Here is a 139,877-nt window from a genome sequence, read left to right as displayed (position 1 = left end):
GGGGCTGGGGTGTGGCTCAGTGGTAGAGCCCCTGCCTAGAATCCCCCAGTGAGAGGCCGGGGGTGTGGCTCAGTGGTAGAGCCCCTGCCTAGAATCCCTCAGTGAGGGGCTGGGGTGTGGCTCAGTGGTAGAGCCCTGCCTAGAATTCCCCCAGTGAGGGGCTGGGGTGTGGCTCCGTGGTAGAGCCCCTGCCTAGAATCCCTCAGTGAGGGGCTGGGGTGTGGCTCAGTGGTAGAGCCCCTGCCTAGAATCCCCCAGTGAGGGGCTTGGGGCGTGGCTCAGTGGTAGAGCCCTGCCTAGAATTCCCCAGTGAGGGGCTGGGGGTGTGGCTCAGTGGTAGAGCCCCTGACTACCTGTCAGGCCTGTCTTTGCTTCCAGTGTGCCATGGGGAGCCACTTAGTCCTCCATCACTTGTGAAGGGGAGTTTTTGGGTTTTCTATGCTAGCAGTACTTGGCGTTGGACCTAGGAAAATGCTCTATCGCTGAGCCACGCCCCTTCTGCATCCTTCTGCGGAAACAGCCTGCGTCCTACTGAACCAGGGAGCCGAGATGCAGAGAAGTCAGGTCCCTGAGCTGTGCACTCACATGTAAACAGAGTCAGGACGGGGGACCCAGCCTGTCTGGGCCTGCCCCGGCCAGTCAGCCAGTCAGTTCCCATCTATTGGTGTTTTGTGGTTGGGGCGGGGGCGGGGGCACAGGCAAGCCCCCCAGCCCGCCAGATGCCCTTACGGCGCGATCGCCTCACTCCGTTCCCAGCTCTGGAGCAGTGTGAGATGCACGACAGCCCCAGGGGACCTTCACTGAGGGGATGAAGTCACCAGTGAGGAATGTGGTGAGCTAGGTCCCCCGGACAGTGCCGCTGGGGACACGGAGGGCACACGGACAGTCTCACAGAAAACTAGATAAATACACAGCCGTCACGTGACCCTGCCAGTACACTCTTGGGCACTTAGCCCAGAGAAACCAGACCTGTGTGCACACAAAACCCCGCCTACCATTGTTGGTAAACAGCTTTACTCCTTACCAAATCTAGAAGCAGCCCAGGTTGCAGGGAAAGAAGCCCGTGGATTGTCCACGCTGCGGCGTGGCCCTCAGCAGAGAGAGCTGGGCCGACGGAGGGCACACCGAGGAGCCATTGGGAGACGGTGCTGAGTGAGAAACGCCAGTCTGCCTGCGGCGTGAGGCCCATGTGCAGCATTTCTGAAAAAAGGCCTGCAGGCCTGCGCCACAGACGTAGGGAGGGCGTTCAGGCCTTGGAGGGGGCTGGCCAGGTTTGGCATTTCCTTTTTGTTTGTTTGTTTGTTTTGGTTTTGGTTTTGGTTTTGGTTTTTTCGAGACAGGGTCTCTCTGTGTAGCCTTGGCTGTCCTGGACTTACTTTGTAGACCAGGCTGGTCTCGAACTCACAGTGATCCACCTGCCTCTGCCTCCCGAGTGCTGGGATTACAGGTGTGCACCACCACGCCTGGCGGTTTGGCATTTCTCAATAGGTCTAGCAGCTGTACAGAGATCGGTACGTAAGAACTGGTGTGAGAGAGCAGCAGCCAGGGGCCCTGAATGGGAAAAAAGCCAGCATCCAGCGGGGAGGAGGAGGAGGAGAGCAGAGCAACCCTCAAATGCCAGCGTAGGGGGTCACTGCTTGGCCGCTCTCCTGTCTGCCACACACAGGAGGCCCTGGGCACAGGAGAGGCGTGCTCCAACCTCCTCATCTGTGGAAGGCAGCGAATCCTCCCCCCTGGGCCTCCATAAGGCCCCACACACAGCCAGCAAGACCCTTTCCTGAAGGCACAAGTGGTGGGGACGGGTTTACTCGGTTGGTTCCTGCATGTCATCCAGAGTTAGATGGTTGTAGACACATCACTGGCCACGGTGGCTTGAATAAGATGGCCTCCCATAGACTCTGGCTTCGGAATGCGGGTTCCCCAGTTAGTGGCGCTGTTTGGGACGGCCTTGCTGGAGCAAGTGCGTCACTAGGAGTGAGCTTTGAGACGTTTGGAGTTTGCGCCCGCCATTTCTTGCTTGTGGTACAAGACCTGAGCTCTCAGCTGCTGCCATGGCTGGTGCTTGCTTACACTTCCCTGCTGTGATAGCCATGCACTCTTACCCCTCTGGAACCCTAGGACCAAAAAGTCCTTCCTCCTGTAAGTGCTGGTCACGGTGTTGTACCACAGCAGTAGAAAAGCAGCTATTACACTAGAGAGAGGCTCACTGGGGGTAATCCTGGCACTTCTGAGGCCTAGACGGGTAGATCAGAGGTTAAAGGTCATCCTCAGCTACCTAGGGAGTTGGGGGGGGGCAGCACACGAGCTAGCCAACGCATACACAAATCATCAAATGTATGCTCAGAACAGATATATTTTATAGCATGTGACTGGATTTCGGTGATTAACTACATAGCTACACGCTGTCAGATTACAACAGTAATGAAGCAGCCGCGTGCCTGGCACTCTGTGCTAAGCACTTTCCAAATCCATGTGACAAGCTGTGACTCAGTCTCAGTGCTTTACAGAGGGCCAAATGGCAGGCCCAGGGCACCCAACTGCTCGCAGGTTGCACCCAGAGCAGGCTGAGTTCAGCAAGAGCATCCCTTTGTTTCCCACTTGGCTCCCTCGCCCTTTCACCTGATGGGATGCCGGGAAGCCTGGAGGGAGCCTGGGGAGGTCCACGCGCCACGTGCCATCTCAGAGCTCACAGCAGCGGCCTAGATCCTAAAGCTCCGACCTTGGATGCAGGCACAGAGCAGCTGCAGGAGGAGCCAGGCAGCTTGCAGGCCTCTCCTCCTCAGCCCCTGCAGCTGCAGATGAGCCCCCTGCAGCTACCAGGAGCAGCAGGACACAGGAACGCGCTGCAGCGCAGCTGTTTTAAAGCAGTGGGGGTGCACTGCGGGCGAGCATCGCCCGGGACTGTTCTGTGCCCCTGGAGACCTGCCAGCCATCTCTTCACACAGGGATGGATCGGCCTTCCTGTCCCTGCTGCCCACCGCCTACATCCCTCTAGTGGAGATTTGCCTTTAATAATCAAAGAGTAACTGGCTGGCCAGGTGTAGTGACATATGTCTGTAATCCTAGCACTCAAGAGGCCAAGGCAGCAGGATCGCTAGTTCAAGACCAGCCTTGGCTGCATAACAAAACCCTGTCTTAGAAAAAACGGAGCCAAGCCAGGCATAGTGGCGCACGCCTTTAATCCCAGCGCTTGGAAGACAGTGGCAGGTGGATTGCTGTGAGTTCGAGGATAGCCTGGTCTACAAAGCGAGTCCAGGACAACCAAGGTTACACAGAGAAACCCTGTCTCAAAAAACCAAAAAAGAAAAAGGGGGAAAAAAAAAAAAAAAGGAAAACAGAGCCAAGACAGCTGGCTAGCATGTGAATCCCCATCAATATTCTTGTATCTGGAACACACTGGCACCATCTGGCCAAACACGAAAGCTGTTTCATGTGTTCTGCAAGTCCAGAGGTGGGTGACATCAGACTGGATACAATCGGCCCTTCAGCGTGTGTGTCACGGATGCCAGCTCTCAACTGTGGCTTCCTCCTCATGTCCCTGAGTCCCAGGACGGCTTCCAGGGATAGCTACGGGCCACATGCTTCCTTGTCTATAGGGGGCGGGGCGGGGGGAGAGAGAGAGAGGAGAGAGAGGGGGGGGGGGGGGGGGAGACAGATGTGCACTCTCACATTGAAAAGACCCTTCCCCAGTGAGTTATAATCCCCTCTGACTACAATTGGTCCAGCTTAGGTCACGTGTCCCTGCCAACTGGCCATTCAGATCAGAGAGGGACCACTTACCCTTGCCCAATTGGAGTCCTTCCTTCTTCCAGGAGCTGGGGTGGCGGAAATGGAGCAGGCATCTGGGGGCCCACCACAGGGGGGAAGGCCCTCTCCACTCAGTCCCTGACCGGGGCTCCCATGCTCACAGATGGGATCAGACCCAACTCATTTGATACAAAGCAGTGTGGTTTTCCTTTGAAGAAGTACTGAGTCCTGTGTCCTCCTCCGCCGCCCTCACATCCCCAAGGGAAGAGAAGCAGAGGACAGCGCCACAAATGGCTTGCCTGACGCTGGGGGGGGGGGGGGGGGACTACCTCTTCCGCACTGGGTAGATTTTTCTTCCTTTTTTCTCTCTATCCCTCCACCCACTACTACCTCCTTTCAGAGCCTTCGTAGGGCTGCGACAACGGACCTCTTCTTGCAGAGTATATCCCGAAGTTTCAGGAAAGGATCAGCCAGCTTCCAGCCAGGTGGTGGTGGCACTCGCCTTTAATCCCAGCACTCAGGAGGCAGAGGCAGGGGGATCTCTGCGAGTTCCGGGCCAGCCTGGGCTATGTAGAAAGACCCTGTGGTGGAAAAAAAAAAAAAAAAACAAAGAAAGACACATCAGCTTCCAGAAACAGCCTCTGCCGTGTGCTTTGTTTCTTGTACTTTCCGCCCAACAGTGTGTGTTTGAGAGGCAGTGACATAGTTCCACACCAGCTGCGGTGGCCCAGCAGTCACCTGCCACCACATCTCACCTTCCTCCCCCGCAGTGTGAGATCCTCAGGTGTCCACAGATCCACGCCACAGCAAAAGGTGCTTCAGGGTACTCCCACCTCCTCGTGACCCAGTGACTGTGCGGCTCAATTCATTGGGGGACGGGGACGAGCACTCCATCTGCCTTGGGCAGCAGAGGAGTGCCTGGGGGAGGGGAGGGTGTCCGCGCTCATGCTGCCCACATTCTCGCTGACCACAGCTCTGGCTTCTCCTTTCCTGTTGCCATTTGCTCTCTGGGGATCAAGCCCAGTGTCTAACATGCACCAGGCAAGGGTTCTCTCCTACTAAGACACACCCCATCCCCTCTCTGGGGGACTGAGCCACGCCCACGTCCCTCACTGGTAGATTCTAGCTAGGCTAGGGCTGGGCCACTGAGCCACCCCTCTAGCCCACAGCTGCTCCTCACTGGTGGATTCTAGCTAGGCTAGGGCTGGGCCACTGAGCCACCCCTCCAGCCCATGGTGGCTCCTCCCCACTCTGCTTCCTCTTTGCAGCAGCCAGCTGATTGGGCAGGGTCTGGAGGTGTGGTTGTTCCTGTGATGGTTTGCTGCACAGGGGATTGAGCCCAGGGCCTTGTACGTGCTGCTACATAAGTGCTCTGTCACTTCAGTCTACAGATCGCGTTGTTGTGGTTGTTGTTGGGGTTGGTGGGTTGGTTGGTTGGTTTTTCGAGACAAGGTTTCTCTCTTTGACTGTCCTGGACTCACTCTGTAGATCAGGCTGGCCTCGAACTCGCAGTGATCCTCCTGTCTCTGCTTCCCTGAGTGCTAGGAATGCAGGCATGCGTATGTGTCTTTATGTGCAGGTGTGCAGAGGCCAGGAGAGGGTGTCAGATTCCCAGGAGCTAGAGTCACAGGTCCTTGTGAGCTGCTGGATGTGGTTGCTGGCCACCAAACTGCAAGAGCCGCCTCTCCAGCCCCACATCAGAGTGGTCTCGATGGCCCGTCTGGTCAGTACCGGGACCTTTGCAAGGAGACACAGACGGGATTCTGCGTGTATAAGATGGAGCTGCTGGTAGTGTCTGTAGCTGGTATTCTGATCACTGGCCAGAGTCAGCGGTCACGGTTTGACAGACAGCGGCTGTGGTGTGAGCAGCTGGCACGTGTCCCCAGTGTCACACCGGGGCCCGCCTACGTGAGGCTTCCTCGCTAACCCTGGAGGTGGCAGACAAGGAAACTGAGGCCGGGAGAGGTGAACCGCCTTCATTTAGAGGCACCAGGAAGTGTCGCTCACACCTCCCACCGTGTCCCAGAGGACTCAGTGTGCAGTCGCTGTCCGCTGAGAGACAGCAGTGGGCAGCCTGTCTCTCCCCAGCCCTCGCGAGCACCTCACTGGTGCAAGCAGAGCTAACGTTTGCCGCCTCCCGCCCGCCTGTGCTTCGTCACTGCACAGTCTGATGCCTATCAAGCAGAGCCCGTCCTGCTTGGTGGTCATGTTGTTGCGGATTCACTTTGCTTTGTCCTGCTGTGTCAGGAATTGAACTCGGGGCCCCACACATGGTCCCGAGCGATTGCTTGTTTCAGGAAGTTCACTCGCGGTGGATTATTTAATGTGAGGTCAAGAAAGAATTAGTGAATGGGCCCCCGCGCCTGTGCTTCTGGAGTCAGGCTGGCTTTCCTTCACAGCCGCAAGATGGCTGCTTTGGCCCCTGGTGTCACATCCTGCTGGGGATGGGGGGGGGGGGGGGCACCTAGCACTCCACCTCTGTCTTCTCAGAAGCTCGCCTCCCTCCACAAGCCCTAAGGATACTCAGCGTTGGCAGGTGAACCAAAGAGACTAGGCGGGAACGCTTTGGGGAGCCGGTGAGTGTTTGCTCTCCACCAGGAAGTGAACTTTACCTTCCACTCGGCTCTGGCACAGGGTGTCCTCAAGCCACAGACAATGCCACCTTTAGTTATGGTGCGAGGCTGGGAAAGCTTAGCCCGTCAGGGCAGGGTTTGGTTGAAGCCAGCTCTGCCCCTCACAGCAGCGCAGCCTTACGTAGGTTACTTTCACTCTCATGCCTCAATTTCTCTAGTGTAAAATGCGAACAGCCGTAATGCTTCTCTAGAAGGAGTGTGCCGAGCAGCTGAGCCGACGGGGCCTGGTGCGCAGCAGGCCTCATGCGCCCACTCCCTGGGACTGTCCCTCCTGCCACTCACCCGACGGCGGACGCGCCGGGCAGAGGCCCAGCTGTCCCTGGACAGAAGGTGATTCTAGTGGTGTCTAGACAGAGAAGACAGCATCCAAGCCCCGAGTGGCACCTTCCTGTCCTCCAGCACTCTAGAATGCCTGAGGTGAGGGGGGCTGTTTGAGTCCAGCCTGGGCTACAAGTTGTGGAGCCCTGTCTTTAAAACAGGGAGGCTGGCCGTGGCGGTGCACAGCCTTGACCACAGCTCTCAGTAGGAGAGGCAGGCAAATCTATGAGCTCAGGCTAGCCTGTTCTACATAGTGAGCTTTTAGGCCAGCCTGGGCTACATAATGAGACCCTGACTCAAGGCAAACAAACTAACCAACCAAGGGAGGGCAGGGGGTGGGGCTTGATTGAGGTTGGTGAAAGACAGAAAAGGCAAAACAGAAGTAGTCAATTTCCAGAAGGGCGGAAGGTCTTCCCCTGTGCCCACCAGGCTTCCATTTCTCTCCCTTGGTGTTAGCCAGAGCTAGCCCTCCCTTGGTGTTAGCCAGAGCTAGCCCTCCGGAGCTGCTCTTCCGCCGTCCCCGCCCACTGCAGACTTGTCTCAAGGGGAAAGAGGGAGAGCGAGTTTGAGTGTGTGCACCGCCGAGGCATCCAGGGGACATCGTTAGCAGGTTTCAGTCTCACGGTTTAGACCTGGGTTCTGGCTCAAGGAAGAACTAGTGAACGACACTGACCACCCTGGGGCCTGCTGTGGAGAGGAGGGAGGCTAACGGACGCCCCTCTCTGGATCTGGGCCGAAACTGTTGCGGCTGGTTCGTTGGTTGGTTGGTTGGTTTTATTTTTGGAGACAAGAATGACTTTGAACTAGTCATCCTCCTGCCTCCACCTCCTGAGCACTGAGATTACAGGTAGAGCCTATTACACATTCTGCCTGGGGTCAAGGCCAGGGTTACTGCACGCTAGGCCAGGGCTGCGCTCAGAGCTAAGCCACACCCCCAGCTCTGGGCTATCACTGATTTCACAGGAGGTCTCAGGGATGTTCATCTAGTGAAAGAAAAGTGTGCCTGTGTGCGTGTGTGTGCGTGTGTGTGTGTTTGTGTGTGTGTGTGCCTGTGTGTGTGTGTGTGCGCACGTGTGAATGTGTGTGTGCGTGTGTATGTGTGTGTATGTGTGTGTGTGCCCCTGTGTGCGTGTGTGTGTGTGTGCGTGTGTGCCTGTGTGTGTGTGTGTGCCTGTGTGCGTGTGTATGTGTGTGTGTGCGTGTGTGCGTGTGTGTGTGTGTGTGCGTGTGTGTGTGCGTGTGTGCCTATGTGTGTGTGTGTCTGTGTGTGTGTGTGTGCGCCTGCCTGTGTGTGCCTGTGTGTGTGTGCCTGTGTGTGTCTGTGTGTGTGTGTGTGCCTGTGTGTGTGTATGTGTGTGTGTGCGCGCGTGTGTGTGCCTGTGTGCGTGTGTATGTGTGTGTGTGTGTGTGCGCGCGCGCGAACACGCACACACACGCATGCGTGTGCCCTTCCCTGGGTGGTGGTGGTGGTGGTTTGGTTTTGGAGACAGGTTCTCACTCTGCAGCCTAGGCTGGCCCCAAACTTGGTGATGGTTGCCCCGCCCCCCACCATGTTAAACATCCGCTAGCTGGTCCTGGTGGCACACAACCATATCCCGGCTCAAAGGGCAGCGGTTCTGAGCTTCCTCGGGCTGAGGCCCTGCCTTCATGTCCTGCTGCCCCCACCACCAAAGTGTCTTCTCTGCCGCTTCATAGCTGTCACCCGCTGCTGTTACGAATTGTAATGTAAGTATCGGTGTTTTCTGGTGGCGTTAGGCGACCCTGTGGAAGGGTCATTTGATGCCCCACCGCCAAGACGCCAAGACCCACAGGGTGAGAACTGCGGACTTGGGAGACGGACGGGGGACAGTTCCAGTTGAAGGCCAGCCGGGCTGCATAGTGATGTAACAGCGCTCGGTGCACTTACAGAAGACCCAGGTCACGGTCCCAGACATTAGCAACTCTAGTTTCAGGGGTCTCCCCACCCCACCCCTGCATACAGTGTATATACATGCATGCAAGCAAAGTCACCCACCTCCAGAGGCAGAGGTTCGAGGCCACTCTGGTCTGCATAGGGAGTTCCAGGACAGCCTGGGCTACTTAGAGAGCGCTCATCCGGAGGGGGGGGGAGGAAGAGGAGGAGGGGCAGGAGAAAGAAAGAGGAAAAAAAGAAGGGAGAGAAAATGAAAGGGAAGGAAAAGACTTATTTGAAGTAATTTGGGAAATTTTTGCAAGTGTGAACAGCACACAGCACGGTTGCCTCTGTCTTCAGAGTGTCTGTTCCCATCTTTCTCTGAACCTGAATGTATATTATTGGCTGCAGGAATGCCTATCATCAGTGGGTGTGGGGCCATGCCCCTCCCCCGCCCCCTCCCTCTTCCCCTCCCCCTCCCTCTTCCCCCGCCCCCTCCTCCCACTCCCCGCCCCCTCCTCCCACTCCCTCTTCCCCCACCCCCTCCTCCCACTCCCCTCCCCTCCCCCGCCCCCTCCTCCCACTCCCCGCCCCCTCCCCCGCCTCCTCCTTCCACTCCCCGCCCCCTCCTCCCTCTTCCCCCTCCCCGTCCTCCCACTCCCCGCCCCCTCCTCCCACTCCCCGCCCCATGCTCCAAGAGCCGTCATTAGGGTCAATGCTAATTTTTGTTTTTGTTTCCCTTTATAATCAATACCGTTAAGTTGTTTTTTTTTGTTTTTTTTTTTTTTTCCTTCTCCATTTCTAGTTATTTCTTTGGGAATCAATTCCCAGAAGTGGTGTAAGAACATTTTAAATTTTAAATTGGCTGCCAGATGAAGTGGAGATGGGTTCCACCATGTGGTGCGTCTGTCTAAAACGCTGTGGTCTGGAGGGCCTCGGTCCTGTGTCTGTGCTGGGCAGGCCACCGTTGCGCGGGCCTCCGGAGAGCCTGTCCGTCTCCTTCCACCTGGCCCGCAGCCCCCACCTCTGCAGTGCTGCCCCGGGGTCCCATGATACATAAGCAGAGCAGCCAGCTCTCACCATCTGTTAGCCAGACCAATGGGCCTGAGAAGAAACTTCCAGAGCCTTCTGTAGTGTCGCTGCTGGTGTAGGGCTGGCATGCATGCTCCCACCATCCCATCATCCCCTGTGGTCTGTGCCCACCTCCCTTCCTCTGTCCCCAGGCGACCTGTGTGTGGCGTGTTGCTCTGAGACTGCCTCTGTGGGCACAGCCCCTTCTCCTGGCCCCTCCTGCCTCAGAGGTGTGTGTGTTCACACAGACCCTGCCCATGGGGGGGCGGTCAGGTGCTGCTAGGGGAGAGAAAGAATCACAGCCCACAGGGACTGTCTCGCATGGTGCCACCTGTGCACACCCCGCTAGTCAGGATAGGTCAGGCGCACACTCTCTAATCCTCTGGTCTCCAAAGACAGTGATCTGATGGCTGAGATATTCAAATACATTTATATACTTTGAAAACTAGGGTTTGGAGAGCTGGCTCAGCCGTTAAGGACACTTACTGGCTTAGGTCTAGAAGACCCACTTGGGTTCAGTTCCGAGGACCTATGTCAGGCTGTTCCCAGCCACCTGAACTCCAGTTCCAGGGGATGGGGAACCCTCCTTGTGCCCATAAACTCATGCAGGCACATGGACAGACAGACATTCACACACACACACACACACACACACACACACACACACACACAAATAAAAATAAATACATTTTAAAAAGTCATGTCTAAGAAGGCCCCACCTGTATCAGAGGAATGATTGGCTGCTAAGGGAGAGTAGGGGATAGTCCATCGCGTCGTCCCCCCACCCCCCCCCCCCACCCTCCCCCACCCTCCCTCCCCCTCTCCCCTCTCCCCTCCCCCCTCTCCACCTCCCCCACCCTCCCTCCCCCTCTCCCTGCCCCGCCCCCCATGTACACTCCAGCAGCTCTAATGGCACTGAGTGAGGTGGCTGGTTGGTTGGTTTGGCTCAGTTTGGTTTTGGTATTTTGAGCGAGGGTTTCTGTGTAGCCCTGGCTGTCAGGAACTCACTCTGTAGAACAGGCTGGCCTCAAACTCATAAAGATCCACCTGCCTCTGCCTCCGGAGGGCTGGGATTACAGAAATGCACCGCCATGCACAGATTCAGCCCCAAATTTTCTCTGATGACGTAGAGCTGGGGTGGGGGGGATAACAGCCTACCAACATTGGTCTAGCAAGTGCCGAGGTCAAAAGCACTGTGCTTGGCCAGTAGCAGGGAGAGGGCTGGAGCTGGGGGGCTTCAGGATTGAATGTTCTTACTGGGGGGGATGTTGGAGTGAATGCTATCACCCCCCACCTAGATGGAACCACTGTCAACCTTTTGGATCTCACCACACTGTGTTGACCTTGATTGAAGGGAGGGACATAAAAGGCCACAGAAAGTTAGCATTTTTAACATTATTATTTTTAATACAGTGATTAAAATGTCGTTCTTTTGAACTCCATATTTGTATGGTTGGATGTGTGTGTGTGTGTGTATTTTTTTTTTTTTAAGCTTCGTTTTCTGATAAAAGTAACCAGTTTTCTTGGAAGGTTCTATTTCTGAGTGACGGTGAGGTGGCCCGGCTATGATGCTGCTTTCGGGGTGGGGGCGGGGGTTCGCATATGTACGTATAGGTGTATGTGGCTGCAGAAGCAGACATCCAATTTGGGGGTCTCCCTTCACTGCTCTCCCATTAAGTGAGGCAGAGCCCTTCACTGAACCTGGGGCTCACGCTATAGACTAGACTGTGGGGCCAGTGAGCCCCTGGGGTCTGCCTTCCCTCTCTGTAGACTGTGGGGCCAGCAAGCCCCTGGGGTCTGCCTTTCCCCCCTGGTCCTCCTGGTGAGTGCTGCCATGCCTAGCCACATGGCAGGCCTGCAAGTTCAGACTCAGCATCCTGAGGCATGCACAGCAAGCTCTTCTTCACTTCCCGAGCCATCTCCTCAGCCTCTTCCCTCAGCCTCTCCGTCAGCCTCTCCTCAGCCTCTCCCTCACCCTCTCCTCAGCCTCTCCCTGAGCCTCTCCTCAGCCTCTTCCCTCAGCCTCCCTCAGCCTCTCCCCAGCCTCTCCCTCAGCCTCTCCCCAGCCTCTCCCTCAGCCTCTCCCTCAGCCTCTCCCTCACCCTCTCCTCAGCCTCTCCCTCACCCTCTCCTCAGCGTCTCCCTCAGCCTCTCCTCAGCCTCTCCCCAGCCTCTCCCTCAGCCTCTCCTCAGCCTCTCCCTCAGCCTCTCCCTCAGCCTCTCCCCAGCCTCTCCCTCAGCCTCCTCAGCCTCTCCCTCAGCCTCTCCCTCACCCTCTCCTCAGCCTCTCCCTCACCCTCTCCTCAGCCTCTCCCTCAGCCTCCTCAGCCTCTCCCCAGCCTCTCCCTCAGCCTCTCCTCAGCCTCTCCCTCAGCCTCTCCCTCAGCCTCTCCCTCACCCTCTCCTCAGCCTCTCCCTCACCCTCTCCTCAGCGTCTCCCTCAGCCTCCTCAGCCTCTCCCCAGCCTCTCCCTCAGCCTCTCCTCAGCCTCTCCCTCAGCCTCTCCTCAGCCTCTCCTCAGCCTCTCCCTCAGCCTCTTCTGCCTCCACGGGGAAGGAGGGCTTGCTGCACTGACCTTGGCACCATCCCGGGTGCCAGAGATAAGCAGTGAGTGACTAGCGGCTCGAAGGCCTTTGGATATCTGACCTTGTTCCCAGCCATTCAGTGTGTGGTCAGATCCGCCTCACAGGCGCATACACAGGGCGGCTGGGGAAACAGCTTAGCAGTTAAGACGGTGGCTAGGGTGTGCCATTAACTGTGCAAAGAGCCTCATGGGAAGCTTCTTGCAAGGTCCACCAGCAGGCACACATGTGACACTTGTTCTCCGTGCCACTTAGTCGCCAGAGGGCAGGCACTTAGTAAGCCTGCATTCACAGCGATGACTATGGTGGCTGTGGATCTGATGTGCCAAGGTTCGAATCCCACTTACACCTTTGGTGTCACTGTGCTCTTTAAATGGGTGGCTTGCTGCTCTGAGGCTCAGAGTTCTACTCTACAAAAGTGGGGGAGTTATTAAGTACCACTTTGTGGGTGCTGTGTCGGATCAGCAGGTTAGAAAGGCAGTTTCACTGGGGAGAAGCAGAGAGCCGGGAGGGAGGAGTGGGAGGATACAAGGGATGGGATAACTATTGAGATGTAATATGAATGAAGCTTTTTAAAAAGTAGAAAAAAAAGGAAAAAAAAAAGAGAGAGCAGCCAGGTCTAGGGGGAGAGACACCCTTGCTGTGTGTCGCTCAGAACACTGAGGCCCCAGCGCCACAGGAGTGGGGGGGGGGGCTCTCCCGCTCGTGACATCTGTCAGCGGTGCTGTACTGCTGAGGGGGTCACAGGGCCGACCTTGGAGTCCGCACCCCCAGGTGCAGGTCCCCCTCTTCCTCTCAGATATTTTCCCCTATCCTGGATGCATTTGGCCTGCGTGCTTCCTTGATAGTACCTTGGGGCTTGACTGCCCCAAGCTCTGACAAATGTGGCAGTCAGGGATCCGGCAGCACTTAAGGTGAAAAACGACCCCTGCAGCAGGCGGTGGATCTCACACCCCCTTCTCCCCTTCTCTTTCTACAGAAGCCTTTCTGATCACTCCCCTGGCGCGGGGTGGGGGGTTGCTGTCTCCCTTTTAACCCGCCAGTATCTTCCCAGCCCCCAGCCATCCTCAGGTGAGACGCTGCAGCCGGGCCCTCCCCCCACCCCCCAGGCACAGGATGGGACTTGAACAGCTGTTCTCTTACAAGGCTTCCCTGGCTGTGTTTAATCAAGATTGTCAAATATTGATTTAATCTCCAGGCCCAACAGATGTGATCCTAGCAGGTTTCGGTGGCAATTAGCTGGAATTAGCTCGCAAGTCAGGCTCCATGCTGACAGGACGCCATCTTCTGCCCAGGAGCCTAGCTTGGCCACAGGAGCAAGCCTTACAGGGGGGGACCCCCAAAGTGTTTTATCTGCGGGCTCAGCCTGGCTCTAGGGAACCACCTGCCCACTATTGCCCCTTACGGTGATGGTGGACATGTTGGGGCTGGGGGGCAGCAGCCGAGGACCCCTGCGCTGTAGCTTGCCAGTGAGCCTGATGGTCCTCCTATGTGCAGTTACCCCAAAAGGCTCTTCCTCCAGTCTTTGAGGCCTGGCTCTGTCAGACCCTCCCCCTTCCTTGGATATAGCCAGTCCTCCCTCGTCCCCCATGGGCCCCTTCCTAAGCTCACTTGCCAGAAAGCATGTCTCTCCAGGTGTGTCATTCAGACTCGCGTTTGAAGAGAGTGGGACTCTGCCCAGACTGGAACAAGATGTTCAAGCCACATGTGCTTTGGGGGAATTGTGATGTGTGACACCTTCCCTCCCCCATCTGGTCCCACAGGTGCTTCAGGGGTGTCCCCCTACCCCAGGCTCTAGGCTCCTGGGAAAGGGTCTTGCTGTTCCTGCAACTCTTCGCTTCACACAGTGGTATGTCACCGGGCAGAGAGCATGCTGAGCTGCTGGGCCCTGGAGATTGAGACCTAGAAAGGCTCCTTAGTGTGCACATGATCTAGCTAGTTTGGTGGCCGTCAGAATGGAGCCTGCGTGGCCCCTGCTGCAGTCCTCAGTGCTGCAGCTGCCGTGCGCGGGAGACCTCCCAGGGCTGGCAGCCAGGACTCTCAGAGACTTGACTCATTTGCTGGTGTGTGCGTGCGTGTGTGTGTGTGTGTGTGTGTGTGTGTGTGTGTGTGTGTGTTCCCTCCATGCACACATGATCACATGAGCCTCTATCTTAAAGCAAAGGAGATGTGGCAAGGCTAGCCTTTGCATGAGCTCAGCCTCTGCATGTGGCAGGGTCTGAGCAGATCGCCAGGCCCTGAGGACTCTGCTGTGGGCGAAGATACAGGTGGTTTGGGTACCATAGCCCAAGAGCAAGGCTGACACAGGGACTGTCCCACTGCGGAGCCGGTGAGTCCCCAGGCTTGGTTCTGTTTGGTAATCAAGCCACCCTCAACTCAACCTAATGGACGCTGAGGTCATAGGCATGCGTACCACACCCGGCACATTGGCTGTGATGCGGGGGGTGGGGGCGGGGCCGGGGGGGAGTAGCAGCCCTCCCTCCCAGGCTGGTTCTGTGGGTTAAACAGGCTCATGCGTAAAGCCTTCGCCACGCGCTCAGCTTGCTGGATGCTCGGGTTCGGTGTGTGCTCCCGCCTCGGGCTCGTGGGCACCCTGCATCACCTCTCCAGGACTCTGGCTCGCCTCTACTACAGGCGCTCCGTCCTTCCTACATTCACTCGGCCCGGCCTGTGCTCCCGGCGGGCATCGGGCTGCCGTGGCTCTCCTGAAGTGACAGCTGTGTGAAGGCCCATGCACCTGCCCTGACATGCCGTGCTGTAAAAATAAGGTGCATCCCACGACTATGCTATGTAATCTCCACTCACTCTTCTCTTCCCCAAAGGGAGAGGAGTCATGTCTGTTGTACCCTTAGAAGCAGGCAGGGCACCGGGGCCGCGGGAGCACTCTGCATGCACACCGCCTTTTCCATTAGAAGCACGAAGCCTCTGGCTTCTCTGGCACTGGGTACAAAGCGCAGGTGTTCACGGCAAAGGCCTGAGTGGCTGGTGTGGGGTTAACGGACTGCCTTCGCCTCCGCACTTCCTGGTGAGACTTCCAGGGCTTCTGTCCGTCTTGGCTCCTGAGGGCAGCAGCACGGTGCCTGGTGTCGCCCGAGTGCCCTTTGAGACCAGAGACAGCCAGGAAGAAGAAACTCGGTGCTTCACCCGGAACCACGCGCTGTCCACGTGTTCTCACAGCATAGCAGAGTGGTCACGGGTGGGAACCAGACTGCCACGGCTTGGGTCATAACCACGCTGCCTGCCAGGCTGTGTGACTTGGCCATGCCACTGTCTTTGTCCTAATTTTGAAATGGGCATGGCGGCTGTCCTGCTGTGTGGGGCTGTTGGGACATGAAGGTTAACAACACATCCCAGCACATACCCCTGAACCGGGCGCGTAGGCAGAGGGTGTGTGGACTCGGCTTGTTCTGAGCCCATCAGCCCTCCCCTTCCCCAAGAGCATGTGCTAAGACGCATGCGGGACCCCAGTCTTCCCGGCGTCTCATGGACTCAGTCCTCTGGAGCCCCAAAAGCTCCCTGGGGGTGGCAGGAGGAAGACAACAGGTTAGCAGCAACAGGCAACCAGAGGATGGGGGCGGACCAGGCTCTCGGCAGCACGGGTCCCCAAAAAACATCTCCTGCCAAGGTCTCCGAAGCCCTTTATTCCAGTGATTGTCACCGTGTGCGACCCTCCGCGGTATCCAGCCCTGGTGCCGTGGCTTGGATCCGAGACGTGCTCCACAGACTTGTGTATTGGCATACTCAGTCCCCACCCAGCGGCGCTGTCTGGGGAGATAGTGGAAGCTTTGGGGGTGGCGAGCCTGGCTGCCAGACTTGGGCCCGTGGGCTGAGCTAGAGGGCTAGAGGCTGGCCTCTGTCCTGCCCTCTGCCATGCCAGTCCTCAGCCTCCCAGCTCTAGCCATGACCCCTTGCCTCTGTCAGATATGCTGTACTGCCCTAGATGTGCCGCCTGACCCTCCCCCCCAGATGTGCCACCGACTCTCCCCCGCCCCCAGATGTGCCGTCTGACCCTCCCCCTCCCCCCAGATGTGCCACGAGACCCTCCCTCTCCCCTCCATGCTAGCTGCATACTGGAATCCATCGCTCAGCTTACTGTTTTTGAGGGGAGGGGTCAAGGTCTCACCATGTAGACTTATCACTCTGTCTTAGAACTCTCTGTGTAAACCAGCTGACCTTGAACTCGAAAATCCACCTGCCTCCACACCACCATACCCTGTCTAGCTACGAAGCCTTTAAAAGATAGGCAGGGAGGGCTTGGATGGTGTGGGGGTAGCAGTGAGATGGCTGTGGGGCAAAGGCACTTGCTGCCAACCCCGACGTCCCGAGTTCTGTCCCCAGGACCAAATGGTAGGAAACTGACTCCTGCTGCTTGTCCTCTGGCCTCCACACATGCGCTGTGGCACTCACGACACACCCTCGGATCTGTGCACCACAGTAGCTGGCTCAAAACTTCTTGGGCCGGGCATAAGTAGACATCTATACCTTCAGAAAACTCTTAGTGTCTCCAGTGCCGGGCAGGGCTTGAGAACCCGGCCCACTGCCCTGCGAGGCTTTCCCAGCGACCCTCTACCATGCTTTAGATCTAGACTGGTCCCTGAGGGCTCAGCTGCTGAAGGCTAGATTCTTAACCCAGGGGCTGTCGGAAGGTTGTGGGCCTAAGCGGGAACTTAGATTGTTGGAGCCACGTCCATGTTGGGGTACTAGAACCCTGGTGTGTGTGCTCTCTCTGTCTCTCTCTCTGTCTCTCTGTCTCTGTCTCTGTCTCTTTCTCTCCCCCCCCCCTTTCTCTCCACATTGTGGTCAATTCTGTCCCACCGAGCACGCCCTGCAGTGATGTTTGGCTTTGCCACAGGCCCAAGGGACATGGCCAGCAACCATACAGTGGATCTGTGTGCCAGAACAAAGCGTCCCTTCTTTTATACATTGTCTGTGGGGCTGGGGGGTCCTCACAGCACCGAGGTCCTCACTGCGCTGGGCTCCTCACAGCACTGGGCTCCTCACAGCACTGGGCTCCTCACAGCACTGGGGTCCTCACAGCGCTGGGGTCCTCACAGTACTGAGCTCCTCACAGTACTGGGCTCCTCACAGCGCTGGGGTCCTCACAGTACTGAGCTCCTCACAGTACTGGGGTCCTCACAGTACTGGGCTCCTCACAGTACTGGGGTCCTCACAGTACTGGGCTCCTCACAGTACTGGGGTCCTCACAGCACTGGGCTCCTCACAGCACTGAGCTCCTCACAGTACTGGGGTCCTCACAGTACTGGGCTCCTCACAGCACTGGGGTCCTCACAGCACTGGGGTCCTCACAGCACTGGGGTCCTCACAGTACTGGGCTCCTCACAGCACTGGGCTCCTCACAGCACTGGGGTCCTCACAGCACTGGGCTCCTCACAGCACTGGGCTCCTCACAGCGCTGGGCTCCTCACAGTACTGGGGTCCTCACAGCACTGGGGTCCTCACAGCACTGGGGTCCTCACAGCACTGGGCTCCTCACAGCACTGGGGTCCTCACAGCACTGGGCTCCTCACAGTACTGGGGTCCTCACAGTACTGGGCTCCTCACAGCACTGGGGTCCTCACAGCACTGGGGTCCTCACAGCACTGGGGTCCTCACAGTACTGGGCTCCTCACAGCACTGGGCTCCTCACAGCACTGGGGTCCTCACAGCACTGGGCTCCTCACAGCACTGGGCTCCTCACAGCGCTGGGCTCCTCACAGTACTGGGGTCCTCACAGCACTGGGGTCCTCACAGCACTGGGGTCCTCACAGCACTGGGCTCCTCACAGCACTGGGGTCCTCACAGCACTGGGGTCCTCACAGCACTGGGCTCCTCACAGCGCTGGGGTCCTCACAGCACTGGGCTCCTCACAGCGCTGGGGTCCTCACAGCACTGAGTGGGGTCCTCACAGCACTGGGGTCCTCACAGTACTGGGCTCCTCACAGCGCTGGGGTCCTCAAAGCACTGAGTGGGGTCCTCACAGCACTGGGGTCCTCACAGTACTGGGGTCCTCACAGCACTGGGCTCCTCACAGCGCTGGGGTCCTCACAGCACTGGGCTCCTCACAGCGCTGGGGTCCTCACAGCACTGAGTGGGGTCCTCACAGCACTGGGGTCCTCACAGTACTGGGGTCCTCACAGCACTGGGCTCCTCACAGCACTGGGCTCCTCACAGCGCTGGGGTCCTCACAGCACTGGGCTCCTCACAGCGCTGGGGTCCTCACAGCACTGAGTGGGGTCCTCACAGCACTGGGCTCCTCACAGCGCTGGGGTCCTCACAGCACTGAGTGGGGTCCTCACAGCACTGGGCTCCTCACAGCACTGGGGTCCTCACAGCACTGAGTGGGGTCCTCACAGCACTGGGGTCCTCACAGTGCTGGGCTCCTCACAGCACTGGGCTCCTCACAGCGCTAGGGTCCTCACAGAGCTGGGGTCCTCACAGAGCTGGGAAGCCGACACAGTTTCCCTCCTATCCTGCAGATCGCTGACCTCGGTACTCACAGTTACAGTCCCTCCTTCACTGTGCAGTTATGACCATTTCTCTCATTTCCCTGGCTTCTCTGTCCTGCTCAGAGTGGTTCCCTCACACCTACAGCGGGGACTTAACAAATAAGTAGTATCAAGTACAGGCTGGGAGCGTGGTGGCACAAGCCGGTAGGATTTGCTGAAGGAGGCGGAGGCAGGAGAATCACGAGTTTGAGACCAGCCTGGGCTACACATTTTAGTCGGACGGTGGTAGCACACGCCTATAATCCCAGCACTCGGCAGAGGCAGGCGGATCTGGTCTACAAAGCAAGTCCAGGCCAGCCAAGGCTAACAGAGAGATACCCTGTCTCGAAAAACCAAAAAGAAAGAAAAGGGGCGGGGGGGAAGATCCCAGCACTTGGGAGGCTGAGGCAGGCGGAGCAGGAGTTTGAGATAATCTTTTGCTATTTTGTGAATTCAAGGTCAGCCTGGGCTGTGTGAGAGGGATGCATTGATTAAGATGGGTGCATTTCAGATGCTCAGAGCTGGCACAGCGAACACATCAGTCACGTGTGTCTGGGACTGGTTGACTGAACGAGTACACTTTTTGGGGTGTGTGTGTGTGTGTGTCTATGTGTGTGTATGTGTGTATGTTTGTGTATGTGTGTGTGTTTGTGTATGTGTGTGTGTGTTTGTGTGTGTGTGTGTGTGTGTAGGTGTGTGTGTGTGTTTGTGTATGTGTGTGTGTGTGTAGGTGTGTGTGTGTGTGTGTGTGTGTGTGTGTGTGTGTGTGTGTGTTTGAGACAGAAGCTCACTGGGGAGCCAGTCTGGCTTTAAACTTGCGATCCTCCTTCCTTGGCTATGAGAGAGCATGGGGCTAAGGTGACAACGCTGAGCTCGGTCGTCTGTCTAAGGGAACTAGGGCTGCAGCAGAAGAAAACCACACCCAGCTGACCCTAGCTGTCCAGGGAGAAGTCCCTGCGGCCGAGACAGGACTGTAGGGTCCCCGGAGCTGGTGTGGAGGACTGGAGAGAGAGGAGAGAGAGGGCATGTGGGAGGACGGCATGGGCAGTTTTGGTCTCAGTTGTTGTAAAGTAGGCGCCTTTCAACTCAGATGCCGCAGAAACAGCTAGGCAGCTGCCCTCTGTGCTGATGTGGACACTGGTGACCCACCCACTGGGGTCGGTACTGCCTGTGTAACGTCTTGATTTGGCCTATGGGATGTAGGAATGTTGTTCCTGAGCAGGAGGCTTGGCTGTTTTAGCTACTCCTGTCTCCTCTGACCTTAGGCCGTGGTCCTAGGCAAAGCTGCTCTGTTCTGGAAGCCAAGGTGACACAAGCAGAGAGCCATCAGCCAGCCTGTGACAAGCCCACATATGCTTGAGTGCCCTGCAGCATATCTGGGGTTGTTTGTTACTGCAGCAAAGCTTAGCTCATCCTGACTATCCTGGGAAAGGGACAGCGTTTGTGGACGTGGAGATAGGGCGAGTTCTATCTGCCGTGTCAGCGAGTTGCTCCCAGTGACATCATAAGCAGCTGAACAGCGGAATGTTTGGGTCTAGGGGTCTTTCCCATCTCTTCCCTCTGAGTGGGAACCGCAGAGTCCAGCATGTTGCCTGTGGTTGCTGGGGCCGAAACTCAGGGATCTGGTCAGACGCCCTGGTCGTGGGCACGTCGCTTCCTCTGTCTGTGCCCCGCTTGCTGCCTTGTGGGGGTTGTGGGCCTTAGCAAACAGCAGTTAGTTAGCAGCCCTGGCCCATGGGAAGATGGTGGTCCCCGCAGCTGCGCTTACACAGCCTGCCTCTGTTGGTGGCGAGATGTGGAAGAGGACCAGCTGCACGCCCGGCCGCACGTGGAGACTCGAGTCCTGTCAAGCTTGAATTCAGCTCCTTTCACGGACTGTTCTCCTCACGGCCAAGAGACCACTTCGGTCTTCAGCGCCAGCATCCCAACCAAGACCTTGCTGGTGTTAGTGGGCCAGATTAGGTCCGTGGTTTGCTCTTGAGCAGAGGACGGAGCCACGGGGCTCAGGCAAGTGGGCAGGTTCCCAAACAGGCAGCCCAGGGAAAGGAGAGGGGCACGGCGGACAACTGCGTATCCGATGCCTGCGTCTGCCCCTCGCCCTGCCCTGAGCCTATAGCAGACACCAGAGCCCCAAAAGGAGCAGCTCTCCATTATGATGTGCCCCGAACATTTGGAGGCTTAGTCGGGAGCATCCACTCCACCAGAGGCTCCAGTCTTCACAGTGGCAACCTGGGGACACAAGCTGACTGCCCCCCAAAACCTCCACTGGCCCACGGGCAACCAGGACAACTCAGGATGGATGGTTCTGCCTCTCCCTGTCGTCCTCTGTCCTCCGTACAGCTGGAATGGCCACATGACCTCATTTCAGCCAATAACACGGAAGGATTCAGGTCAACGGGATACTCTAGGAAAGTCTCCTCCTAGCTGCCCGCTGTAAGCTAGCTTACCGAACCACAGTGGGAGAGAACAGGGCATCCCTCGTGTCATGGCCCTATCTCTCTTTAACCAGGTCTAGAGCCGCCATCCCTAGCTCCCTAGTTAGGAAATCATCACATCATCATTGCTGCCTTTGATGGAGTCTGGCCACTTGCTGCCCAGTGGGTCTTGCTGGCTCTTAGCCACTGCCATTCACATCTGCCTTTGCTCACCCTGGGCTGCCCAGCCTTTCTGCCCCCTCCCCTCCTCCTCACTCATCCCCAGCTGCCTGCTTGGTTTGTGGTCCCAGGAGTCACAGACTTCATTGCAGTCAGGCACATTGTGTGCAGGAGGCCAGAGGGGCAGGAGGAGGTGAGGAGCAGTGACAGGGAGCCAGCGTTCGTCCGCGCAGGAAAAAGCCAAGCCAGCGTTCCTGCCCCTGAGTGACCCTCTGTAGGCCCTGGATGTACAACCTCTCACAAGGTCTGTCACCCTGCCCTATTTCCATAATGGAGAGGGGGTAAGGGGGGGCTCAAACTCCCTCAAAAGCTCCCTGAAAGAAAAGGCGTGCAAGTGGAGGCCACAATGCTTGAGACCAGAAATCAATAGTGGATTTTTCCATTTGTAACATCATATTGGTACCTAAACCTTTAAAAAATGGGGACAGGGGGCGCTCGTGTAACAGATGACCTTGAACTCCTATACAGCCAAGGATGTCCTTGACCTTCATACCCTCACTGCCTCTCTACCTCCCAAAGCTAGGGTTAGAGATGTGTGTCACCGTTGCCCACATGACACTTAAAGTGTTTCAGATTTTCAGTTCGGGACTCTCAGCCTGAAAGGGCAAAGTTTCCCCACTTCAGGGTGATGTTGAGTCACTGTCAGCCACCGGTCTGTGGCACCCAGCCATTTGGTTCTCAGGCATACACTGTGCATCTGTCCTGTTCGGACTCCCCACAGGAAAGACGTAGGGGTTTTGTGGCATGGGCAACTCTGCACGCCCCAGTGGCTGGAGGCACCACCAAACTCAGAACAGCACAGACCTAGTCACATGCCTGGGGAAGGGATCTGTGCATACCCCCACAGGCCTAAAGAGCATCTCCGTGTATTTACAGCAGGGTGTGATTAAAAGTGTCCACAGAATTAAAAAGCCAAATACCATCAATAGAGCCCATCTGTCAGGAAACACATGCCACCGCAGGCCAGGCTCCCAGCCGAGCCGCCACTTGTCCCACCCAGCCTCACTGTGACCTGGGCCACACAGCCCTCCCCCGAGCGCAGCTCTGCACAGGCCACCCTGGGGAGCATCCCCGTGATTAATGGTAGAGTCAGTTCGTAAGTGGATGTGAGCAAGCACATCTCCATCTTGTGTGGCCCACCGGTCACCAGAGAGTGTGACAGCTTCCCTCCCCACGTCCAGCCTGCCTCTCACTTTGCAGACACTCACTCTGGTTTCTCAGTAATGCTCCTGTCTGAGGCTTTCTGTGCTGTGATGAAACTGTGACCAAAAGCAACGTGGGGAAGAAAGGGCTTATCTCATTCACAGTTAACCTCTCTTGTCAGAGGCTGTGAGAGCAGCAAGGCTGGATGCTAGAAGCAGGAGCTGCTGCCGGGGCCATGGAGCTAGCTGCTCACTGGCTTGTTCCCCATGGCTTGCTCAGCCTGCTTTCTTATAGACCCCAGGACCACCAGCCCAGGGATGGCTCCACCCACAGTGGGCTGGGCCCTTCCCCATAAATCACTTTAAAAAAAAATGCCCTGCAGGGTTGCCCACAGCCAGATTTTATAGAGGCATTTTCTTTCTTTCTTTTTTAATTATTTTCATTTATGTACATTCATAGGGGTTCTGGCTGCATGTATATCTGTGAGAAGGTGTCAGTTCTCCTGAAAGAGGAGTTAGAGGCAGCTGTGAGCTGCTGTGTGCGTGCTGGGAATTGAACCCGGGACCTTTGGAAGAGCAGCCAGCGCTGTTAACCACTGAGCCACCTCTCCAGCCCCTGGAGGCATTGTCTTCATTTAGGTTCTCTCTCTAATGACTGGAGCTTGTGTCGAGTTGACATAAAACTGTCTAGGCGTGGTGGATCACACCTACAATCCCAGCATTCCTGCAGTTCCAGGGCCCCAGAGGACGCTAAGGCAGGAGCATCACAAGTTCAAGGCCAGCCTGAGCCACATAGTGAAAGCCTGTCTTTAAAAAGAGAGATGGGAGGGCTGGAGAGACGGCTCAGAGGTTAAGAGCACTGGCTGCTCTTCCAGAGGTCCTGAGTTCAATTCCCAGCAACCACATGGTGGCTCACAGCCATCTATAGTGAGATCTGGCGCCCTCTTCTGGCCTGCAGGTGTACATGCAGGCAGAGCACTGTATATGTAATAAATACATAAATCTTTAAAGAGAGAGAGAGAGAGATGGAGGGTGAATATTCAGGCCTAGTTGTGGCTTAGCAGCAGAGTGCCCGTGTAGCCCGTGCAAGGTTCTCGACGAAGTAAAGCGTTCATTAATAGACAGGAAACATAGGCACGTGATTCGGAAAGCTGACAGTGTGTACCGTGGAGAGCCAAGCCTGCCTGCCTCCTCCTGTGCTGCTAGGACACCTCAAAATCTCCCATCACAGGGGTAGGAAGCCATTTGTCAATTAGAGAAGTAAGTGTGGGTGGTTTGGTTTGGTTTGGTGTTTTTTCGAGGCAGGGTCTGTGTAGCCCTGGCTGTCCTGGACTCACTCTGTAGACCAGGCTGGCCTCGAACTCACAGCGATCCGCCTGCCTCTGTCTCCCGAGTGCTGGGATTAAAGGCGTGTGCCACCCACCCAGCTGATAACTGTGAGGGACATAGGAAGCAGGGAAGTGAGAAGCTCAGACCCAGTGCTTCCCTGAAATTCCTTCCGGACTCTTATGTGCACAGTAGTTTCTGTTGCTGCTGCCTCTGCCTTTCAGATGGGGCTTGCTTTTGAGCTGAGGTGATCTGGGCTGGGGTGTGAGGACCATGCCCCTGCTGTGCCGTTCACAGTGGGTGCCCTGGCCTCCCCCTTTTCCTTCCCTGTTTTCTCCTGGGGTTTGGGTCCCCCGACCCCCCCCCCCCCGCATCATCTCCCACGTGTCTTGGATGCTCCTGTGCCCCTCGCGTATGGGCACCCACAGGAAATAGACCGTTCTGACCCCTGTCCACCTCCTCCCTCTTGTGCTGCTCCGCGCCCCTCCTCCACGTCCCCCTCTTAGCTTTCTGCTGTAAGTTCACTCTGAGTAAGGAAATGCCCACTGCGTGACTCCTGTGCACACGGGGTCTCCACTTCCTCACATGGCAAGTACTGAGGGGTCAGGGCCAGGGTGGCCACGCACAGCCTGAGGGACTTGTGGTCTGAATCAGAATGACCCCTAGGCTCATATAGCTGACCGGTTGGTGCCTTGGCCAGAGCTGCACTGCTGTGAAGAGGCACCGTAGCCGCGGCAGCTTTCACAGAAGGAGACACTTCACTGGGGCCGCTCACAGTTCCAGAGCATTAGCCCCTCAGAGGAGTGGCAGCGCGCTGACAGACATGGTACTGGAGAAAGAGCTGAGAGCGCTGTTATCTTGATGCCTGAGGCATCATGGAGAGACCCTGTACCACACCGGGAGCGGGGGGGCAGGTAGCTTGGGCATGGGAGACCTCAGAGCCCACCCTCACAGTGGCACACGTCCTGCAACAAGGCCGCTGTTGTAGAAATACGCGGTTATTAATATTTGCCGTCATCAGCCTAATTACTGTGGTGATATCATCCAACCCGCTATCGTAATCAATAAACGACACAGACACCTGATAGGTTTCAGATGAGCCTTATCTCACCTGGGGCTGGGCAGATATTCACCCCCCAAACTACCTCGTGACCTCCCAACACCACATCCGGTGCCAGTTGCCATAATAATTCCTATCTGGGGATAATTCCTACTTCCTACCCATAGTTCCATAAACACTTGCTCAGGCCTCCCACCTAAGCTGCTGCTCTTGGCCACATGGCCCTTTATCCTAGGGGACCCTCAAACCTTGGCCACGCCTGCTTCATTCCTGCGGTCTCAGGGGTGCAGGCAACTCTATTGAGCTGATCAGGGATAACTTTAGAGGCAAGGTAACAGGCTACACCTCCTACCAGCACCACTCCCTGTGGGCCAGGCATTCATTCTATGGGGACTGTTCCTCTTCAAACCACCACACTTGGTCTTCAGGGGGTAGCGTTACTTGACAGGGATCAGGTTTTTTCCTTGTTGGAGGGAGTAAGCCTCTGGGGTTGGGCTTTGGGCTTTCAAAAACCCAATCCAGTCCCAGTGTCTCTTCCTGCTGTGTTTGGATCCTGCCTGCTCGCCTGCCATGCTTCCAGTCAGAGATGGATTAAAACTCTGAAACTGTAAGCCAGGCCCGGTTAAGTGTTTTCCTTTCATAAGAGCTGCGGGGGTCATGACGTGTCTTCACTGCAGTAGAGCACTAACTAAGGTGAGGCCAGGGACAGAAGAGTTGCAGGTCACTTCTACTCAGGTGCTCAAGCCATTCGGCACTGTGCTGTCCAGAATGAAGTCGGTGCCGCTGTGAGGAGGAAGAGGCAGGGCCTGTGGGACAGCCAGCAGCTCCCGACCCAGGTGGTGGCCACTTCCCCTCCTCCAGCAGGGAGTTTTATTCAAGAGAAGTGACTCAGGGGAGCGTCAGAGGTGGCAGTTCCCTCCCTGCGGGCCATCGGACCAGAGTGTGCACCAGAGTGTGCGTCACCTCTGGTCAGAATGAGGCTAACAGTGACAGAAGGTCCCGGGCTGTGGTGTGAGGAAGGGCCCTGACCACTCTAGAGCGGACAGATTCACCTGGTGGTAACTGCTAAGAAAAATCGCAAGAAAGCAACTGGGTGGCAGGCCTGGGGGGTGGCTCGGCTCGTAAGCACCCTGGAAAGGCAGGGAAGGTGATGCGGGTGGCTCAGAGTAGTCAGGGGCCAGGTTCTGTGCCTTGTGAGCAGGAGGAGGTGTTTGGAAGTGGCATGGAGTCTCTGGGGGTAGGGCACTCAGCAAGGAAGCTCTTGGGTGTTAATCCCTGTGAATCTTGGGGCTCTGGTTTGTTCATCTGCTGTTCTCTCTTCCTTCCTGGCAGGGAGTCCAGGTTAAGTAGGCTGTGGAGCTGGGTGGGCAGTGAGTCCTTCAGATTCCAGAAAAGACAGGGAACCACAGGCTCCTGGGACGCCTGGGTGACGCCATCACCCAGGACAGGACTCTGGTCCGTCCTCAAGCGTTGCAATAGGACAAAGGAAGAGAGAGTGGGTGAGACAGGAAGAGCATCCGCCGGAGCAGTGGGGAACTTGCTTGGCTCCCCTTTTGAGCAGACCAACTCAACAAAAGCCCCTTTGAGATGGCCGAGCCTAGGACCCGAGGCGGGCAGAGTGTCTGGAGAATTGCTGTGGGGATGGGATGAGATCATCATGGCTTTCCCCCCCCCCCCCTTTTTAAAAGACCTCATTCACTAGAGATGTGGACTGAAAAGTATTTGTGGATGGGATGAGCCCCTGGCTGCTGGTGCTCAAGCTCAGCCAGCGTTAGAGCATCTTCCTGGCATGGCCTGGAGAGGTTAGTTCCAGCTCCGGGAAGTGCAGAAAGTAAAACTAATGTTTTTTCAAGCAAAGAGGGGCTGGCAGGATGGCTCAGTGGGTAAAGGCTTGCGCTGTCGAGTCCGGAAGCCTCAGGTGGTGGCAGGATAAAGCAGATTCCCTACCCCACACACAGATTGCTGTCCACCCTCTCCACACGCGCTCTGACGAACAGGAGCAGACGCACACGCTAACTGAATCCTTCTAAAGCAGTGAGGGGTGATGTCTGGGGGTATAAGCTCAGTGGCGGAGTGCTTGCCTAGCCGGCACTGGCCTTGGGTTCACTCCTCAGGACCACAAAACATACGGCTGTGTGAGCAGATAATCCCCGCCCTGGGAGCGTGAGGCCGGACAGTCTCTTCTGACCAGCTCAAACCTACATAGCAGGACCTCGCCTGCTGTGGGAGGGTGGGGAGGCCGGGCAGGCTCACTCCGTAGCACTGAGTCTTTTCAAATGAGTAAAGCAGTCTCATCCTCAGAGGAGCCACGTTTCCTGCCTTCGGGGAATAGCGCGGACTGCTCACATCTCACTTTTTCCCCGTTCTCTTGCAGCATGGCTGGGAAGCCGCCGACACCACCCACAGGCCACGGCCTGCAGCAGCAGCAGCAGCAGCCGCTGCTCTCTCTGTCCCATTGAGCCACTGCATCTGGAGCCCCCTGGATGCTACCTGCCTCTTGAGGTTGTCCCCGTGCCGCCGTCCACAGCGATGGTGAAGGATTGGACTCTACAGGCTCACGACCTTCAAGTGCACTTTCGGGGGCCAGCACCCTTTGTTCCAGGACTGGCGGGCCTGAACAATGGCTGAGGGCCGGGGGACCCCATAGACTTGCACCTCCACTTTCCAGGGGCAGCAGCACTCCAGTGCCCGAGGACTATGACCACCTATCGGCCTCTTCCTAATGATGGTGTGGACCTGGCAGCCAGCTGTGGGGCCAGGGCCGCCGACATCCTCCCCGGGCCCCACCCTGGGGACTACACTCCCATGGGATTCTGGGCCCAGAACGGCAGCATGTCCCAGCCTTTTGGCGACAGCCCAGCCACTGCCACCACCCGCCCTAGCCCCACCACCCCAGCGATGCCCAAGATGGGCGTGCGTGCCAGAGTGGCTGATTGGCCGCCCAAGCGAGATGCCCTGAGAGAACAGAGCAATCCCAGCCCCTCCCAGGACGCAGACGGCGTGAAGACCACCAAAGCGACCCATTCCGCGAGGAACCTACAGAACGGACAGCTCCCCTCCAGCACCCCAGCTCCCTCAGGTTCCAGAGCCTTCCACCGGCTCTCCAGGAGAAGGTCCAAAGACGTAGAATTCCAGGATGGGTGGCCCAGGTCCCCCGGCCGGGCCTTCCTCCCTCTGCGACACCGGAGCAGCAGCGAGATCACCCTCAGCGAGTGTGACGTAGAGGAAGTGGGAGAGCCGCGGGGGGCCCGGCACCCTGGGGCGCTGCCTCTCTTCCGCGAGTACGGCAGCACGTCCTCCATCGACGTGCAGGGCGTGCCGGAGCAGAGCTTCTTCGACATCCTCAATGAGTTCCGCAGCGAGCAGCCAGAGGAGGCTCGGGGCTCCCACAACCTCAGCGAGCTGCTGCGGGTGGATCCCGGCAGCCTCTCCGGGGGCAGCTGTGGGGCCAAGGGGGAGCCCCGCAACGGCCAGCCCGCCAGAGAGAGCCTGCAGCCTCTCAGGGAGAGGGAGAAGCCCCGGAAGAAACCGGTGCGGGGACTGGGCGGTGGGGACACCGTGGACTCGTCCATCTTCAGGAAGCTGAGGAGCAGCAGGCCTGAGGGGGAAGTGGGGCGGCCTCTGGGAGAGACTGAGGAGGGCCGAAGCCCCCCAGAGGCCAGCAGGCCGTGGGTCTGCCAGAAGAGCTTTGCCCATTTCGACGTGCAGAGCATGCTGTTCGACCTCAACGAGGCGGCCGCCAACAGGGTGTCGGGGGCCCAGAGGCGCAACACCACCACAGGGGCCTCGGCCGCCTCGGCCATGGCGACGCTCACGGCGTCCCGCGCCCACAGCCTGGGGGCCCCCGACCCAGCCTTCACCAGCACGGAGGATCTGAACTGCAAAGAGAGCCTGGAGCACGACCCGGGCGATGACAACAGCAACGACCTGCTGCTCAGCTGCCCGCACTTCCGCAACGAGATCGGCGGGGAGCGCGAGCGCAACGTCAGCTTCTCCCGGGCCTCCGCGGGTTCCCCGGGGGGCGGCAGCGAGGCCCACGTCGTCCTCGCCCCTCCTGCCGCGGAGCTCACCCCGAGCACCCACCGCACAAACGCCAGCATCTCGGTGCTGGAGGTACCCAAGGAGCAGCAGAGGACACAGAGCCGGCCCCGGCAGTACAGCATCGAGCACGTGGACCTGGGCGCCCGGTACTACCAGGACTACTTCGTGGGCAAAGGTGACGAGGGCGAGGGGCTGGGGGTGGGGGGCGCCCAGCTTGTCTTAGAAAATGCACCCAGCGCTTACTCACCCGACCTTGTCTCGTTCCTGAGGGTGCCGGGAAAATGGAGCTGCCACCTGGCACTCTGCCCGAGTTCCAGGCCCCAGCAGCACCAAGAAGTTTTTGTCGAGTGTAGCAGCAGATGTCAGCCGGGTCCTCCGCAGGGCTCCGAACGGTCTCTGGAGTTAGCCGGACTGTGGGTTGGGGTGTCCGACTCGTGCCACTTTTTACCCTGAGATTGACCTCGTGGGGGAAAAAAGTGGATCCCATACCCCGACCAAAATGGCACTGAGATGAACAGCAAAGGGGTGACAGCAGCCACTCCAGGGCCAGCTAACAGAACGCTGCTGGGATGCCTGAGGGGTGAGAGGGAGTGCCCACACTGAGGAGGCCACTGCAGCGGGATCTCTAGTTGAGGTAGACCTGAGCTATGTGTGGAGACCGTGCCTCCAAAGGGAAAGAAAGTAGAGGGGGCGGGGGGGGGGGGAGGTGCCGCAGGCAGCCAGTTCCTGCCAGGCACAGCAATGCACAGTCAAATCCCAGCTTGAGGCTGAGGCAGGAGGACAGACGCCAGGCTAGCGTCAAAGCGCTTTCAAAGACAACATAGGAAGCCCCGTGCGTACTCCCAACATTTTTTAAGTGGCCTCCTAAACTGACTCCTCTGTAGCCACGGAGGCTCACGGTTACCTTAGTGTGTATTGAGCACTGACCGTGCACCGGCATTTCTGAGGTGCTGGGCACTACACACAGGTGGAAAAGCCAGCAGCGATTTGACAGCCTCTCCAGGAGCGCACTCCCCGCATGGAATGCCGTGTGTCTGGCCCCAGTCTCATTAGTCTGCGCCCATTATTTTCGGCTAGCCTTGGACTCACCCAGGAGCACTCGGAAACAGGGGCTGTCAGTTAAATACACAGAATACCAGGGTCAGAGAACAGGAGGTAGACAGCCCCAGAATTCTTGAGTTTTCTCTGAGAGCAACATGCAGACTTTGAACCAGAGTCACACGGGCTGCTGGCAGCGTGCCACCACAGTTAAACAAACCAACACCAGGGTTGGACATCGGAAAGAACTGTTTCCCTGTACGGTTCTCCATGCCTTGTCTAGGGAAGGGGAGGGCAGAAGCCTGGCTCTCTGGCTCGGTTATGGCTGCCACCCTCAGCATTTCTAGAGGCATGGTCAGGCACAGGCGTGACTTAGGGATCTGTGTCAGGCCCCTGAACAAGTCTGAGGCCCTGGGCTCCTAACAGCCAGCATTTAAGCTGTCTGCTTACTGTGTGCCAGCCGGGTGTCTCATTGCTGAGTTAAGTCCATTTAACTGCTAAGAACACCATCATGTGACCTGGCTGGGGCCGTACATCTAATCTCAACCCAGAATTTCTGTGTAGCCTCGGGGCTTAATCACCTCACAACAGCTAATGGGGAGCTAACCCTGCAAGCTGTTAACAGAGCCATGAGTAATCTCAGTGGCCCTGCGTCAATGACCCGCTGTGATCTCACTCTCACACACCAGCTCTGCCTTGTGCCTCAGATTAAAGTACTGGGGTTTCTCCACTGGCCTTAGACTCATGAGTTTGTTGTTTTGTTTTTAAAGATTTATTATGTATATGGTGCTCTGCCTGCATGTACACCTGCAGGCCAGAAGAGGGCGCCAGATCTCACTGTAGATGGTTGTGAGCCACCCTGTGGTTGCTGGGACCTTTGGAAGAAACAGTCAGTGCTCTTAACCACTGAGCCGTCTCTCCAGCCCCTGGATTCATGAGTTTTGTGTGAGACTGCCACCTGCCCCTCAGCCCCGCCCGGCACGCGGCGAGCAGGCTGCCCAGGGCTTGTGCCCTCCCCTTCCCGACGTCTCACTGCACTTCCTTGCTCTCCCTCCCCAGAGCACGCCAACTACTTCGGCGTGGACGAGAAGCTGGGCCCCGTGGCGGTGAGCATCAAGCGGGAGAAGCTGGAGGACCACAAGGACCACGGGCCTCAGCACCAGTACAGGATCATCTTCAGGACCCGAGAGGTAGGTGGGGCCCGGAGCATGCTGGGTAGACAGGCACCGGAAACCCTGCCCCCTTCCACGCGCCCCACCCCCACCCCCCCACCCCCCAGTGACCAGGTTCTGGGCCAAACTCCCTGGTGCGCTCCTGTGAATCTGTCTGTCTCACAGAGGGGAAAACCGACATGGCGCGGCATTGTAGCAGATCTGTCCGGTCTCACAGAGGGGAAAACCGACATGGCGCGGCATTGTAGCAAATAAGAAGCCAAGCCAGGATCTGACCCTGGCAGGTGACTTCACGGTTCAGGGCACAAGTCTTATTATCAAGAGATTGACTACAGTGAGCATTTAAAAAAAAAACAAAAAAAACAAAGGTGCTGGGGTGTGTGTGTTAGGATGGGGAGTCATTTCAGGCCTCAGGACTTAAGGAAGACTCCAAGCCTCAGCCTGGGCAGGCCTGGGCATCGCAGCAAGCCCTGCCATGCTAAGCAGCTTTGACCTCTACCAACCAGCCCACTCCATTCCGAGCAGAGAATCCCTCTGTCCTGCCCAACCATCCGGGTATTAAAGCTTAGCTCCAGCAGTGGGGGACGGCGTATTGCTGTACCCCAACACCAATGCAAGTGATTTGTGGCAGCAGTGTGCTTCTGTCTTAAAGTCACAGAGCTTCACTGATCTTGGTCACCCATAGGTCAGGGCTCTGCACAGACCATGGCTCTTCTCTTGCCCTCAGCCTGCTTGGCTCTGCGTGAGCGCCATGCTCTTCTGTCACCAGCAAGTTCTCCTCAGTCCTAGGGACAGGGACCACGGTCCGGGTCTTCTGAACCCCGATAGCTTTCCGTGCGGAAGGCGGAATCCCTCTGCGGGGCCCCTGACTGGCTCTGTATGGATCCCATACCCACACTTTGGGCCCCACACTGCCAGGGGTGAGAGAGGGTGAGATAGGTGGCCAGATGTAGGGCACGCTCCACCTTAGGGCTAGCGCCACCGCCCTCGCGCTGAGATTGACAGTTCCATAGGAGCCCCCGGCGGAGAGGAGGCCCTCAGCAGAAATGCAAGGGTGCTTTTTGGTTTTGAGAGCATGTCTCCCGCAGCCTAAGCTGCTGCTGACTCTCCTGCCAACACGCACTGCCCTGTGCCTCTGAGTTCCCCACCACCACCCAGCAGTTAGCAACAGTTGCACAGTGACAGCACCTTCTGAACAGACACGGAAAGGCAGCCGCCAGCTGACACAGGCCCACGCACGGGTGATGCCTGTGTGCCAGGCCCACATACTGGCATAAAAGACCCACTGGCCACCACCTCCAGGGACTTGGCTTTGAGCTTTGGCACTCATCCCGGCAGGCAGTCGAGGCACTAAGGACAGTCACCCCACCCAACACAGGCGTTCATCTAGATGGCACAAGGCTTGTAGTAGCTGAGGAGAGTGGACCCCAAATCACACGCGCAGGCTGCAGGCGGTCCTCCAGCCATGCCTTAGCCCCCTTCTCTGCTCACCTTTCTGGCCAGTTGAGCACCAAGGCAAAAATGTGAGGTGATAGTTAGCCCAGCTTCAGAGTGCTTTAGGTCAAGTGAGCAAATGCTGTTGACATGGTGTGTGTGTGTGTGTACGCGCTGGAGTGCACGCATGTGTGTGCATGTGTGTGCATGTATGCGCATATGCGCACTCATGAGAGATGCATATTCTTGCAGCAGCAGTGGCAGCAAACAGGCTTAGCACCGCGCCGCCAACCCCACGCTCTGCCTTCACCTAGGCTAGCCCACATCAGCCTCCAACCCCACGCTCTGCCTTCACCTAGGCTAGCCCACATCAGCCTCCAACCCCACGCTCTGCCTTCACCTAGGCTAGCCCACATCAGCCTTGTGGTGTCCTGCCCTCATTCATGACAAAGCAGCTGCAGAGCAATTAGGCCCCTCCAGGAAGAGGCAGGGCCAGGCCTCTCTCTGTCCGCTGTCCGTCATCGTCTGGCCACCGGCTCCAGCCACCTCAGGGAGTCACCTGACACAGGTTAGACCTCCTCCACCGCTGCCACCACCACACTGGGCCTGTTGGTGATATATGAACTGAGACTTTGGCATGCGTACAGAGCCCATGGAGGTGAGAGGAAGGCACCAAAGGCCCAGGGGCTGGGGTTAAAGGTGGCTGTGAGCCACCATGTGGATTCTAGGAGCTGCACCTGAGCCTTCTGCAGGTGTTTCTTCATTTCTTTCTTTCATTCACTGAGACAGGGTCTCTCTGTGTAGCCTTGGCTGTCCTGGAACTCTGTAGACCAGGCTGGCCCCGAACTCACAGCGATACGCCTGCCTCTGCCTCCTGAGTGCTGGGATTAAAGGCGTGGGCCACCACACCTGGCACAATACACTAAGTGCTCTTAACCACTAAGCCATCTCTTCAACCTCTCAAAGGACAAATGACAGTCTATCAAGTGCATGGAGGGCCGTGATGCCTCAGTGCTCCTTCACTGGGACAGGCGTGGCTCTCCTGCTGTGGCTTCTGTTTGATAGCTGGGAGCTGATGCTGCCCTGGCCTCGGGGCCACAGATCTGAGGTACAATCGTCCCACCAAAACTTACTGGACACCGTCACCTCACAGCCCCATGCGACACTTTGAGGGTACAGAGCAACCAAGGCAGCAAAGTAACCTGCTCTGTTGGGGAAGGTGGCAGTGCTACACAAGACACCTTCAGCTGGTGGCAGACACAGCAGGGTAACCATGGCTGTGGCAGGTTTCAGACACGATGGGCAATATAGGGACCTTGGAAATATCCAAGACCTTGGGGAGCTGGTGCAGTGGCCCACAGCTCAAGTTCACATCTAGCCTGAAATTCTGTGCACACGCAGGCACACGTGCACACACACACACACACACACACACACACACACACACACACACACACAAATATGAACACCACACAAGCTTTTGTCTGCCCTCCCTCACTTATAGACCACGTGCAGCCCCCAGCCATGAGCCCAGGCCTTGCAGAGCTCCCCAGTGAGGCCCTCAGGCCTGACCCCTGCGCCCCCAACCTCTGGAGCTGGAGGAGGAGCAGTGGACCGCCAGGCTGGCCTTGTTCCAGCAGTTTCTCTGAGCTCTTACCACAGAGGTCCACAGTGCCCACAGATGAGGGCACCGGAGCCAGACAGAGAGTTATTCTTCCAAGGTTACCCAGTGGCAGAACCAGGATGCCCTGCTCCTGTCCACTCCTGGCCACCAGTATCTTCGGGGCCGAGTTGGGATCAGACAGTCCTGGGCTGTCCTTCACCGGCCCCACGACTTGGACAGGCAACTGTCCTCCCCCCCATGCCTCGGTTTCTTCCTCTGTCAGACAGGCTTGGAGCTGTGACCTGACTCCGAGAGAGGTGGGACAGGCTCTTAGACTGAGGCTGGAGAGTGGCTGCACAGACTTCGGGGCAGGAAGAGTTCTGCGTGCCAGGCCCTGGCATGACTGACAACCTGTCATAACTGTAGCTCTCTAGGAGGGCAGGGGCCACACTGGGGAACTAGACAGAGCTCCATCCTCCGGCCCACGCACTTGCCTCTGGCCCCTGCAAATCAGAGCATGGGCCTAGGCTGCTTTCCAAGCCAGCAGGCCGGCCTGTCCCAGATGGCCACCCCTAGCCGCCAAACAGACAGGCTCCAGCGGGCCCGTGTCTCTCGGCAGATGGCATGTGAGTGTTGGCAGAGCCAGGCCTCCCACCGAGGCAGGAGCAAACTCAGGCTTGGCCTTAGGCACCACACACCTGGCCACTGGCTCCTCCCTGCCAACCACTGCTCAGATGACACACGGGGACCACCTGGCCCAGTGCACTCCTTCAGCCTGGCAAGTGGGGATCTTTGGCAGACCATTGAATCGTGTTGTTTTCTTTTCAGTCAGGCCCTCACTCTGTGTCCAAGCCTGGCGGGAACTCTCAGTCCTCCTGCCTCAGTGTCCTGCATGCTGGACTGCAGGCATGTACTGCTGTGCCTAGTCAGGCTCTGGCTTTGAGAGACCTGGGAGTTTGGGTTTTTACTGTGTGTGTGTGTGTGTGTGTGTGTGTGTGTGTGTGTGTGTGTGTGTGTAAAATACCTAATGCTGATTGTTGGGAGTTTCAGCAAACATAAGTGTGCAAAGTAGAAAGGGAAAGGTCTTACAAAGTAAAGAAAGCAAGTGTGATCCTGTTGGGGGCTATGCCGGGGCTATGCATGTTCAGTCAGCCCGTCTGGTTTCATGTGTGTGGGACTATGCATGTTCAGTCAGCCCGTCTGGTTTCATGTGTGTACCTTCCCATATCTCTGCTGCATCCTGTCGGGGAGGCGGGGAGGGGATCCCCCCTCTTCCGTTGGCCTTTTAAGGTTTTGGCTTATCTGTGGCTTTGCCCGCAGCAGTGAGGGTGTCTGTCTGCCCAGCTCTCACTGTGTCCCAGGCACAGCGGTGAGCTCTCCGTGTGAGCTTCCGTACTGGATCCTTCAGCTAGCCAACGCTGGCCTGAACGCTCAGTCCTGTTTGGTTTCCAGAGTGTGTGAGTTGCAGGGGTGTGCAACCACACCTGGCCACGGTCGGCGTCCTTAGTCCCGTTTTGTCAATGAGGAAATAAGACTCTAAAGTGGAAATATTGAAAGTCCCAGGCCAGCCAGGGCCATACAGCAAAACTCTGTATCAGTAAAAATCTACATAAGTCAATTATGGCAGGGCACATTTGTAATCCTCGTGCTTGAGGGGTGCATGAGTTCGAGACCAGCCTGGGCTCTGTGGAACAGTCTCAAAAATTAACAAGGACGGGAGGGAAAAAATGAGGAAGGGGATGAGGAGAAATTTAGCAATGTGCTCAGAGCTAGGGAGAAAGTGAAGCTGGGGACCCAACACAGGCGACAGCTCCCTGAGCTCCCTGAAGGGTACCTGCCACCAAGAGCGGCCAGCATACACAGGGCTCCATCAAGGGCTTGACTCTCACAGCTAGGCCCTTCTTTGCTTATGTGGCATTGTGTCCTTTCACAGCTCACTTGGTTCGTCACCCTTGGTAAAGGGATACCAGGAGTCAGAAGGCTCGCAGCAGGAGAGAAGGGGCTGGCAGGGGGACAGGGGCAGGGGCACTGGGAGGAGGGGCTGCGGTGCTAGGGGGAGGGGGCGGAGGTCTGAGGACCAATGACCCAGCAGTCCCAGCTTCTCCTCCCCTGGCCGGAAGGAAGAAACAGCCCTTCCAGTGGGCAGTCACCAGGAGCAGTGCAGCCGCGGGCCACCTGTCCCCAGAGCAGGCTTTTTGGTCCACACTGGCTCTTGGCTGCAGCAAAGAGCAGAGCGCTGCAGAGCGGCCTCAGCAGGATGCATTTAGGAGACCCTTGGCGCCATCACCACTCCCGTGTTTCATGCTTGCTTTGCTCAGGATAAGAGGTGTGTGTGTGTGTGTGCGCGCGCGCGTGCCTTTGTGTGCTTGTGTGTGTATGTATGTGTGTGCCTGCGTGTGTGCGCTCGCGTGCACACGTGTGTGCCTGTGTGTCTGTATGTGAGCATGCATGAGTGTGTGTGTGTGTGCGTGTGTGTGTGTGTGTGTGTGTGTGTGTGTGTGTGTGTGTGTGTGTGTTAATGAGCCTCCTCAGAACAGGAGCTCCCAGCCATGAGGCCAGCCTAGTCCTTGCATGCCTCTTGCCTGGCTCCTGTTTGGCAGGGCGGGCTGCGTGCCTGGCAGAACCACGGCTTTTGCCACTATTGACTGAGGAGAGCGTGTTTTTACAGTTAACACCCTCATCTTTTGTGTTCACACCGCAGCTGCAAGTGTGTTGGGGTGCTTGGAGCAGGCCCTCGGGAGGGCCTCCCCCTGTGGTATGTCAAGTACGTGTCGTGTTGTGCATTCTTGCTGCGGCCTCCACGCACTCTGCCTGCCCCAACCTGGCGGCTAGAATCAAGCTAGTGTCGAGAGGGCATGTTTTGGGGGGCTCTCTGGAATAGCGGGGTGTAAATCGGAACAGCCACTTGGAAAACTACCTGACAGTGTCTGTGAATCTAAAGATCAGCGTGTCTGGCTGAGTTAGCAATCTGTCTCCTAGGTGTAACCCAAGAGGAGGTGTGTCCCCGGGCACTGAGCGGCGCCTCTTCGGGGATGGGGGGTAGTGGTGGGGGGCTGTGGGGGGACATGCCGCCAACAGTGCTGCTGCTCTCAGTTGTGGAAGCACTGTGCATGCAGGCGCCGGCAGTGACTAAATCCCCGGCTCTGCAGACGTCCCCCTGTCAGCGCACCATAGCGGGGTCCCATCAGCACACACCTCAGAGAAACAGACCAAGCTGGGCACGGCGGGGCATCTGTCACCCCAGACCTTGGGAGGCTGAGACAAGGATCTCAAGTTCAAGCCCACCCCAGACCCTAGAATGAGACCCTGTCTCAAAAACAGAAAGAAGCGGAGCATGGTGGCCCGAGCCTGTGACCTCAGCACTGCAGAGGGAGGAGCAGGAGGCGGGAATCTGAGGCCAGCCTCGGCTACACGAGATCCTGGCTAGCCCACCATGGTTCCATCCCCCGCCCCCAGCAAACGCCTGACAAAATGACTGAAAGATGCAGGAAAGTCTGAAGCAGGCAGGAAGAAACCGGCCCCGGAGGTCAGAGTGCCCCAGGCTAGTCTGGGTGATAACTGTTTAGGTCTTGAGCCTTTGGTGTGTATTACAACAATTATGTATGTGCAGGTTGTGCTAGATGGCAGGGTTAATATTTTTTGGGTTTTGTTTCTTTTTTTTTTTTTTAAGATTTATTTATTACATATACAGTGTTCTGCTTGTATGTACACCGGAAGAGGGCACCAGATCTCATTATAGATGGTTGTGAGCCACCATGTGGTTGCTGGGAACTGAACTCAGGACCTCTGGGAGAGCAGCCAGTGCTCTTAACCTCTGAGCCATCTCTCCAGCCCTTTTTTGGTTTGTTTTTGTTTTTGTTTTTCGAGACAGGGTTTCTCTGTGTAGCCCTGGCTGTCCAGGACTCACTCTGTAGACCAGGCTGGCCTCGAACTCACAGCGATCCACCCGCCTCTGCCTCCCAACTGCTGGGATTAAAGGCGTGCGCCACCACACCCGGCTAAGTTTAGTATCTTCAGGCATCTTGGTGTTGCCTGCCTTTAGTCACAGCCCTCAGAAGGCTGAGACAGGAGCTCTGCAAGTTCAAGGTCGGCCTAGGTTATATAGCAAGGCCTTTGTCTCAACAACAATAACAACAAGAAAAGAGATAAAGCTCTCAGGAGACGGAGGAGGTAGATGTGAGTCGGAGGCCAACCTGGTCTACAGAGTGACTTCCAGGACAGCCAGGGCAGAAGAGAGAGGTGGGGGAGGGGAAAGGGAACACGAGGAAGAACGCTAATCTTTACACTGATGTCCCCCAGCAAGAAAGCCCCGGCCAGTAAAAGGTCATGAGCAGACAGGTTTCTCACACTTCATTGCCTGGAGTTGGTCACGTGATCAGCTGTGGGGAAACTTGGAAAGTAGTAACATCCAAGGGCACAGGGAAGAGCTGTGAGGTGGCCGCTGACTAAGTAGTCTCAACCTCTGTGGCACAGCAGAGCCAATTGAGAGGGTTTAAAGTGTCCCGCGCTCACCCAGACACACGTGTACGCACAAGTGTGTGTCCAGCCCCACCCCAGAGCAAACTGGAGCACCCGGTGATGTTTCTCATGAAACTGGTTGAACCACAAGGAGAGCTACCTCAAGACCCAGGCCGGCACCAGCGTCCTAGGCAGGCAGCTCTCCTCAACTGTAACACAAGCCGTGGCAGGAAGGACCGAGGGCGCCTGCCTTGCGGAGCCTCTTGTTCGCCCGGGGTCCCCCTCCCCTCCCCTCCCACCTGTCGGTTCCTGGGGGTCTTTGCCCAGTCTCTGCACCTAGAATGGGTTAGCACAGCCAGCCTTCCTCACTTAGGACTGCCTGGTTTTGTCCTTCGGTCAGAGTCACAGGAAGGGAGGTCCTGGCTCTGAGCTCTTATGACCTCTCTCATCATCCCACCCCTCCCCCTTTTGGGGGAGGAGCAGGGATTGATTTGATTTGGGTTTAGGTTTTGTTTGTTTGTTTGTTTGTTTGTTTTTGAGTAGGGAAGATAACCTCTAACTCTGTAGCCAAAGATGATCTAACACCTCGTCTCTACCTCCCAAAAGCTAGGATGACAGCCCACCACACCCAGCTGCAGTCTTCTTCTACCGAGGCAGCCTCACTGTGTATCCCAGGCTGGCCTTGGCCTCAGAATCCTCCAGCCTTGACCTTCGTAGTGCCTGGGGTTCCAGAAGTGATCACCAGGGCCTAGCTGCACCCGTCTGTCAATGCTCCCCCCCACACACCCCTGACCACCCCTCCTCTCTGTCGAGCAGCTCACCACGCTTCGGGGTTCCCTTCTTGAGGACGCCACGCCCACGGCCACCAAGCACGGGACGGGGCGGGGCCTGCCCCTGAAGGATGCGCTGGAGTACGTCATCCCTGAGCTCAACATCCAGTGCCTGCGCCTTGCCCTCAGCACCCCCAAAGTCACCGAGCAGCTGCTAAAACTTGATGAACAAGGGGTGAGCCTTCAGCCCCGCCCCCGCAGCCCTTCTGGCTCCTTCTCTGCACTTATTTTTACCAAGTAACGACTTTCTCTCATAGGTTAGGTTGAGCAGCAGGAGGGGCGCCATGGGCACATTGTGAGGGTACCAAGAGCAGTGTCACAGAAACAGCCTGGGAGTGAGACTGACACTGCAAGGTTTATGTGAGAGAGGGAGAGAGAAGCGCGCCAGCACACGCGCCAACACATGAACACAAACCCACCCGCTGCCATCTGGCCCATCCGTAGCCCCTGGTATTGCTTTTTGGACTTCCAGGCATGTGCAGACCCCAGGGAGCTGAGGTTTCGCCCTGGCACAGTCTCATCCTGTGCCCAGACATCTCCTGTAGGAGACCAGCCCTAGCTCCCAGCCCTGCCTTAGGGACATCATAACACTCACACAGTCAGAGAGAGACAGATGACAGAGTGCATGCCTTCCTCTGCCGCCTGGTCCCTTCCTACTGGCTGCGGCTTGAGCCCAGCAGTGACTGGGTCCAGCTCCTCAGGATTCCCCACACCCCGTCCCCTCCAACCCCAGCACCTCAGGACTCCCCACGCCCGTCCCCTCCGACGCCCAGCACCTCAGGACTCCCTGAGCCCTATCCCTCTGACCCCCAGCACCTCAGGACCCCCCACGCCCCGTCCCCTCTGACCCCTCGCGCCCACTCTGTTGTCCTGCCCACAGCTGTGCCGCAAGCACAAGGTCGGCATCCTCTACTGCAAGGCGGGCCAGGGCTCCGAGGAGGACATGTACAACAACGAGGAGGCCGGCCCCGCCTTCGAGGAGTTCCTGGAGTTGCTGGGCGAGAAGGTGTGTCTGAAGGGCTTCTCCAAGTACGCTGCCCAGCTGGACGTCAAGAGTAAGTGGGAGCGTGGGAGGCGGGGACAGGCAGGTTGCTGAGTGTGAGCGTGGCCAGGGCTGCACAGAGAAACCCTGTCCCAAAACATCAAAACAAATGCCTGGCGGTGGTGGCGCACGCCTTTAATCCCAGCACTCGGGAGGCAGAGGCAGGCGGATCGCTGTGAGTTCGAGGCCAGCCTGGGCTACAAAGTCCAGGACAGCCGGGGCGACACAGAGAAATCCTGTCTCGGAAAACAAAAAAAAAAAAAAAACAAAAAAAAACAAAAAAAAAAAAAAGAAAGAAAGAAAGAAAAGAAAAACAAAAACAAAAAACAACAAAAAAGCCAAAATAAGAGTAAGTGACTTGGGGCAGGACTTTAATCCCAGCTCTTGAAAGGCAGACGCAGGTGGGTCTCTAGATGAGTTTGAGGACATCCTAGTCTACATAGTGGACTCCAGTCTAACCAAGGCTACAGAGCAAGACCTTCCTCATAAATAAATAAATAAATAAAATATATGGATGGATGGATAGACAGATAACGAGGTGAATGCTAGATAAATGATAAGTAAGTGGGGCCGAGGGAGGCATCAAGACCTGCCTCAGGATGGAGCGCTCCACCGCAGGCCCTAGATTACGCACGCATGCACGCACGCACGCACGCACGCTCGTTCGCCTGGCCAGCAGAAGCTCCCAGGTCTGGCGGTGCCACTGTGAGAGTGCAGGCCACCGTGAGGATTACTACTGTCCCCACTCGGGAAAACAGCACCATGTGTCCCGGGGAGGTTTGACGTCGGTCCCTGTGTCTGACTCGGCAGCTGTCCTCCTAGACCTGTGCCCTGCACGCTCTGCCACAGGCGTCAGAGGTGAGGCCTGGGCGTAGCCACGGCACCTGCAGCAGCACACCCCAGGAGCTCCACGGGACCCTGTGTGATGTTTGCGGAGCAGGGACACCAGTGAGGACCACGCGTCACACATAGTGCATCTCTGGAGAGCATGCACTAAAGGATGCCTTTTCTGTGCCAAGTCTTTTATGAGCGTGACAGTACAGCGAGGGTTTGTTTGCATGTAGTAAACTCTAAAGACACTTGTGCAGCCGGGTGTGCATGGTATATGTAACCCAGCACTCAGGAGGCCGCGTCAGGAGGATTGAGTGTGAGGCCAGCCTGGACTGCACTGCTAGACTTTATTATTGTTGTTGTTGTTGTTGTTAATTTTCATTAATTTTAATTTATTATTGTTATTATTATATAATGGGAGATTTCTTCTTTATTTCTTTCATTTTCAAAGTGTCAGTAAAAGCATCGAGTTAAAAGCTAACAGATGGTCTGTGGGATCCCATGGGATTGGGCAGAAACCCAGAGGTTTAGGGACTGTGGTACTAACTGGTGTTTCTGTCCCAGCGGACTCCACGGGGACCCACTCGCTCTACACGACGTACCAGGACTACGAGATCATGTTCCACGTCTCCACCCTGCTCCCTTACACTCCCAACAACAGGCAGCAGGTCAGTGGTCCCCAGCCAGGGCACAGTCCGTCTCCTCCTCCTCCTTCACCCTCAAGACCGGTGGCCCACCTGCCAAACCCGTCCATCCTCCCAGGGATGCCTCTGCTGCCATGGTTCTGTGATCTGGAGGGAGGTCTTGGGTCTTGGATGCCCTCGGGGTACCACGGCCATTTCACTGGGAGTTCTAGACGCTACTCAGTGTGAGGTGATGCCTGGCTGGTAGTGCATCTCCCGCTGGTCTTGCCTCTCTGCTTCCTCCAGCTCTCCCATCTTCTTCAGTGGTTTTTGAGTCCCCAGCAGTTTTATGAGCGAGGAAAGTAAGTGAGTCAACAGAACCCAACCACAAACGCAAACCAGATTGACATAAGGCAAGCAGAAGACGGGGTTACGTAACCCAGGGTTCCTCACCTCCAGCCAGGCGGGAGTAACGCCTTTAATCCCAGCACATGAGAGGCAGGGGCGGCCACATCTCTGAGTTCTCAAAGCCAGCCTGGTCTACAGAGCGAGTTCCAGGACAGTCAGGGCCACACAGGGAAACCATGTCTAAAAAAAAAACAGGGCCGGGTGTGGTGGCGCACGCCTTTCTTGGGAGGCAGAGGCAGGAGAATCGCTGTGAGTTCGAGGCCAGCCTGGTCTACAAAGTGAGTCCAGGACAGTCAGGGCCACACAGAGAGACCCTGTCTCGAAAAACCAAACACAAAAAGGATTCCTTGCCCCCACTGCTCTTTGTAGTGCCTCCATTCACAGGTCTTCCCAGTGACGGCGGGGATGCTCTGTGGCAGTCCGTGCTCTCAGCCCACCACCCAGCCACACCAGAAGACAGAGGCTGGCTGGGCCTGCAGTGGAGTGGTCCATGAGCCAAGCCTGAAACACAACCCCAGAAAGGGAGAATGGTTCAGGAGCCAGGGAGGTGACCTCCCAGAGGGTGATGTGGGTTCCAGGGAAACAAAGGGTAGGAGCTGCGAGATAGCAGTAGACACATGGCCAGGGGCCTGCAGGAGACTGCAGCTCTGCTGGCTCCCCCTCCTGGGCAGGGTAAGCCAGCTGAGCCAGCAGGACAGCTCTTCCTACCTTTTAGTGGGCAGGAACCCAGAAAAAAAAATCTTTTTGTTTGGGGGTTGGGTTTTTTTTTGTTCTTTTTTTCTTTTTTTCTTTGTAAGTACAGATCACAGTGTAGGTTCTGTAGGCCAAAACTAGTGAAATAGAAGCCACTTCCTAAGGCTTTCCGAAGAGCATGCTCTCAAGAGCCTCGGCATCAGGACTAAACATAAACTTGAGTCCTTCGCCCCTTGGTAGCTCTGTAACCTCAGGAAAGAGATGGCCCCTCCCTGAGCTGCGGGTCCTTCCTCCACACAGCGGCAGCGTGGGTACTGGGAGAGATGCTTGTTTCCATGCGTGGACCCTGAGCATGAGGCAGCCAATACCATTAGGAAGCAGGGACCAGTCCTGAGTACTGGGGACTGGCGAAAGCTTGTCCTGTAGAGTAAAAACCAAAAGCCAGTTGGGAGAGGGGGTGTCGCACCTCATGCCTTCATCCCTGCATGACAGAAGGCAGGCCACTCTTCTCTGCGCCAAGTTGTCCCATCTTACCAAAAGCAGCCACAAGGTCATGAATTTAAGGTGGGCCTAGGAGGTAAGCCTCACACGGGGTCAACAGCAGGAAGCAAGTCTTATACACAGCAGCCTCCTTCATATATGCATAAAGAACTAGAAAAGCAACAGACCCAGACCTGGAGAGACTGCTCGGTGCTCAAGAGCGCTGGCTGCCCTTCCAGAGGGCCCAGGTGTGACTCCCAGAACCTACATGGTATCTTACAACTGCCTGTAACTCCAGTCCCGGCGGATCCAATAACGCTTCTGGCCTCTGAGGGCACTAGGCACACACACGGCACACAGACGTGCGTGCAGGCAAAACACCATACACATAACAATTTAAAATTTTTAAATACCGTTCATGCCAGGCATGATGCTGCACGCCTCTAATCCCAGTCCTAGAGAGGCCCAGGCGGACCTCCGTGAGTTTCAGGCCAGCCTGGTCTACTTCACGCCAGCCTGGTCCATTTCAGGACTCCCAGGACGGCCAAGGCTATGGAGAAGAAAGACCTTGTTTCAAAACAAACAAATGAAAAAGAACTAACAGGCTGGGTAAAGGAGTCCAGGCAGGGGTGGGGCTGGGGGGCCAGGCTGGGCCTTTAAGGCCAGGCTGGGCACTTTAGGAAAACTGTCTCAAAATAAAATAGTTAAGAACAAGACAAAAACCAAGCATGGTGGCCAGCTCCCTTCGTGGGGCAGGAGGATCAGGGGGCGGAGATTTTCCTCCATTGCTTCCTGAGTTTGAGTCCTAGCCTGGCCTACGTGAGACCCAGCTTCCCCAGCTTCCAGAAAAGAAGTAAAAAGGGGGAAGTCAGTGTAATCTTGGCAAAGAAACAAGGCGTCTTGGAAACACCCAGTCTGGCCTCCCGTGGAGACAGAAGCAGGAGAGAGAGGCCATGGCTCCCTGGGCCATCTGAACCTCAATTCAGGACTCCAGGAGAGAGAGAGTCACCTAGAATCATCCCTGCCTGTGCATTCTGGCCAGACTCTGCCATTGTCCATGGGCCCCCCCCCCCCCAGCAGATCAAAGGCCACCACCCCAAGTCCTCCTGCAGTGACTGCTGCTTGCCACACGTGTCAGGATGTCAGGCTGTTCGCTAGGAACTAAGGGTATGGTCACAGGCAGCAAGCAGAGCCACGCCCCGTGTCCTTGTCCCTGACCACCTGAACGGGAAGAGAGCGATGAGGGACAGGGACAAGGAGAGACTCTGTGAGGACCGTGGCCCTAAGTGTTGGGTAAGGAACAAGAAAGCAAAGAAAGGCAGGACGGGTCTTGGAGATTTGCTATAGATGACAGAAATTCCTCAGAGACTGGGGGAGCTGAGGAGGAAGGAAGCCACTGGGGCTCCGAGGCGAGGCGAGTCCTGCCACTTGTAAGAAGGAAGCTTTTCTGGAGTGTTTGAAGAGGGCACTGGGGTCTCTTCTTGGCTTTGTCTTTCCCTTGAGTGAGGAGGCCTGACTCCGGCGCTCACATGCGCCCTCTGGTGGGCGTGGGGAGGGTTCCCAGCGCCGGCCTGTGACCCTCCCCTCCTCCCGTCTGCTTCCAGCTGCTGAGGAAGAGGCACATCGGGAACGACATTGTGACCATCATCTTCCAGGAGCCAGGCGCCTTGCCTTTCACCCCTAAGAGCATCCGCTCCCACTTCCAGCACGTCTTCATCATCGTCCGCGTCCATAACCCCTGCACGGAGAATGTCTGCTACAGGTACGGCCACCCGTGTCCTGTTCGCCACAGGCAGGCAGGCCCTGAAATGCTGAGGAGGGTGCGCATAGACACACGCCCCACCTCACCTCACTTCCTGGCTCCCCGGTTCCCATCTTAGAACTTCCCGCTTGGAAAACCCACCTGGGTCTGGCTCACGGGAAGACACGCTTGTGTTTACTGGCTCTTGGGCACACCATGGGAAGGTGCAGCTGTGTGTCCCACAGTCCTTCCAGGAGCTTCATTTTCTTTTCTTTTTTAATATTTTATTTAATTTTTAATTTATGTGCTTTGGTGTGAGGGTGTCAAATCTTGGAGTTACAGACAGTTGTGAGCGGCCAAGTGGGTGCTGAGAATTGAACCCGGGTCCTTTGGAAGAGCAGGCCGTGCTGTTAACCACTGGGCCATCTCCGGCCCGAGGAGCTTCATTTTCTACCCATATTTAATTTAACGTCCTCCCAGCAAGGGGGGTGGAGCTTGACTGGCCTGGAGGCGGAGCCCAGCTCGCAGAAAGCTCTTCTGGCTTGTGCAGAGTCCCAGCACTGCATGAACCAAGCACAGTGGAGTGTTCCTGTAATCCCCCGTGTTGGGAGCGCATGGGGGGGCGGGGTGGGGGTGGAGTAGGGGGGGGTGGAGCCCAGGCAGGAGAATCAGCCGTTCAAGGTAGTCCTCAGCTATGTGTCAAGTTTAAGGCCAGCCTGGCCTGTATGAGACCCTGTCTCAAAATGGGGGAGAAAGAGAACACACACACACACACACACACACACACACACGTGCACGCGCACACGCGCTGCCGGAACCTGAGCTCTGGCTCGACTGGAGTCAGGCGCCTGAGGGAGCTGAATGCCTGGCCTGGCACAAGGGTGGTGACCGAGAGGCAGGCCCAGAGGAGGCTGGGGTGGACGCTCTGCAGGACCGCCCCTACGGGTGCCCTGCTCACAGTAGTAGGGCTGGGGCGTGTCGCTTGAGGAGGTTTGGGGGACAAAGTGTCACCGTGGAGGCTAGGCAGGCTCCACCTCGGCCCCTGATGGTTAGGATCGGGGCTTGGAGCAGGGGGTTTAGCTCACACGTAGACATGTAGCCCAGGTCTTATGGCTGTCCCCAGGGACAGAGGGACAGCCCTTGGAGGCTAGGAGAAGGATGGAACACGTGACCCAGCAGTCCAGGCCCAAGGCTGTCTGCTCACACCTGCTGTTTCCCACTGTTGGGGCATGGTATAAAATCCAGAGAATACAGAAGGGCATGCGGCTGCATCAGTGCCCCCCACCCCACCCCACCCCACCCCCAGCCATCCTCACAGAGGCGCCACACGTGCCGCTTCTGTGTCCCTGTGGTGAGCAGGCTTCCGTGGTACAGGGGCCGGCTGGCCAGAGCCTCTGCTGTACGGCCTCGAGGCTTCCGCTCAGCGACCTACAAGGTCTCTGCATCCCAGACCAGGACATGCCTTTTCTCTCATGCGCCTGCCAGACATGCCATTGAGTGGCCGTGTGACGTGGTTTCCCTGCTGTCCTCCAAGGACGGGTGTTGGGGCTGGTCTGTGGTGCCTGCACTGAGCCCCTATTTGGTTTTGGTTTTTTTTGGGGGGGGGTGTCTTTTTTGTTTTTGTTTTTGTTTTTCACTCAATGCAGCTAGGATCAAGTATGTGGCTGTGTAGGAAGCGGTTGCAGTGGAAGGGGAGGGTGAAGGGGGGTGAGGGGGGGTGGGGGCAAGGGCGGGGGCGAGGGAGGGCAAGAGGGGGGGCGAGGGAGGGCGGGGCGAAGGGGGTGAGGGAGGGCGAGGGTGGGGGCGAGGGGGGCGAGGGAGGGCGAGGGCGAGGGGAGGTGAGGGAGGGCGAGAGGGGGGTGAGGGAGGGCGGGGCGAGGAGGGTGAGGGAGGGCGAGGGTGGGGGCGAGGGGGGGTGAGGGAGGGCGGGGGTGAGGGAGGGCGGGGGCGAGGGGAGGTGAGGGAGGGCGAGAGGGGGGTGAGGGAGGGCAGGGGCGGGGGCAAGGGAGGGCAAGGGCGGGGGCGGGGCGAGGGCCCGTGCACACAGCAGACTCGGTCTTGGTTAAGCCAGCGGTATCTAGCAGTTTGATTTCAGTGTGCAGCTGTAGCTGAGGTACACTGCTGTGCAGGACGCGTTACCCAGCAGCTGCTGGGCACTGGTACCATCATTCATTTCCCCGGCCCAAGGCCACCCCTCCTGTTACTGGAACATACTATGGCAGCTGCAGGATGCTAGCCAGCACCTTAGACTGTGGGCTGAGATCACTTAAATGGTGCCGGGTTATAACAGTTGGCTGATGCTCCACGCCACAAAGGTGGCCCTGGTGACAGAAGACAGATGTTCCACATGCCAGCCAGCATGTGCCCCAGAGGTCGGCAGAAGGCTCAGGTGGCCTGGTGCCCTCTCCCCTCCCTCCTCAGTCCTTTTCACTTCGGTGAGGGAATGGCACAGGGCGGCAGGGCGGTGGACATGCTAGGCAAGGCTTTCCCACTAGGCCTTGTTGTGTTTGGCTGGCTGGCTGGTTGGTTTTCACTTCTGGACCGGTTTTGTATTGTTTTTGAGGCAGTTTCACCCAGTCCAGGCTGGTCTCAGGTATGCTGTCTAGCTCGAGACAGCCTCAAACCCATAGTCATTCCCCTGCCTCGGCCTCCCAAGCACTGAGATTATAACCACGAGCCACCGCGCCCAACTTAATATGTCAAAGCGCGCGTCAGTCGAGCCTTCTTCAGGGCCTGGGGCTGCAGCGCGGGGGTCGTTTTGGTATGCGTGTGTAGACGTTTGTCTTACGGCAGCGCTGGGGTTGGACACGGAGCCTCACTCGTGCTAGGCAGGTGCTGCACCACTGAGCCAAACCCCAGCCACGCCCTCAGCTTTTTTGAGGCAAAGCTTTGCTATGTAGCACAGGCTAGCCTGCCACTCAGCTATGTAACCCAGGCTGGCCTCAGCAGCATGAGTGCTGGGTGGCACTGTGCTCAGCACCCTGCCTCCTCTCTAAGCCATCCTCTCCTGCCTCACAGTCCCAGTCGCCTGCCCCCTCCTGCTCCCCCTCCTCCCCTCCTCTCCTTTCCCTTCCTCCCTCTCCCTCTTCCCCCTCCCTTCCCTTCCTCCCCCTCCTTCTTCCTCCCTCCTCCTCTTCCCCCTCTTCCCCCTGCTCCTCCCTCTCCTTTCTCCTCCTCCCTCCCCCTCTTCTCCCTCCTCCCCCTGCTCCTCCCTCTTCGTTCTCCTCCCCCTCGCCCTCTCCCTCCCTCCCCCTGCTCCTCCCTCTCCTTTCTCCTCCCCTCTCCCTCCCCCTCCTCCCTCCCCCTCTTTTCCCTCCTCCCCCTGCTCCTCCCTCTCCGTTTTCCTCCCCTCCCCCTCCTCCCTCCCCCTCTTCCCCCTCCTCCCCGCTCCTCCCTCTCCTTTCTCCTCCCCTCCCCCTCCTCCCTCCCCCTCTTCCCCCTGCTCCTCCCTCTCTGTTCTCCTCCCCTCCTCCTCCTCCCTCCCCCTCTTCCCCCTCCTCCCCCTGCTCCTCCCCCTTCTTTCTCCTCCCCTCCCCTTCCCCCTCCCCTTCATCCCTCCTCTTCTTCCCCCTGCTCCTCCCTCTCCGTTCTCCTCCCCTCCCCCTCCTCCCTCCCCCTCTTCCCCCTCCTCCCCCTGCTCCTCCCCCTTCTTTCTCCTCCCCTCCCCTTCCCCCTCCCCCTCCTCCCTCCCCCTCCCCCTCCTCCCTCTCCTCCCCCTCCTTCAGGCAAACTCAGGCTTGGTCTCCAGCGTGACTTCTTCCTGATGCACAGCCCTTTTCTGTTGGTTTTTTTTTTTTTTCCTTTTTAACAATTTAATTTAAAACGACTTTTATTGTGCAATATTTTAAACATTCCGAAAAGTGCAGGAAATAATGGAACAGACACCCATGTGCCCCGCCAGCAGATTGAGCAGATGTTAGCATTTGCCTTGTTTGCTTCAGCGTTCCCTCTTCTCTTTACTTCCAAAGAACGAAAATGTTAGCGATGCAGCCACAGCTGCCCTTGCCAACTCCGAGGCGCCCACTCTCTGGGCAGACACACCCTCTGTGCTGTGGGAAAAGTCCTGAGGCCAGCCTGCCCTGCCCTGCCCTCCCACCTGGCCCCATTGTAGTCCATAGTCCATGTGTGTGTGTGTGTGTGTGTGTGTGTGTGTGTGTGTGTGTACACGTGTGTGGATGCACACGTAATACATACACACGTGGGCATCATGTAGCCCGCTGACCTCAACCCCTGTGTATCCAGAACCTCCCCAGTGCTGGGATTACAGGCATGCGCCACCATGCCAGGCTAATGTTTCGGAGGGCCTTAAAGGGCCAGTGGTACACACTACAGGCGCTGAGAAAACAGTTGTTGAATTAGTAACTGCACGTGTTCTAGAAGCTCCTGCCGAGCTCTAGAGGATTAGGGGCCCTGGTGGCCACACATTTTCTGCTGCAGCGATGACTTCTCATCTTTTGTCATTTCTTAATGGCCACCGGCAGCCTCCCTGTCCTCCCTGAGCCCAAGGCGTGTAAACAAGCCCCACCCCTCAGCTAACAGCTGTTGTCCAGAACCCTCAGCAGCTGTGAGTCAGGACTGTGAGGGAAGCCAGTCTGCCACTCATCATCAAGTGCCAAGGGAAACTGTAAGACTCATCTCCCGTGAGGCAGCTGCTCCATCAGGATGGGCCGGCGATCCTGGCTGACCTGTCCGGGGCACCGGCACTGCCCGCCATGGCCATACATGTGTCATGCCCTTCTCCCTGTGTCTGTCCACACGACACCCTTACTTTACTGGGGCCGGTGCTGGAGAACCCACTGGGCACAGGCTGGCATGTGTGTGGCCCTCCTTCGTGGGAGGTGACACTGTGCCACCAAAGATGGAGATGAAAAGTGGAGGCCACGTGAGTCTATAGGGCCCCGCAGCCGCCTGCCCTCCAGTCTATAGGACCCCACAGCCGCCTGCCCTCCGGTCTATAGGGCCCCGCAGCCGCCTGCCCTCCGGTCTATAGGGCCCCGCAGCCGCCTGCCCTCCGGTCTATAGGGCCCCGCAGCCGCCTGCCCTCCGGTCTATAGGGCCCCGCAGCCGCCTGCCCTCCGGTCTATAGGGCCCCGCAGCCGCCTGCCCTCCGGTCTATAGGGCCCCGCAGCCGCCTGCCCTCCCGTCTATAGGGCCCTGCAGCCGCCTGCCCTCCGGTCTATAGGGCCCCGCAGCCGCCCACCTTCTGGTCTATAGGGCCCCGCAGCCACCTGCCCTTCAGTCTATAGGGCCCCACAGCCACCTGCCCTTCAGTCTATAGGGCCCCACAGCCACCTGCCCTTCAGTCTATAGGGCCCCGCAGCCGCCTGCCCTCCCGTCTATAGGGCCCCGCAGCCGCCTGCCCTCCGGTCTATAGGGCCCCGCAGCCGCCCACCCACACTCGGTGCCGTGTGAGGCAGTAATCTTGTGGATGCTCCTCTCTGTAATGGGCCCAGCAAGAAGCAGAAGCCGCTGCCGCTGCCACCACCCCAACCCCCAACAAGGACTTAACACGAAGCTGGCAACAGTGTGGATGGCTCAGGGGACTAGTGGGAACTTGGGCATCTAGTACTAGGGACAGCAGAGAGCCAGTACTGCTGCCCCACGAACCAAGGGACATGAGAGAAGTTTCTAGAAACTGGTGAGAGTGTGTCCCCGGGAATGGAGCCACGTAGCAAGAGCAGTGACTGTGCATAAGGGATCAAAACCAAAGCCCACAGCCCCTGCCTGGGATGGCCTGGCAGGGAAGGGAAGAAGAAAGGTAATTATAGTAAAATATAGTTGTGCACCACTTAACAACTGCCACCCACTCTGGGAAATACGACCTCGGTTGGTCTAACCATTGCGCAGGCATCATAGCGCGTGCTCACACTTGTGTCTACAGACGTACGATACGCGGAGTGACATAGTGCAGGTGGCCTCTCATCGCATCAGTAGGCTGCATGTAGGTGCACCCCAGCATCTTCCCTCCAGCCAGTGACCCCCGCTGACCAAGCTCACTCAGAAGCCTGAGCTTGTGAGGCCCCCGGCGCAGCGGGCTTCCTCTCAGAGCAAGGCAGCTGGCAAGTGTGAGGCATGCCCCTGGGGACTTTTCATGCGCCTTGCCACCTGAGCTCTGACCCTGGGCTCGCCTCCTCCTGCGTGTACCCTTGCCCACTCGGGCTGCCCCCCACGCTGCTCTTTCTGACTAGTGTGTTTCTCCCCCCAAGTCTGGGCTCTCAGCTGTCACTTCCTCAGAGAGCCCCACCTCCACCCCCACCCTCCCCGTCCTGCCCTGGCCCACCGTTCTCTGTCCTCGTCAGTGTCCGTCAGCAGTTGTAGAAACAGGGCATCGGCAAAGCTGAGGGACACAAGAAGCCCTTGTCAAACAGATGTGCGAATGTCACACCACCCTCTGTCAAGATGGCGGAGGGTGCTGCAGAGGTCAAGCAAACGCCAGCGAGCATTGTGCCTGGTCTGGGTCGCCCAGGGTATTGTTTACCCTGTAGTCTGTTTTAGTTTGCTGACTCTTCTGAGAAAGGGGCTTCTGAACCCCAAGCTGGCCTCAAGCATGCTGTCTAGCTGAGGATGACCTGGATTCCGGACCCTCCTGAGTTTTGGGGTCATTGGCATGTGCCACCACACTGGCTCCAGATTTTCAAAGTAAGCTTTGTTGAGATCATTTGCAGAGTCTATCAGTGTCGAGTATCTTAAAAAACAAACAAACAAAAAAACCTGAATTCCACACACGTGTTCCAAGTCCAGCCAGATACCCAACGCTGACAGTGTGTAACAAGCCAGCACAGAACTGTAGCTCTGACCTTTGCCTTAGAGCAGCAGTTCTCAGTTGTCCTAACGCTGTGACCTTTAATACCGTTCCTCGTGCGGTGGTGACTCCCAGCCAGATGGTTGTTTTCATCGCTATTTTATGAGTGTAGTGTTGCTACTGTTATGAACTGCAGTGCAAATATCCGGTATGTAGGATATCTGATCTGTGACCCCTGGGGTCTCAGCGCACGGGTTAAGGACCACTCCCTTAGAGTCAGCCTGAGGCCCAGCCTGTCCGAGATTTTCCTCATCCTCCTGGGGCTGCCCCCGGGGCCTGTCCATGCATTGCAGCTCAAGAGTATAGAAGGATCGGCCCCCCCAACCCTCCTGCACCCACCCCTCCTGCACACACCCCTCCTACACACGCCCCTCCTCCACGCCCCTCCTGCACACGTCCCTCCTGCACCCGCCCCTCCTGCACCCGCCCCTCCTGCACCCACCCCTCCTGCACCCGCCCCTCCTGCACACGCCCCTCCTGCACACGCCCCTCCTGCACCCACTCCTCCTGCACCCACCCCTCCTCCACACACCCGCCCCTCCTGCACCCGCCCCTCCTGCACCCACCCCTCCTGCACACGCCCCTCCTGCACACGTCCCTTCTGCACACACACATGCTAAAGGCATTGGCTGCATCAAGTCCTGTGACCAGGCTGTGGGAGAGGGCCTTAAACTTGTGTCTCACTATTGCAGTTAGACACGACAGAAAGTTCTTTCCCCAAACAATAGAAAACCAGAGCAAATGAAGCCAGGAGCCAAGAGTGGTGGCTGCAACCCCAGCGCTCAGGACGTTGAGATACAGTGTCTCAAGTTCAAGGTCAACCTGGGCTTCCTAAGGAGACTGTCTCACAAAACCAAGGTGGGGCTGAAGACGCAGCTCAGAGGCAGATCACCTGTTCTATATGTGCAAGCCCTGAGTCTGACCCTAGCACTGTGTGTGTGTGTGTGTGTGTGTGTGTGTGTGTGTGTGTGTGTGTGTGTCTGCGTGTATTTGGAGAATATATATAATGTAATATATGTACATAGGCTCGAAGACTTTAATTTCCAATCTAACTAGCAGCTTACTGATTGGATATTCACTTCCATTCATAGAAGAGCAGCTAAAGCCATGGCTCGCTCAGTGTCCTGACGCCACGGCACACTGATGGACAGCAGGGACAGAGAAAGAACTTATATTTTCTTTCAAGAGAGTCCTGTTTGTTAGAAACCGTCTTTTTTTTTTTTTTTTAATACAGGGTTTTGTGTGTAGCCCTGGCTGTCCAGGAGCTCACTATATGGCAGATGAAGCTGGCCACACCCGGCTTGCCATCACCCTGACTAGAGACAGTCAAGTTGCCCGGGCTGACCTTGAACTCCTGACCCTATGGGTGTTAAGGAGTTGAGCCTTTTCCTCACCTCTAAATGGTTTCTCCCTCCTCAGCATGGCCGTGACCCGATCCAAAGACGCTCCCCCTTTTGGGCCCCCCATCCCTAACGGAACCACATTCCGAAAGTCCGACGTCTTCAGAGACTTTTTGCTAGCCAAGGTAATCAACGCCGAGAACGCCGCGCACAAATCCGATAAGTTTCACACAATGGCCACCAGAACGCGCCAGGAGTACCTGAAGGACCTGGCCGAAAACTGTGTCTCCAACACCCCCATCGACTCTTCCGGCAAGTTCAACCTCATCTCCCTGACCTCCAAGAAGAAGGAGAAGACCAAGGCCAGGGCCGGCGCAGAGCAGCACAGCGCGGGTGCCATCGCCTGGCGCGTGGCAGCTCAGGACTACGCCCAGGGTGTGGAGATCGACTGCATCCTGGGGATTTCCAATGAGTTTGTTGTGCTCCTGGACCTGCGCACCAAGGAGGTAGTGTTTAACTGCTACTGCGGGGATGTCATTGGCTGGACCCCAGACGCCTCCACACTCAAAATCTTCTACGGCCGAGGGGACCACATCTTCCTACAGGCTGCAGATGGCTCTGTGGAGGACATCAGAGACATTGTCCAGAGGCTCAAGGTAAGAAAGAGGGCCCAAGCTGGGGGCGGGGGGGGTGTTGGCAGCTGCGGCACTGCACGCCTTTAATCCCAGCACTCGGGAGGCAGAGGCAGGTGGATCGCTGTGAGTTCGAGGCCAGCCTGGTCTACAGAGCGAGTCCAGGACAGCCAGGGCTACACAGAGAGACCCTGTCTTGAAAAACCAAAGAAAGAAAAAAAGAAAAAGGGCCCAGTAGTGGGTTTCTTGCATGTTTGGCAGAAGATTCCAGAAGTATTATAGTGCGTTCCCTGGCCATGCATTAGCCCTGAGAATCAGCACTGTTACACACGTGCGCACATACGCAGCACCCACTGCACACACACATGCAGCTCCCACTGCACACACACACACATGCACACATATGCAGCGCCCAACACAGACACACACACACACACACACACACACACCTCCTTTGCCTCCACTTTTGTTTAACTGGGATCTGTTCTCAACATGGGGATCAGATCGCCTTGGTACTGTGTTCCTAACTCTTAGCTTACCCACCAGGTAAAGGCAAAGAGGCCTTCTCACCCCAGAGGCTGTGTGCTCACCCCTGTCAGTCCCTTCAGGCACCTTTGCCTCTGTTCCATACTCCACGCACACAACCAGCTCTTTCTTGAATGTGCTAGGCAGGTGTCCAACCTCGGGGCTTTCGTGCCACCTGTCCCTTAGTCCCTTCCATTGACACCCTCTTTGGTTGCCCTAGGGCTTACCATATTTTTTGAACCAAGAGACACTTTTCCCCCCAAAAAAGTGGGGGAAGGGGAAATTAGTCTGATTGCTGTTTTTACTGTTTTTCTTGTTTTACTGCTCAAAAAACGGGGTGCGTCTCTTATGGTCCGAAAACTATCCTGCAAGCCTTTTAGTCACAAGTCACCTGAGGTCTCTTTGTCTGGAACTGCAAACTCTGCCAGTAAGCACAGACGGTTTGCCACCATCTGCTGTGTACTTTCTTTCATAGTATGTGGTGGTGGTGGTGCTTTTTTTTTGTTTGTTTGTCTACTTCCCTTAAAAACTTGAGGAGTCCAGATAAAGTGGGTCCACAAGTCTGAGGACAGGGGTCAGCTGAAGGTGGGACGGGGGATAGGCTGCCCGTGTATAACAGCTGGAAGGGCAGGCAGGGTCGTCACTAACATTCCATCCAGCGGCCGGAGACTAGACAGCTCCCGCAGCCGACGGCACCACCGCTGTCGGCAGCCGTGGACAAGCGAAGGCGCTGTGCCTGTGCGTGCGAGCAGCAGAGTTGTGATTCTCACAGGTGAAAGGTCGAGGCGACACAGGTCGGAGCTCAGCGGGTCCCGTTCTAGCGAGGGCCCGCCTCAGTTCCTCACGGCAAGCCAGAAAGGGGGCTACGAGCTTACAGACGGAGATAGGTTACAAGCCTGCCGTTACTGCCACGCGCTGCAGAAGGAGGCGCCTCTGCCAGCTGGCAGAACTGCGAGTGTTTGGAAGGCGGTTTGACTGGCACACGGCATTCTGTTCGGCAAAGCAGCCATCCCACTAGTGCTTACGACCTCCCCAGCCAGAGGCCTTTGAGCACTCCTTCCTGGGAAGAATGGGTCAGTGAGTGGGAATACTTGCTGCATAAGCTCAGGACAAGAGTTCAAACCCCCGGGGGGCTGGAAAGACGGCTCAGTGGTTAAGAGCACTGCCTGTTCTTCCAAAGGACCAGGGTTCGATTCCCAGCACCCGCATGGGAACTCACAACTGTCTGTAACTCCAAGATCTGACACCCTCACACCAACACGTATAAATTAAAAAAAAAGAGAGAGAGTTCAAACCCCCAACACCCACACGAGAAGCGAAACACGGCCGTGCATGGAACTGCAACCCCACCAACGTGAAGGGCAGATACAGAGTGACTGTTGGGGCCTGACGGCTGCTATTAGCAAGTCTAGTTCAGAAAGTTGGAGACCCTGAGGCATAGAGATAAAGTGGGAACGGACGGCACAGCACGCTTGCTGCCCTCCCTGAGGCCTGCATACACAGAGACACAGAAAGAAAAGAAAGAAAATGGCTGGTTACCCCCAAACCAGTCACGCCGCTAGCGCAGTGCTGCCCACAACCTGCACGTCAGGTCAGCGGTGTAGCAAGCGCACTCTTTGGGCATCCCAAGAAGACTCACTAATGGCAGACTGAGACCCCGGGGGTTCCAGTCAGTGCGCACGCGCCTCTTACATCCATACGTGAGCGCTGAGGCCTCGCACGCATGTGACCAAAGCAGAAAGACACAAGCAGCGAGGCTCGGTGTGACCTGGTGTGCTCCATGTTAGGAGATGTTTGTGCCTCCAAGAACAGTGTCACCATGTGCAAGCATGTGGCACAAGACTCCCAGCGAATAAAGGTCACACAGTATCTTAGCCTGCCACCCTCCCCGCCTTACTTCAATACTTAGGATCACTGGGCGGGTCAAGACGCATCAGTGGTTAAAGCAGCAAAGGTTTAGTTCTGATATTACAAGTCCATCCTGAGTTTGAGCAAGGGCTCTGCCCTACCCTCTGTCCAACAGTCTAGGAAATATCTAGAATATTACTGGTCTCGATGGCAGAATCCAAAGGTCCGTGCAGTCTCACACCGGCAATTAAATACTCATTCAGGCTCTAATTGCCACTGTGAGGGGGGGCCGTGGCAGGAAAAACAGAAGTTTAAGGACAGCCTAGGCAATTCAGTGAGAGACCCTGCTTCAAATTAAAAGTAACCAAGAAACCTGGGGTCACTAGGGAGATGGTCCAGTGGGGTAGGAGCACTTGTACAAGTGTGAGGACCCAAGGTTTCATCCCCAGCACGCTACACAAAAGCCAGGCTGGCCCGTGTGCACCTGTAACGCCAGCACTGGCTGTCAGTGGGACTCTGTAGCCACCACGGTCAGGCTGCAGGCTCAGAGAAATACGCAGCCCCAAGGGAACAAGGCAGAAAGCAACAGAGGGCACTGATGTCCTTTTCTGACACCTTCATACACAAGTCTGGGCACACACACACACACACACACACACGCGCGCGCGCGCTCAGTGGTTGACCACTTGCCTTGCCTAAAACCCACCAGTGAGGGGCTGGGGTGTGGCTCAGTGGTAGAGGCCCTACCTAGAATCCCCCAGTGAGGGGCTGTGATATGGCTCAGTGGTAGAGCCCCTGCCTAGAATCCCCCAGTGAGGAGCTGGGGTGTGGCTCAGTGGTAGAGCCCCTGCCTAGAATCCCCCAGTGAGGGGCTGGGGTGTGGCTCAGTGGTAGAGCCCCTGCCTAGAATCCCCCAATAAAGGGCTGGGGTGTGGCTCAGTGGTAGAGCCCCTGCCTAGAATCCCCCAGTGAGGGGCTGGGGTGTGGCTCAGTGGTAGAGACCCTGCCTAGAATCCCCCAGTGAAGGGCTGGGGTGTAGCTCAGTGGTAGAGCCCCTGCCTAGAATCCCCCAGTGAGGGGCTGGGGTGTGGCTCAGTGGTAGAGACCCTGCCTAGAATCCCCCAGTGAGGGGCTGGGGCGTGGCTCAGTGGTAGAGCCCCTGCCTAGAATCCCCCAGGGAGGGGCCGGGGTGTGGCTCAGTGATAAAACATTTGCTTAACATGTACATAATTCCACCCCTAGTGCCAGAAAATAAACCAATTAACTAATTAATTAATACTCTAACCAAAAAGCCATGCCTACCTGCTCACCTCACAGCTCGCACACCTGACAACGGAGGGCTGAGAGGTGAAGGAGGGAGCAGGGCTGTTTGGAGACTCTAGTCCATGGCCTCTGCGATATCAAGCGCCGAGCGGTATTCTGGGTATTTCCTACCCAGAAGCCGGGAGCCCACCCTGGGATCCTATGATGCTCATCCATCTGGGATCCTGGTGGCACCTGGAAGGCAGATGGAACTTGCCAGGCCGTCTCAGCGGGGGCTGATCAGACCAGGGTCCTCAGAACCTCTGACCGAAACCGCCAGGGCTCATCCCACCCGCTGCCCGCAGGTGATGACCAACGGCTGGGAGACAGTGGACATGACCCTACGGCGGAACGGGCTGGGGCAGCTGGGCTTCCATGTGAAGCATGATGGGACGGTGGCTGAGGTGGAGGACTACGGCTTCGCCTGGCAAGCTGGCCTCCGGCAAGGCAGCCGGCTGGTGGAGATCTGCAAGGTGGCCGTGGTGACGCTGAGCCACGACCAGATGATTGACCTGCTCCGCACATCTGTCACCGTGAAGGTGGTCATCATCCCTCCCTTCGAAGACGGCACTCCCCGACGGTAAGGGCGTCACCCCGAGAGGCCGGCCAGGCCCGGGGTTGGCAGCTCCCAGGTGGTCCTCCACTTCCCGGTGCTGCGACCCTTCACTACAGTTGCTTGGGGTTGTGATGACCCCGCCGCACCCCAAGTATACAGTTATTTCCGTTGCTGCATCATAGCTGTAAGTTCCTGACTGTTACAAATCATAATGTAAACTCCTGTTTTCCGATGGTCTCAGGCGACCCCTGTGAAAGGGTCATTTGACCCCTGATGGGGTCTTGACCCAGGGTTAGCACCGCTGTGATAAGCCCTGTTTCACCAGAGCTAGTGACTCCTCGTGGGAGCTGGTTCTCGGTGTAAGCCCTGTGTGTGCACCTCAACAGTATCCATGACGACCTAGTAATCGCCTTTTCCAGATGGCACACACGTGTGAAAGCAGCTTGTCCCAGGTCATGCTGGGACATTTATTGGGCGCCCTACTATATGCAAACTCCATTTGCCGTGCCGGGCGTAGGACAGTAGTGGACAAGGCAGAGCAAGCGATTTGTTTCCTACAGGGAGAGGCAGACTGCAAAGTAGATAAGGCAAGGTCTGGTAGCGTGCGCCTGGAGTCCCAGCCCCTGAGAGGTGGAGGCAGGGGGATCAGGAGTTCAAGGCCAGGCTCCACTGGGTTTATTAGGTTCACAGACAGCAGCAGCAGAAAAGCAAACACCAAACCAGCCCAAACAGAACTCTGTTTCTGGCCAGCAGAGGCTGCTGCTGTGGCTGTGTGTGTGCGTGCAGCTGGGTGTTTGCGAACCACCTGACCTGATGCCAAGATCCAGACCTTGGTCTTTATGACTAAGCAGCAAGTGCACCTAACCACTGAGCAATCCTTCCAGCGCTCTACTGTGTTACTTAGAGAACAAAACCAAGATCAAGTTCTCTGTTGTTCAGGCCAGATGCCCCTCCGCAGCCCCGCCCCGCCCCACCCTTCACAGCCCCACCCCTCCACAGCCCCGCCACTTTCAGTCGCACCTACTTTAATGAAATTGTGGGCCTCAAAGCTGCCAAGTCCCCAAATGTGGACGGCCCAGATTCCATGCCTCCATATTTGGGCAGTTCCATCTGGGCAGGACATGGTGGTGCGCGCGCCTTTAACCCCAGCACGCAGGAGGCCGACACAGCTCGGTATCCGTGAGTTCAAGCCCAGCCTAGTCTACAGAGTGAGATTTCCCCCACAAACACGCCTAAAGAAACAAAAGAGAAAGAAACAAGTGCAGTGAGGGGCTGATACTTGATTGTAACCCCAGCACTGGAGACTGGGAAAAGGAGGACTGAACTTGAGGCCAGCCTGGACAATGAAGAAAGATCCAGTCTCAGAAAGGGGCGAGGTGGGGCAGTCAGTTGCTCTGATTGGATTTGAACCCTGCTTTACAGGAGCGAGGCCGTGTCTTATACCATAAACCTGGCTTGGAAGGCCACAGGCCCCCATGGGGACGCTACTGACATTGTTTGCTAAATGAAAGTGGTATGCCTGTCAGAGTGTCCCCTAACCCCACTCATGCCTGTGGAATGCCCAGGCATCCTCTCCAAGACCAGGGGAGCATGGAAGAGGGGGAGACGGCAGGCAAGAGGGGGAATGGTGTGCAATGCTGGCGTCTGGGCGTGGCCATGACATGGCTATTGCTTTTTCTTTCTCTTTCTTTCTTTCTTTTTTTTCTCCCCCCACTAAGATAGGTTCTCACTGTATAAGCTAGCTGCCCTAGAACTCCATCCAGACAAGACTGGCCTTGAACTCAGACTCACCACTGCAGCTTAGTTCCTAGCTACTTCTCTGCCTCTTTTTTTTTTTTTAATGCATATGAATGCTCTGCCTGCATGTACCTCTGCAGGCCAGAAGAGGGCACCAGATCGTAGATGGTTGTGAGCCACCATGTGGTTGCTGGGAATTGAACTCAGGACCTCTGGAGGAGCAGGTGGGGCTCTTAACCTCTGAGCCACCTCTCCAGCCCCTCAGCCTCAGTTTTGTTTTTCTTTAAGCTATGAAAGGTAATATACTGGAGCTGAGGGTGCGGCTCAGTTGGTAGAGTGCTCACCTAGCATGTATGAGGCCGTGGGTTCAATCCCCCAGCACTGCGTAAGCCAGACACGGGCAGCGCGCACCTACAATCCCAGCGCTCAGGAAATGGAGGCCGGAGGATGCAAAAGCCAAGGTCTTCAGCGTCGTTACTGTCACCCTCCGTCGGTCCCCCTCCACAAGTGACGCAGCTGTGGCCTGGGTCCCCCTAGCATAGCAACGCACACGGAGACAGATCTTTGCGCTCCCCGCCCCCACCCCGATAATTCCAGCAGTGGCTCCCGGGTGTCTCTTGCTGCTCTGACAGGAAGTGCTTAGAGCCTGTGACAGCCCTACTCTAGTCACTGTGTCTGGGGTGAGAGATGTCTCTGATTGGTTGGGTGTGGGTCACATGCTCATGCCTAGCCTCCAGAAGTGAGATCTGCGGGGCTCAGAGCACAGAGCAGTTCTTGGGCTCTGTGGCCTCCCTCTGCCTCTGCAGCCTGCCCTATCTGCTGCCCCTGTCAGGCTGCTCTCTGTCTGGGTTGTTCCCTACCCGGTGCCTGGGGGCTCCTGATCCCCAAAACAGCCATAAGGACCTGCTGAGCACCAGCTCTACCACACTGCCACAGAAAGGTACCCCAAGTAGGGCCCCCCGACAGGAGCATATCCCCAGGTCCTGTGGCCTGACCCTGTACATAAAGGAACGTCGGGATGAGAGCCCCTGAGCCTGCCCGGCGGAGCTCAGCCTTCTGTAGGCTCCGGCCCCTTTCTCTGCTGTGTGACAGCCGCAGCGGAGGTGCCAGCCTAGCCTGGCTCCCGAGCCCCAGGCGGGACCATGCAGTGTGGTGCGCGTGCCAGCCCGACATGGCTGCTCCGCATCTATTTCCAGGGTTCTGGGTTTCATTGCTTTTTTTTTTTTTTCCTTTCTTTTTCTTTCTTTTTTTTTTTTAACCACCTTGCAAAGTAGGTCACCTGCTCCTCTTCCGGCAGCATTTAGGGTTCCTGGGAACAAGGCAGAGAGACTGTCAGTCCTTTGATTTTTGAGGGCGTCGGCTTTTCTGGCCCAAAGTACTGCTTGGGGGTTGGGAGGGGCTGGTCTTGGAGACCCTGGCTGACCAGAGGCCTGGGCCAGAGAAAAAGGAGGGGACAAGGGAAGCCAAGGCTGGGAGGAAGGCCGAGGGATTCAGGTTTTGCAGTTGTAGTCCTGTGTTGGGCCGTGGCGCAGGATTCTAAGCTGGCACGCATCAGGCCCTAATTTGAAGGGTGTCGCTCAGCCTTTAAAATGAACCAGCATGGTTTGGAGTTGGCCCACTATAAACCAGCCCACAGAAGGCCTGCGTGCTAGTGGGCCCAGACCTTACAAGTAATAAACTTGTTTTTCCAGGGGTTGGCCAGAGACCTATGATATGAATACTTTGGAACCCAAGACAGAGCCGGAAACCAGCACCCCTGGAGGCCGGCCCCCCTACCGCAGCAATGCCCCCTGGCAGTGGAGCGGGCCTGCCTCCCACAACTCTCTGCCGGCCACGAAATGGACAGCCCCTGCCACTCCTGGGCATGTCCAGTCCCTGAGCCGACTCCCGAAGCAGACGCCTGTGGTCCCTTTCCGCGAGTCCCAGCCACTGCACAGCAAGAGGTAAGGGCCCTGGGGTGCCGCTGCCATCCGTGTCCTCCTGCCTACAAGCCACCCCTCTCCCTACTGTCTCTCACCCTCGTTCCTTTTCTTCCTCCTCCCCTCAGTCGTGCTTGTCTTTCTTTCTTTCTTTTCTTTTCTTTTTTCTTTTTGAGGCAGGGTCTCTCTGTGTAGCCCTGGCTGTCCTGGACTCACTCTGTAGACCAGGCTGGCCTCGAACTCACAGCGATCCGCCTGCCCCTGCCTCCCGAGTGCTGGAATTTAAGGCGTGCGCCACCACGCCCAGCCCTTTTCCCTTCTTATCCCGCTGCCTCCCTCTGCTCTACCCATCATTTCTTCCTTTTCTCCCCATTCCTCGGCCCCATCCCACGGGCCCTGGGACAGGGACACACATCTCTCTACAAGGTTGGAAAAGTTTTTTCTCAAAGGCCAATAACAGAACCTGCAGGACTAGCCTCTTGGGAAGCTCGCCAAGGGAGTAGCCCACACAGGTGGCTCTCATAGCTGGCCGTCCCCTCAGGCACTTTGCTATTGGTATTTAATCCACACTGCTTTGTTTTATTTCTATTGAGGGTTGAGCCTAGGTCCTCTGGCATGCTGGGTAAGCTCGCCTGAGGGAGGGTTGAGCCTAGGTCCTCTGACATGCTGGGTAAGCTCGCCACTAGATGCATCCTCAGCTCCCTCTGCCTTCTTTGGCGCAAGAGCTCACTATGCTGTTAGGCTAACCTGGAACTGGAGCCTCCTGCTCCCAACTGCAGAGTTTCTTGGATTGCAGGCCCAGCCGGGATATTTACTTGAATGCACCCTATTTTAAGAGATAGAGCATCCTGGCCATGTGGCCCCCATTCTAAAAATAAACGTATAAAAATATAGAGTCAGGCAAGGTGGCGCACGCCTTTAAGCCCAGCACTCGGGAGGCAGAGGCAGGCAGGTCTCCGAGTTCGAGGCCAGCCCGGTCTAGGTAGTGGGTTTCCAGTCGGCTAGAGGTACGGTCATGAGAGTCAGTCACGGAAATAAATAAATAAGGGGGCCTGGAGAGATGGTTCAGTGGTTAAAAGCACTTGTTGCTCTTGCAGAGACTCTGGGCTCGGTTCCCAGCGCCCACATGGTGGCTCACGACCATTGTAACTCCAGTTCGAGGGGATCTGATGCCCTCTGCAGGCATCAGACACCCATGTAGTGTGCGTGTGTATGTACATGCAGGCAAAGTACTTCACACAAGTAAGAAGAAACAGATCTAATAAAAAATACGTACGTTAAAAAAAAAAAAGTACATACATACATACATTTAAATTTCTCTAAAATGAAGGGACAGAGGAACACCTTGTCCCAGGAAAGGACAGAGAATTGTCCTAGGTGGCCCCTCGCCCAGCTGCAAAGCTGAGTGTGGAGCACAGAGGAAGGAAGACGGGCCGGACTCGGCTGCTCTCCTCTCCCCTAGCTGCAGATCCAAGGGGTAGATGCCAGACCCGGCCTGAGGCAGACTTGATGGGGAAGTCTATTGTCTGCCTCTTCTGGGACGCCTCCTTCCTCTGTCCCCTGTCTTTCCAGGCCCGTCAGCTTTCCAGAAACACCTTTCACGGCATCACCAGCAGGGGCCGACAGAGTCCCTCCCTACCGACAGCCTTCCGGGAGCTTCTCCACCCCTGGCTCTGCCACCTACGCGAGATACAAGCCATCTCCCGAAAGGTCAGCGCCTTCCCTTGCCTTTGAAATGGTGTCATCTGACGAATGCAGCCGCATGATTTCATTCCTAGGAAGGGCACCTCACTCTCACACTCGCCGTGTTCTGGGGTTCATGGGCCCCCAAAGGGCAGAAAATGACCACCAGGGCGTTGGCAATGTCTCATTCAAATTTAGAACAAAGAAACAGAACAGCAAAAAATCCGAGCTAAGCTGATCTGGCAGAACTTGTCATTGGTTCCACTAGCAGAAGAATTTGGGTTGCCATTTTTCTGGACACCTTTATTAATTTATCACACACACACACACACACACACACACACACACACATACACACACATCATATATGTATTTTTTTTTTTAACAAAACCATCCTCTGCATGCATCCCATTCGTCTCTCTCTAGTCACCCACCAAAACCAGGCCGTCAGTATTTTCCAGGTCACACGGTCTTGCCAACTCTGTCCCTCCCCCTTAGAGCCAGCTCCAGCCTGGCAGCATGAGCCACCTTCCCTGACTCTCCATGGTTCTCCAGTGCCTTTGGGAACAATGCAAACAGGACAGCACAGCCTTCGAGCCCCCAGGAGGCCTGATTCCAGCTTGTCCCCAACTGTCCTCCCCCCTAGGTCCCCGCCCCATCCCTGTATTTTAGGTGGAGGCTGCGAGCCTTGTCCTGACTGCCTCCTACCCCTCTTCCACTGCTGTGGTCAGGCTGCTCAGCCTCCCTGACTCTGTCCCCCACACCTCCTATCCCAGCGTTCCCAGCGCCCTCAAAACACATCCTGCCCCTCACTGTGACTGGCCCAGCCCTTTGGAATACTGCAGTTATCTGTGAATGCCACACAGCAGCCCACCAGCCACAAGCTCTGAGGTTTTTAGGCAGTCTGTCTTTTCCTCACTGGAAACCCTTCAGGAGAGACCAGCCTCCTAGGCTGAGCTGTCCCCCAGGATGCCTGCCCGAGGAAGGAGGAAGGAAAAGACCAGCTCTGCCCCCTCAGTTCCCTCTGTGGGCCCTGACCCGGATGTGCGCAGCATCCATTCTCTTAGCTCAGTTAAGAGGGACAGAAAGACAGGCAGAGAGAGGCCAGCCACCTTGTTGGATACCAAGCCTCTGCTAGGAAATCAGGGGGTGGGGAACCCAGTGTTTCATCTTCTAGAGGCCGCTGTACAGCCCCCCATTGAACACAGGGTTCCAAGAGCTTCCGGTGCGTGGAGTACTGAGAGGCGTGTCTGGCCTGCACAGTTGCCAGGGCTCCCGTTGTGTCCCCCTTGCTTGGGCTAGAGAGACATCCCACAAACCACCACGTGGCTGAGGAGGAGGAGGAACACAGTCCCACCTACGCAGTCCATGCCAGGAGTGTTGGCACTTGAGTAAAGCCAGGGGACATCGGTGGGAGTTTGCTGCAGAGAGGAAGAGGCACAAATGAGTAAAAACCAACAGGATGAAGGAGAGGCCGCGAAGATTCTGGAACATGTAGTTTGCTGGGACGACACCTGGGCTGTATGGTGACAGCAGTAACTGAATGGTAACAGCAGATGGGATGGGGCTAGGCCTGGTGCCTCGGGCCTGCAGGCCCAGCCACGCTACACTCTAAGGCAGAAAAAAGAGAAAACTAGAAGAGACAAAAGCAGGGCCAGGCATGGTGGCGCACGCCTTTAATCCCAGCACTTGGAGGCAGAGGCAGGTGGATCGCTGTGAGTTTGAGGACAAAGCGAGTCCAGAACAGCCAAGGCTACACAGAGAAACCCTGTCTCAAAAAAACCAAGAGACAAACAGACGAGCAAACACGCGTGCACATGCAGGCAAATATTCGTAAAGTAAGCCTTAAGTTTTGGCTTTGTTTTTCTTTTTTTTTCCTTTGGTTGTTTTTTTGTTTGAAGAAGGTGTAGTTCCTTGATAAAGCGCGTTAACCATCTACCCAAATAAAGATTCTCGGGGAGTCCCTGGGTTGGGCCCAACGCATCCAGGCTGTGAACATGTAACACGTATGTTCAAGCACACACGCTTCCGCATGGAAATCAGTGTGCGCTTGTCTGGGAGCGGTGCCCAGGGCATTCGCTCGCTGTGTGCTGGGCCCGTTTCACGTTCCCGCCAGCAGCCTGTGCGTGCTCCAGGCTCTCCACAGCCTCCGTGCCATGTGGCGTTGTCACCATTTTTTCATGTTAGCTATTCCGATGGGTGTGGGGTGTGCCGGCGCATTGTCCTTGTGATTTGCGTTGCTCTGAGGGCCAGCAGCGCAGAGCATCCTGTGTGCTGGTCTGCCAGCTGCGTGCCCTCTCCAGCAATGCGTCTGTCTTGTGCCAGTTTCTAGTTCACACAGTGCTCTGCAGCATTTTGTGAGCCTTTGTACGATCGGCCTTCCGTTTCCTTTTTCATCTTCTTCATGGGGTCTTTCTCGAACCAAAATGTTTTTTGATGCCTAAACTATGCTTCTTTTTCTTCATATGAATCAGAGTTTTACCCTTATCCCCAATCATAGCAGAGACATTGCTACCACTGAGCCACACCCCAGCCCCTCACTGGGGGACTCTAGGCAGGGGCTCTACCACTGAGCCACACCCCAGCCCCTCACTGGGGGAGTCTAGGCAGGGGCTCTACCACTGAGCCACACCCTCAGCCCCTCACTGGGGGATTCTAGGCAGGGGCTCTACCACTGAGCCACACCCCAGCCCCTCACTGGGGGATTCTAGGCAGGGGCTTCACTGCTGAGCTGCATCTCTAGCCTTAAAAAACAAAAAAGCTCTTTATATTATTGTTATATAGGGTTTCATTAGGATACCTAACTGTATCTCAGCCTGACCTTTAAATGGAGATCCTGCCTCAGCCTCACCAACCTGTGTGGGTGCCATTGGCCCCAGTGTCCTTGATTATTTTGGCTTTTGTTTAGGTGAGAGGTTTAGGTCAAGTTTCCTTTCTTGCCAGGAACGTTGCTCCACCAACATACTGGAAAGCCAGTCTATCCTCTGTGTTGCCTTTACTCCTTAAAGCAGATACCAGCGGGAGGAGGAGCTGGACACAGCTGTGTGCTCTTTTTCTGAGTTCTCTGCTCAGTCTCTGTGGTGTGATCTTGGGGAGCCCTCCCTGCAGCTTCATCAGGTAGATGGATTATCCATCCCCATTTTACAGAAGCAAAACTGGGGCTCAGCAAAGCTGGGGCTACCGTGTCTGAGCCAGGAAGCAGTCTGGACAGGAATCAGGCCTCAGACTGCCTGGGGCTGGCCCTGGCAGGCTCCTGCCCCCAGAATTCTGGTCCCCTGCAGACGCTGCCCATGCTCACCTCATGCCTGGGAGGCGGTGTGGGGGTTGTACCAGCCTCCCTGGCACTTTCCTCTGGGATTCCGGCTCTTCTCGGGGTTCCAGGGGTGCCTGGCCCTGACCTCTGCAACTCCCGACTCAGCGTTTCTACCTCTCCCTGTAGCTGATATTGAGCGTGGCCAGGTGTGCCCAGCACACTCAAACCTAAGCCATCCCAAGTTAGCCATCACAGCGCACCAGGTCCTTTCACTGTTGCCGTGAAGGGACAGCTGACAGTAAGCGGCTTCAGGGAAGAGGACTCCCTTCAGCTTAGTGTTGAATTGGTACACGGGCAGGCCTGGTGAGGAAGGCACGTCCGTAGGGGGCGAAGTGGCGGAGACACAGTGCTAGGGCCCCTTCTGCCTGTGTGCTCATTCACACCCATATCCCAACCCCTCACCTCAGGGCTAAGGCAACCCAGGCTGCCAACGATGACCCAGAGCTCCCACCCCAGCCTTCTGAGCGCCGGGGACACAGGCGGGTGACGTTGGCCAAGGCTTCGCACATGCCAGCGAGCACTGGGCCGAATGAAGGACACCCTCAGCTGCCTTTTGTTTTCACAATGGAAGAACGTGACCTAGCAAGTTCCAGGCCAGCCAGAGCTGCCATCTGAGACCCTATCTTTTATTTTTAAAAAGTAGTAGTAGAAGAAAGAACAAACAAGTGAACACGCTAGGGGCAGAGAGGACCACAGTTCAGTTCCTCACACGCACGTAGCGGCTTGCAGCCACCTGTAATTCCAGTTCCAGGGGACCTGCCACCCTCTTCTAGACTCTGTAGCCACTGAACTCAAATGGGTCACGTACATACAAGCAGAACAAGTGCTTACATGTATAAATTAAAAGTGAGGCCGGGCGGTGGTGGCGCACACCTTTAATCCCAGCACTCGGGAGGCAGAGGCAGGTGGATCGCTGTGAGTTCGAGGCCAGCCTGGTCTACAGAGCGAGTCCAGGACAGCCAGGGCTACACAGAGAAACTCTGTCTCAAAAGAAAAAAAAGTAACAACTGGGGCTGCAGAGACGGCTCAGAGGTTAAGAGCACTGTCTGCTCTCCCAGAGGACCTGAGTTCAGTTCCCAGCAACCACATGGTGGCTCACAACCATCTGTAATGTGATCTGGCGCCCTCTTGTGGCCTGCGGATGTGCATGCAGATAAAGCACTGTATGTATAATAAACGTTTTTTCTTTAAGCAATCTTTAGGGGCTGGAGAGATGGCTCAGTAGTTAAGACCTCTTTTTCCCCTTCGAGAGGGCCAGCTTGGTCCCTGGCCACCCACCTGGTGGCCACAGTGTTCTCTAGCTCCAGTCCATGGAACCTAATACCGTCTTCTGACTGGTACAGGTGCCAGGCACACACACGGGATACATTTATACATGAGGCAGAACACTCATACACATACAATAAAATATATAAATTTAAAAGTAGTAAATATAGAGGCTGGAGAGACGGCTCAGAGGTTAAGAGCACTGGCTGCTCTTCCAGAGGTCCTGAGTTCAATTCCCAGCAACCACACGGTGGCTCACAACCATCTATAGTGAGATCTGGCGCCCTCTTCTGGCCTGCAGGTGTACATGCACGCAGAGCTCTGTGTACATAATAATAAAATTTTTTTAAAGTAAATATATATTAATATATAATATATAGTTCTGTATTATATGTACTAAGAATGAAAGCACTTTCCAGGTATGGCGGTGCACACCTGTAATCTCAGCACTCCAGAGGCTGATGCAGGTGGGTAAGGAGTTGAAGGCCAGCTTGGACTGCATACTGAGACTCGGTCTCAGAGTGCGACCGGAATGGTAGACCTAGGCTTCGAACCCCACAGTGAGCTTCTGCAAAGTCACATGATACCTAGAACTGTCACTTAAGCCATCAGGACTTACATCAGTCATGTGACAGAGGGATAGCCACCACTGCGGTTTCTTGGCTCGACCAATAGACAGAAGATGATAGATGGAGTGTCAGCTGACCGTGGCTGTATCACCCATCATCCCTTCTGTCCCTGCCCCCCTCCCACCCCGCCCCACCCTCTAATCACCCACCTCTGTCCCATCAGTGAAGGCTGGAGAGAGGCACATGGGCCACGCCTTCCATGTGTGTGCTATGCCTGGCCACGCCTTCCACATGTATGTTGTGCCTGGCCATGCCTTCCACATGTATGTTGTGCCTGGCCATGTCTCCACCTGTGTGTGTGTGTGTGTGTGTGTGTTGTGCCTGGCCATACCTTCCACGTGTGTGTTGTGCCTGGCCACGCCTTCCACATGTATGTTGTGCCTGGCCATGTTTCCGTGTGTGTGTGTGTGTGTGTGTGTGTGTGTGTGTGTGTGTGTGTTGTGCCTGGCCACGCCTTCCACATGCATGCTGAGCCTGGCCACGCCTTCCACGTGCATGTCTACATCCCTCTCTGCCGTGGAGGGCGGAGGGCCCAAGCCAGCCTGCTAGTAGCTTGGGCCTGATGAGCCTTTGATACCGTCCCCAGCCTCCACAGAGTGCACCCAGCCTCTGCCTCACAGCCCCAGAGCCACAGCTCCTCAGCCCGTCCCATCAGAACCTCCTCAGAGCCTTCATCTGGAAAGTAATTTTTTAATTTTTTCAAGAAAACATTGAGTAATTACCACATCTCAGACAAGATGGAAGGCAGCCATGCGGCCCACTCTTCTTCCAGGCGTGTTTACTCAGAGCTGGGCATACAGCGCAAGATAAAGAGCTGTCTTCACTTTAGTGAGGTTCACCAGAATTTGCAAGTGTTAAAAGTGGTCATGTAAGCCGGGCGTGGTGGCGCACGCCTTTAGTCCCAGCACTGGGGGAGGCAGAGGCAGGCACATCTCTGTGAGTTCGAGGCCAGCCTGGTCTACAAAGCGAGTCCAGGACAGCCAAGGCTACACAGAGAGACCCTGTCTCGAAAAACCACAAAGAAAGGGGGGGGTGCCCTGTATGAGACATCCCAGCCTTCCATAGACTGAGGAGCACAGATTAAACAGAAGATAGAGATTTAAAAGTCCCATCCAGAAACTCAGTGAGAGTTGGGAGATGGCCCAGTCAGGAGCATACCTGCCGCACATAAGCAAGGGCCCCGCGTTCAGTCTCTAACCCTGACAGGAGTTCTCCCGCCGTCGCTGCAGGCACCTACTGCCTCAGTGCGGAGCGGGCGGAGACGGGCTGACTCAGATCTCAGCTGGCTTGCCAGCCTGGCTAACTGGTGAGCCCCAGGTGCAGAAAGACCCAGGTAATGTCAAAGATGGCAGAGGAAGACGGCACCCATTCCACGTGTGCGTGCGTGCGTGCGTTACACACTTACTTGCAGGTGTCCCTGAACACATACACACAAGTGATATAAATACGGGCTGTGTTTGTGATTTCAGCACTGAGGAGGCGGAGGCAGGTGATGCCCTTGCTGGCTGCCCAGCATAGCCTGGTCTAACTGGTTAAGCCCAGGCCCCCGTGTGAGGAGACCCTGTCTCAAAAACCAAGGCGGATGTGTCCTAAAGAACCACCTAAGATTAACATCCGGCCTACACAGCGCACCGGCATCACACGCAGACAAAGAGGGCTCGGGGCGTGGCTCCCTGGGTGGGCCAGCTTGGCTAAGGCCCTGCGTGGGATCTCCAGCCCTGCAAGCGAGCGGCCGTGTCTGTCAAGCCTAGCGCTCCAGAGGTGGAGGCCAGCGTGGAAGTCCAGGGCCGTAGTGAGTTTGAGGCTAGTCTGAGATGTGTGAGAACTTGTCTCAAAACGGCTGTGTCTTGAGTGGGAGGCGCCGCTGAGAGAGGAGGCCCATTAGAGACACCGTCGGGCGTGGGTTCAGCCGTGAGCCGCGAACCAGAAACCAATTCGGCAGTTTGTTTTCTTCCACGTTATCAGACCCTGCTCTTCATTTGGGATTTGGATTTTTTTTTAATCTTTTACATTTTTAAGTAGGTGTGTGTGTGTATGTGTGTATTTGTGGGTGCACGCATTCCAAGCACAAGTGTGTGGAGGTCGGAGGTCAACTTAAAGCGTGTCGGGTCCTGGGGATCCAGCTCAGGTAGTCAGGCTCCGAGGCACGTGCCTCCACCCTCTGAACCATCCCACCAGCCCGGTTTTGGCTTTGTGTTTCTCAGTCCTGGGGACTACAGTCTAGATCTCACACGTGCCAGGCCAGCACCCTGCTACCGAGCTGCACCCCCAGCCTCTGTGTTACTTTAGTCTTGCCAAGTTGCCTAGGCTGGCCTTGAACTTGCCGTCCCCCTGCCCGCCTCCCAGGAGATCTCCGGGGCAGATGTCTTACACACTCTCATTGTTGCTTCATTGGCCAAAACTGCGAGGGAGCCTGGGAAGTGTGGGGAAGTCCAATAGGGCTGCTCTGACAGAGGAGGGCACGCCGAGCAGACATTCACGCCGAGCAGACATTGGGCAGCAGCCACGCCTGGGCCATCAGTGCTGTCCACTCTCCCCTGGTTTGTTCCAGCCTCCACTGCCGTTCCCCTCAAGTGCCCAGGATTTGTCACTGACCTTGTGGGACACTAAATAAAGAGTCCGTGCTTCTGTGTCTCACCATGATGGGGCACGTTTTCCAAGGCAGCTGGCCATGTGTGAGGGCAGCTGCTGAGGTCAAGGTTGGTGGCAGTCAGGGCTGCCTAGATACGACCCTTTAAACTGCCACAAACCCGGCCCTCAGACAAATGCAGAAGAAAGAATGGACTCTTAAGCCAGGTGTGGTGGCGCACGCCTTTAATCCCTGCACTCAGGGGCCAGAGGCAGGCGGATCGCTGTGAGTTCGAGGCCAGGCTGGGCTGCAGAGCGAGTCCAGGACAGCCAGGGCTACACAGAGAAGAAACTTCATCTTAACAAAGCAAAACAGAGAAAAGAAAGGAGTCTTTGAGCCTCTAGTGCTGTGTCTCGCCCTTTGAGGAGACTATGAAGGCTGAGTGTAGTCAAAGGGAGGAGGATGGCAGGGCCTGGAGCCAAGTTTCTAGAAAGTGCAGTATCTGTCAGTCAGGGCAGGGTCTTCATAGGCATGGCCCTGACATGTCTTCAAACTAGTGGTGACGCTATAGGCACCACCCAGCTCGTCTGTTGAGTGTTGAGGGTCGTAGCTTGTCTCTCCCTCTGGCCACCCCCTCCCCAGGTGAAGGCCAGAGGGGCTGAGGAACACCAGCATCGCTCACAGAGGCTCCGCACTCCCTGTGGGCATCGGATCGCTTGACCAGAGGCACCAAAAGCAGACTGGGAAGCCATAGGGATGTGTTCTGTATAGCAGGGACAGCCCAGGAAGGGTGGGCTCAGGAAGCAGTCATCAGTCATGTGGTCCATCTGTGGCCCCCTCAGCAGTGGCCTCAGCTTCAGGCTGGTGGCACGCGGGCAGGAGCTATTCGTGGCGTTCTGTCCCACACCAGCCGAGCCAGATGCTCCTCTCTAACCACACTGAGACACCATTGCCAAGGCAACTTACAAGAGTTCCTGTGGCCTAGGATTCCAGGGGGATGGGGGCGCTGCCGGTGCAGCAGGCACGGCAGCTGCAGCAGCAGGCAAGGGCTCCCCTCTTGAGCTGCAAGCACCAAACAGAATGAGCAAACTCAGAGTGGCCTTTATGCTCTCAGAGCCACTTCCGTGAGGTGACACACTTCCTAAGCCTGCCCGCACAGCACCACCCACTGGGGACCACATAGTCAAGTGCCCAAGGCTATGGGGGACATCTCAAGCAAACCACACTGTAGTTTGTTTTGTTTTGTTGTTTTTAACTAAAGATTTATTTATTTATCACATATTACAGTGTTCAGTCTGCATGTGTACCTAGAAGAGGGCGCCAGATCTCACTATAGATGGTTGTGAGCCACCATGTGGTTGCTGGGAATTGAACTCAGGACCTCTGGAAGAGCAGCCAGTGCTCACAACCTCTGAGCCATCTCTCCAGCCCCTGTAATTTGTTTTTAATAGTGTGTGTGTGGGGGGGGGTCCATCCCCCGGCCCATGCACACGTGCGTGAGCTTCATGGCACACATGTGGAGGTCAGAGGACAACTTGCAGGATTTGGCCCTCTCCTCCTACTATGTGGATCGGATCCCAGGGACTGGACTTGGGTTTTCGGACATGGCCATTACCCACAGAGGTCAGGGACACGGTCATTACCCACAGAGGCCACGGACACGGCCATTACCCACAGAGGCCACGGACACGGCCATTACCCACAGAGGCCACAGGAGCAAGGAGATGGAGACGTTTTTTAGAAGGCCCTGGGTCTGTCCTCCCACTTCCCTCAGGTTATGCCGGAAAACCTCTGAGACTTAGGTTAACAAAGGTGGACTCGGTCTGAGGTGCAGAGGGCACTGGACTTGGGGTCTGAGGTGCGGAGGGCACTGGACTTGGGGTCTGAGGTGCGCAGTGCATTGAACTTGGGGTCTGAGGTGCGCCGTGCATTGGACTTGGGGTCTGAGGTGCGGAGGGCATTGAACTTGGAGTCTGAGGTGCGCAGTGCATTGGACTTGGGATCTGAGATGCGCAGTGCATTGGACTTGGGGTCTGAGGTGCGGAGGGCATTGGACTTGGGGTCTGAGGTGCGCAGGGCATTGGACTTGGGGTCTGAGATGCGCAGTGCATTGGACTTGGGGTCTGAGGTGCGGAGGGCATTGGACTTGGGGTCTGAGGTGCGGAGGGCACTGGACTTGGGGTCTGAGGTACAGAGTGCATTGGACTTGGGATCTGAGATGCGGAGGGCGTTGGACTTGGGGTCTGAGGTGCGGAGGGCATTGGACTTGGGGTCTGAGGTGTGCAGTGCATTGGACTTGGGGTCTGAGGTGCGGAGGGCATTGGACTTGGGGTCTGAGGTGTGCAGTGCATTGGACTTGGGGTCTGAGGTGTGCAGTGCATTGGACTTGGGGTCTGAGGTGCAGAGTGCATTGGACTTGAGGTCTGAGGTCTGGAGGGCATTGGACTTGGGGTCTGAGGTGTGCAGTGCATTGGACTTGGGGTCTGAGGTGCGGAGGGCATTGGACTTGGGGTCTGAGGTGCGCAGGGCATTGGACTTGGGGTCTGAGGTGCGGAGGGCACTGGACTTGGGGTCTGAGGTGCGGAGGGCATTGGACTTGGGGTCTGAGGTGCGGAGGGCATTGGACTTGGGGTCTGATGCGGAGGGCATTGGACTTGGGGTCTGAGGTGCGGAGGGCATTGGACTTGGGGTCTGAGGTGCGCAGGGCATTGGACTTGGGGTCTGAGGTGCGCAGGGCATTGGACTTGGGGTCTGAGGTGCGCAGGGCACTGGACTTGGGGTCTGAGGTGCGGAGGGCATTGGACTTGGGGTCTGAGGTGCGGAGGGCATTGGACTTGGGGTCTGAGGTGCGCAGTGCATTGGACTTGGGGTCTGAGGTGCGGAGGGCATTGGACTTGGGGTCTGAGGTGCGCAGGGCATTGGACTTGGGGTCTGAGGTGCGCAGGGCATTGGACTTGGGGTCTGAGGTGCAGAGTGCATTGGACTTGAGGTCTGAGGTCTGGAGGGCATTGGACTTGGGGTCTGAGGTGTGCAGTGCATTGGACTTGGGGTCTGAAGTGCGCAGGGCATTGGACTTGGGGTCTGAGGTGCGCAGGGCATTGGACTTGGGGTCTGAGGTGCGGAGGGCGTTGGACTTGGGGTCTGAGGTGCGGAGGGCATTGGACTTGGGGTCTGAGGTGTGCAGTGCATTGGACTTGGGGTCTGAGGTGCGGAGGGCATTGGACTTGGGGTCTGAGGTGTGCAGTGCATTGGACTTGGGGTCTGAGGTGTGCAGTGCATTGGACTTGGGGTCTGAGGTGCAGAGTGCATTGGACTTGAGGTCTGAGGTCTGGAGGGCATTGGACTTGGGGTCTGAGGTGTGCAGTGCATTGGACTTGGGGTCTGAGGTGCGGAGGGCATTGGACTTGGGGTCTGAGGTGCGGAGGGCATTGGACTTGGGGTCTGAGGTGCGGAGGGCATTGGACTTGGGGTCTGAGGTGCGCAGGGCATTGGACTTGGGGTCTGAGGTGCGGAGGGCACTGGACTTGGGGTCTGAGGTGCGGAGGGCATTGGACTTGGGGTCTGAGGTGCGGAGGGCATTGGACTTGGGGTCTGATGCGGAGGGCATTGGACTTGGGGTCTGAGGTGCGGAGGGCATTGGACTTGGGGTCTGAGGTGCGCAGGGCACTGGACTTGGGGTCTGAGGTGCGCAGGGCACTGGACTTGGGGTCTGAGGTGCGCAGGGCACTGGACTTGGGGTCTGAGGTGCGGAGGGCATTGGACTTGGGGTCTGAGGTGCGGAGGGCATTGGACTTGGGGTCTGAGGTGCGCAGTGCATTGGACTTGGGGTCTGAGGTGCGGAGTGCATTGGACTTGGGATCTGAGGTGCGGAGGGCATTGGACTTGGGGTCTGAGGTGCGCAGGGCATTGGACTTGGGGTCTGAAGTGCGCAGGGCATTGGACTTGGGGTCTGAGGTGCGCAGGGCATTGGACTTGGGGTCTGAGGTGCGCAGGGCATTGGACTTGGGGTCTGAGGTGCGGAGGGCATTGGACTTGGGGTCTGAGGTGTGGAGGGCATTGGACTTGGGGTCTGAGGTGCGCAGGGCATTGGACTTGGGGTCTGAGGTGCGGAGGGCATTGGACTTGGGGTCTGAGGTGCGGAGGGCATTGGACTTGGGGTCTTAGGTGCGCAGGGCATTGGTAAACTATGTAATCCATAGTTGCAGCTCTGAAACCTAAAAGGTTAAAAAGGGTTCGGAGATAGAGCTAGTTGATAGATACTTGCCTAGGGTGCATAGCGCCCAGATCCCTAAAATGGGCACTCACCTGTAATTCCAGCACTTGGGTAGTGACGGGGGGATCTGGGGTTCAAGTTAATACCCAGCCATGTAGCGGTTTCCAGGCTAACCTGGGCTACATGAAACTGAAATAACGAAGTTCCTTACCTACTCCGCAGTTACACTGTTGGTTAGCAGGTTAACAGGGCACGGAGGACCCACCCTGTTCTGACAGCAGTCTCATCCCCCCCATTCCCTACCCCCACCCCCACACACCCCCACTCCCTACCCCACCCCCTACACACCCACACTCCCTACCCACACCCCCACTCCCTACCCCCATCCCCCACAATCCCACTCCTTACCCCCATCCCCCATACCCCCACTCCCTACCCCCAGCCCCCCACCCCCACACTCCTTCCCCCACACCCACCCCCTACCCCCACACCCACACACCCACACACCCCCACTCCCTACCCACACTCCCTACCCCACCCCCACACACCCCCACCCCCCACTATTTCCCTTCCAGCTCCTTAGTGACTGGTCATCACCATCAAAGCCAATCACACGGGCCAGGAAATCTGGCCCAGTACATGGTAGAAGTGGAAAGCCACAAATATTTTATAGAAGTCTTAATAACCCTATAAACCCCCATTTAGCCAAAATTGTGTCATGTCGCTGCCCCTGCCCCAGAGAGACAGAAAAGGCCACACCATGAGTGGCTTAACCTGAGGTAGGTGGACATGGCAAGGTGAGGGGTGTTCACCGCTCTAGAGGCTTTGAGACCCGGGAGAATGGAGCCGCGGCTGACTAAAGTCTCATCCGACAGCCAACTTCAGTCAGAGCGTCAGACAGTTTCTACCCTATCACAAGGACAGGCGCTGCACAGGGCAAAAGTTCCCTGTTCCAGAGAGGCACATAAGCAGAAAGCAGCGCCCTGCCCTAATGGATAACCCCGTCTGCTGCACCCGGCAGGAACATGAAAGCAGAATTCAAGAACAACCCCATTTTTTTGAAGAAACCGAGGACACCAGGCTCTTGTGTTTGGAGGTTTCTCTCGAGCACTCAGAATTGCCCCTCGCACAACTCCATTTTTTTAACCAAGTTGCAATGGGGGGGGGTGGGTATAGGGGAGGGGAGACAGTTAACTTGTTCTTCAGTCACTGTGATGCAAGTGTTTGGCCAAAACAACTCAAGAGAACTGGTTTTGGGAGAGGTGGGCCATAGCTGCTTGGCCCCGCGTGCTTGTGGGAGTGTGTGGAGAAATGTACCTTACTGTCACAGGCGGCCAGGAAACAGCAGTGTCCTCAGACAGCGTGAGCCCACGAGCAAGTGACCAGTCTCTTCAGGATAGACCTCACCTTCCAAAAGTAACGCCACCAACTGGGGACCAAACTTCTGAAACATGAGAGGGCGGGGCATTCAAGGTTCAAGCCAAAACAAGAGTTGTCTGTTGGAGCCCCGACAGTGAGCCAGTGAGCTGCTGCCGCCCTGGAACTCTGTCCCCTCCCTGTGTTGTGTGATGTGCCTGAGGGCATCTTTGAGATTTCTCCACTCTCCCGCCTTGGCCGTGATTTTCAAGCACAAAGACCACGCTCTGCCCAGTAAAGCTGATAATCCTAGCCCTAGGGGAGGTGGGAGGCAGGAGGCCCGAGTGCTCAAAGCAATCTTTTGCTACATAGCTGGCTGCAGGCCAATGTGGGCTACGTAACATGCCGTCCCAAGACAAGACGAAAACAGAAGGGCAGAGCCAGCGAGATCTGTGAGTGGTCGTGGGACCTGCTGCCGGCCCTAACACCCTGAGTTCAGTCCCAAGAACCCATGGAAGAAGAGACGGCAGAGTCATGCGTGGTGTCCTCTGACCTCCGCACACGAGGCACAGGCACGTGTGCACGCACGTAAATAGACGTGATAAAAAGAAGTATTTTTAAAAGAATGAATCATTAACCTCAGAGCAAAACAGGAGACAACTATAATTTCAGTCAATGCTCTTGCCCAACTGAGGGCTGGGGTTTCAGCCCAACTCTGCCTTGTTTTCAAGTCACAGGCCCATGGCCCTCGCCTGCTGTGGTATCTCCCTCCAATAAAGGAACACGGCTCTGGGCCAAATGTCTCAACTCCCCGTGTTTCCAATGTTGGACACAAGCTAAGTGCTGTGAGGAAGGGCCTATTGTGATCACTTTTTTTTTTTTTTTTTTTTTTTTTTTTCTGAGACAGGGTTTCTCTGTGTAGCCTTGGCCGTCCTGGACTCGCTTTGTAGACCAGGCTGGCCTCGAACTCACAGCAATCCACCTGCCACTGCCTCCCGAGTGCTGGGATTAAAGGCGTGCGCCACCACCACCAGGCATGATCACCCCTTAACGTCTAGGGAAACAGGCTCTGGCCTGGGCATTGATTATAACTGGCTAGGCAGAAGGCAGCATTGAGGTAGGAAACACCGTACTGTCCAGCCCGGGTCTACTGCGTCTCCTGGACCCACCAAAAGCGGCCAGATTTTGGCCTAGCTCCCTCAGAGAAAAGGGCGCTTGCAGTAAAGCTGGGGCCAAAGCTCTCAGGAAGGCTAAGTACCCCCCACTTCTACAACCAAGAGTCTCAAAACCCTGAATAAGCGGGGCAGTCACCCAAGTGGCCGTGTGCCCTCCCTCCTCGAGAAGTCTGCTGTGCCCTGCGCTCCCTGCCGCCACCACCTCCCTGGCAGGCATCCCAGGAGAGCCTCTTCGCTGAACTTCAGTTAATAGCAGATAACCAGGCTGCGCCGCCAGCCTTGCCGGCAGCTCACTGCCCCAGGCCACACAGCACAGCCTCCTGGCAAGCAGGTCACAGACTCCTCTGGTGCTGTCACTGCGGGGACTTAACCTGGGGTCCCTCTCTACCTTGCAGGTACACAGCTGCCCCCCACCCACTACTGTCATTTGACCCTCACTTTATCCACGATGGGACTTCTAGCGGTGACTCCTCTTCAGGTGGCCTGACCAGCCAGGAGAGCACCATGGAGCGCCCAAAACCAGGTAAGATGTCACGACGAGGGGCCGCCAACACCACCCGCCCCTCCCCCGTGCGACCTCTCCCTCATGATGTCACAGGTGGGCCCCTCCATTCTTCTTACCTGGCTTGAGACTACACAGACTGTAAAAGCACACCACATCTGCTGTGCTCTCGTGCGTCTGGATTGCTTGGCTCAGTGTCGTGCCTGTGCCAGGCAGCCTCACGCGACCGAATGCGGTGTGGGATTTCTGTATTTAGTATTCCATTGTCTGAGCACACCCCACTCCAGCGCCTGAAGGAGACCGAGGGGACCCGTTTAAGGCTGCTTAGAACCATCGTCATCTGTCCGCTCCCCGAGCGTGTGTTCCTACGTATAGAACAGGTGGATTGTGCATTTGAGTTTACAAGAGACCGCCAAACCACGCCCCGGGGTGCTGAGCCACTGCCACTGCACCAGTGACACAGACGCATTCTTGTTTTGGGGTCGGGGAGTGGGGGAGGTTTGGTTTTTTTCGAGACAGGGTCTCTCTGTGTAGCCTTGGCTGTCCTGGACTCCCTTTGTAGACCAGGCTGGCCTCGAACTCACAGCAATCCTCCTGCCTCTGACTCCCAGCTGTCGTAGAAGCCCTCTATGGTTGTGTGTCCTTAACAACCTATTTGGTTAGGCCAGTGCAGTAGATGTACTGTGCTATCATGGTGTGGTTTGTTTTGTATCTTTCTTTTAATTCGGTGCTATTGAATTTACATATTCGTTCATTTAGAAAGGGGAGTCTTGCTATGTAGTCCAGGCTAGCCTCATGCTCACTGTGTAGCTGAGGATAGCCTAGCATTCTTAATCCTCCTTGTCCTCATAAGTGCCAGGATTACAGGCGTGTGTGACCGCATGCACACACACACACACACACACACACACACACACACACACACACGGGGGTGGGGGTGTTATGAATTGTGTATCTGCACCACTTGGATGAATAGTTTAAACGCAGTCTCTTGTAACAACGTTGAAACCCCTTTGAAGCCTAAGGACCTTGGAGGAACAGCCCAGGGGGTTCACAGGGAAGATGGCTGATGAAGTGTTAGAAAGGAGAGGCAGGGAGGCCAACGAAGTCCTCCTGGAAGGTGTTAAGGGTTCGCAGGCAGCTGGGAAGGGTGACCTCAGCCACACACCCAGGATTAGCAGCAGGGAGGACTGAACCAGGGACGGTGGGGATGATCTCTCTGCTGCCTGAGGGCTCATGACGCCATTTGTCCCTCCTCGGTGGGCGGGTGCTGCGCCTGGCTCTGTCGTCTGTTTCCAAGACAGATTTGTGTCCTTTTTTAATTCTCCAGTCAGAAGAGGAGAGGGGTGTGGCTCTTTCATCAGAACAAAGTGCAAAACGGGGGACTCAGCATTCAGCAGAGGCCCCCAGATGGGGGGCACGTAAGACCCCAAGGGTCTCCTTGCTGTCCTGCAGTGCCAGCCCTCTCCTCCATCCCTGGGACCTCAATATAAGGCGACTAACGCCTTCCCTCATGCGCGCCCGCGTGCACATACATGGACACCGGGACTTCATTAAGTTCAGAGCACATGGAAGACACAGCGGAAGGATAATTCAGGAAGGGTGGCATGGATGACAAGGACCTGGAGCAGTGGCACACGGGGCTCTGCTGGCCTCCGATGTCAGCGGCCACATGCCCAGCCGGCCACCATGCAGTGAGCAGTCATGGTGTCAGCGGCCACATGCCCGGCATTGTGCTGGGTGCCCCACCTCCCTCCCGCTGACTCACAGCAGCAGCGCTGTGACAGCCCTAGGACAGAAATGAGGCAGGTGAACCATGGAAGATTTGTCCCTTGCCTGAGGTTGCTGCTGGCAAGTGGCATAATTGGGATTTGAACTGAGACCGGTTGGGTCAACCCACCATCCACACCATCCACAGCCACTTGTCTCCTGCCATGCAGAGCACCCAGGCTAGGAAAGTGTCTACCAGACCCAGGCCCATCTTCCTCCCCAGGAACACGGGTCCTGCAGTACCCTGTCTGCCCTCTGCAGCTTCGGGTTGTAAGCGTATGCTCCCATGGGCCGGGCAGCAAGTTCCTGCACAGGCACCGCCACAGTGACCCCAACCCTTGGCCGAATCCTAGACATCTCTGCCTCAAGGAAGGTCGAAGGTCAAACAAGTCCCCACCAGGCCCCAGGACCGCTCATCCTTAGGACACTTTCCAAGCCCTTGCAGGCGCTGCTGGGTGTTTCCAGCAGTCCGAGAACCCCGGGAAGGTGGGGGACCGGGCAGCAGAGACTCTGACTGCCTGACCATTTCTGCCTGTGTGACCTCGAGCCAGTTACTTAACCTCTCTGGGCTTCGATGGTTCTCTTCGACTCAGGGTGGTCCCGGCACCCACTTCAGTAGTGCTGGGCCTGTTCAGCAACCTGGTAAATGCAGCCAGGCGTGGTGATGCACGCCTTCAGTGCCCACACTGGGAAGACTGCGATGGGACGGTCAAAATTAGTCCCAGGCCAGCCTGGGCTGCACCGTGGGACACTGCCTCAAAAACAACAATAAGGAGCTGCCAAGATGGCACTTGGCACCAAGCCTGAAGACCTGAATTCAGTCCCCAGGGACATGTGCATACACACAAAAAAATAATGTAATACAAATGTTAGTAAATAAATACAGGGCTAGGGAGTTGACTCAGTGGATGAAACAGCTGCCACGACACAAGTCTGGTGACTTGCATTAGATCCCCAGAACCCACACGAAAGGCCAGATGTGGTCGTGTGCATCTGCAATCCAGATGTGGTAATAGGCATCTGTAATCCAGGTGTGGTGGTGTGCATCTGTAATCCAGGTGTGGTGGTGTGCATCTGTAATCCAGGTGTGATAATAGGCATCTGTAATCCAGGTGTGGTGGTGAGCATCTGTAATCCACATGTGGTGCACATCTGTAATCCAGGTGTGGTGATGATCATCTGTAATCCACATGTGCACATCTGTAATCCAGGTGTGGTGATGTGCATCTATAATCCAGGTGTGGTGATGAGCATCTGTAATCCACATGTGGTGCACATCTGTAGTCCAGGTGTGGTGGTGTGCACTTGTAATCCCAGCATTCCCACAGCAAGGTGGAAAACAGCGACAGGAGAATCGCCTGTAATCTCCGGCCAGCCAGCTTGGAGTTAAGCAGCAGAAAGAACAAGAGATGCCCACGTCTGCTGGGCCATGCTGGGCAGTGGTGGCGCAGTAATGGCACGCGCCTTTAATCCCAGTACTGGGGAGGCAGAAGCAGTCAGCAGTCAGATCTGTGAGTTCGAGGCCAGCCTGGTCTACAAAGCGAGTTCCAGGCAGCCAGGGCTACACAGAAAAACCCTGTCTGGAGGGGGTTGGGGAGAGGAGGGGAGAAAAAGAAACACCCACGTCAAAAAACTCCCAACAACTGTCCTTGACCCGCACACATATGCCACGCCCCCACTCACTCAGAGATGAAATAAGTTAAACAAAATGCAAGACTGCCCAGTCCATCCGTAAGATTGACCTCCCCAAGAATATCAGGAAGGAGATGTGCATGCCTGTACAGAGACGCTGCAGCTGGCCATGACATGACAGTTGTGCTCAGCCTCCCCAGGGGGCAGTGACGGAAGCCATGTGCTTCCCTGAGTTAACTACATAAAGCTCGAAGAGTGCGTCCAGCACATAGTACGCGCTCAGTAAATATCCCCTGCTGCTGAGTGCTGCTGGTGAAGCCAAGGGGTGCTTTGGTACAGCCTGAGGAGCAGCCAGGCTGGCCAAAGAGTGGGCCCGTGCAACCATCATTCAGAGTAGGTTATCAGGCCCTGGCCCTAACCACCCATGCCTGTGTCTTCTCTTTTCCTGCAGAGCCTCTGTGGCACGTGCCGGCCCAGGCCCGGCTCTCAGCCATGGCTGGAAGCAAGCATCCCTCCAGGCAGGACGCAGCTGGCAAAGATTCTCCCAACAGACATTCCAAAGTGAGTATGTGCCCGGCCCAGCCCTGCCTCACCCAGGGAGTGAGGCCTGCAGTGGCTGGCTGCTGGCTGCTGCCTTTCCTGGACACACCGCTGCTGAGAGCTGAGTGGGGCCCCTGGGGGCTCATCCTCAGCCATAGCTGCGGCCCCCTCTACTGGGGGCTAAATAACACCCTGGCTCCAACCCTCAGCCTTTGACAAATCCTTTCCCTCCTCTCTGCACTACGTCAGTGCTGGTGGGCAAGTCCTGTGCCTACGGCCCTTGCATTTCAGAGACCGTGGGCACCCCGAAGGGTGCAGTGCAGGCATGCAGTGTGCCACAGAGTGAATCCGAGGCTCCGGCTCCATTCTATCATTCACTGTCCCTTAGGGGCCCCGAGCCCTCTCCTGGCTCCCTCATTGGGACCCACGTAATTGCCGTGGTAGGGTAGTGGAGAGACAGGGTTCCAGGGGGAGATTTTTCTGCCCAGGCCAGAGATGGCGCAAGTCACTTCTACCTACAGGGCAGTGGCCGGGACTCCATCCCTGCAAGGAAGGCTGGGAAATGGAGTCCTGTGTATCTAGTGTGGTCTTTTGGCAACCTGGTTCCACATTGGGATCATAATGGTGAAGAGGTGAGAGAGGCCACTGTCCTCAGGAAGCTGGCATGGCGGCGGGGGGGGGGGGCGGGGGGAGGTGTGGGGAAGAGGGCAGCAAGCCAAAAGTGGACAGAAGCGTAACAGCCTGCTGAGAGAGCCCAGGTAAGGACCACATGACAGACAGTGCTGCCGTGGGTAACACAGTCATCAGAGCCCCTGGAGGAGGCATCTCGGCCAGGGTCACTACTGCTGTGCTGAAACACCACGAGCAAAGCAGCTTGGGGAGGGGAGGGTTCATTCAGCGTACACTTCCGCAGCACTGTTCATCAGGATAGGAAGCCAGGGCAGACTTAAACAGAGCTGGAGAGATGGCTCAGCGGTTAAGGGCACTGCCTGCCCTTCCAGAGGTTCTGAGTTCAGTTCCCAGCAACCACATGGTGGCTCACGACCATCTACAGTGAGATCTGGCGCCCTCTTCTGGCCTGCAGGTGTACATGCAGGCAGAGCACTATATGCATAATAAATAAATAGATCTTTAAAAAAAAAAAAAAGGAAGAATAAAGAAAATGCCCTACAGGCCTGCCCACCGCCTGATCTTCTGAAGGCCTTTTCTTAGTCAAGGCTCCGTCCTGTCTAACTAATACCCCTAGCTTCTGTCAAGCCGACATAAAGCCAGCCAGCTCAGGAGGCGACTCTGAAGGAAGCTAGGACTGAGCCATAAAACGAGCTGAGAGAAACATGTGACAGAGGGAGCAGCAAGTGCAAAGGCCCTGAGGCTGGAGCCGTGATGTAGAGGAGAGATGGGGTGGTGACACCAGAGCGTCCCCTACAGACGCTCACGGCTTTCCTCTGGCCATGCGTTGGCAGCATGTTGGATTCGGAGACAAAGAAGAGGGCGCCAGGGTTAGGTGTCTGGTAGGCACAGGCAGCAAGCAGGTTTGCAGAGCAGGTGCTAAAAAGATGGAGGTACCATTGTCAAGAAGGGAGGAGGGTACTGGAGTTAGGAGGGGCCCCAGGCCTCAGCTTGAGGGACATTCAGCTATGTCGACCCAAACACCAGATGAGTCAGAACTGTTAGTCACACATCTTACTTACAAATGTATAAACTGAGGCTGGCGGGGAGTGGAGCAGGGGCAGTGTAAATCCCTTGTGTATGGTAGCTGTGCCAGTAAGGGAGGGGTCAGGGTGACACGGCCGCCTTGCCTTCCAGGGTGAACCTCAATACTCAAGCCATTCCAGCAGCAATACCCTCTCCAGCAATGCCTCCAGCAGCCATAGCGAGGACCGATGGTTCGACGCCCTGGACCCCATGGAGCCTGAGCCGGACCCCTTCTCCAAGGGTGGCTCGAGTGACAGCGGCATCGACACCACACTCTACACCTCCAGCCCCAGCTGTATGTCCCTGGCCAAAGCACCTAGGCCCACGAAGCCACACAAGCCCCCGGGAAGCATAGGCCTCTGCGGCGGGGGCCGGGAGGCCGCCGGGAGGCCCCACCCCACAGACCGGCGGCGGGAAGTCTCCCCCGCGCCCATGGTGGCTGGCCAGAACAAGGGCTACCGGCCGAAGTTGTACTCCTCAGCGTCCAGCACCCCCCCAGGCCTGGTGGGGGGCAGCCGAGACCCACCGAGGCAACCCAGGTGAGGGCCACACCAGCGGCAGGTCTCATGTGAGACCCTTCCTCCAAGACATGTTTGTTGGTAACTGCGCTTGCTTGCAGAGCTGGCTTGGCGGGCATCCAGATAGAGGGAGAGAAAGGCCTGGCCGCGTCGTTGTCATCTGTCTCTGGTTCTTTGCAGCCCTCTGTCTTCTCTCTCTGCTCTCTCTGACCAATGTGGGAGCTTCAGCGTTTATCTATGACAAGTGTGTTTGTGGGGCAAGCATGTAGCTCCTTAGCAGTCTCCTGACACAGAGCCGGGCGTGGTGGCGCACGCCTTTAATCCCAGCACTCGGGAGGCAGAGGCAGATGGATCGCTGTGAGTTCGAGGCCAGCCTGGTCTACAAAGTGAGCCCAGGATGGCCAAGGCTACACAGAGAAACCCTGTCTCGAAAAACAAAAAAAAAAAAAAAAAAAAGCAGTCTCCTGACACAAAGGCCAGAAAGGGTGGACTAGGCTTGCTAGGCCCTGAGGAGCGGTCTCTGCCTTCTCTGGCAGCTGGCCAGCTCTCTGGTCTCAAGGTGGGGCCAGAGGACAAAGGGGAGTCGTGGCATCCCTGCCCTCCCCTCCCACCCACAGCTGGCGGTGTCATGTGACCATCCCAGCTGCAGCTGAGGTCTACAGAGGCAGGGTTTGGCCCTTCCAGCCTCTAGCTTTGAGCAGCAGACCCCAAACTGTGCATGCTTTCTCAGTGGGTTGGCTGGGCCTCAAGAATATGCTTTTTTTTTTTTTTTCTTTTAACGCTCTCAGCTGTGGACGCTGTGGGTGCGGCGGTCTCTGGACCACGCTCTGAGAAGCACCCGTGGGGAGCCAAGCGGGAGAGTGCACTGCACCTCAGCCCGGGATCTGAACCCACACACTTAGCACTCCTGGGAAAGCAGTGCACAGTCTGCAGAGAAAGAGAGGTGGGGTGTTCGGTAGAGGCTGAGTTTGGTCCCACCAGGTGGCCCCCTGACATGCTTGCTAGAGGCCACAGGCCCCCTTCCCTGAAGACTGAACCCAGAATGTTCTGCAGAACTCAGGGCCTTCCTGGGATAAAATGCTTCTTGGCACATGCGCCTGTGGACTCCAAAATTCCCTGTATAATCCCATGCCTTTGTCTCTTTTCTTTTTTTTCTTTTTTCTTTTTCATTATTTTTATGTGCATTGGTGTTTTGCCTGCATGTATGTCTATCAGTGTTAGATCTTGGAGTTACAGAGAGCTGTGAGCTGCCACATCTGTGCTGGAATTGAACCCAGGTCCTCTGGAAGAGAAATCTGAGCCATCTCTCCAGCCACCCCCCTTTTTAAAATTTATCCATTTTTTAAAAAGTTGTATTTATTATTTATACAGTATTCTGCCCGCATGTGCGCCTACACGCCACAAGAAGGCACCAGATCTCATTACAGATGGTCGTGAGCCACCATGTGGCTGCTGGCCTGAAACTCCCCATGTGGACTTGGAACTCACAGTGATCCACCTGCCTCTGCCCAGCCCTGAGCCGTGGGTGGATGGCAGCAGCCATGTCCCCAGCCCTGAGCCGTGGGTGGATGGCAGCAGCCATGTCCCCAGCCCTGAGCCATGTGTGGATGGCAGCAGCCATGTCCCCAGCCCTGAGCCATGTGTGGATGGCAGCAGCCATGTCCCTAGCCCTGAGCCATGCGTGAAAGGCTGCAGCCATGTCCCCAGCCCTGAGCCATATGTAGATGTAGCCATGTCCCCAGCCCTGAGCCATGGGTGGCTGCAGCCATGAACCCAGCCCTGAGCCATGTGTGGATGGCTGCAGCCATGTCCCCAGCCCTGAGCCATGTGTGGATGGCTGCAGCCATGTCCCCAGCCCTGAGCCATATGTGGATGGCTGTAGCCATGTCCCCAGCCCTGAGCCATGTGTGGATGGCTGCAGCCATGTCCCCAGCCCTGAGCCGTGGGTGGCTGCAGTCTCAGCACTCACTAGCAGCACACCTTGGCCTGGTCTAGTCATAAGCTGTGGAACATAGCTTTGTCCTTGCCAGAAGGATTTCACGGCTCCCCCAAGCGTCTCTAGCAGATTTAAAAGCCGTCATGGCTGGACTGGGCATGTAGCACAGTAGTGCAATGTCTGCCTAGTATTTGTGAGGTCGTGAGTTCAAATCCCAGAACAGCAAGACGAAGTAGGAGAGCCAGGAAAGACAGAAAAGAAAACCAGCAGGTCGGTTGGGAGCTCCTGAGTCCTCAGCTTCCCTGAGCCCAGGAGGGTTGCCATGGAGACAAAGAAAAAGACAGAGTGAGGGTGCTATCTTAGGCCACCTTCCTAGACAAGTAGTTCTCAACTTCTGGCCTCAGTCATTCAGTCATTCAATACGTATTTCTTGGAGAGCTCTGCTGGCCCAGGTGATGCCGGCCTGCCCCTCCCCACGGGGAACGGACAGTGCAGGACTGCAGAGGTGCAGGCACACGGAGGCCAGAGGACACAGCAGGCCATTCCAAGCCAGCTGTGGTCCCTGTTGGCACGCTGGTGGGGCCGGACAGACAGCACAGGTCTGTGATCTCAGCTCCGTGAGAGCAGGATGATCACAAGTTCAAAGCCATCCCGGGCAACTCAGTGAGACCCTATTTCAGAACAAACACAGCAGCAACAGTTAAACAGTTAAACGTGGGCCGGAGGCAGAACTGACCTCTGTCCTGGGTTCAACCCCTAGCACTGGGGAAAACATTTTTTTTTTTTCTTTTAGGGTTTTGAAATCCACGATACAAAGGCAGTAGTGATGCCAGGCGTGGATGGTGGCTGAGGCAGAGGAGTGGAGACGAACTTGCCGAACCCAGGAGGGGAGGGCTGGGCGGGAGGGGAGCCCCACTATACACGTGGCCTTGGTGATTGGGAGGTTTAATTTGCATATAGACAATTGACGCTAATTGCAATTCATTCTTATCTACTCGCTAAAGCTGCTTCCTGAAGTTTTCTCCTAGGCAACGGGCTTTAGTGGGGAACAGCATTTCCCAAAATGGGGTGCCTGAGGTGATCTGGGCGGTAAGAGGAGGGAGGCGTTGTCTCTTAAATGGCTGTGCGTTTCTTTCTGAGACTGCAGCAGTGCTCCCCGCCCATCTCCTGACATCACAGACACTGCGCTGGACCAGTTACAGACAGTGGGATAGGACAGCTTGTTTGCTTTCTTCTCTTTGTGGGGTGCGGGGTGGTGGGGTATCTGTCTCTGAGACCGGACCTTCCTCGTTAGCCCTGGCTAGCCTGGAACTCAACTATGTAGACCAGGCTGGACTCAGACTTGTGGTACTCCTCCTGCCTCTGCCTCTGAGGAGCTGGAAAGTACCCCTGGTCGCCACCACACCACGTTAGAAATGAGGTGATTTGTTTGTTTTGGTTTGTGTTGTTTTTTCGAAACAGGGTTTCTCTATGTAGCCTTGGCTGTCCTGGACTCGCTTGTAGACCAGGCTGGCCTCGAACTCACAGCGATCCACCTGCCTCTGCCTTTCGAGTGCTGGGATTACAGGTGTACACCACCACGCTCAGCTTTCCTGTGGGTCTTAGGGATAGCAGACAGCACAGTGCTTGAACCCAGCACCCAGGGGACGGGTGGCGCTCCTGTCTGAACAGGCCTGTCACGAGACTTCCATGCCCTGGCTCCACCCCCACAGCACTCTCTAGCCCAGAACTTGCCATTTGTTCATGAGCCAGTGTGTGTGTGTGCCAGGTCCGCTGTCGGCCAGCCCCAGACAGACAAATGGTGACAAAGACATGATGAACTGCACTAGTACGCAGCCTCGGAAGCTGGCTAGATGTTTTCAGCCTGGGGTGTAGTTACGTGGGTGCCTGTGTCATAATTTTTTTGGTGGGTGGGGGAGTGAGAGTGGGTGCAAGGGGTCATTGCTGGGAATCAAAAACCCAGGGCCTTGCACAGGCTAAGCCCCACAGCTCTGGCTGTGGATGTTGACAAAAAAAAAAAAGAAAAAAAAAAAAAGAAAGAAAGAAAAGAAGCCAATCAGCCAGGCCCCGTTGGCACAGGTGCTGCTAATGGCAGCACTCTGGAGGCTGATGCCAAAGGATTGTCACTTCCAGGCTGGCCTAGGCTACATAGTGACACTTTGCCTCAAATTTAAAAAGCAGAAAGGGAAGGTGGCATTATAGGGAGGTTTCCCAGGAGGAGCAGTAGGTACGAAGGGCTGGGGCTGGGGAAGAGAGTGGAGCTTGCGTGTCCCTCAGCGCAGGCCTGGCCAGCCAAGGAGACCCTGAGGGCAGAGGACGGCCAGGAAAGGTTTCAGCAGGAGGCAGCAGATCTGTTTTTTTGTGTTTGTGTGCACTGCGTGCTCGCACGGACATCAGAGTGGCCTGATGGAGTCACTCAGGGTACTAGGCCTGCAGGGCAAGCGCCTTTACCTGCTGAACCAGCTCACTGGTCCCAGATCTGGGCTTTGAAAGGGGGGTGTTTGTGGGTAAGACAGGAGGGTGAGGGTGCAGGCCTGGTGCAGGGGGCAAGCTCTTGCTGGCTGCTGTAAACCAGGAGCACCGGCCGCTCTGGCTGGAGCGGAGGTTCTCCCCACCTGGCCCAGCTCTCCTCAGCGTCCCTCCAGGGAACATAGTCCGGCCCTGCCTTGAGGAGCTGGCATTCTGCTGCAGAGAGGAAACAGATGGACAGACAGACAACAACCAAGTGATTTCCAGATGGCCATCCCAGCTCAGGAGAGGAACAGAGAGGCGGGCAGTGTCTTGATTTGTCATTCAAAACAAGGGTCCTGGCAGCCAGGCAGCCAACGCCAGGGCCTAAGTGGCCTGTTTTGCAGGAGGCCAGGAATGTCAGGTGACCAGGGGGTTGTGGCAGGAGCCCTGCTCCAGCAGGTTCCTTGCCGTGATTAACGCTAGGACTTGATCCTGCGGGGCACGGGAGCCATAGAAGGTGGCTAGGCTCGTAATCACACATGTATAGTTTGATGTCACTGTGGGCGCCGGCCTGCGATCCCAGGACTCAGAGAAGTGCGCGCCCTGGAGGGTGGCCTGGGCTAGGCAGTGAGACCCATCTTTCATTTTAAAGCAGGGTGGGGCAGGGGATGTACTCCAGGCTCCTGGGAGAAGCAGGCTGGCTGGGTAAGAGAGGGGAGGATAGGGAATAGAATTTGAGAGCTGCCAGCAAGAGATGGGCCTGGCCACACCCGGAAAGGTCCCGCCCCCTTCCCTGGCCCCCAGCTCTTCCATCGAAGCCCACATGGCCTGTCGCTGCTTGTGCAGGTCCATGACTTCAGCCACCTCACAAACAGTACCCCACCCCACCCCAGACATTCGTCATGGGAGCCCAACTGCCAAGTCTCCCCCCCAACTCCCCCACCCCACCCACCCCATCCCCCGCCACGTGCTGGCGCCTGTCGTGAGCACCCACCGAGTGGCCCAGCAAGCCCAGACTCATGACTGCCCGGCCCCTGAGCAGTGCACATGCCAACGTCTGTAGGCTTCCAGAGCAAGTTGTCAGTCAGAGCTGGGGGACCCGAGACTCCGCTCCACGTGGAGCTGACGCAGCTGGGCGTTCCCAGCAGGCAGGAAGCACGTGGCTTTGCTTCCCAGGGCAGGCGGGCTATGCTAGCAGTCTCCGGATCTGTCTCCATCTCTCGGGCACAGCCCTAAAAGGTAATCTGGGGGTCTGCTGGGGCCCCCGCGCTGCCTGTGTCAGGAGACTGGGGCCACACAAGGTGATCTGCTTAGGGAGTCACTGTCAGCAAGGAAAAGGAGAGAGAGAGAGGGGGAAAAAAAAAAACCAGGCTGTTTTCTCAGAACTCAAGGGGTTGAAGAAATACCCGACAGAGGTCTGTGAGCAGAAGGGCAGCTCAAAGGTCCCGGGGTGGAAACACTCCTGGGTAAGTGAGGGGTAGTCTCACAAGAAACAGGCAAGTGGAGAAACTGAGGCAACAGTAGAAGGCAGATGGGGCCAGGGGGCTTTGCCTGTCTGCATGAGCTGACACCACAAAGAGTTGTGGGGTTATCACACACTCCCACGGAGTCCCTGTGGCTGCGAGGAGGCCACGGCAGGCAGGCGGTCGTAGAGATCAAGAGTGGCGGTCCTGGCCGGTGGCACTTGGCTGAGGTGGGCGTAAGATCCAGATGAAGTCCCCACCCCAGAGCCTTTCCAGTCGCCCCAGAAGAGGCCGCAGGGTGGGCATGGCTACAGAGTCACAGAATATAACGGTTTCAGACCCTCAGGTCATGGTGAACATGGGGCGGGGCTGGGGGAGGGGAGCAAGATGGGCTCAAAGGTAAGCTGACCAGAGAGCAGCCCCCCTAACCGCCCCGCCGTGTGTGCCCACGTGACAGCCCCGCCACTTTTTACCACATGAGCTCTTTCAGGCCATTGGTCTCCGAGGCCCAGCCTCCCCTCCGTGCAATGGGATAGTAATGGGTGCCCAGGTTCCGCGCAGTGGAGGTGCACACTTGTAACCCTAGCACTCAGGGAGTAGAAGCAAGAGGATCAGGAGGTCATGGGTCATCCTCAGCTAGGCCGCAAGTTCGAGGCCAGCCTGCGATGTGAGAGACCCTGCCTCAAAAAAAATTTGATAGTTCCGAACAGCGGACCTGGGTTCAGAGGCCATGCGAGCAGAGCGAGGCCATGAATCCAAAGCTCGTAGCTCAGGGCCCCATACCCAGCTGAGCTCAGAAACACTAGCCACCGCCACGTTAATATTCATTATCATCCCGACGGTGATCACGGAGAGCACAGAAGAAAGCAGGATGCTGCTATCCTGCCTCGTGGCCGTATGTCACACCCGCAAGTCACTTAGGTTCTCCCCGCCTCAGTTCCCCTACCTGAAACATGATAGCAGCAGCTCCTGCCGTGGTGGCAAACCCCACGTGAGGTGATGTGTGAGAAATGGTCAAAGCCAGGCCTGACTCTGTCCAGGATCCTTGCAGTCCGCCAGGTCACTGTCACCCAGGCCAGTGATGCTCTTCCACACACACACACACACCCCGAGGGCGGGCCCGGAACTTTCTCCTCTGTACCATCACCCACCCAGAACCGCCTACCAGCACCTCCAGAGCCTGCAGGGAGCAGTAGCATTGCGCAGGCTCACAAAGCCAGCGTGTGGCTAACGTGGGAGGGGGGACAGGGGGAGCAGTGGTGCAGGATGCACCTCCCCACACTCCTGTCCTGTCTCAGCCCCTGGGCAGGCCACCCCCATGCATCTGCGGGTCCTGGGGAGGGACAAAGCCAGCATGCACATGGAGCAAATACCGCGTTGAAGAGAAAAGGTCCACGATGCGCCTGCAACCAAGGTATCAGACAGCCACTTCCTTTTTACCTGGAGCCCTCGGCATGGGTTTAATCTCACTTCCACCTCCACACGTTCCCATCCTTAGCGCCCATGGAACTAGCAGCTCCCGTACACTGCTCGGGGGCATTTTTTTCTTCTAACACATCCAGTCCGGTTAACTGAGTTGTTTTGAAAGTGCGTCACCTGTCATGTCGTGGGCATCTGGAATGGCGTTTGAGGAGACAGTCACCCCTCGTGGGGTTCTACACTGGGTTTTATTTTGCTTTGGGTTTGCTTGATTGGTTTGGTTTTGATGCAGCTGTATAGGCTGAGGTGATCTGGAGCTCCCGCCCTTTCAGCTCCACCTCTCCAGTGCCGGGACTATAAGCATGAGATGCTATACCTAACGAGCGTTAACCTTTAGAATCCTAAACTTTAAGAAAAAATGTTAAGGATTTGTTTTTAAGTACGTATGGCTGCACGTCAGTATTGCGTGTGACTATCGATTCACGTGGAAGCCAGAGCCACGGAATCTCTTTGGAGCTGGAGTGACAGGCGACTGTGGGGAATCAAACGCAGGGCCACTGGAGGAGCAGGGAGCACCCCTAGCTTCTCTCGGCTCCTGTCTTTAAAAGAAACGTTTAAGTTAGTTTGCAGTTAGGCATGGTGGCACATACCTATAATCCCTTGGAAAGTTGAGGCAAGAAGATGGCTGTAAGTTTCAGGTTGCCAACCTAGGAGCTAGTGTGAGACTTTGTCTCAAAAAGCAAATCACAAAGAAAGGCTTGCTTTTCTGGCGCAGCTGCCTTCCCAAAGTTTGGCTGCGGCTGATAGCGGAAGGTTCCTGGTCGCGGTTTAACAAGAACCAGTTATAAGGAGATGCGGGAGGCAAGACAGCTCACCGGAAAAAGGCGCACCAGCTATGAAAACCTGATAACTTAAGTTTAATTAAAAATCATAGCTGAGGGCTTAGAGGTTAAGAACACTGCCTATTCTTACGAAGGTCCTGAGTTCAATTCCAAGCAACTACATGGTGGCTCATAACCATTTATAATGAGATCTGGCGCCCTCTTCTGGTGTACATGCAGGCAGAGCACTGTACCCCCCCCCCCCTTTTTTTTGTTTGTTTGTTTTTCAAGACAGGGTTTCTCTGTGTAGCCTTGGCTGTCCTGGACTCACTTTGTAGACCAGGCTGGCCTCGAACTCACAGCAATCCTGCCTCTGCCTTCCAAGTGCTGGGATTAAAGGCGTGCACCACCATACCCGGCAACACTGTATACTTAATAAATAAATAAATCTTTCTAGGGTTGGGGATTTAGCTTGGTGGTAGAGCGCTTGCTAGGCCCTGGGTTTAGTCCTCAGCTCTGAGAAGAAAAAAAAAAGAAAGTCAGACAGAAAGAAAGAAAGAAAGAAAGAAAGAAAGAAAGAAAGAAAGAAAGAAAGAAAGAAAGAAAGAAAGAAAACAATCGTAGCCAGGCTAGACAGTGGTGGCAGAGGCTGGCAGATCTCTGTGAGTTCTAGGACAGCCTGGTCTACAGTGTAAGTTCCAAGACAGCCATGGCTATATAGAGAAACCCTGTCTCAAAAAATAAAAACAAAAAGTAAAACTCCTGGTGGCGCACACGTTAATCCTAGCAGTTGGGAGGCTGATCCATAAAGTCCACAGCAACCTGATCTACATAGTCAGACCTTGTCTCAAAAGAAATTTTTCTTGTTCTTTATAATACAGAGTTGTTATAAGTCAGCTAGATAGGATGGTATTTTGACGTTGGTGTGTTTTTGAATGCTTGAATGGGGCTGGAGAAGCACACACTGCTCTCATAAAGGCCTCGAGTTCAGTTCCCAGCACCCAGGTCGCTTGGCTCACGGCTGCCTGTAATTCCAGCTCTAGTAAATCCAATCCAGCCCCTCTTGCGGCCTCCTCAGGCACCAGAACTCGAGGGCACATACATATTTTTTCCTTTGAGACAAGGTTTCTGTGTAGCCCTAGCTGTCCTGGACCTCGCTTTGTAGTCCAGGCTGGCCTCGAACTCAGAGATACACCTGCCTCTGCCTCCTGAGTGCTGGGATTAAAGGTGTGAACTGCCACCACCACCCAGCAGAGAGAGAGAGAGAGAGAGAGAGAGAGAGAGAGAGAGAGAGATATCAAGAAACAAACGAAAAAAGGAAACAAAAATTGCAAATTGCAGAAAAACTCACATAGTCCCAGAGCATAAAACATATTCCTCAAAAAGCTGGGGCGGTGGTGGCGCACGCCTTTAATCCCAGCACTCGGGAGGCAGAGGCAGGAGGATCGCTGTGAGTTCAAGGCTAGCCTGGTCTACAAAGTGAGCCCAGGACAGCCAAGGATACACAGAGACCCTGTCTCCAAAGAAAGAAAGAAAAAAAGAAACCAACCCTGTCTCAAAAAACCTAAAAAAGATAGAAAGAAAGATGAAATTGGGGCTCACTAAAGCTGTCAGAGGCAACCCCAACAACCCTTTCTTCTGTTAGGTCCTCCTTACCTCCTGCACACAAGCGTCCAGCACACAAGCCTGTGGGGGAGCAGTTCATGTTCAGAATATAAGCAAAGGTGACCATTAAGTGTGCCACAGAGATGTCAGGGTGGCATTGGGGCCGTGCGGACACTTTCCACTCTTCTGTACCGCTGGGATCCTCTTCTTCCCTCCTCCTGCGCATGCGTGTTCATGCGGTGTGCATGCAAGCACGTGTGCGTGCAGAGGCCAAAGGCTGACTTGACGCCAGGTATCTGTTGGTCACTCTGCAGTGTATGGACAGAGGCCTCAAACCCAGAGCTGGCTGCTTCAGCTAAGCCAGCCCGCCCGCCCGCTGGGGTACCCCGTCCTGCTACTGTTACAGGCAGGCCTCCACACCCGCCAGCATTTCCATACCTGCTCCTCTGTCTGGTGCAAGTGCCTGGCCCACAGAGCCACGCCCCAGCCCCTTCTCCCTTGCACACCAGCCTCTCGGGTAGACCAGGCTGGCCTCGGGAACTTCGTAAGCCAAAACCGCCCTTAACTCCCGAGTGCTGGGATTCCAAGCCTGCACCACCTCGCTGACCGTCGCTGAAATTTGCTGCTGCGGCTGCGGCTGCCGCTGCGGCTGCCATGCGTCTGTGTGTCTCTTGAGTAAGTGACTTACTTCTCCATCTTGCTTTTGCAGCGACATGGGCTCCAGGGCTGGCTACCCCACTCAGGTTTACAAAACAGCCAGTGCAGAGACTGCCCGGCCGTCCCAGCTCTCCCAGTGCAGCCCCTTCCAGCTCTCCACGTCGGTCCCCAAGTCCTTCTTCTCCAAGCAATCTGCTGGGCACAGCAAGCACCCAGCCGGGTGGAAGAGGACGGACGAGCCCCCACCACGGCCACTCCCCTTTACGGACACTAAGAAGTAAGTGCCTCGCTGCCGAGCTGCCCCACACCCTGGGTTTACAACTGTGAGCAAGACGGGCCACAGAGAGCCTTGTTCTTAGGGAGCTGACGCTCAGCTGGGATGACAGACTGTAGATGTGGCAAATACGACACTGGGATAGAGTGTGGCAGCATGCAGGTGTGACCTCAGCAGTCCTGTATCTGCTTCCCATCGCCGGGGGGGCACGCTGGGAGTGTAGGTGGGCGCCCCAACATCCCAACTTTCTACATGGGTTCCGGGGTCATGTGGTTCCACGGCTAGCGCTCCTTGGCTGTTTGCTTGCTCGCTTGCTCACTCACTTTTTAACTTGTCCGTTTATTAGTATGTGAGTTTATGTAACGTGTGTGTGAAAGCCAAAAAAATGCGTCAGGCATCCTTCTCTGTCGCTCTCTGCCTACTGCCTTGAGGCAGGGTATCTTCCTGGACAATGGAATCCTCCTCAGAGCGGGTGTAGCAGGGATGGGCAGAATGCCTGCCTTGTTACATAGGGGCCAGGATCTGAACTCTGGTTCTCACAATTCTATAGCGAGCACTTTTAACTGCTGAGCCATCTCTCTATCTCCATATAGAGTGAAAAGTGGAGGAAGTAGGTTCTGCAGTTAAGAAAGGGCTTTGATACCAGGGCAGAGCTCAGCAGAGCCCCTGCCTAGAATCCCCCAGTGAGGGGCTGGGGTGTGGCTCAGTGGTAGAGCCCCTGCCTAGAATCCCCCAGTGAGGGGCTGGGGCACGGCTCAGTGGTAAAGAGCTTCTAGGTTTTCACTGGAGAATATGACAGCCAGTGTACAGTAAGTACACTCATTGTGTACTTTCCAGATGCTAGGCTCAGTTCTGAGTTCTTTTTCACAGGTAAAGATTACTGATGGGCTTGTTTCATCGTTAACTGAGGAGAGGTGCACATGTGCAAGTCAGCAGTCACCTTCCAGAGGGCAGTGCTCTCCTCCCTCTGTGTGGCTCCCACGTGCCAAACTTAGGTCCTCCGGTTTGGCCGCAAGCACCTTTCCCGTCTCTCCGGCCTTTCCTAAGTGCAGTCATCACTGAAGGCTCAAACGCAGGGAGGATGCGATGTCCTCCCCATCCACCAGACAAGGTCACTGAGCTCAGGGTTGCATGCGGAAGGAGGTGGCCTTGACCCGTGCAGCCAAGTCTTCTGCTCTGTTGGTGAGGAGTTTCTGTGTCCCCCCATCAACACCTCCTTCCTGACCTAGGTGGGGCTGTTTAAATCTGTGGGTGACACAGAGCTTGATGGCGGGGGGGCGGGGGGAGAGGCCCAGGAGACAGAGCAGGGTCCCTGAAGGTGTCAGCAGGCTCTGAGAATCCAGTTCACATGGCTCGCTGACAGCCAGAGGGGACTCTGAAAACTAGAATCTGGTCGTTTGCTCTCTGCCACCCGGCCCCCCACACCCCAGGGTTAACGTGGGATGTTCCATTCCGAGCGCTGTGTGCCGCATTCCTCACACAAACTGCTGTCTGATCTGCGTCATCCCTCCACGCTTTGCTCTGCTCCCCCTACACTGACCCGAGCGTGCCAGCCCCACCGCAGGACCTTTGCACAGCCCCTTCCCAAGGCCTGGGACAGTCCCCTTCCAGAGAGTCTCTGGCTAAGGCCACCCCCTCAGGCAGGCCTTCCCCACTGTCAGGGTGTCTCTTCAACTCTGTTGTACTTAGCATTTCTCCCACCGTCAGACAGGCGCCACTGCCTTGGGCATGGGACGTTTGTGACCTGGCTGGCGCACACTGGGGTAGCTTGGTTAGTAAGTGTACTGGCCATGGATCTTATCTGAGGATGCAGGCACAAGCATCCACATCCGGGGAGATGAATGACCCTAACCCACACAGAACCACGCAGGGGACCTGGGAGAGAGAGCAGTACTCAGGAGGTGCCAGGTCTCCCACAACCACCACCTGCAGCTGCGGGTACGAATGGAAGCCCATGGGCCGGACGACTTAAGTTTGCGTCCAAGCTCCACACCAAATTTGTTTTCACCTCCTAAACTATCAGTGCCCTTGCCAGGGGAGTGAAAATGGTCCCGAACCCACTCCTCATGACTGCCTGAGGAATGCACACACAGCTCTCAGCCACAGCCCCGGCCTGCATGCTGGCATGCCTCAGTTTCCCCAGCACAGAAGACAGTAGTGCTTCCTCCACAGAAACGGTATGAGGGATGCTGGCTTCCAGCGGTCGGTCGACTGTTGCATCCAGGCTCCCTTCTTCCTCGGTCTCAGGGGCCCCCAGCTCCATCTCAGTGCCGCCAAGAAAAGAGCACAGGAGTCTCTCCTTAGGCACCAATTACCCACATATAGTAAGAGTGTCCCTGCCTTTTCCCCACTGGCCTCTGCCAGCCATGTTGGCAGAACCCTCAGCCCTGCCGGGCTGACAGCCATACTAATTAGCTTAATTAACCTGGCCCCAAGGGAACCACCCCGTTTGGAGGCCAGAGCGCCACGTCAGCTGGGATGGCACACAGCCACACCTGACTCATTGCTTGCCCGCACATCCACCCCGGCCGTCACAGGAAGACACTGCCACTGCTGGGGTCCTGTCCACACGGCTTCCCATTTCTTCTGTTTCTTGGTCTTTAAGATGATTATGATGTTAACGTGTACAGGTGTTTTGCCAGCATGTATGTTTGTACCACGTGCGTGCAGCACTTGTAGAGTCCGAAAAGGGTGTCAGATCCCCCGGAACTGTAGCCACAGGCTGTACTTACACTGTAGTTTGTGAGCCTCCCTGTGGGTGCTGGGAAGCTAACCGGAGGCTTCCGGAAGAGCCGCCCCTCCAACCCCAGAGCTTCCTTTGTGATGGTTCTTCTAATGGAATTAAGCCACAGCTCGGCAAAATCTGAGTTTCCACAGCGTGGGCAGAGCACAGTTATGGCGAGGAGCGCTAGACAGAGCCTTGAGCACGGTGTTTTCCTCCACTCATACAGAGCTGTAAAGATGGCTCAGTGGCTAAGAGCATTCACTGCCTGCTCTCCCAGAGGTCCTGAGTTCAATTCCCAGCAACCACATGGTGGCTCACAACCATCTATAGTGAGATCTGGCGCCCTCTTCTGGCCTGCAGGTGTACATGGCAAATAGAGTGCTTGAAGAGTCGGGCGTGGTGGTGCACACCTTTAATTAATCCCAGCACTCCGGAGGCAGAGGGTTGACAGTTTGAGACCAGCTTGGTCTACAAAGCGAGTCTAGGACAGCCAAGGCTACACAGAGAGATCCTGTCTCGAAAAACAAAACAAAACAAAAAGAACCACACAATTTTTTTAAAGAAAAAATAAAATACAAAAGGTAGAAAATTAAATTAAATACTGCAGAATATTCAAGGTTTTGTTTTTGTTGTTGTTTGTTTTACTTGAAGGGGTTGTTAGGTTTTGTTGTTGTTGTTGTTGGACTAACTGTGTGGGCACATGTGTGCCACCGCAGGCTGTGGAGGTAGGAGAACAGCTGTTTATTGTTTCTTTGTTTGTTTGTTTTTGGAAACAGGGTTTCTCTGTGTAGCCCTGGCTGTCCTGGACTCGCTTTGTAGACCAGGCTGACCTCGAACTCACAGCGATCTTCCTGCCTCTGCCTCCCGAGTGTGGGGATTAAAGGCGTGCACCACCACGCCCGGCCTGTTTGATTTCTTCCAAGTCCTTCCAGACACGTTCTGAACGTGACCTGTCACGTGATCATGTGAGCGTTCCCTCACTCCACACCCTTCCTTTTTAAAAATTTATGTGTGTGAGCGTTTGGCCACATTTTTGTGTATGTGCACCACTTGCATGCCTGGTGCCTGGTGCCTGCCTGTAGAGGTCAGAAGGACAGGTGGTTGTGGGCCACTGTGTGTGTGTGTGTGTGTGTGTGTGTGTGTGTGTGTGTGTGTCTGGAAAGCACACCTGGGTCCTCTGGGAGGGGCAGCAAGTGCTCTCCACTGAGCCATCTCTTCAGCAACCCCCTTTTTTTTGTTTTTTGTTTTTGTTTTTTTTTTTAGTTTTTCATTGCTGTCATTTGAAACTGTCACTGTACTGGGTAACCTTGAACTCTCAGTTTGTGTCTTTTGCCAATGGTTCTACAGTAGGGCACAGAAGTGGCCTTGTGCTTAAGAGTCATGGAGTTTCCGGAATAGTTCACAGCCACCAGCCCTATGGTCACTAGATTTGGACAACTGTAGAGACTAGGGAGTGAGACAAAGAAGAAAAGATGTGTTGAAGGCAACTTTGAGGGAACTAGCATTTTAGGATGGAGCTCAATGGTCAGCCTAGGAGTCCCCAGTGAGGGACTGGGGGTGTGGCTCAGTGGTAGAGCCCCTGCCTAGAATCCCCCAGTGAGGGGCTGGAGGTGTGGCTCAGTGGTAGAGCCCCTGCCTAGAATCCCCCAGTGAGGGGCTGGGGTGTGGCTCAGTGGTAGAGCCCCTGCCTAGAATCCCCCAGTGAGGGGCTGGGGTGTGGCTCAGTGGTAGAGCCCCTGCCTAGAATCCCCCAGTGAGGGGCTGGGGTGTGGCTCAGTGGTAGAGCCCCTGCCTAGAATCCCCCAGTGAGGGCCTGGGGTGTGGCTCAGTGGTAGAGCCCCTGCCTAGAATCCCCCAATGAGGGGCTGGGGTGTGGCTCAGTGGTAGAGCCCCTGCCTAGAATCCCCCAGTGAGGGGCTGGGGGTGTGGCTCAGTGGTAGAGCCCCTGCCTAGAATCCCCCAGTGAGGGGCTGGGGTGTGGCTCAGTGGTAGAGCCCTGCCTAGAATCCCCCAGTGAGGGGCTGGGGTGGGGCTTAGTGGTAGAGCCCCTGCCTAGGATCCCCCAGTGAGGGGCTGGGGTGTGGCTCAGTGGTACAGCCCCTGGCTAGAATCCCCCAGTGAGGGGCTGGGGGTGTGGCTCAGTGGTAGAGCCCCTGCCTGGAATCCCCCAGTGAGGGGCTGGGGTGTGACTCAGTGGTAATGCAGGTTCCATACTCAGCATCACAAAAGGGAGAGTTTGTTTTTAAGTCCATGCTAGGCAAGGACTTTGCCACTGAGCTGCGCCTCTAGCCCTGCTACACAGAATCTGCCCCCTGCGTTAGTTACAGGCACACTTTGTGTCATGTGTTCCTGCAGGCCTTTCTGGGTGAGACATTCCCTGAGGCAGAACTTCCAGTGTAGATAAAGTGCCCATTTCAGTGTCTTCCATGGGTCTTTCTACAGTCTCTCCAGAGGAGGAGGCTGTGCGATGATTTCCCTGTGGATGCTGTTCTGAGCAGACCTGCTCCTCACCAGGCAGAGGGACCTGCATGGAGGATCTTGGGGAAAGCCAGACTCCGTGGTGGGGGAGGGGAGGCCTGCCAACCACCTCAGAAGAGCATTTGTGTGGGGTGTGCATCCATCCTTCTGCCTGTTTTCTGCTCAGTTTGCCCAGAGAATCCCTTCCGTGCAAGGGACAGAGACAGCATGCCCTTGGCCCGCAGGTGGATTTAGCCAGGACAAGAAAACCCAGCTCCCTTCTCTGCCTGCCTTTGTTAAAATCGCAAGGGCGGCGCCTGAGAAACAGAAAGAGAGCTCAGACTTCAGAGCCTCCTGCAGCCTGCGACATCTTCCTTCTTTTCTGGGCTTAGAGACGCTTTTCTTTCTCCAGTAACAAATGGTGCCAGCCTGCTTTGGGCTGCTTGCAAAGGCTGTCGCCCTGACAGACAGGAGAGCCCCACCTTCCCACCCTGGAATGGGGCTCCTGCTCCCAACAGGCAACCATTCGCCCCCATACCTCCCAGAAACCGTGTTCTGTAAGCAAAGTAGAGTTTCTGAATCCAACGTGGGCACGTTTCACGCGTCATGGCAATGTTTGGTCTGTCCGTCTGTAAACATGACAGAAGTCGGGTGTGGTGACACAGGCAGCTGGAGCAAGAGGCCAGCGTGAGCCACATAGCAAGACCCCTCTCAAAAAAGCCAAACAGAAGAACAAAGAAAAGGGGGTGTCGGGGGGGCGCTGAGGCATATGTGGGTAATAGAGTGCTTACCTAGCGTGCATGAGGCCCTGGGTTGGATCCGATCATCACGAAGACATTAGCTGATTAGTTAAGAATTTACAATAAGAGCTGGGGAGCTGGCTCAGTGGCTGAGAGCACTGCCTGCTCTTCCCGGGGGTCCGCCACCCTCTTCTGTCCTCTGCAGGTACCAGACACACAGTATAGCGCACAGACATACATGCAGGCAGAGCACACACACATGTAAAGTAAAACTTAAAATTCAAAATAAGTTAGGTATGGTGGCGTGTCTTTAATCCCGGCACTCTGGACACAGAGGAAACTGGGTTCCCATAAGTTGAAAGCCAGCATCACTACATAGCAAGTTCCAGAACATCCAGGGCTGCAGAGAGAGACACTGTCTCAAAAAACAAACAAACAAACAAAAAAAAATAAGTCTATGTACGTGGGAGTGGCTTTCTTGGTTTTTGATTGTCTGGGGTGTGTATGTGTGTGCACGTCAGTGCACGTGGATGTGTGTGGACATGTGTATGCACGCCTGTGCACATGTTTGTGTGTGCAGTCCACAAGAGGGCATTGACTCCCCTAGAGCTGGAGGGATAAGCAGTTGTGAGCGCCCCCCGTAGGTCTTGGGAACCACACTGTGTCCTCTGCAGACCAGCAAGCACTGAGTCCTCTGCAGCCCTTCACTTGGTTTGCTTTGTACCTTCAGACAGGATCCACTGTAGCCCCGGCCGGCTGCAGACTCAGTAGTAGGAAAAAGCACCCTTAACTCCTGATCCTTGACTCCACCTCCCAAGTGGTAGTTGTGCAGATGTGTGTGGCCACATCTGGACTTTAGGTACGTGCTGAATCTAATGGGACTCCGGGCTCAGTGCACGCCGAACAAACACTCTGCCAGCTGAGCCACACACGGAGCCCGTGCTGCACAGTTCCAGAGCCCCAGTGCAAGGCAGCGTCTCGGAAGGGCTTTGCTGCTGCCATTGTTTCTCCTTAGGAGTGGCGAGGACTCGGGTCAACAGGCTGTCAGTCCGAGGCTAGGAGCCAGGCCACAGACAGAGGCAAGAGGAGGCCGGCAAGCCACGCTGGCCCTTGGGGCTTCTGAGTAGAAAGCAAGGAGCCACGGGGGAGCAGGCTGGTCTGGAGAGAGCTGGAAGCCGCAGGAGCCTCCAACTCAAACATCTGTTTTTGTCAGGGGCCAGCCAGGTGCTTGGCCGCAGATCCCATAGCGATACTCTGAGGCGTTTTCCATCTATGGGACACTTGTCTTGGTCACTTTTCTCTTGCTGTGAAGAGACCATGACCAAGGCAACTTATAAAAGAAAGTGTGTCAGAAGCAGCCGGATCTCTGTGAGCTCGAGGCCAGCCTGGTCTTCAGAGCGAGTCCAGGACACCCAAGGCTACACAGAGAGACCCTGTCTCGAAAAACCAAAAACAGAAAGAGTGTGTATTTTGGGCTTACAGTCTCATGGGGTTAGAGCCCATGACCATCATGGCGGGGCACATGGCGGCAGCAGGCAGCCAGGCTCTGGAGCAGTAGGTGAGAGCTAGCATCTTGGGACACACCCATGAGGCAGAGACAGAAATGCTGGGAGCCAAGAGTCCTCTGGAACCCCAAAGCTACCCCAGCGACCCACCACCTCTGCCTTGCCAAATAGTTCCACCAGCTAAGGACCAAGTATCCAGAGGACAGAGGGGCCTCGGGGGGCCTCTGCCATTCGAGCCGCCACAGACGCAGTGGCTCTTGCCTGAGACCCACAGCAGGAACAAGCAGGGCTGATCCACAGCACTAGCCTGCTCTTTCCTGTCATGGACCGACCTAGTTGGGTATAGGTCCTTGGGGTGGGGCTGTTTGAAGGGCAAAGGACAGGCGAGTGACAAACACACCAACTTACGGGATGTTTGAGCCTGAGTGTATTTTATACACATTTTGAAGAGATTTTTTTTTTTTGTGGTTACTTTTTTTTATATACAATTTAAAATACAGGATGCAGTGTAATAATGTTGCCATCAATCTTGAACAGTCATTCATAAGTCATTGGATTGGCATCAGTAGCCGGGCGTGGTGGCACTGCACGCCTTTAATCCCAGCACTCGGGAGGCAGAGGCAGGCGGATCGCTGTGAGTTCGAGGCCAGCCTGGTCTACAAAGCGAGTCTAGGACAGCCAGGGCTACACAGAGAGACCCTGTCATGGGGGGAAAAAAAAAGATTGGTATCAGTATGTATGTGCCCTCTTTATCAAAGGTCAGTGCTCTCTCATTATGTCAACATCTGTGTGGCAAGACAGTTTTTTTTTAAAGCTCTTTTGCCGCTATGTGGAGTTTACTCACTTTATTTGTAAGTCATAATATGAACTATGATTAATTTTTAGTCATGTTTTTGTTAACAAGTGGAACAGAACTTAGTGGTAAACTTGACTGACTGACCCTTGGCTGTTTTAAGTTTTAAGTTAAGGGTCACCTAGTAACACAGTTACATCTGAAAAGTTCTTGATAAGAAAGTAAAACAAAGACAGAAAGTTTCCAAACAATGAGTAAGAGGAAAAAAGGAGGGCAGCTGTCATTAGTTACTCTTGGCAAGAACATCAGACCCCGCTTCCGGGAGGCTCTCCCTTGGGTAGGGGTCGTAGCCTCTGGTTCTGTGGTACAGACTCCACAGGAGGGAGCGTGACAATTTCCTAGGACTCCTTTTCCTACCCCAGTCCACTGAGGCCCCAGAGGTAGCCTGACTCTGTGTTCTGGAAAGCTACGGAAAAGAGCGAGGAGGAGAACCACCTCTGCTCCCTTCCCATCTGCCCTCCGGATTTGGGAGGGGGCGGGGTGTGCAAGCGGAGGGTGGCAGCCGTTGGGCCTCAGGACCCTGTGGTGTGGGGGAGTTTGTTATCCCATGTGACACACCAGGAACCCCCCACCCGACCTACCCCGACCTACCCCAGAGTTCCTAAAGCAGAGGGGAGGGCTCTGTGGGATGCCGCCCTGACCTGCCCCACCTCCCACGAGCCCCGCCACCCACCCCTCCTCCCGACATACACACCAGTCCCTGAGACTGGCCCGTCAGCCAGGGCTCCTCAGAAACAGTCACAAGTCCTTACTGTGGCTCTGTGGCTCACACAGGTCTGGTCCTGGCTCCTCCCAGGCCTCCCTTCCCTCCCCCAGCTTCAGCACTTGTTCACTCTTTGACCTGGAATGTTCCGGGGGGGGGGGGGGTTTCTCCCTTCCTCCCACTCAGCAGAGCACCTCCAGTCTCCATCCTTCTACCTAGCCCTATTTGTTTCAAAGCATGTGTCTGTCTCACCCACTGGGTCCCTTCTGGTCACCTTCCTAGAGTCAGTCCCCTCCTGCAGGTGTCCCTACAGTCTCTGCCTGCTGTACCGCGGCTCTTGGAGCTAAGCCCCATCCCAGCAGGTTCTCAGCACAGACAGCGAGTGCCAGGTGTACGTGGAGGAGGCACAGTCACTCGTGGTGGCGGCTGCCCTTCTCCAGTCCCGACGGCCCCGGAAAAGTAGCTCAGGGCTCTCTGACTCTAGTGTTCTCCTTCCAGGCCAGTGGACACCAACGCAAAGAACGTCTTTGGTCAGCCACGGTTGAGGGCATCCCTGCGAGACCTCCGGTCCCCACGGAAGAACTACAAGTCAACCATCGAGGACGACCTGAAGAAACTCATCATCATGGACAACGTGGGGCCAGAGCAGGAGCGGGATACGGGGGTGCGTGGCCAGTGGCCTAGACAGTTCACGGGGGACACGGGGTGCATGGCCAGTGGCCTAGACAGTTCAGGGGGGACACGGGGTGCGTGGCCAGTGGCCTAGACAGTTCAGGAAGGACATGGGGGTGCATGGCCGGTGGCCTAGACAGTTCAGGGGGGACACGAGGTGCGTGGCCAATAGCCTAGACAGTTGAGGAGGGACACGGGGGTGCGTGGCCGGGGACCTAGACAGTTGAGGAGGGACACGGGGTATGTGGCCGGCAGCCTAGAGCGAGTTCAGGAGGGGTGGTGCTTTCTGCCAGGTCCTCAGCCTTCGGGGTCTGCTGGTCCTGCAAAGGTGTGCAAGTGGGGGCGTCTCTTGTTAATCAGGGACAGACCAGGTCTTAGCCAGCTGGGGAAGGCCCCAGAGAGACCCTGGATCCCACATCTTTCTCCCAGAGCCCAAGGGGGAAGTCGTCCGGCCCAGCTGTTCAGAGTTCGTCAGCCAAAAGCAGGGTGGGCTCCCAGGAGCATCCCAGCCGCTCACCCCGGAGACAGTGAGGCCGAAGGGGCGGGCACTGCGGCGCTCCCTCATTGTCAGGCACGCAGTCTATGTTAACCAAGGCAGCACCTCGCTGGCCACTGTGGCACACACCTACAGTCCCACCTGTCAGGAGGCTGAGGCAGGAGGATCACATGTTCCAGGCGGGCCTGAGTTACAGGACTAGCTGAGACCATACCTGAAAAGAAAGGGCATATTTAACTCAGTAATGACATGCTTTTATTGTTTTATTTTTTATTTCATTTATATATATATAATATATATATTTTTTTTTTTTTTTCTTTTTTGGTTTTTCGAGACAGGGATTCCTTGTGTAGCCTTGGCTGTCCTGGACTCACTTTGTAGACCAGGCTGGCCTCGAACTCACAGCGATCCACCTGCCTCTGCCTCCCGAGTGCTGGGATTAAAGGCTTGTACCACCACACCAGGCAACAAAGTGCTTTTATAAGGCTACGGTTGTGGCCTAGGATCAGAAGCCATGGGCCACAAGTCAGGGGTGGTGAGCCCTTGGAGAAGCTTAATGCTTTGACCAGTAAGAGTACAGACGTGGACACTGCTGCGTGGGTGGGAATTTGTGGACTCTGCTGCGTGGGTAGGAACTTGTGGACGCTGCTGCGTGGTTAGGAACTTGCCTAGAAGCCCCTGAGGACAGAAACCACCACCCCAGCGAGCCAACCTCTGTCCCACCCTGTCCTGACAGCAGTCCCCACAGAAGAGCCTGCAGCGGACACTGTCAGATGAGAGCCTGTGCAGCGGTCGCCGGGAGCCCAGCTATGCCAACCCCGCCAGCCTGGAGCCCGGCCCGCCCAGTGGTCTGCTCTTCACCAGCACCGGCACTTTCCCCTCCAGCACGCTGCCCGCCCGCCGCCAGCACCAGCACCCCCACCCTCCCAGCGGGGCACCCAGCACCGGCCCAGCCACTGGCAATGGCTTCCCAGAGAAGAAATGTGAGGCTGGGCATCGCAGGGCTGGGGGGCAGGGGGTACACACCACAGTTGGAAGGCACCTGGTGGTCACCTGTGGCAGGTCTTGTGAGGGAGGGAAAGGTACACAGGTGCTCCGGGGGACCTCAAGGAGCAAATACTGCTGGCCCAACACTGGGTCACCTGAGACCAGAGGGAGTCAGCCTCCCCAAGGACAGATACTTGCACCCTCAGCTCCGAGCTCCTGTGCTCCACCAGCCTCCCTTGCTCCTGCCTCAACATCTCGTTTTCTGAAGATTTACTTAGTGACCTGACTTCCCTTGCCCACACCTTTATCCCATGTAGCAGGTGTTTATTGAATATGCCCTGTAAGTCGGGCACTGGCACACTGCCTCCTGAGAAAGCCATGGTGCAGGCAGCATGGTGACACATGTCTCAGATTCTAGCACTTGGGGGTAGGAGGATCTTGCATTTGAGGCCAGCCTAGAATCCCAGCAATACCTATCTCAGTTGAAAAAGAAAAGGCAGCAATTTTTTTTTCTTTTTCTTTAATTTTTTTTCAAGACAGGGTTTCTCTGTATAGCCTTGACTGTCCTAGGCTCGCTTTGTAGACCAGGCTGGCCTCTAACTCACAGCGATCCACCTGCCTCTGCCTCCTGAGTGCTGGGATTAAAGGCGTGCCCCACCACGCCCGGCCTGGAGGCTGGTTTTATTTGCTTGCTTGTTTGTTTGTATGTTTATTTTTGTTTTGGGTTTTGGTTGTTGATTGGTTTGACAAGAGTCTGACCCTGTGGCTCTGGCTGCTCTGGAACTCACAGACATCCAGCTGCCTCAGCTCCCCAAGTGCTGGGTGCTGGGATTTTAGGCAGGAGCCTGCCATTCCTCCTAGCTGCCTTCCACACCCCTCCTGGTAGGAGTAGTGAGTAGCTTCAGTGCTGTGTGCTGGTGGGAGCTACATAGGGTGCTGCTCGGCATTTGGGGTGCTGGGAAGTGTACGGCACACCTGCACACCTCCTGAGGAGGGACCGTGGCACTGGAGTCAAAGAACAAAGCCCTGGTAACCACATCACCTCTGGTCTTTCTGAGCCACCAGGTCCCTCCCTGGTGCCCACCTCCCACTGCACAGCTTTGCTGTAAGGGTGCCTCAGCAAGACCTCCCTGGTCCCATAGAGAGAACCGCCCACAGGGACACTGCATTTCCATCCCTCCCCCACTGTCATGCTCAGCCACCCCCCTGTCTCCGCTTCCCCACCCAGCCGCCATCTCAGCCTCGGAGCTCTCGCTGGCTGATGGACGAGAACGGCCCCTGCGGCGGCTTGACCCCGGGATGATGCCGCTGCCGGACACAGCTACTGGCCTGGAGTGGTCCAGCCTGGTGAATGCTGCCAAGGCCTATGAAGGTAGGGCACCTCCATGCACCCTTGCCTGATCCTCAGTGTATATCTGTTCTGGAAGGATGACTGGAGGCCTTGTGGCTTTGCTGGGCCTCCCATGTGGCTTCCAGAGTCACAGAGCAAAGCTAAAGCCTCGCGAAGCCTTGCGCTGTCATTGGCTAACCGTGCCACCCAAGCAGGCTGACCTCTTCCGCTGCCCACCGCCTGCTCTCCTGAAGGAGTCCCCTCTGCAACTACCTGGGCTAAGAGACGCTAAATGTGAAAAACGGGCCCGGAGCAAGCCCACCACAAGCAGTGCCCTACTGAAGGCCACATGAGACCCAGTTCAAAGAACAAAACAAACCCAGGCATGCAAGCCTGGTCTACATAGCAAGCTCCAGGCCAGCCAGGGTCATGTAGAGAGACCCGATACATAGATAGATAGATAGATAGATAGATAGATAGATAGATAGATAGACAGACAGACAGACAGACAGACAGACAGACCTTGTAGCCGCTGCTTTGCTGATTGCAGGGGCCTCACCCTGCTGTCAGGGACGACAGTTAGAGCTCCAGCCATCACAGCCCCACCTCAGCCAGCAGGACAGGCTTCCCTCGGGGAAGCCTCGTGTACTCACCTGTGTCCTCCAGCCCCAGCCGGCGGCTGTGCCTCACACAGACTGGGGACCTGTGAGCCACGAGTGCAGTGCAGTGGCAGAACACTCCTGTGTAAGACCCTGGGACGGGGTTTAGTTGGCTTGGTTTTGGGTTATTATTTTGCGGGGGTGGAGTGTTTTTGTGGGGTTTTTTGTTTTGGTTTCCAAGAGGTTTGTTGTTTTTCTTTTTAAAAGATGTTTATTATTATTTACACGTATATGTGTGTCTGTACATGTGTGTTTGTATATGTACGCGTATGTGCCTGAGGTCTAGGCATCTCATGGAGCTATGTGGGTGCCTAATGTGGGTGCCGGGAATTGAACTTGGATCCTCCGCAAGAACAATGCATGTTCTTAACCACTGAGCCATCTCTCCAGCCCCTTTTCGTCTTTCCAGACAGGGTCTCTCTGTGTAGCCTTGGCTATCTGGGACTCACTTTGTAGACCAGGCTGGCCTCGAACTCACAGCGATCCTCCTGCCTCTCCTCCCGAGTGCTGGGATTAAAGGCCTGTGCCACCATCCCCCAGTTATAAAACCCGGGATTTGATCCCCATTGCTGAATGAACAATTGATGGATGTGTTTGCTTGTCTGTCTGTCCGTCTGTCTGTGGGTCTCTGGTAGCCCAGTCTCAAACTCACCACGTAGCTCAGGCTGGCCTTGAACTCCTTCCTGTGTCCACTTCCTGGGTAACAGGATTTTAGGTGCCAGTATGCCCAGCTCAGAACTCCCCAGCCTGGCCTCAAACTTGTGGTCCCCCTGCCTCAGCCTCTCCAGTGCTGGAATCACAGGGACGCGGCACCACAAGTGGCCCAGCCACATTAGGTTCTTTGTAGTTCAGGAATGCCCGGCCTCTCGGCCCAACCTCGACACCATCACCTCATGGCATGTGCAGTTGTGCGGACCTCTATCCAGAGGACCGTGGTAGGAAAGCAAGAATGGTCCTAGCTGAAACAGGACTTCTGTGGCTGGGCGTACCACGTCGCCCCACGGCCACCAGACTTGCCTTGACCTCCCCACCACCCACCTCCGGGCAACGTCAGGCCAAGCATCCCTTGGATCCCTGACACTGGGAGAGAGAGCAAGCAGTGGGGGGACAGGACCAGATCTTAAAAAAAAAGAAAATAGGAACTGAGCTGGCTGGCTCCCAGCAGAGTAAGTACCAAACGGGTTGACAAGGAGACCAGAGCCTGCCGCCTACGTGTGATCTCCACCTTTTCCTGTGAAGAGCTTAGTGACAAGCCATTAACCCCACATGGCTCAGTTGCTCATCTGTAAACTCTCTCTGCCCCTCAAGTTGTGAGTACTAGATGTTACAGTGCTTAGAACCACTGCAGGACAGAGACTAGCAGCAGTAGAGCCCCTGCTTAAAATCCCCCAGTGAGGGGCTGGGGCGTGGCTCAGTGGTAGAGCCCCTGCTTAAAATCCCCCAGTGAGGGGCTGGGGCGTGGCTCAGGGCAGAGCCCCTGCCTAGAATCCCCCAGTGAGGGGCTGGGGTGTGGCTCAGTGGTAGAGCTCCTGCCTAGAATCCCCCAGTGAGGGGCTGGGGTGTGGCTCAGTGGTAGAGTCCCTGCCTAGAATCCCCCAGTGAGGGGCTGGGGTGTGGCTCAGTGGTAGAGCCCATGCCTAGAATCCCCCAGTGAGGGCCTGGGGGTGTGGCTCAGTGGTAGAGCCCCTGCCGAGAATCCCCCAGTGAGGGGCTGGGGTGTGGCTCAGTGCTAGAGCCCCTGCCTAGACTCCCCCAGGGAGGGGCTGGGGCGTGGCTCAGTGGCAGAGTCCCCGCCTAGAATCCCCCAGGGAGGGGCTGGAGCGTGGCTCAGTGGTAGAGCCCCTGCCGAGAATCCCCCAGTGAGGGGCTGGGGTGTGGCTCAGTGCTAGAGCCCCTGCCTAGAATCCCCCAGTGAGGGGCTGGGGTGAGGCTCAGTGGTAGAGCCCCTGCCTAGAATCCCCCAGTGAGGGGCTGGGGTGTGGCTCAGTGGTAGAGCCCCTGCCTAGAATCCCCCAGTGAGGGGTTGGGGTGTGGCTCAGTGGTAGAGCCCCTGCCTAGAATCCCCCAGTGAGGGGCTGGGGTGTGGCTCAGTGGTAGAGCCCCTGCCTAGAATCCCCCAGTGAGGGGCTGGGGCGTGGCTCAGTGGCAGGGCCCCTGCCTAGACTCCCCCAGTGAGGGGCTGGGGCGTGGCATATTCACACTGTAGTATGGGCCTTAATAGTTCTTGTGATTTTGCGGGGAATTTTGGATTCAGCTGCTGAGAGCCAGGAAAAACACTCGAGTCTCCGCCCGAGCAAGATCCTGTTCAAAGCCTTCAGAGTCTCGGCTGGAGAAATGGTTTACTGTTAAGAAAGCCTGCTGCTCTTGCAGAGGACCTGAGCCCGGTTCCCAGCATCCACACGTACCTCCACCTCCAGGGGACTCTGGTACTCACTTTCGGCTTCCATACACACCCACACACGTGTACACATATAACTAAAAATAAACTTTAAAAAGTAGAAAATGAAGCCGGGCGTGGTGGCGCACGCCTTTAATCCCAGCACTCGGGAGGCAGAGGCAGGCAGATCCCTGTGAGTTTGAGGCCAGCCTGGTCTACAAAGTGAGTCCAAGATGGCCAAGGCTACACAGAGAAACCCTGTCTCGAAAAAAAAACAAAAAAGTAGGAAATGGAGCCGGGCAGCGGTGGCGCACGCCTTTAATCCCAGCACTCAGGAGGCAGAGGCAGGCGGATCACTGTGAGTTCGAGGCCAGCCTGGTCTACAAAGTGAGTCCAGGACAGCCAAGGCTACACAGAGAGACCCTGTCTGGAAAAACAAGCCAACAAACAAAAGCCAAACATGGCATCCAATAGGGTAGCAGATGAGCTTGGGGGCTGCCTGCTCCTCCCAGAAGTTAACGCCCCCACACTTCCTCCTTGGCAGTGCAAAGAGCCGTCTCACTCTTCTCCCTCAATGACCCAGCCCTGAGCCCAGATATCCCTCCTGCACACAGCCCTGTGCACAGCCACCTGAGCCTGGAACGGGGCCCACAGACTCCTAGAACCACTCCCACCATGAGGTAAGTTTCCCTGGAGACACTGGGGCCCATCACCCCACCGCTCAGCAGGCAGCACATATGCCCAGGACGGGAGTGGGTGGGTGCCACAAGCCACCCTCACCCCATAGCTAGAGTTGTTGTCAGGCCCGCTGCGCCCGGCAGCCAGGCAGGAGAGAGCTGTAAGGGCCACGCTGCCTTGCCTACAGGAGATTCAACAGTGTTAACAGTCACAGGGTGTTTGTGTGTGTGTGTGTGTGTGTGTGTGTGTGTGTGTGTGTGTGTGTGTTCCTCACAAGGTTCTGTGTGCCACAGGCCTGCACAACACTTAGTGATCACTGGAACGCTGTTCTGAGGAAAACTGTGATTTCTTGTTTTTTTTTTTACACCCTAGTTGGTCTCAGATCTTGACTCCCACCAGAAGTGTGAACCTCTGTAGTTATAGAAACCAGGTGCCATGGTACAAAATGCTTTGGGGACTGGTGGCCCTCGGGTGCACTCCCGCGTTTTCCCCTCCCACCTCCCTCCATACCCTGCAGCTCACCGTGGGCTTCCTAGGCTGCGGGGTGAGGGCGCTCAGTCCACAGCACTCACACATATAGGTTGAGTGAGTGATGGGTACCTCACGAGTGCACAAAGTCACACACATACCTTTGCTGGGGCGGGGGTGCAGGTGCTCATTTCAGAGTAGCTCCCACCCAGCTCCGCCCTGCCCTAACGCTTCCTCCACCTGCATCCACTGGTGGCCGGGGTCCATGCGCGGGGAAGGGACTGCCTCGGCTTCCCCATAGAGCGGCTCATCTGTGTCCTGCACCCCTGGGCTCACCAGAGACCAGTGGGCCTGTACCCCAAGTCTGTCCCAATTCGTAAGAGCCTTCCTCCAAGGTGGCAGGCCTCAGGGCTGACGCCGTCCCTTGTCTCTCCAGCGAGGAGCCGCCCCTGGACCTGACGGGCAAGGTGTACCAGCTGGAGGCGATGCTGAGGCAGCTGCACACAGACCTGCAGAAGGTGAGGCCTGCCCTCCTGCCTACCCCCACCTCGCGCTGGGCGGCGCCTGCGCCCCCACCCCCAGCCCCCACTCCGAGCCTGGAGCATGGGTCACAGCAAAGATGAGCAGCTCAGCCTCTAGCGCAGTCAGTGCAGCGCTATAGTGCCTGTGTAGCATCCACAAGGCTCCAAGCTCCTAGCACTGCCGGAACCAGGCATGATGGTAGATGCTGCTTGTAACCCCAGCACTCAGGTCAAAGGTCAGGGCCATCCTCAGCTGCATAGTGACCCTGCAGTCATCCCGAGATACGTGAGACCAGGTCTTTAAGTCATAATATAAACGGGAGAGACGTTGTAGCATAGATTACAGGACACTCATGCAAGCGGCAGTCTGCAGCCAATTAAATTAAGAATTTTAGGGGCTGGAGAGACGGCTCAGGAGTTAAGAGCAGTGTCTGCTCTTCCAGAGGTCCTGAGTTCAATTCCCAGCAACCACATGGTGGCTCACAACCATCTACAATGTGATTTGGTGCCCTCTCTGGCCTGCAGGTGTACACGCAGGCAGAGCACTGTATACATAAAATAAATCTTTTATATATATGTATATATATATATATATATATATTTTTTTTTTTTTTTAATACAGAGTTTTAGTCAAGCCACATAGCATCTATGTACTAAGCCGGATATCTCACACGTCTATAACCCGAGCTCTGAGTAGGGCAGAGACAGACAGGAGGGCCACAGGGGCTTCTGGCTTCCAGCCTATGTGAGAAAACCACAGCCACAGGTTCAGAGAGAGAGCCTGCCTCAGAGATAGGTGAAGACTGGCAAAGGAGAACATTGGCAGCCTCTGCAGACACACGCACCTTAACACACACATACACACACACGCACGCACGCACGCGTGTACGTGCACGAATAAATAAGTTGAGTCAGATAAATGATAATATATTTATCTACTGACCAGCATGCAAGACAGATCCAGTAACTTAGTAAGAAGTGATTCAGGCTGGCCTTGATCGTCTCTGGCAGATCGCTGTGAGCTCGAGGCCAGCCTGGTCTACACTGAGAAACCCTGTCTCAAAATAATCCAAAAGAAGCCGGGAGGTGGTGGCACAGGCCTTTAATCCCAGCACTGGGGAGGCAGAGGCAGGCAGATCGCTGTGAGTTGGAGGCCAGCCTGGTCTACACAGCGAGTTCAGGATAGCCAGGGCTACACAGAGAAACCCTGTCTCGGGAAGAAAAAAAAAAAAAAAAGAATAACCTCTCGGGCTTTCCAAACCACCTGTCAAGAGCTGAGGCCAGGGCATGAAGTTACTCAGGGTGGTTGGTTCCCTCAGAGAAGCGGAGCTGGGATTTGAACCCTTGCGACCAGGCCTCTCAGGCCCCAGGAGCTGCTTCTGCTCTGTGTACCCCAGGGGCGCCCTGGCCGCGGGCGGGCCCTGACCCAGCCTCTTTGCCCTCCCAGGAGAAACAGGACAAAGTGGTGCTGCAGTCGGAGGTGGCCAGCCTGCGGCAGAACAACCAGCGGCTGCAGGAGGAGTCGCAGGCCGCCAGCGAGCAGCTGCGCAAGTTCGCGGAGCTCTTCAGCCGGGAGAAGAAGGGACTCTGAGGCCCCTGGGCTGGTACCCTGGGCTAGCCCCTGGGCTAACCCTGGCCTGGCCTCCCTAGCTGGCAGGCAGTGGGGCTTCTGGTTACAGGGGTGACAGGGCATCCAGCCATAGCCCCATACCCACTGCACTAGGAGCTACCTGGGCCAGGCGCTGTCTCAGGCCCTGTCCCTGGGACCCAGCTGCCTGGAGCTGGGGTGGCCGCAGGGCCCCTGCATGAGGGCTCTGGAATGAGCCAAGCCCTTTTTCCCCCACGTCCTGATGGTCCAGGGCTGCTCTGGCCTCAGTGCTGGCTCTGGGCGGCATGGACACCAGCCTCTGAGTCCCCTTCCATACAGCAGCCAGAAGCACTTTGGTAGAGTTTAAATTATTTTCCTGGGGCCACAGAATGGACAGGAACGGCTAGCACCCAGTCCACTCCTTTGAGAAACCCCATTTGTACAGTTAGGACTTGTTTATACAATCTTTTTCTATCTACTCCTTTCCAGCAGCCGCGGGGGGCAGGGGGGCCATCCTCTGCCTCGAGCTACTGACCTGGCCAGCCACGGGGCCCCTCCCCTAGCACAACTAGGCCGTTGTGTCCCACTCCAGAGGCCTCGCGGAGCCTCCTGTCTCGTCCTCCTTTTACAAGTCTCCCTGGCCACACTCCAGCCCAAGCGGCCACCAGACACACTCACTGTGCCCCCCCTGGGGGAGTCCCCCAGAGATGCTGATTCTCCAAAGGCAATAAGGGGTGGCTCAGAGTGGACCCACGCTGCTCACCCAGGAAACACAAATCCCCCCCTTTCCCCTTCTTTGAAAACAAACAGAAAAGAATATATATATATATATATATATTTATTTTTTCATGTAGAGTTGTGCCGGAACAAGTTTGAATGGCCACAGTCTGTGGATTCCTCAACCCCAGGGTCAAGACATGTCCCCATGGGCTAGGGGTCAGTGTGAGGACCCAGAGGCATGACTAGATGGCCCTCAGCCCAGGACCCATCACCTCCAAACTCCTTGGAAGGGCTCTGAGACCACACTCGACAGGCACGCTGCTCCAGACAGGCCAGGCTGGAGGGCAGGGCTTGAGAGACATGTACCCACAGCTCCCTACCACCCGCCTCTGGCCCTGGGGAACCCCGGGTTGTGAGGGAGCAGCCTGCCATGTCCTCCACCCACCATGGACCAGGCCACCCAGTGTCCTCAGCCCTGGCCAACTACTGTGATGTCCCTTTCCTGTCCCCTTTCCGAAGGGTTCTCCAGCCCCTGCTTCCTCCTTTTCTCAGACCCCACCCTAAAGCCTGCCCCTCCCGCCTCCCTCCTGTTCTTCTGTAATGTGTCTCCTCGTATCTTCAAATCATTCAAATCATTTTGGGGACCTAATCATGTACATTGACAATTGTAAATTATAATTTTTGGTTTTGTTCTATTATTTTTGTAAGAATTTCTGCAAAAGAAAAAAAAAAGATCTATTTAATTTGAGGTTGATGTCCTGTCTGATGGCTGGAGATAGCAGCAGGCTTTCCCACCCTCCCCCCATGTTGATTTGTTCCATTTGGATTTTTTATCATTCTTTATTGTCTTTTTCTCCCTTTCTTCCCATCTTCCCTGTCTTGAGATTTCTGGCATGTTTCAGGAGGTTTCAAAGGAAATAAACAGTTTCATAGAAATGGCTGGTGTGCTCTCTCAGGCAGCTGGAAGTCAGCGCCGGCTCCTCCTCCACTCCTGCTGCACAGCGCACACTTACCAGCTTTGTCCACTTTTCCTCAGAATCCACACAACAGAAATCTGACCCCAGGATGTAGAGTGTGCTGAAGTTAAAAAGAAGCTAAGTCTACACGGTGGGCATGGTAACCAAGCCCCGAGTCCCAGCGCTGGGGAGGTAAGGTGGACGGATCTCTGCGCATTCTAGGCTTGTTCAACGTAGGCTCGCTAGGGGTGCACAGTGAGACCCTGTCCTAGAAAAGGGGGGGTTGGCTCACTTTTGCCAGGTGTGAGGGTTCACACTTGCGATCTCAGCACCCCAAGGATCCCTGAGAGCTCAAGGGCAGCCTGGGCTCCACAGCAGACCCTGCCTCCCTCAAAAAAAAAAAAATAATAATAATAATAATAAAAGGTCATCTATAAGCTCAGCCTCAGGATGTGAAGGAGCATCCTCAGCTACATAGAAAGTTTGAGGCCAGCCTGTGTCATCACCAAGATAAGTAGTAATAAAGCCCCTTTAAAAAAAAAAAAAGAGCCGGGCGTGGTGGCCCACGCCTTTAATCCCAGCACTCGGGAGGCAGAGGCAGGCGGATCGCTGTGAGTTCGAGGCCAGCCTGGTCTACAAAGCGAGTCCAGGACAGCCAAGGCTACACAGAGAAACCCTGTCTCAAAAAAAAAAAAAAAAAAAAAAAAAAGACTTGGGGGCTGGAGAGATGGCTCAGTGGTTAAGAGCACTGTCTGCTCTTCCAGAGGTCCTGAGTTCAATTCCCAGCAACCACATAGTAGCTCACAAGCATCTCTAATGAGATCTTGTGGGCAGTCACACATGCAGCCAGAACATTGTATACATAATAAATAAATCTTTAAAAAAAAAAAAAAAAAAAAAAAAAAGACTTCTGGGCGAGACGTGGCTAAGAGCCCAGCACTCACAGGGCAGCGCACAGCTGTGCACAGACCCACGGGACCCAGGGCCCTCTTCTGGTATGTTTTAAGTTGTTGAGAAGGGCGGGGCGGGAGGGAGAAACTGCCCGGCAGAGCAAGATAGCGGCCTCCCCTTAATCCCAGCAGAGGCAGGCTGATCTCTGTGAGTTTGAGGCCAGCCTGGGCTACATAGTTCCTGAGCAGCCTGGGCTAGCCAGAGGAATCTTGTCCCAAAACAAAAACATGAGATTGCTGGTGAAGCCCCGGCCTGCCCTTAAAGCCTCCCCCAGCCCTCAAGCCACACCCCTCCCCATCCCCAAGCCACACCCCGCCCCATCCTACTCTCCTCACTGGGTCCCACTGTGGCCCTCCTGTCACAGACCGGGCAGTGGACTGCAGTGGAGAGCACTGGGGGGCGGGAGTGGGGAATGGGGGACCCCCCCGAGGTTTAGGAGCCAGAGGTAGGAGAGTGATCTATCTTTCTCTAACTAGAAGTGACTCAGCCCAAAGCGGTTCTCGCGGTCCTCCTAGCAGCGAGGGGGTCGGGGCAGCTTGCAACTTGGGGCTCTCTGTGGACATCCGCGGGTGGGCGGGGCACGAGGCAAATTGACTTCAGACTCAGCAATTCCACGGGAAGATCCCAGAGACGTGCCCGCCTCCCGTGGGAAGTGTGCCTCTCTGGACAGGGCTTGCTCGCCTCGCCCCCCTCACCCCCCACATTAGCTGTCCTGTCTATCTTGGTGTCTGACCTCAACTCTCACCCTCCTCTGCACCCTACCCTCACCCTTGCACCCCCAAAATGCCTTCGCAAAAGTGTTTGCCCATATCCAGTGGAGAATCAGCTCTTGCAAGCTACACACACACACACACACACACACACACACACACACACACATCCTCACTCTCCACCCCCGCCAGGGCCCCATCCAGCCCAGCCCTCCCCCCACCAACCCGGGCCAACAGTAGGAGGGGGGGTAGGGAACCTGGGAACAAACTGTTCTCACATCCTCTCCAGGCTTGAGAGACACGCCACCATCTCCCAACACCCCTCAACTCACACGCGCACACCCGGACCCGCATGCCAAGCTCCGATGGCGCCTGCACTGCGCCTCGGACGCCCTCACCGTCTTGCCCCAGTTTTTTCCTGTCCCCCTCCCTCCCCCATGTCCACTCGGCCTGCCACACTATATCTCTTTGGCCTCATCCGGCTGGCACTCGCCAGATTTCTGTCGCCCACCCCTCTTTTTGAGGCGGGTCATGTAGCCCAGGATGACCTATAAGCTCACCATCCTCCTGCCTCAGCCTCCACACGGTGTATCACCATCCTGGATGGTGTGCCCTTAAATTCTCTATCGCCTTCCAAACCATCTACCTCCTCGCCCCTGTGTCTTTTGTCCAGGGGCCTTGCCTGTCCCCTTAATCCCATTTTCTCCCTTCTGACTTTGTAAATTTTCTGCTTTTCTCTCCAAATCCACTTCTCCCTCCCCTGGTCTTGCCAGAGCCTTTTTTTTTTTTTTTTTTTTTTTTCCTTTCTAAAAAAAATTATTACTTCCTGGACGAGTCCTCCACCCCTGTGCCTGTCCTCTCCCCTCGGAATTCCTGGGGCTCTCTTCTGTGTGTGTCTCCCCGGCTTTGTCCTTTTTTCATTCAGTAAATTGGTGACCTCAGAATACTTCCTGGTCAGCGCCCTGGTTCTCTCCCCCACCCTCACCCCCACAACCCCCCTTCCGTCTCCTGGAACCCCTCCCTGTCTTCTGAGACGTCCTTCACTTTTAGCCACACCCAGGTCAGGGAATCCCAGGTGACAGCCACGCCGAGGTGCCATCTCCCCACCCTAGCCTGGGAGGGGGCTGCCTTCTGGTCTCTCCAGCCCTCCCTTCCCCCCAAGCCCTCACTCCCACCTCCCTCTTTGAGCTGCCTCCCGCTGCAGCTGCAGCAGCCCGTTGCTAGGGCAACCACAGCTGGCTGGGTGGGAGCCCCTCCATCCCATCCCCCCTCTTCGCCTCTTCCTGCAAGACGGGGAGGAGCTGGGACAAAGCCAAAGGGAGGCATGGTGTAAGGGGCAAGGGGGTGGGGGCCGGCCACGGTGCTTTCCGCCCAAGTGAGGCCCCGTGGCTTGCCATCTTGGTGACACCCCAAAAGAGGCTAGAGACGGAGGCGGCCGTGGGCAGAGGGGTCAGGCCCAGTTTAATACACAGAAACAAGTTACTTCACAGCAGAGGCAGGCAATAAAGGAGACCTGGTAGCAAGGGGGGGCACTCCTGGATTGGGGGGCAGGCTCCCCCAGACCCTCCATCCACCTCCCCCACTTGCAGTCTCAATTTCCCTTTTTTTTTTTTAAACCCGAACGACAAACACACACACACAACCACGAGAAACAGCCACACCCCCTCACCACCCCCAAAATGGCTACCGGGGGTGGGGGGTGGGGGTGGGATGTGAGGCAGCCCGGCCTGGCCGGGTAGGGAAAGGGCTGGGAAGGGAGCGGAGGGGACTGGGGGGGCGAGGGGGGGAGAAAAAGAGTCCATTGCAATCTGTGCTTCTCGCTGCAGCGGGCTGGCTGGCTGGCTGCCTGCCTCGCCCCGCCGGCCTCCCTCAGCTGCATGCCCCAGGCCTGGCAGGCACCGGGTGGGCGCAGGGCGGGGCTGCCAAAGAGGGGCACCAAGAGTTCAAAACCATGGTTCACATCATGCGGTATCCACGCTGGGTACTGGGAGGGGGCAGTGGGTGGGCACCGCGCCCACCTGGCCTGGGTGTGAGGAAGGAATGCTACCCACCTCGGATGGGGAGGTTGTGACAATTGCAACTCGCAAAATGGGGGTGGGGAGGAGCCATCCCGGAAACTGGTAAAATCGGTTCCCCCAGCAGAGAGGCTAGCTCAGCTGTGCCCCTCCACCCAGCCAGGCTTTATAGGACTCTTTGTATATATTAATTTCTTTTTTCTTCTTCTTTTTTTTTTTTTTTTTCACTTTTTGTCTTTTTCTTTAGAAAAAGGCTTTTCTGTGCCCCTGGATGGCATCCGCTACCCCTCTATGCCCGCCCAGAGGCGGGGTATGGCTTTGAGGGGGGCAGAAGCCCCTGGTGCCCGTTTGTCAAGGGATGAAGAGGGGGGCAGGAGGGGCCCTGCTGGACTCACCCACCCACCCGCAGGGTAACATTCCACTTGCAGAGGGAGAACACCTTGCCCCCCTCCCCCTCCAGGCTTCACCCAATCCCTCCCACTCGGGACACCGGGCGTGGGGAGCCAGGAGCTCCGAGAGGCATAAGTTAGCACCGCCCAAAGGTCCTGGAGAAGCAGAGCCAGGCAGGCCTAGGTGAGGGTGATGTAAGCAGAGGCCTTTTCTTTCAAATGCCGAAGACAGAGGTGGCAACTCCAGCTCCCTGCGGAGGAAGCCGCAAGACAAAATTAGACTCAAGCCGAAGAAGAGTGCGTGCCCCCCCCCCACCTGTCCCCACCCGGAGCACGTGGTCTCCGCCGCCAGGAAGACAACGTTCCAACCCACCCACCCACCCCGTGCCCCGCCCACCTCTTCCCTTCCCTTCCCTCACCTTCCGGGGGCTCCGCCATCGGAGGGCTCAGGCAGTACATGTGGTAACCCCGATCGCAGTCGTCACAGAACAGCAGCTGGTCCTGGGGGGGGGTGAGACCCGCCCAGCTGGCACCCTGGGGGCACGGGCACCAGAAACGGGGGTGGGGGCCGGGGCAGGGGCTAGGTCCCTGGGGTGGGTGGGGGGCTTTCTCAGAGAACTGGCTCTGCAGTCAGTACTGTGGCGTCCGCGGGCCTTGCTTGCCGGTTCACAGAGCGAGCGTGCTCTGGGTTTTGTAACCATTACTAACTCAGGAGCAAAGAATATAGGTTCAAAGCCTGGCCCTACAATTTTCTCAGCTTGGTGGTCCCGGGCATTGTTTTTCCTCTCTGAGCTCAGAATCTTCTATGTGTGGTAGGGATGAGAGCGCCAGCCTCGAGAGAGGTTCGGGGGCGTCGCGAAGGGGGCGGGGTAGAATATAAGGGGACACTAGTGACAACAACAGTACATGCCACTGCCGGTCACCTGGGGGTTACGAGCAAGGAAGCCTTTTAGGCTTCGCTTTGTGGGCAAAATGGGCAGAGCCAGGCTGAAGGGCAGCTGGGGGTGTGCCCAGGAGGTGGGGTGTTGGGGGCACTCACGTCATTCTCCGAGGTGCCACATAGGCTGCAGGACTTGCATTCGATGCACTGCCAGCGGTAGGTCCGCACAGCCGCGGTCATGTTCACAGTGAACTGTAAACACGAGGGATGCCCTGGGGGCCAAGGGGCAGGGACGCAGTTAGCGAGTCCTCTTGCCCCTGGTGGCGCTACTGGCTGACCCTTGGCTAAGCGATGGCTCTAGCCACAGCCCTGACTCGGAGGTCAAGGTGAGCTTTGTGGTGGGACCCTACCCCTGAGACAGACACCCGGAAGCTGGGATGCTCTGTTGGCCACCACCGGCTTCTACTCAGCCACCATGACAACCCACACTCCCACCCCCAGAACACCATGGCAACCGCATTCCATTACCCACCGTGCTGTGGCGACCACGATTCTACCACCCACAACACCGTGGCAGCCACAGTCTGTTAAGCACCGCGCGAGGCGGCCACATTCCAATACCCACAGCAGAGCGGCCAGCCTCCTTGTTAACCACAGTGGACAACGTGGCAGCCGCCTCCTCCCAGCCAGGGTGCTGCTATAGCAACCACTTCCACAACAGGGTCCCAACCTTGCTTCCCTGAAACCAGAGGCCGCCCCACACAAGGCAGCAGCAAGCACTCTTTCACTGACAGTACAGTCAGTATCAGCCCTGCTCAGCCGTTCCCCCACAGCGCGGGCATGTGCGCAGACACCTGTAGCCACTGCCCACAACAGCCGACAGCTATTTGCCACGGAGCCTGACAGCAGTGGCTACTGCCCACGGTGCCCAACGGCCAGTAGCCACAGTGGCCACAGTGGCCACAGCCATGGCCCACCATGCCATAACAACCACATTCCACTGCGTTAACGGCCAAGACAACCCACACTGTAACAACCACAACTCGTTCCCCAACGCTGTTGAAGCGACCTCCGTGGAAAACCACATTATATTAACCATGGGTCTACGACACACAGTCCTGTTACTCACAGGACCCAGGTGGTACAATTCATTACTCCTGTACCTCAGTCCCTTACCCACAATGCCTTTCCCAAGCCAGGAAAGCACAAAACTATGGCATCTCATTCTGTTTCTACTGTGCCAGCCGAGCCCGCTCAGTTTCCCACAGTCCTTAGCAGCAGAGGCAGCCCCTAGGACAGGCTGGGTACAGCCCTCACTCCCCTGCCTCCCCTTCCCCAAGTCAGGTTCCTGGGATGTCCTCTACCGCCCCCCCCAATCTTCCAATAATATGTGGTGAGAATGTCACCTGATCGCCCACAGTCTGCACAGGAGATGAGGTCCTCGGGACACCCCGTCTTCTTGGAGCCCCCCAGGCAAAAGTCACAGTAGCCATTGGGGATGACCGTGCCGTCTGGTGCTTTCTTGGCTGAAAGACAGCAGGCGGCGGTGGGCACAGGACAGGTGAGGCACCCCAGTCAAAGACTGCTGCAGAAGTGGGTAGAGGGAGGTGTCCCTACCTGTGTGTTTCCTCTGTGCCTCGGGGACCCAGGCCAATTCTTTGTAAAACTCTGGGGATGGGGAGGGGAACAGAAAGGGTTTCTTACCATAGGCAAGGTCCCATCTGTCCCCAGCCTCAGCCCCAGGGGCGGACCCTTGGCCCAGGCACTGGGAAGTAGCAAAAAAAAGAAAAAGAAAAAAAAAAAGCTGAGGGAGGGGGAAATAATTCTCACCAGAACCTCAACTCTTGGGATAACTGTACGTTCTCTTTATTTGGGCAAAGTGTGGAAAGAGAACCTTAGGAAAAGCCCTTGGCTGCCCCTGTGTCGCGTGTTTGCCGCCCGCAAGTAAGCTTGCCTAGGTCAGCTGTTAGCAGGCAGTTCTGCAAGGCTCCCTCCACCCCTCCTCAGGAAAACCTAATCAGGAGGGCTGTCAGAGGTCTGGGCCTGGCCTGACCTGAGGAACATGTGGGAGACAGCTCCCTTCCTCCGTGGCTCAGCTGTCATGGCATGGAACTGGTGTGGGTGTCCGTCAAGGACCCCTGGGGGCCACCAACCTTCCCCTTGGACCCTCCCATAGCAGAGAAAGGGAACAAGGGAGCCCCAGAGGGGAGGAGAGAGATTTACCACACACACCCCAAGCTCTAATTGAAACAATAAATCAGACCCAGAAATATTATGCCCAGGCAGGGATTGAGGGAAGGAGAGAGAGAGAGGGAGGGAGAGAGAGAGAGAGACAGAGAGAGAGAGAGAGAGAGAGAGAGAGAGAGAGAGAGATGGTTGTCATGGCAACCCCAGAGCCAGCATCCCTATGGTCTGTGGGGGGAGGGAACCCTTAGGCTGGAGAGTTTCCAGAAACGTCTAAATGTGCCCCCACTTCACCTTTCCCAGCCACTCCCAGGCGCCACTGCCCCCCCCACCCCGTGCCACCCCTGGCATCTCACCCACCAATCCTGACCCTCCAACTCACGTTTATGGTTGTTTTTCCGGTGGAAAGGCAGGGCATGGCGCTCAGTGTGCTCCTCCCCCTCCTCCTCAGCCAGGTGGGTGTGGGTGTAGTGGTAGCTGAGGCCTGGCCGGTTCTTATATCTCTTCCCACAGACTGCAGGGTAAATGAGCGGGTGGTTGTCAGGGTCAGGGCCACCTCCTCCACCCTGGCCTCCAAGATCACACCGCCTGCTCTGCCAAGGGCCCCGAGGGAAGAGGTCACAGGGTCCTCTCTCTGTCCCCTCTGCAGAACTCACTATCACAGACGTACGGCTTGTCACGGTCCTCCAGGGATGCGGTGTCCTGGCGTTTTCTGAGCCCTCCAATGCCATATGCCTGTGGGGATGGGGCGTCAGAGGTAAGAGGCCCAGAAAACCAGAAATGGCTCATCATTATTGGGTTGTTTTTTTTTTTTTTTTTTTTTTTTTAGTTTGTTTGTCGTTGTTGCTGCTGCTGTTTTGTTGTTGGACACGGGGTCTCACTATGTAGCCCTGGCTGGCCTGGCTCACCATGGAGACGAGGCTAGCCTTAACTATGCAGTGGCCCTCCTGACTCTGAGTTTCGGTTAGAGCTACCACGCCTCAGTGGGCTTCTTCATTTAGACTTGAAAGTCAAACTGGGAAGAAAAAAAAAAAAGTAAAATTTTCTTTTTCAGTACCAGGGGGTGTGGCTCAGTGGCAGGGCAAGTGTGACTAGAAGACTCTGGGTTCCATCCCAGAACCACAAAACAATAATAAAATCTCCCTGTGAGACTGCGCAAGCGCTAGCTGTGGCCCTTCTCAACGTCTTGTCTCAGTCCACACCTTTGGAGACAATTCTTTTGTTATCGCTGTTGTTTTGAGACAGGGTCTCTCCACATAACCCTGGCTGTCTTAGAACCCACTGGGTAGATCAGGCTGGCCTTGAACTCGCAGAGATCCTCTTGCCTCGGCCTCGCTAGTGCTGGGGTTAAAGGCATGTTCCTACACCTTCTTACTGCTTTTGTTGGAAGTTGTTTTCTGGGTAGGTGTTGTTTGTATGTATTTGTGTGCGTGTGCGGTTTGCCTGTCTGTGTGTTTGTATGTGTGCGTGCGCGCGCATGCGTGACGTGCGTGTTGTCGTCGTCGTCTGGGTGGTTGGCTTGGCTTAGGACTTTTTAAATTTTTTTCTTTTTGCACATGGTCTCAGAACAGCCTGGAACTCACTTGCCTCACACTTGTAGCAATTCTCTTGCCTCAGCCTCCCGGGAGCTGGGGGTCTAAGTGTGGACGATCACACCGCGCATGCCTCAGCCTCCCGGGAGCTGGGGGGTCTAAGTGTGGACCACCACGCCGCGCATGCTTGGACTCCTCGAGCTCCCTGGCTTTTGAAAACTGAGTTTCGACTTCCTCGTCCACAAAAAAAAACCAAAAAAACAAAAACGGGTATGAAACCCTCTGCTCCTTCACATGGCTCTGGGGAGGAGTGGGAGGGAGAAGCTTCTAGAAGGTACCTTTCCTTTGGCCCTGTTCTTCCTCCTTGGAATGTCCTCCTCCAAGTCTTCTACCTCGAGATCATGCGGAAACTCCAGCAACTGCTGTTTCTGGGCCCAGTAGAAGGGAGATTTGGGGGTCAAGAAGGTGGGGGGGGGGCACTGGTGTGCTGCAGGTGGGGTGGGAGAGCAAGGCAGGGAAGAGCCTGCTACAAGCACGGGTGTTCCGGGAGAATGCAGGGTACCCAGAGGCCCTCTGGAGCCAGGCGGTTCAGAGCAGGAAGGCAAAGTGGTGACAGGTGACAGGGCCAGAGCGCGGACCTGCAGCCAGGGTCTGGGCTCCTACCTGACAGTCCATAATAGTCTCTTCCTCCTTCAGCTCTACTTTCTTCTCTCCGGTCTCGGCACACAGCAGAGCCTCAAGGACAGGCCCTTCCGGGAGGCTGCCCTCCTTCTTTAGGGGTGCCTCACAGTCTAGGGACAGTCCACAGGCAAAGAGGTGTCAGCTGAAGAGATTGCGGTCAAAGTGCCCAGGTTGCGGGGACCTGGGGTAGGGCGTGGGGGCGGGGTGTGGGGGGGGGAGGCCGGAGGGCATGAGGGGAGGAGGAAGAACATGGTCCTGTGGCTGGGACAGGGTCTCTGCCACGCTCAGCCAATAGCAGACCGTGGGGAGTGTGCCCAGAGCCTGGACAGAGCCACACCCCCCGCGCTGCTCAATACTGAAGCCAGGACCAGACCCTGAATGGACCAGAAACACTTAGGAGCAATACTCATAAACAAACACTGCACAGTGAAAGGGCAGCTAGGCCCTCAGATAACCCCACAGAAACTTAGGTGGACGTTTGAATAGGATGCACACAGACATGTACGGAGATGGCCAGCCACACAAAGGGACACGGCCAGACACTGGGATACAGCTGGACACACAGAAGCCGTACAATTAAGGCCTGGGATACGGAGGCACTTTAGAAGAAGATGGCCAGAACCACAGATCGATCCGAACCCACATCAGTGAGGAAGACACGGGCGGGCCCTTGGATACACCTGGACACTCACAGACATCCCCAGGGAGACACACTCAGCTGTGCCCACACACTCACACGGAGAGACACAGTCACACGCACGCGCACACACACACACAGCCAGCCAGCAGACTTTCCCACACACTTGGACACAGAAAAAGAAGACACCAGTCAGTGTCTGTCATTTCTGAACACACTGGACAGGGGCTAACTCCAAAAGAAACCCCTAACACAGGTGCCAAATGGCTCTCCTAGTCCACCCCGGCACCCCAGCAGGATGCCCTGATGGAATCAGATATCCCCACAAATCAAGCACACACCTTCTCATACATGCCCTCGCTTGGAAACACCTAGAAAGAAACAGGCATTCAGACACACTCAGCAACGAGGCACCCTACCTAACTCAGTGGCTCTCAACCTTTCAAATGCGGGACCCCAAATTTATCACAATTCTTCACGTTGTGGTGACTGGCCTCCCCCTCCCCCACCCCCAACCATAAACTTATTTCATTGCTACTTAATAACTGATTTTGCTACAGTTATGAATTGGAACATAAATATCTGTTTACGCAGAGTCGCCACCCACGGGTTGTGAACCGCCGCTAACACATACAAATGCACAGAAAGAAACACAGCCAGACAGACACACAGGTGTATCCCGGCTCACGGGAAGCAGAGACAGTCAGACTTGATACATCTAGTCAGAGATAACACCATGTCCTTCATACACCTTCTTGTCATGACCCACATAGCAGGTACAGCTTGACACTCAGTAACTCATCAAAGTAACTCAAGACGCCCGGAGGCGGATACCCTGCTGTGCAGACACTGGGGAAAATAATAGATGATGTTCAGACCCGCAGCAGTGGGGCTGGGGGGGACCTTGATTGGGGGGTGGGGGTAATGGCCACAGCAGGCGCAGGGGCCACAGCTCTACCCACCGATCTTGTACTCGCAGGGCCGGAGCCTAGGGTCCTCCAGGATGTTGAGCCTCCGTTTCTTCCTCCAACAGCGGGCGGGGTAAGTGTAGATCTGTCCCGGGGCCAAACCTAGGAGAGAGAAGCTGTGAGAGCGAGGTCCCTGGACGCAGGCCCCCGCCCCGCCCCAGCCTCGCGGCGGGTACCAGGCCCGCGGTGGGTCTTCTCCATCCAAATGTAGCAGTTGTTCTGGGCCACGCCGGTCTGCGAGTCGAGGAAAGGCAGGCGCAGGCTGCGCTCGGCGCACAGGCGCGCGTTGTAGCTGCGGCAGTGCTCGATGGCCTCGCGGTAGAAGTCCTCGCCGAGGCTGCGGGGGCGGGCGAGCAGCGGGCGGGCGGCTGTCAGGCAGGGCTGGCGCGGAGGAGGCCCAGCACCCCTCCCCTGGCCACCCGTACCCGCTGGTCCGCAAAGGGCAAGCCGGCCAGGTCCACTTTCGCCCCCCCCCCCCATCTCCTCCCACCCCTCCGGACCCGGGGGCGGGGCAGGGTACTGGCGGGGAGGCAGCTACCTAGAACTTGATTTCACGTCTCGGGTTAAGAAGTGTTCACAGACAATTATAGAAACAGACCAAAACACGCCGGGGCCCATGCACACATGAACGCAACCAAACACCCAATACAAACAAATCGCACATGGCCACACGGGATTCACACACAAAGAGAAACGCATCCCAATATTCACAAAGGAGAAGCAAACAAATTCCCTGTACCGCGCGCGCACACGCGCACACCTCCTGCCAGATCACAAAAATTCTAAGTCAAAAAAAAAGAAAATACCCACAGAGCTACCTAAGCATACCATGTATGCAGAGACCACAAGATAAGAAATTATCCACAAAGACCCACAACATGAAAACACGCCACACACACACACTCATCCCAACAGTCACATAATGTCAAAAAAAAGACAGGGACTCTAGAAACACATATGCGCTCACAGATCCGTCCAAAGACCACTCTAGCCAAACACACAAAAGAAATCACAGAGGTTTACCATTCACACCCAGGCAAAACAGAAACCCAAATGTAAAATACATTCCCCAAACACAGGTACACGCCTCGGAACCAGAGGGACAGTCAGGTCTGCCCAAGTTCACACAGGAATTTAGACACATCCACACACCTCCCCTTCCAAAGACACAGGGCACAAACGGTGCCCTTTCAGCAGACATGTGCACACACACACACACACACACACACACACACACACACACACACACTCAGAGACCCGAACACTCACATAGGTAGCGCAGAATAAAAGAAACCATGTACATACCCACACACTCAGCCAGAAGACAAAAAGCTATGTACAAGTCGCACCACACACTCCACACCCCAAGACAAAGGTAGCGTGGATTGGACTCGAGTGTACCCAGGCCCCAGGTTGCCTAAGCCATTTTTTACCCTCTCTCAAACCCTGGCATCCCTGGGAGGGGACATGGCCCCCTTCCCCTAAAAAGCCTGGGAGACCCGCTCCCCGGCGCCCTCCACCCGTCCAGGAGCATCGCGTCGGACTTCATCCTTGCCAGACACCCACAGTCACATACACTTGCAACCTCCCCCCCCCCCGCCGCGCGCGCGCCCCGCACACGGTGACAGCCCCCTGACACCCCACCAGCCCCACCCCCAGCGGCCACACACATACACACACGCGCGCCCGCGCGCGCCCGCGCACACCCGCCCGCGCGAACTCCCCCGCCAGCCCGCACCACCTCAGGGGGCCGGGGATGACCGTGGCCATCTTGCTACCCGGGTCCTGCCCCCAGCAGGTCCCTGCCGGGTCGGTCCTCCCAGCGGTCGGGCGGGCGCTGAGGCCGCCCATCCATTCATTCCCGGGGGGCGGGAGCACGAGGATCTCAGCCAATCAAGACGGCGGGGCGGGCCGCCCAGGCCATGCTGGGAGTGGTAGTCCCTGGCGGGTGTCCTCCGACCCCGGGCGACGGTGGTGGTGATGGTGGATGGGGAGGTGGGGGCGGGATGGAGGATCAGGCAGCGGGCCCTACACGCTCGCTCACACGCACTCCCCAGCCCCACGTGCACAGACGCAGGCACGCACACACGCGCACATGGCAGCTTACACACAGTCACTCTACACTCACAGACTTCCCACACACCCCAGTCACACACCTGCACACGAGCCCGGACACGGGCGCGCGGACCTCGCAGGCGCCCACCTGGCTCTCCAAACTCTAGAGAGCCCACCGTGACCCTCCTCGCTGATAGGACTCCGGGGCGGCGCCTGACTTAACCTTTCTGGGCCTGTTTCCTCCTTTAGGAAATAGTTGTAATACCTCAACGGACTGAAGATTACAACAGCAACTAGGTGAGTGGCTGTTTTAGGGACAGTTTCTTGCTGTTCAACCCAAGCTGACCTCAAGCGCCAATTCTCCTGCCTCTGCCTCCCCCCGCCGAGGGCTGGAATTAAAAGCGTGTGACACCAAGCCAGCAGGGCTTGGGCTCAGGTTTGGCTTCAACCCAGTACCAGATGCAGGAGAAGGTGCCTGGCAGGTACTAATAAATCCATTCATTTCACGGAGACTAATCTACAAAGAGGATCTGATATGCACCGAGGCAAAAAGTGGTGGCGCTGTTATTAGAAATAATAATTGCCCCCCTTAGCGTGTGTTCAACAGATAATCGTTGAGTGAATACTTGACACCCACCGTGTGCTTGACACAGCTCTCTCCAGGCTAAACCGTTACTGTCCTCATTTTCCACACAAGGACTTTGAGCCCTTAAGAGCAAACCTTACCAGTTCTCAGCCCCTGACGGCTGACTAGAGGTAGGATGCTGGTGTCTATCACCCATCCCCACTGTCACAGACTCAACCCTCAACTCTAAGAGATGCCCAGAGAATGAGCTGACTTACTGCACACACACACACACACTACACACCCCCTCTGGGGAATAACAGCGTTCTGATTAAAGTGGCTGCATAAATTAGCATATCAAGTGTTAATACAAATACACCCCTTGTCCAGCAGGGGGCGCCCACCCACACTTATAAGACTTCAAGATTCCCGGCACTTCAAACACACACAATACCCCTCTAGCCAGGTGGTGGCGGTGGATGGTGGTGAACTCAGGAGGCAGAGGCAGGAGGATCTCTGTGAGTTCGAGGCCAGCCTGGTCTACAAAGTGAGTCCAGGACAGCCAAGACTACACAGAGGAAACCCTGTCTCCAAAAACAAACAAACAAACAAACAAACAAAAAACCACCCAACACATCTAGACTTAGCTCCTTCCACAAATGTACCCGCCTACCCACCTGAGTCAGTCAATGACCCGTCTGATTTACTTCCTGCCCAGGAACAAACAAGAGGTGCTGGCAACGCCCTCACTCATGTCCACCCTACCTTGCCATGATACGTACGCCCTGTCTCCAGGTTCTTGTCACCTTCCTCTCACCCCCGGCCACCCTCCAGATCCCCTGCACACCCTCCCCAGCTTGTGTCACCCCTCTACCTTGGCCCTGCCCTCTCACCCCTTAGCTGAGTGTCATGGGCACCTAGTCACCTCAGAAGCTGAGGCTGCCGCTAGGAAAGGTGCCGGCTCCTGTTCCTTACCCATGCCCACACACTCTCCTCAGAGCTTGGCCTCCCTTGACGGGTGGCCAAGCAATGCTCCTGCCCCAGAGCCTAATGCCCTGGGTTATAATATTAATTGGTCACTATTTACACCAATATCCTGAGTTATGCTCTGCACGAAGGGCCCCTCAAAGATGGCCGTTTTTAGTCAAGTCCTGTGGCTCACACCTGTCACCCTAGCATTCAGAGAGCTGAGGTGAGCAAGGTCGCTTTTTAGATTTTAAGATTTTTAAGACACTGTCTTGAAAAAAGCAAAGCTAAAGGAAAGCCTATGAGACCGAAAAAGCCCCGGCGTGGTGGCACACACTTGTAGTCCCGGCACCTCAGAGGTGTCAACAGGCCAGCCTCAGGGGCACTTAGTGAGTTTGAAGCCAGCTCAAGCCACTTAAGAGCCTGTCTGTAACTCAACAGCCTCTAGGAGCCTCACTGCTGCCCCCTCGAGGTAATGCGAACGGTTATGCTCCCCCCCAGCCCTCGCAGTAACACTGAGGCCCAGAGCAGAAGAGAACCGGCTTCAAGCCTAGCGTGAGTTCAGGCAGTGAGAACTGAAGCCGGTGCCAAGGGCCTCTTACTCCTAAGATTTGCCTCTAGCCCTGGCTGGCTGGCCTGGAGCTCACTGTGTAGAGCAGGTTGGCAGAGATCCTCCTGTGTCCGCGATTAAAGGTGTGAGCCTGTGGCCTTGCATTCCTTGGTTTCCCCAATTCCAACCCACTAGACCCTTTGGAAGGTAACCAGAAGCGACCCTGAGCCATGCACGGCTGCTAAGACAGCCCTCTCTACTCCTGCAGAGGGCACACCTCACACACTTCCTCCAGCGTGTCTGCAGACCCCACCAACCCAGACTGGAACTCCAGTCTCCACTTGATTTCAGGGTGTCCCTCTAAAAAGAGCAGACCTGTGTGTGTGTGTGTGTGTGTGTGTGTGTGTGTGTGTGTGTGTGTGTGTGTGACTTAGAATGAGAGGGCAGCATGACGCGTCACCGTTACCCTCCCCTTCACACTGACCCAGGCACCAGACGGACCCCCTTCCCATACTGTAAATCCTTGCCTTCTCCACCCCCCACCGCCGCCAACTCTCACCACCTCCATCCCAGAAACCAGAAGCAACTGGGGAGGGGTTTTGGTTCAAACAACCCTTCTGTAGGTGGATGGGAGAGGGGGCCCGCACGCCCCCTGTCACCCCAACGCGCCAGGCTCAAGGTCAAGTCTGTGAGTGCAGGGGGTAGGGAAAAGCAGGAGATAGCCCCGGCCCCTTTGTGCGTCGCCGCGGGCGCACGCCCTCCGCCTCCTCGGCCCGGCCGGGAGCGGGGGAGGGGAGTGCCGCTCTCCTGCAGGGAGAGAGGGCGGGAGCGGCCACGCTCCTGTCACTCGTAGCTGGCTGTCACCGCCAGGGAAAGGGGGGTGGTGGTGGGTGGAGAGCGCTGGGACCCGGGAGTCCGGGATCCCGGGGAAGAACGGAGAGAGGGAAATGTAAAAGAGGCGAAGGCGGCATCGGGTGGCAGAAAGCGAGGGGAGACCGGGGGACGGTCTAGCCTCGGACGCAGGCGTTCGGGTCCCCGGTCACCTGGCCCAGTGAGCAGCCGGCGCTCAGAAGCGAGCAGCAGACAGGCCGAAAGGGAGGGAATTCCCGGAGAGGGAGGGCGCCTCCAGCACCGGCTCCCCAGGCACCGGTCCCCCAAGGGGATGGGAGGTGCTCGCATTAGATGGCTATGGGCGGGGAGAAGGAGGGATGCCACGGTCGGTCCAAGCCGACCAAAACGTCGGGACTTCTCGGTATTGGAGAGCCGGGAGCAAAGAGAGGGGACAGCAAGGACTCGAACGGGGACGGCCTCGGCTCCCACTCTGCAGCCGCGGGGTTCCCGGAGAAAGACCCGGCAAGAGAATGGTGCTTTGATGAGGAGAATGGGGTGAGATGTGTAAGGATCTAGGTCCGTACTTAAGAGGTTGGTACCACCCTCCCGCCCCGGGGCAGTCGGGCAACCCCAAAATGACGCCGAGGAACAGAGACGGACTGGGCGAGCGAAGCCCCTACCCCCACTCTGGGTGGGGACACGGCCTCCACCACCACCCCTTTAGCCCGCAGCACATTCCTTCACTGACAGCGACAAAGAATTGGTGCCCCCGCGATCCAGAAGGGCTCCCATACCTAACCCCAGGGGCCCGCAGGAGAGCCGGGGCGCACAAGGAGTCCCCGAGTACCATTCATACCATCCACGCGCTTGCGTCCCCCACCCCACCCCACCCCAGCCCAGACCCGGAGAGTGTAGGGAGGAGAGGACCGGCTTTTGGAGGATGGGGGTCCGGACTTGGGGAAGGGGACACTCACGACTTGAGCGGGTTCTGAATGGCGGTGGCCATGGCCCGCTCGGCAGGGCTGCCTCCAGCCCGGGGCGCCGCTGCCACCGCCGCCACAGCCGCCGCCGCCGCCGCCGCCGCCGCCGCCGCGCGCGGGCCCAGCCCGGCCTGCGCCGCCCGCTCTGCCGCCCAGCGCGCTACGATTTCATTCATTCTTGGGGCTGCAGCGCGAGCGAAGCGGGGCGGGCCGGGGGGCGGGGCTCGGCCAATCCCCGCGCGTCCCGGCGCACGATGGGACCTGGAGTCTAGGGGGCGCGAGGCGGCGCCCAAGGGCGCCCCTGCGGGGACTACACGTCCCAGGGGCCGTTGGGAGGATGGCGCACCCATTGGTTGCTGGGGATACAGGGCGGGGCTCGGCATCCCACCAAAGCATCCTTCCTTCCCACTCTGGGGATGTGTAGGTACCAGCTGAGCTCCTTCCACTCCTGGTCCCCTACCACCCCCCACCCCACAACCTCGAGCCCCCGAGGGATAATAGATGACCCAAGGTGTGTGTGGAGTGTTTTAGCCCCTGTGCTTGCTTGTCTGAGTGGTTCTAACTTGTAAAGTTTAATCGATGCCTTTGTTTACTGACTGGGTACCTGCGGGCCAGCACTCTCTTGGGCACTGGAAATATAAGCAAAGACAAAGTCACTGCTGGTCTGAAGAAGTCCACATTCTAGTGATGGCTTTAGCAGTTAAGAGCTCTTCCTGGGGCTAGAGAGATGGTTCAGAGGTTAAGAGCACTGGCTGCTCTCCCAGAGGTCCTGAGTTCAATTCCCAGCAACCACATGGTGGCTCACAACCATCTATAGTGAGATCTAGCGCCCTCTGCTGGCCTGCAGGTGCACATGCAGGCAGAGTACTGTGTAAAAAGAGCTTTTCCTGTTCTTCCAATGGACCCAGGTTTGGTTCCCAGCACCCACGTTGGGCTGCTCATAACCACCTGTAACCCCAGCTTCAAGGGTCTGGCCTCTATGAGCACCAGACATGTACAAAGTACACACATACACAAAGCAAACACTAATACAGAGAAAATAAATCTAAAATGGTTTTTTATTATGTATTCAATGTTCTGCACGCATGTGTGCCTGCCTGCCAGAAGAGGGCGCCAGATCTCACTACAGATGGTTGTGAGCCACCATGTGGTTGCTGGGAATTGAACTCAAGACCTCTGGAAGAGCCTCTAAAATGAAATCTTAAAATGAAAGGTACTGTAGAATAAAAAATTAAGACAAAAAAATTTTTTTTTGCTTTGGTTTTTTGAGACAGGGTTTCTCTGTGTAGCCTTGGCCATCCTGGACTCACTTTGTAGACCAGGCTGGCCTCGAACTCACAGTGATCCGCCTGCCTCTGCCTCCCGAGTGCTGGGATTAAAGGCGTGCACCACCACGCCCGGCTAATTAAGACAAATTTGAGGTGAGCAAGGACCCTGGTAGTGTAAGGTCTTGTAGGCCACCGTGAAGAAATGCACAGTATGTTCTGTTTTTTGTTTGTTTGTTTTGTTTTCTGAGACAGGGTTTCTCTGTTTGGCCCTGGCTGTCCTGGACTCGCCGTGTAGACCAGGCTGGCCTCGAACTCACAGAGATCCGCCTGCCTCTGCCTCCTGAGTGCTGGGATTGTTTTTTTTTTTTTTTTTTTTTTTTTTTTTTTGGTTTTTCGAGACAGGGTTTCTCTGTGTAACCTTGGCCATCCTGGACTCACTTTGTAGACCAGGCTGGCTTCGAACTCACAGCGATCCGCCTGACTCTGCCTCCCGAGTGCTGGGATTAAAGGCGTGCGCCACCACGCCCGGCTGAGTGCTGGGATTGTAGGCATGCGCCACCACCGCCCGGCTGGCACAGTGTGTTCTGAGTTGGAGTCATCCTGTGAGCTCAGCTTCCTCAGGGTGCAGCACACTCAACAGCATTCCCACGACCCACAATGGTCAGACGACAGCTAACAACAGTCTCCAGCCGCTGTGTGGGTAGAACTCAGGGCTCAAGATTGGCTTTGCCCATCTTGCCCGTCCTGATATTTTTTTTTTTAGTTATATTAATATATTTCTGTTGTGTGCATGTGTGGATGAATGCCTGTGTCCACGATGCTTGCGTGAGGGGTCAGAGGACAACTTATGGGAGGAGGTGCTCTCACCTGCTGAGCCATCTCATAAGCCATCTTTTTTTGTTTGTTTGTTTGGTTTGGTTTTGGTTCTGGTTTTCGAGACAGGGTCTCTCTGTGTATCCTTGACTGTTCTGGACTCGCTTTCTAGACTAGGCTGGCTCACAGCGATCCACCAGCCTCTGCCTCCCAAGTGCTGGGATTAAAGGCGCATGCGCCACCACCCCCAGCTCACAAGCCTTCTTCTTCTTCTTCTTCTTCTTTCTTTCTTTCTTTCTTTCTTTCTTTCTTTTTTACAAGCCTTCTTTTGACCTTCTACTTGATATAGGGCCTCGCTAAGTTGGCCAGGCTGGTCTTGAACTCATTCTGTAGCATAAACAAGCTTTGTATTAACTGTTCATCTCTGTGCCTGCTGCGGTTACAGCTCTGTGCTATGAGGCCCAGTTAACACCATTTCTTCTGAACATTTCTACCTGTTATATCACATATGTAGTTAATCATTTAGCCCGTTCTCTGCCTCCTCTCCTTAGAATGCTGGTTCTCATCGGTGGTGGTGGTGGTGGTGGCACACGCCTTTAATTTCAGCACTTGGGAGGCAGAAGCAGGTAGATCTCTGAGTTCGAGGCCAGCCTGACCTACAGAGCAAATTCCAGGACAGCCAAGGATACACAGAGAAACCCTGTCTTGAAAAAATAAAAACTAAAAGGAAGGAAGGCAAAGGATGCTGGCTCCAAAGGGCTTGTTGTCCCTTTCATGGCTCTGTCCTGTCTGTGTGGATGAATACAGCTCCCAGCTAGTCCCATGCCCCACTGCCCTCTCTCCTGTGCATCTCTGAGGACAGACACAGCAGGCAGTAGTAAGGTGTCAGCTGCACTCTGTCACACACCTGGGGCAGCAGGGTTGGGGACAGGTTGTGGCCTGCTATATTAGGGACTTCACCCAGTCTGGGGGTCCCAGGCTCCCCTCAGGGCAGAGGTTTGCGAAAGGTTAGAAGTTGTCTGGCATGGTGACCTTTGGTGACCTTAGGTCTCAGGAGGCTGAGGCAGGAGGATCAGGAATTGAAGGCCGGCTTGGCTGCACAGCAAGTTGGAGGTAGGGATCCTTGCTGGGTTGCGGAATATGAGTCGGTATATTTACTTATCCCCACAGTATTATGGGATGCCCTGACCCCAGGGCCTGAAGTGATGTGTTTCTGTGTTTTCTGGCTGACCTCTGTGTGAATACTTTTTTTTTTTTTTAAGATGTTTCTGGTTTTGTTTGGTTTTTCGAGACATGGTTTCTCTGTGTAGCCTTGGCTGTCCTGGACTCACCTTGCAGACCAGGCTGGTCTCTTGAACTCACAGCGACCCGCCTGCCTCTGCCTCCCGAGTCCTGGGATTAAAGGTGTGTGCCACCACCATCCGGCTTTTGGTTTTTTTTCAAGACAGGGTCTCTCTGTGTAGCCTTGGATGTCCTGGACTTGCTTTGTAGACCAGGCTGCCCTCGAACTCACAGCAATTCACCTACTGGGATTAAAGGCATGCACCACAACCGCCTGGCAAGATTTTTTATTTATTTGTCAAGCATAGTGTTTTGCCTGCATGTACACCTGCAGGCCAGAAGAGGGCACCCGATCTCATCATAGATGGTTGTGAGCCACCATGTGGTTGCCGGGAATTGAATTCAGGACCTCAGGAAGAGCAGACAGTGCTCTTAACCTCTGAGCCATCTCTCCAGCCCTCTGTGTGAATACTTTTGAGGCCTGTCCCCCTGGTCCTGATCACGGGCCAAGGTCTCTGAGTTCCAACCTCTTTCATCCTTGATGCCTGGTCATCCTGTCACTCACGTCCTGGGGACCAATGATGTTTTATCATCATCACCATCATGATTTTTCTTTTTTTCTTTTTTTTCTTTTTCTTTTTCTTTTCTTTTTTTTTTTTTTTTTTTTGAGACAGGGTCTCTCTGTGTAGCTGCCTCCTGAGTGCTGGGATTAAAGGCGTGCACCACCACGTCCGGCACCATCATGATTTTTCAAGACAGGGTTTCTTTGTGTAGTCCTGGCTGTCCTGGAGCTAGATGTGTAGACCAGACTAGCCTTGAACTCAGGGATCCACCTGCCTCCGCCCACCACCCCCAAGCTCTCTCAAGTGCCGAGTGTTTTAAACCCTTGGTCACTTCTCTTCCATCTAGAACCGAAAAGAATGTCCACTAGAGGGCACTGTGGCTCAGTCTTTGTCCCAGCAGAGCTGGTTCTTGCGTCATAGAGTGGAAATGCCATATCCCAAATCCTGGGGATATTCGAAGGAGAAGTTGGCAAAGATGGCAGAATGGTGCGTTCTGATAAAGACGGGTGGAACCAGAGATGCGGCTGCGGTGACAGGGGTGGGGGGGGACACGATGAGTCGGGGAGCTAAGCAGGGCCAGCCAGGAACATGTCACCCATCCACAGGGTCGCCGTGGCTCGGAGCAGTGACAGGGTGTCCAAGATGGTGGGCCCCTTGAAGCCTTCCTTAGTCCGTGCTGACCCCAGAGGCCATGTCGGTATCCGTGCTACAGCTGGGGGAAGTGCTGGCGCCCCAAGCCGCATTGATGACTTGGTCCATGTAGATGCCTGTGGTCCATGCTGTTACCGGAGGAAGCCATATCGATGTACTTGGGCTGTGTTGCTACTGGAGACCATGTTGATGTATGTGGCCCGTGCTGCCACCAAGGGCCATGATAGTATCCATGGTCCATGTTGCAACCAGAGGCCGTGTGGATGTTCGTGGTCTGTGCGCCCATTGGAGGCCTTGTTAATATCCGTGGCCCATGTTACCACCAAAGATGATGGGGATGCCCTGGTTTTCTGCAACTGCTGGCCATGTTAAAGTCCGTGGTCCATGTTACCACCAAAAGCCACGGAAATATCTGTCCATGGTCTGTGTTGCCATCTGAATCCGTGTGGATGTCTGTGGCCAGAAACCATCTGGAAGTGATGGTCCGTGTTGCCACTGTGAAGGGCTAGGAAGCGTCTTCTGCAGTGCTACCAATGACTGCACACGCACAGTGAGATGAGAGACATAGACGGCTTCCGTGACAGTCTCTCCCCATGCTCCCTCCCCCACATAGACAGAAAGCCATCGAAGAGAACTCCTAAAAACTGTGCTAAGAGCCCAGCACGGTGGCGCACGCCTTTAATCCCAGCACTCGGGAGGCAGAGGCAGGCGGATCTCTGTGAGTTCAAGGCCAGCCTGGTCTACAGAGCGAGCCAGGACACTCAGGGCTACACAGAGAAACCCTGTCTAGAAAAACCAACCAACCAACAAACAAAATTTCTGGTAAGGGTGCTGAAGTGTAGCTTTCCACAATTGATGGCTTCTGGTGTGGGTACAGTCAGGAAGGACTCCATTTTCTTTCTTTCTTTGTTGTTGTTGTTGTTTGTTTATGTTTTCAAGACAGAGTTTTTTTGTGTAGCCTTGACTGACCTGAACTCGCTTTGTAGACCAGGCTGGCCTTGAACTCACAGCGATCCACCTGCCTCTTGCCTCCCGAGACTCCATTTTCTTTAGGGAGCTGGCCACTGGGAGTTGTGTGGGCAACAGATATTGGAATTGATATTTCTTTTATTTGTGGGGAGATCACAAAGGGGATGCCGACTGGAAAGTGAGCATGATGTGAAATTCCCAAATCATCAATAAAAATATTATGTTTGGGTTTTTTTGTTTTTTGTTTTTTTTTTTTGTTGTTGTTGTTTATTTTAAGAGGCTGAGGTAGGAGGATCACAAGTTCAAGGCCAGCACGGACTGCTCAGTCAGTTCCAGGACCACAGAGCGTGGGGTGTCAGCGTGGACACGCCCTTCTTTGATGAGTTAATCTACTGAGTGCTTGATGGCTGGCTAGGCTATCAGGAGAGCAGCCTGTCTGGAGGAGCAGCTCCCTGAAGTCAGGCCCTTAAGGGACATCTCATTCCTGGTGCTTTGGGGCCCCCAGGAGGGGAGTGCTGGGATTAAAGGTGTGTGCCACCACACCCGGCCGGTTTTCTGTCTTGATACCTCAGGCTGGCCTTGAACTTGAGATCTTGTCGCAGCCCCAGGGTTTAGGGGTCCTCCCACACCTGGCTTTGGAATACAGTTTGAAAATTAACCCGCGCAGCCAGGCGGGGCGCTGCATGCCAGTAATCTCAGCGTTCAGGAGGTGGATGCAGGAGAGCCAAGAGATCAGGGTTACCCTCTGCTAAATAGGAAACTTAAGATCAGCCTGGGCAACAGGGGACCCAGACGAGAAAAGAGATAGTTCGATGAGGAAGGGAGGGAGGGAGGGAGGGAGGGAGCGAGGGAGGGAGGGAGGGGTGAAAAGGCTCATGTAGCCAAGATGATGCACTCCTGGACCTCACGTCCGCACGGGCTGCAGTTACGTAAATGTGGCCACTAGGGGGCACTGGTAGCAAGCAACTTCTAATGGACAAGGCGCTGCTACGTGCTCTGCTTGGTGGCGCACTGAATTTTGTGGAAGAAATTAATCATGTTAACTCTAAGAGCAGGTGTTCCACCGCAGGGCGACAGGAAGATCTGAGACAGAGAAAGAGCACGACGGCGGCGGCGGGCTCTATGGGAAAGAGGCTAAGGTGTGTGCATGACACCAGTAGAGGGACAGATGACCAGAGGGACACATGAAAAGGGGGGGGACCTTAAAATATTTGCTTGGGGGCTAGAGAGAGGATTCAGACATTAAGAGCTGACTGCAGCCGGGCATGGGCAGCCAGGGCTATGAAAAAACAAAAAAGAAAAATATAAAGCACTGGCTGCTCTTCCAGAGGACCCAGATTCGGTTCTCAGCACCCAACATGGCAGCTCTCAACTGCCTGTAACTCCAGTTTCAAGGGGTCTGACACCTTCACACTAATAAATATAAAATTAAAAAAATAAATAAATAAAGCCAGGTGTGGCGGCGCATGCCTTTAATCCCAGCATTCCGGAGGCAGAGGCAGGCGGATCGCTGTGAGTTCAAGGCCAGCCTGGTCTACAAAGCGAGTCCAGG

General features: G+C 56.0%; 2 protein-coding genes across 5 annotated transcripts; one reads left to right on the top strand and one right to left on the bottom strand.

Annotated features, from left to right (window-relative positions):
- The first annotated feature begins 27,400 nt into the window (after window positions 1–27,400).
- Window positions 27,401–114,252, top strand: Sipa1l3 (signal induced proliferation associated 1 like 3). Its single transcript, XM_051162778.1, has 20 exons — window positions 27,401–29,125; window positions 31,048–31,178; window positions 39,472–39,660; window positions 40,366–40,540; window positions 41,923–42,026; window positions 45,167–45,324; window positions 53,525–54,101; window positions 58,058–58,332; window positions 61,737–61,988; window positions 63,537–63,674; window positions 78,564–78,691; window positions 82,524–82,633; window positions 84,419–84,846; window positions 95,230–95,454; window positions 104,933–105,098; window positions 106,339–106,585; window positions 107,818–107,961; window positions 111,500–111,635; window positions 112,538–112,619; window positions 114,070–114,252. The coding sequence occupies exons 1-20, from the start codon at window positions 27,607–27,609 to the stop codon at window positions 114,211–114,213; spliced, it is 5,328 nt and encodes a 1,775-aa protein (XP_051018735.1). The 5' UTR covers window positions 27,401–27,606; the 3' UTR covers window positions 114,214–114,252.
- A 5,130-nt stretch (window positions 114,253–119,382) lies between these two features.
- On the bottom strand, window positions 119,383–132,850 carry Dpf1 (double PHD fingers 1). 4 transcript variants are annotated; one of them, XM_051162803.1, is made up of 12 exons: window positions 132,775–132,850; window positions 127,010–127,170; window positions 126,828–126,935; window positions 125,211–125,338; window positions 124,886–124,975; window positions 123,672–123,750; window positions 123,398–123,529; window positions 122,449–122,499; window positions 122,238–122,357; window positions 120,991–121,103; window positions 120,371–120,452; window positions 119,383–120,202 (listed from the first exon to the last, which is right to left on the bottom strand). In XM_051162803.1, exons 1-12 carry the CDS (start codon window positions 132,804–132,806, stop codon window positions 120,132–120,134), a joined length of 1,167 nt encoding a protein of 388 aa, XP_051018760.1. In that variant the 5' UTR covers window positions 132,807–132,850; the 3' UTR covers window positions 119,383–120,131. The 4 variants fall into 4 exon arrangements, with proteins under 4 accessions (XP_051018760.1, XP_051018761.1, XP_051018762.1 ...); XM_051162804.1 differs by lacking the exon at window positions 132,775–132,850 and adding an exon at window positions 128,575–128,765; XM_051162805.1 differs by lacking the exon at window positions 122,449–122,499.
- Window positions 132,851–139,877: the final 7,027 nt, after the last annotated feature.

Source organism: Acomys russatus, chromosome 19 (genome assembly GCF_903995435.1).
Source record: "Acomys russatus chromosome 19, mAcoRus1.1, whole genome shotgun sequence".
NCBI classification, from domain to species: domain Eukaryota; kingdom Metazoa; phylum Chordata; class Mammalia; order Rodentia; family Muridae; genus Acomys; species Acomys russatus.
The sequence above is the reverse complement of the archived record's forward strand: the minus strand, read 5'-3'. Positions and strand labels throughout refer to the sequence as shown.

Excerpts from the sequence above, each read along its gene's own strand:
- Sipa1l3 (XM_051162778.1), top strand. The coding sequence starts at position 27,607 with ATGACCACCTATCGGCCTCTTCCTAATGATGGTGTGGACCTGGCAGCC. Across the intron at positions 39,661-40,365 it reads TAAAACTTGATGAACAAGGG|CTGTGCCGCAAGCACAAGGT; the intron begins GTGAGCCTTCAG and ends TCCTGCCCACAG. Across the intron at positions 95,455-104,932 it reads CCCTTTACGGACACTAAGAA|GCCAGTGGACACCAACGCAA; the intron begins GTAAGTGCCTCG and ends TTCTCCTTCCAG.
- Dpf1 (XM_051162804.1), bottom strand. The coding sequence starts at position 128,684 with ATGGGCGGCCTCAGCGCCCGCCCGACCGCTGGGAGGACCGACCCGGCA. Across the intron at positions 126,936-127,009 it reads GAAGACCCACCGCGGGCCTG|GTTTGGCCCCGGGACAGATC; the intron begins GTACCCGCCGCG and ends TCTCTCTCCTAG. Across the intron at positions 123,751-124,885 it reads AGAACAGGGCCAAAGGAAAG|GCATATGGCATTGGAGGGCT; the intron begins GTACCTTCTAGA and ends CCATCCCCACAG.